This window comes from Pelmatolapia mariae, linkage group LG12, assembly GCF_036321145.2.
Source record: "Pelmatolapia mariae isolate MD_Pm_ZW linkage group LG12, Pm_UMD_F_2, whole genome shotgun sequence".
NCBI lineage: Eukaryota > Metazoa > Chordata > Actinopteri > Cichliformes > Cichlidae > Pelmatolapia > Pelmatolapia mariae.
The window spans coordinates 3,084,858-3,229,036 of record NC_086237.1 but is presented as its reverse complement, the minus strand read 5'-3'; the positions used below and the strand labels follow the sequence as shown (position 1 = coordinate 3,229,036).

General features: G+C 41.5%; 1 protein-coding gene across 2 annotated transcripts; it reads left to right on the top strand.

Annotated features, from left to right (window-relative positions):
• Positions 1-70,486: 70,486 nt before the first annotated feature.
• smarca2 (SWI/SNF related, matrix associated, actin dependent regulator of chromatin, subfamily a, member 2) lies at positions 70,487-134,343 on the top strand. 2 transcript variants are annotated; one of them, XM_063490683.1, is made up of 34 exons: positions 70,487-70,588; positions 73,018-73,281; positions 73,905-74,034; positions 74,380-74,745; positions 75,160-75,261; positions 76,661-76,913; positions 79,336-79,462; positions 80,065-80,238; positions 80,574-80,747; positions 81,707-81,877; positions 83,092-83,142; positions 84,323-84,453; positions 85,770-85,827; positions 85,990-86,087; positions 86,437-86,584; positions 91,155-91,318; positions 93,712-93,778; positions 93,880-93,990; positions 95,183-95,425; positions 97,197-97,310; positions 97,982-98,086; positions 99,291-99,377; positions 100,295-100,341; positions 104,063-104,229; positions 108,552-108,715; positions 110,256-110,483; positions 112,602-112,679; positions 115,809-116,027; positions 119,054-119,274; positions 124,148-124,253; positions 124,656-124,757; positions 125,056-125,185; positions 125,686-125,819; positions 130,494-134,343. In XM_063490683.1, the coding sequence occupies exons 2-34, from the start codon at positions 73,048-73,050 to the stop codon at positions 130,527-130,529; spliced, it is 4,740 nt and encodes a 1,579-aa protein (XP_063346753.1). In that variant the 5' UTR covers positions 70,487-70,588; positions 73,018-73,047; the 3' UTR covers positions 130,530-134,343. The 2 variants fall into 2 exon arrangements, with proteins under 2 accessions (XP_063346753.1, XP_063346751.1); XM_063490681.1 differs by having other exon boundaries at positions 74,350-74,745.
• The last annotated feature ends 9,836 nt before the right edge of the window (positions 134,344-144,179 follow it).

The following is a 144,179-nucleotide window of genomic DNA, read 5'->3' as shown; positions in this document are numbered from 1 at the left end:
GAAGAATTGACAAGCCCCTCGACTTGGTAGCAGGATCCTCCTCGTTCTCCACCCTTGACCTGCGAAGTGGATACTGGCAGGTGCAATTGTCCCCTGAGTACAGACCAAAGACAGCCTTGTGCATCAACAGGGGACTATGGCAGTTCAGGGTCCTGAGCAATTCCTCCACCACCTTTGAGAGTCTTATGGACAGTGTGCTGGCTGGTGTCCTATGACAGCGGTTTCTTGTCTACCTGGACGAACGTCTGGTGCATGGGAGCATCTTTGGTGCTGCTCTGGATGCCCTGAGACAGCTGATGGAGAGAGTGACAGCTGCAGGCCTGAAGCTGCACCCTGATAAGTGCCGCATAGTGAGAAGGGAGGTGGAGACTCTGGGCCGCAAGTTGCATCATTAAGGCATCAGCACTTTGGAGAAAAAGTCCACACCATTGAGGACTGGCCCACCCCCACAGACCAGGTCCAACTTAAATGTTTCCTAGTGCTGGCTGCTTATTACAGGAGGTTTATGAAGGCCTTCTCCTCCATCGCTGCTCATCGGGATATTTACCATTTAGCTGAGAAGATGGGAGTATCATTGTTGGGTCCTTTATTGTCTGCACGGCCAAGTCATAATTTCACTGTATTGCTTTTCTTTAAAAATGTAAGTGTGAAGTGTTACATTCAGTACTTTTACTTAATTATGTTGTAGCATGAACGGCCACATAGGAGGTCTTTATCAGCAGAATAAAAGGCGTAAAACTAAAAATACAGTTAAAAGTCTTCAATTCATTCATTCATTCCCAAGTGTCCAGGGGGCCGGATCGGAGTCTTTGGTGATCCAATTCTAGCCCCCGGGCCTCATGTTTGATGCTCCTGATCTAGGTTTTATCTAAATGTTGTTAAAACTTGATATTTACTTGCAGATGTGTGGGACAGATCTAACGACTGTTTTTAAATCTTCTAATTCGGATTCATAATGATGAATATGTCACGGTCAGTGGGAGCTGACACAAAGGCAGAACATGGGTGGAGACAGTACTGAACCTTAAACAAAAAGCGAGCCTTTACTAGGGCTGATGACAAGAGTGCAAAATATAAGCCTATCATACACGAGTATCTGGACAATTCGAAAATATCCATTACAGTTTTTCTCAGTCACTTTGGTGCTTTTCCCACATCACTATTAACATTTGCATAGCAGTTAGTGTATGCCTCAAAACAATTGGTGCAAACTGCAAAACCTAGTGGATAACCTGCAAAAGCAGGTCACTTGCTCAAAATTGATAATCCATTGCTTAAAAGCAAGTATTCATGTCAATGAAACTGCCAGTGTCATCAAAATGAGAAGTCTTGACACCATCTCGATCAACAAGAGGTCAAATGGCTTTGTCATGTTTCCAGTATGACTGTTCACAGTATCTCTCAGTGTTTTCCAACGCAAAAAAAGGTCAGAACTCGATGACACTACCTGAAAATGCTCAAGACAGCAATATACACTTTTTGTACAGCCGTGTGCAGTAAACTTACAGTAATGTACACTAAACATGATATGATGAGATGTTGGATTACTGTCCAATACTATACAAACCTGTTCTCCCTACGAAATGTTTGACTGAATGAATTCACAGTGTTGCTCCAACATTTGGTTGCACCCTCCGACCAGCCTCATCCATTGTGAGGCCGTGATTGACAACATGGTCAACATGTTGCCCTACTTTCATTAGGGATCTGCCTATGTATTTGGCGTCTTCTCCCTCGTCCCCTGTTTTGTCCCCCCCGCATCCTCACCCCTGTTCCACGATGCTGACCTTCCATTTCTGTGTCACAGAATTGTAGAAATGGTACACGCTATGTCCTGCTCGGTTCATATATGCTTGCCAATTGAGGGTTCGTGGGATTGATCCATGAGTGACTGTGAATAAATGGCTTGTCATTGGTTACAACTACAGTTTTTCTCAGTTGCTTTGGTGCATTTCTCACAACAGAATTACACTTTGCACAACAGTTAGTCCACCTCCACAACATGTAGTCGTTTTGGCACAACCTTGTGGCGGTTTCATGTTCAAGGCAAATGCCTTTGGACATAAAGCAGTTGAGTAAGTACAAATATCTAAAGAATGGTCACTTTTGACTTGCTATTCATCACTATCTCCTTGCTTTCATCATGAATGTCACAATTATTTATACTTGTACCGGCTGAATAGTCATTGTCCATACAAGTAATAGTCTTCATTTCATTGCTTGTGTCAGTGCACTCAAAATTGTTGAACATCTTGTCAAACAATTTGTACACCCATTTTGAAAACCCTATTTTTAAGGAGTTTCCATGAAAATCTCCATAAATTACTTTTCTCAGGTGAACCTTATCTCACACTAATGAAAATTGGTGTGTGTTACTCTTACTTGCAACCAATGAAAAGCCTCTTCTACCCAGTCACAGGTGAATTGCGTTACAGTATCCCCTACCCTACAAGTATATATATAATGTAAACCAACAGACAGGATTGGCATGAGGTGCATACTGAATCTACAAAACTGGACGCTCTTTATAGGGACCTAATCCCACAAAATGAAAGGGATGATCCTGGTGACAATCGGACAATGTATGTAGTGGTTTGGGATAATGTTAGCTTCCATCACTCTGCTGTAGTCAGGCAGTGGTTTGCAGCACACGACAGGATGCTTATGGAGTTTCTTCCTCCTCACACTCCATTCCTAAATCCAATTGAGGAGTTTTTCTCTTCCTGGAGGTGGAAGGTATATGACAGGCATCCACATACCCAAATGACCCTGCTAGCAGCTATGGATGCAGCTTGTGATGACATCACAGCAGAGTCCTGCAGAGGGTGGATTCGACACTCCAGAAGATACTTTCCCCGATGCATCGATAGAGCTGACATTCGCTGTGATGTTGATGAAAATATGTGGGCAGACAGACGGGAGCGTCTAGATATCAATGATTGATATGCAGCAGTGTCTGTTTTTCAGTTTTTTTTGTTTGTTTCATAACTACTGCAGTAAGGTTTACTGTCTAAGTGAGTTTATGTTTGCTGTAAAATGTTTGATTTACTGTATTTCCCCAGTTGCACAATGCTGTGCACAGTTTCAATTGAATATTATCAAGAGTGCATATGAAGTGTCTTGATTTTCCTTTACAATTTATGGTTTTCAACATGCCATGCATGCTGTCCAGACTTGACATGTCATTGGGAAGCACCTACAAAGAAATCCGTCACAATGAGAACATGTTCAAACCATTTGATTTTGTGACCAAAGGTGCTGGTGTAATGACTTGTAATTGTGACAGCCCTGACACTTTGATTGATATAAGTACTTGCTTTTGATGAATATATTATCTGTTTTGATGAAGGGACTTGCTTTTGCAAGTTATCCACCATGTTTTGCAGTTTGCACTAATTGTTTTGAGAAAAGCCTTAGTAGTGGTGCAGAGATCAATTCTGTTGTGAGAAATGCACCAAAGCAACTGAGAAAAACTGTAATACTTCACACACCTCCTCGTCAGTGAAAGCTGAAGTTCACCTGAGAGAAATTGTTCAATATCAGCGACATTTCCAGGAAAAAATAATAAAAACAATGTATAACATTTGCTAGACAGCATTTGAAAACTAATTCACCAATTTTGTATGTAATGACTCAAGCAATGAAATGAAGACTAATAGTTTTATTGGGAATGACTATTCAGCATCCAAAAGTATAGTTCATTTTGATTGACATGACATAAGCAAATGATAATGTTGTCGATGGCAGAGAATTGTATGAAAGCAACTGATACATGTCCAAGAGCATTTGCAATTCAGAGGAAGGAGAAATTGCTGCTATGATGTGTACAAATGACTAAATGTTGTTGAGGTTGCACTAATGATTTTGAGAATTTTCATTCTGATCTGAGAAAATCACCAAAGTGACTGAGAAAAACTGTAATTAGATGTTTGGAGCCAGCCAAACTGCAGTTTTAAGCCATTTGGAAAAACATGTGACTCTGGATGCAGAAAAAACAAGTTAGACACTGTAACAATGCAAACTTGAAAATGTTTTGGTACTTTAACACTAGACTGGAAATGAAGATGAAAGAGCGAGTGATAGAAACTTAAAAACTGGAAACAGTCCCATATGATAGATATTTTCTCCTGTCATGCTCCCGAGGTCTTTGGGCTTTTATGTATTGTCGAACAGTAGCCGGGGGACAAAGTGGCTGAGAAGCTGACTAACTGCACCGTATCCAGCTCTGTTAATGCTGCACATTCATAACAGGGGCAGCTCATTTTTCAACAATGCTAACCGTTACAGCAGTCCCATTATGAGGCGAAGCTTTGAGGTGGAGAATCTAAATGAACATTATTACTACTCGAATTACTCGAGTTCCTCGAGTAATCGTCTCAGCCCCATTTTCTTATCTTTGTGTATCTGCACCTGTTGTGCTTTTCAATACTTTGCATGTTTCCAACGTTATACGAGACTAGAAATGTTTAATATCATTTAGCATCCTTGCTGCGTTGCAGCAGTTTGAGGCTGAGAAGCAGAGCAGGCGGGAGCTCTGATTTCGTCATTCAGATTTGCTCCTCTATAACCATTACCTTACTCCCCACTTTCCCCCGCTGGAGCACAGGTGAGCTGAGCTCAGCTCTACAGCCATGTCCTGCTTCTACTGCACATTCACAACAGCTGCAGGCCTCGTATATGAGCACTTGATATGAAAAAAGAATTAATTTGATCTGACCGCAACCTGCAAAATCCCCATCAGTGCAATAAAGACTCCCAACATGGAACCAGGAAGATTTACCTGGATTAGGAATGAGCTATAACAGTATTAATATTTTCTACAGTAGCAAATGCTGCAACGGAAACTGCATAAGGTAGCTATTACTACTGATTCTCCACAGAGCATTTTGGATTTACTGAATTTCCAACATGTTGGTAGAGAACAGTTTTGTATGTCAAACAAAAGCTCCTATTAAAAACAATATGCATGTGAACAAATGCAATAAGTTGATTTCTATCCGGTGCATGAAAATGAGGTTTTTTAATTTCAAAGTAGTTGCAGGTTGTCATGCTTGAGCAGCGACTGTCAGTGCCAGAAATATTTAACCAAATGCACAAAGTGAACCAAAGTGAAAGCAGGATTAGCTGACTCTGACTCTTTATGGATCTGTTCTATCATAATAGTTAAAAACAAGACATCTATCTATCTATCGATATCTATCGATATCTATATATCTATATATCTATATCTGTATCTCTCTATATATCTATATATATAGAGAGATACAGATATAGATGTATATCAGTGCATCACTGTGGAGAAGACTGTCAAACAATAGTCTTGTCCTAATGTTGGCTGATGCTTAAATTGAACTAACTCTGAGTAAAGTAAAACAGTGAAAGCATCCGGGTGAGACTCAAGAGTTGGCCATGCTAATGAGGACTTTCTCCGTCCTTTTGTGTCAGGATTACAGGGTTGTTTCAAATGGGAGGACAAACATTCATTTAATCTCTGTAAATATAGGTCAGTCGGTGAGGAATGTATGACTTTGTAATGACTCCAAATACAGCTGACCAATAAGATTTGAGCACTTTGGCTGCATGCAGCTTGTTTAACAAAACTGGGATAAACTGCAGAAATTCAGCCTCATCCTGCGAGGTGACTAACACCACTGCCTTTGACCGCACGTTTGTGAGGACGGCCCTCCAGCGTGCAGCAGGTTCACTTTAATTGAGCTTTATTTATATTGCACCTGATCACAACAACAGTCGCCTCCATCAAGGGACTCCTGACTAAAAGAGAAAACCTCCGGCATCATCAGGCTCAGGGAGACGCAGCCATCTGCTGCGACCGTATCTCCACCTGATCTGCAGATCTCCAGAGCAGAACGAGAAGGACTTTTGGCAGCTGCAGCCCAAGATGGAGAAAATAAAGTCCATCCAACCACAACCTTTCCTCTCTGGAGAGGCAGCTAAATGATACAGACGACCCCTTAATGTGAGGCGGGAAAGGGCGGAGCTAGCAGTGAGTCACTGCTCAGGTGTGGGTGGTGTAGTTCTTTCACATGGATTACAGTAGATAAATAAATGAAGTCGTTATGCGGTGGGCTGTTATCTGTACCGTTATAAAGTCTTTATGTGAAAAACGCTGGATTTCAGCTAAATATATGATTCCAGTTTAAACTGCATCCTATTTAACTCATTATCAGTTTGTCTCTGCACCTCGCCTAACCACGGCCTGCTATAAAGTACCAACACTGACGATGACCAGACTCATCGTGTAGCATCCTTATGTGATTTGAGGACTTAACCGTTGTGAAGCCACCTGAGCCGTGCCCGGCCTGTCCACAGGATTGATGGGAAAGCCAGACGACATGTGCAGCGTTTTACTGTGGGCTGCTCTTCTGTTTTCTCGCTGGAAAAAAACTCTCACATCCATGAAACACACATTTGAGCCGGCCCGGCTGAACAGGAAAGGGGACTATATAGGCTATAGCATGACATGTGTAAGCAGATCTAGCTGCATTTGAAGTTTTAAAAGCTTCTGCCTGAAAGATTTAGTATCGAGAGGGGGAACTGTATACGACACCCTTGCAGGACCCCTTATAAATTGGAATAAATTTTTCAAAGGAAATCATAAAAAGCCCTTTCCTTTTCCCCTTCTCGCCATGCCATGCTGATGGCTCCATTTAAACTGGCCCTATCCACATTCTTTCACCATTACTGCTAAGTATTGAGCTCTACCTTCAGTGACAGAGAGTTTAAACTGAGGTTGGAGCATTTTAATGGCCCAATTTGAGCCATTTTTACATTACATCAGGATGTATTGTGGTATTGTTTGGAAAAGGGCAAAGAATAATACAGGGCCGGGGAGAACGACAAAGCCAGCAACTTCCTACAAATCGACCCGGCTGATGAGAAAAGCAAAGCATGTGTAACGGCTTGGAGCGACCCTAAAAGGGTTCCTGGTTTAAAGAGGTCGGTTAAACGTTTCAAGTCCCGTCACGCTTCACTTGGACAGCTTGTAACAAAGGAGAGACTCTCCAGAAGTACTGGTGATGCAAGTGGATGCAAGGATCCCGCTCGCTCTTCATCCCGATCCTCGCCGCTTTCATCAACATCCACAAAGTTCGTCCAGTAAACGGCCTAATAACGTTTATCGCCTCGCTTTATTGTTTCACAATTTCTTGTTGCGAAAATGTCACTGGCTGTGTAAAATCTCAGATGAAAGAGAGCGTTTGGATCACCCTTAAATGTGCTTCGGTTTCAGCTGGCTGCAGGCTGTTTGGTGCATAAAATCTCATCTGTGCATTTTGATTTGACACCCTGTAACCAGAAATGTCACCAGCTTCGAGTGCTGTTGACCAAGACACTAAACATCTGCCTTCTTCAGAAGGACTGGATATAGTTTAGTCCGTTTTAAATCAAACTCTGGTTAGTTTTCCAGCTTGTCGCACTTGTGTGTGGAGCAAAACAACTGCACCAAAGAAGAACTGTAGAACAACTCGTTTGTGATCTGAGCCAGTTGCCAGGTGTATGCAGCAAGTCTGCCTTCCTATTCTTTGCATTCTGGGATGTGGCAGAGTACCATAGATGTGCATAGTACACATGGTCAGTGTGGACAATGCAACCAGCTGTAAAAATGCTGTAAATCCTCCTTGTTCTACAGTAGACCAGAACACAGCAGCTTCTTCCTGCACACACACTTCCTGTTGCGTTAAATAAGATGAGTCCAGTCCACCCGAATTAAACAAAATGTTTAGTCAGACAAATATCTTACACTGAAAAACATGGTGACAGAGACAGAGGAGCACAGGAGCCAGGAAGAAATGGGGAAACTAGAAGGATCATGACACGAATCTGAACACCACTGAGTGATCACAGTTTGAAGTTGGAGTAAAAGAACACACTAGTTTGTGATCATGATTATGGTTTCACATCTAAGTGTTAGTGCACACCTGACATCCTTAATGATGACCGGCTCAAACTAAAGTTTCATTTCATGTTTCATCTTCATGCCCAGTTATCTGCTCGGAGGAGACTCCTGCCATCGGGGTGTGCCTTTGTCATTTTTCTGAGCCGTCTGCAGTGTTAATGCAGTGGCTGTGTGCATGTGCGTATGTTCAGTCTGCCTATATCAAAGTATTTGTTTAGCATTTGTTTAGCCAATCAAGCGTGTTGAAGATGCTCCAGGGTCCTACGTCAGTGACTGAGCGTCTCCACTTTCTCCTCTTCAACCTTTACATACAAATCATCTTAATCTGCGCACTGCAAAGCAGAGCATTATATTTCTGGTTGCTTTTTCATGTCATACAAGCACATTATCTGTTTGTTATTGTGTGTAGTGTCTTATAGAGATCTGGATGTTTGTGTTTTCAGGAGGAGAAACGTTTCGTCACTCATCCGAGAGACTTCTTCGGTCTCAGTTGACTGCAGGTTTGCCCAGCTTTATAAACATGATGACTGAAACTAGCACCGCTGATGAACACTGGACCCTGAGGTCAGTTTCATGATCATTAATTAGTGATCATTACGTCCTAAAGAGAGCATCTCATGGTGCCTTCAGCACTGAAAAAGAGATGATTCCTTCTTTCCCTCAGCTTGCACTTTCACCTTCTGCTCTGTGCCGCTCCTCTCTCTTTCCCAAAGGGATGTAATCGTTAAATGAGGCAGACGATGAGCTTCGCATTTTAGTGAGATGACTTAAATGTAGCGACCGGGTGGTCTCTTGAGGGCTCAGTCCTTGTAAAGATGAGGACCTCCCCATCTGTATGAAGGCCTCTCAGGGTTTGGCTCTTTCAGGTTGATGACCCACACAGCTGGAGCTCCGACCTCAAAGACTTGAAAAGTGAATATTCACTTTTACGGCAGTGTCTCAGACTTAGTTGTGCACAGTGATTAAAACACTCAAAGTTGAATGACACTGGAGCAGCAGTAGCTTGGGTATAAAATGTGCAAATCCACTGTTTGTCACTCTTTTAACCAAAATAGAGATAAAAACAAAGACAAAATAAACAGCAGGACCCAGTTCAGCTCTGTGCTTCTTAGATTTGTCACATTAAGTTACTTTCCGTCTGTTATCACTTATCATGATTTTTCCTGCACACAGAATGAACTCATGCAAAGAGGTTTTTGTGTTCCTGCAAAGAAACGTCATCAGGATTCAAATAAAAATATTTTGAACCTTTTTTTAATTTTGGGTTTTCATAAATTGTTAGTTAAGATCACTATTCTGACTGTCAAAGGGAGCAACTAGAGCTTGTTGCAGTTTAGGAGTTAAAGGTACAGACTGGTGATTTGATCTCTGGCTGCTCCAGTTTGCATGCCAAATTTCCTCGGGCAGGAAAATAACATCAAGATGCTCGAATGCATCTATTGGAGTGTAAATGTTAGATGGGAAGCACTTAACACAGAAGAGTGCGTGTGTAAATGAGGTCTGTTGTATTGATCAGGTAGAGTAGAAAAGTACTGTATAAGAACCAGTTCAGTTACTATTACCGTTTGACTGGATACAGGTGGGTTGTAGAGCAGCTTGCAGATGTGCAGGCTTGATATTTGTCAATCATAAAGGCAAAAATGATGGGAAATGCAGTCTTCTGTTAGGTAGGATAACTAATGCATTGCCTTAGTGAAATGAAAATGTTAAAACTGGGTGAGACTTTATGGCCCCTGTCTCTCTCTCTAACCCTCTGCCCAGTGTCAGTGTTGTGTATCTCTCACAGTCTCAGCATGTGTGTGTGTGAGTCCCCGTGAGTAAGGAGAAGTGCTTCTCTCCCAGTCTGAAAACTTCCTGCTGATCTGTTCCGCTGCAGCTCCTTTGGTCCGTATCCATGCGTAAACACGACTGACCAGACACATGCAGGCCACTGAATCACTCACAGCCTGATGGGAAACATCACCACAAATCACTGCAGAGGCAACTTGTTTCAGTCGCTTCTGCTATGAGGTCAACAAGGTTAAGAAAAAGAATGTGATCATACCTCCGGCAGCACATGTCAGAGTGACACACTTTTGTTTGTTCTCTTCAAGCCCCGTAAAACTCCCGAGATCGTAGATACATCATCAAAGCCTACGACCAATAATATCTGAATGAATGAACGAGACCTCCACCAAGGCTGAAGGTTCCCTCCACACGCTGCATGTAATGATTCACTGGATCCAGAAGAACATCTGGAGCCACATCAGACAGCTCACTGAGACAATGTGTCATTTGTGTCATTCTGTTAATACTGCTTATCAACTAAATATGTGTGTGTAAGGATATGACACAGGACATTGCAATGGAGAAGAAGAAAGGATCAGCCGAAAGGATCAGCCTCACTTCGTTTGCAGTTGACGTGCTGCAAAGCTCAGTGGAAGAAAGATGTCCAGTGTAACAGAGGCAAAGGACAAAGCTTTTAGCCTGGAGCAGGTGGCTGCTCGCCCTCCTTACCTTTTGTAAAAATTTTAATATTGCTATTTGTTTACTTGTAATCTGCCTGTTTTGTTATGTTTTTGACTTTTCTGTTTGCTTCCTGTTTTTAATGTTTGTGGTTTTACACGTGATCTGCCAATAAATAAAGACACTGGGGGCGAAGATGAGCACGTGACTTCAGGTCAGGGGATTTCACTTTGTTGCCGTGGTGAGACTGAGTGTGGGAGGGGCACTTGTTAGGCAGGCGAGTTTCCAGAGAAGCACAGGTGGAGAGCGGGCCGACAGGTTACAAACAGGTTAGTGTATCGTCTTACAGGAGTGGTGGAGCCGGAGACATCCTCAGTGTGCAGGGAGTGGGGCCCCAAACCGACACAGCACAAGCAGAGACTCCCGACTGATTTATTCAAAGCAGATTGTTAACAAAGGAAGCCTGAGTGCCACCATATTGACCGTGACAGCCAAAGAACTGCAGCACCACACCACCTTGATATAACCACTGCCTGATTGCTTCATTGCAGACCGGTGCAGGAAGGACGGCTTCCTCTGAAAGTCTCCACCCTGGGGTGGAAACCCACCACTGAGCCAGCCCAACAACTCCACCAGAGAGTAATCAACAAATGACACATGGGAGAGAGAGAGAAACAGAAAGTCCTAACCCAGTCCTGCCAAACCACAACGTACACAAATACATTGATGGAGCAGTTCTGGATTTGCTGAACACCGTGAACACCGTTCAGGATCAAACACTGAACCAGAACATTTTAGAACAATAAAAAAAGAAACGCTCAGCAGTGTCAGAGAGAGCCAACAACAGGCCGGTTATGACCAAACGAGATACTTTTTCACCTCGCACATGTGTACCTTCAACCCTGCATAAAACAAAGGTGTAAGTCAATGTGCATGACCTTGCATAAACACTTGCCATAAAAGTTAACACAGATGATTTGAAGTGCTTCAGCTCCTTGATGTGGGTTTGCTGATGACCCGCGCAGATCTGGTGCTCTCGGCAGAGTCCAGCTGCTCCTACGGCTACTTCAAATCATCGCCTCGGCAAGTATGACGCAGCTATTTCCGTGCAAGCAGGTTACAATAGGAACAGGAATGCTCACAAAGCAATAAAGAAAGCACAACGGGGATCTGGAAACTAGATTGGAACATATAAAGCAGTGTATTAATCTCTGCTGGAGGTTTCCTCTTGTGCTCTGGAAGTCTTTTTTCCCCGCAGAGATGACCTCTTCATCTGTCCAACCCGAGGTTGACGAGGGCCTCTCATTGGCTCTGGGTGCAAGAAGCTGAGGAGTTTTCACTAACATGCACTCTTCCTGTTGAAAAAAAATGTCTAACTTGGCTTGTTCAGCCCTTAATAATAATTACTGATTGATTATGTAATGAATAAACGGGACAATACGCGGTGAGAAAACTGAAAGTCCAGATAATGGAGATGTTGCAGCCCAGCCTGCACTAACCCATCAAACCACAGTGACAGTGTAACTGGGATTAAATTCATTATTTACACTTTGCTGTAGACTCCTTTTTAAAAAATGTGGTGATAATTTTGCACTCCTTCATCTGTGGTTAAATGACTGGAAACTTAGTGCCATCAAGTGTTTGCTTTGATAATTGTTGTTGTTGTTTGTTTATTTGTTTATTGGTTGTTTGTCCCGTTTGCAGTGACACAGAGTGTGCTCCTGAGAGAATGCATTTCTCTTGTGTGTGTTTTTAAGTTTCAATACTGGTCAGTCTGTTTTTTGGAAGAATTTCCCGTCTTTCTCCTTCTTTTTTGCTGCCTGATCTGCTTTTGCTGGATTCACTTTGAAGTTTTGAATATCTTCTTCATATCGGGACATCTTGTGCTCAACCAGCTGTCTTTTTTTTAGTACTGCCTGTAAGATAATAAAAATGACATCTTATTTTATTACCTGCCTTTCTGCCTTTATGATGTCCTGAATTTGAGTCTGTTTAGAACTTCACATTAAAACATTAAACTTCCACCAAAAAGGAAGCATGAAAAATACAAATTGTCTGGATAATAATAATAATAATAATAATAATAATTTCATGTCTGCATCCATTTAAAGGTGATCAGATCATTGCATTATTTGCACAATGTGCTACAGGTCGCTGATTTGAACCTTTTAAAGCCTGAACCATGAAATGATTATTTGCTGTAGCAGCCAGTTGTTATACCAGCATAGCATCAGGGTGTGTGATGCCATCATCTACGTCCTGCACCGAGCTCTGACCCACCTGGAGAAGACTGGAAGCACTGTGAGGATCACATTCTTTGATTTCTCTGGTGCTTTTAACACCAGCCTGGACTTCTGAGGGACAAGCTGGAGCTGTTGGAGCTGTGACTCCGACAGGCTGGTCTGCAGGGGACTGTGCTGGCCCTCTACACTGCAGACTTCTCCATCAACTACAACAGACTGCCACCTCCAAAACGTCCCTGATGACTGGCATAGTTGGCCTCATCACAGGTGAGGATGACTCGGAGTACGGAGAGTGAATTCAGGACTTTGTGGAACCACTGTCCGTACTGATGAACGTGGGAAAACCAAGTGGATTTCCACAGGTGCAGAACCACCACACTGACACCAGAGAACATCCAGGGAAGTGGCACTGAGATAGTACCTGTGTGTTCACCTGAACAGTAAATTGGACTGGCATCACAACACTGACACTCTTTACAGGAAAGGTCGGAGCAGACTCTACCTGCTGAGGAGACTGAGATCTTTTGGCGATCAGGGGGTGCTCGTGAAGACCTTATTATGACTCTGAGGTGGTGTCAGCCTTCTTCTATACTGTTATCTGTTGGACAGCAGCTTATCTACAGCTGAGAAGATTTGGATAAGCTCATCAGTAAAGCCACTTCTGTTCTAGGATGGCCCCTCTTGACCCAGTGCAGGGGGGAGGACACAGAAGAACTCCCCCATGCATGAAGCTGTTGCAGAAGTGGAGAGCTCCTTCAGTGACACACTGCTGCATCCACGGTGCACAAAGGAGTGTTACAGCAGGTCCTTCCTCCCAGCAGCTGTTGCACTTATTAATCATCACTGCTCCCAACAAACTCAAGTTCTTTATATTATAGTTATATTGTAGTTGTTTGGATCCCTGCGGTTATTTCCTTTGATTTTTTAAATAATTTAATAACTGTACAGTTTTTCTATCATTATGTTGCAAATTGATTTTTGCCCGTCTGCTGCAGGAATACCTGAATTTCCCGAATGAGGAACAATAAAGGATATTTCTATTCTATTCTATTTTTTTTTCTAGACTGGAGTGTTTATTGAACCGTCTGACAAAACAAGAAATAACACATCAGTTTGCATCCATCAGGTTTAATTTGCTACATCTGGCAACTGTCTGCAGTTTATTGCTCACAGAAGCATACATCCCACTGTCTGCTTGTATACATCAGGTTTTTCAGGTCACAGTGATGATGCTGAGGACTCAAAACCTCACAAATAATATATGAGTCACTTTGCATTAAAAGGTTCAAATGTGACTGCAGAGCATTATTGTACTACTTGCGAGACTTTTCCAGTCAAATATTTTATTAGCTCAGTGCACTCTGTAAATAATAAGGCATCAAGTTCATGTGGTTTGTTAAAATGTGCAAACTTTCCCTGAGATTTGCAGAGGACAAAGAAACGAAAGAACACGTGTCTCCAAATTGTACTCGATCGTTGATAAATGTACACCACTTTCCGTCACTGGTCAAGGTGGGGTGGGGTGAAAATCTGTAAAGGATGTAGGGTGATGTGATCTACTGAACCAATCTTGTTCTCGGATACACAAGCCCTGAAACTTAAAAGAATAAATCAGAGGAGGCTCCCCTCTGCCCTCCCTCCCTCACTCTGAAGTCTTTTTTTTCATCCTCTCTATTCTTTCCAGGATCCCACATGTGCCCAATATATCACAGAGACTGTATCACCTTCTCCCTTTGTTTATCATCTCCTTGGATAACCATGTGGAATCTCCATCTCATCCCCTTTGCCTTGTCTCCAGAACTTCTAAACGTATTTTACAAGCCACCAGTTACTGAGCCTAATGGTTTGCAGCAGCCGAGCTGGTAGCGCACATGATATCTTGAATGTAACAATCAAAGAGGCATGCAAGATTTTGGTATTTCCGCTGGCTTACAGATGTGCAGCGGCTTCCAGCTCCAGAAGCTGTAATCTAAGTTAAAGACGTAGAGCGAAGGGGAGAAAAAGACTTCAAACGAGTGAACATCTTATTGCCATGTGTCGCTGTCACAGATAAGAGATGGTACACAGTGCAGTGTAAACTTCAGCTTCAGCTGGCTGTTGTGTGATGCCAGATAAATAAAACATAACGGTTACAAGACACCACTGACACACAATGTCACTGATGAGAAATTCATTATTGTGCAAAACAGGGCAGGCGCAAGACTTTTTAGGGTCCCTGAGCACGACTTGCCCCCCCCCCCCAACCCTCCAGGAAAGAAGATGCCTACAGCAACACAGCTTTACTCTGCACCCTCATAATTAAATATTTTAAGTCTTATTTTACTCAAATAAAATTAATAATGTATCTTTAGTCTTGCTTTTAATTTTTTTGCATTGAAATTTCTACTTTCTAAACTCACCAATGGGTGGCCTGTGGGAACTCAGACATTGATCTTTACAAACCATTTCTATTTTTCTCATATTTACAGTAAGGTTGTTTTGAATTTTGCAGCCTTTTCCGTCGTCATTATGGGAGTAGCCATTTTATGCACACAGGAAACACACATGGACCAATCGCTTGGTAACTCATCCCACATGACACTATTTAACCAATCAAGTCCTGTATTCAGAGTGGGCATTAAAACTGAAAATTCTGTGAGAAAGAAAATCTGTGGTTAATCAGGGAGGCAGAACCCATTTAATCCCACATAAAGCAACATTTTTTGTAAACAAAAACTTATTTTACTTGAATTTTACTTTGTTATTATTGTAATATTAGACCCTCCAGTCATTATGAAAATGAATGAGAAACATTGTTGAAATTCTGTTGAACTACACTTTCTTTATTTTACATGACAGCCAGTAGTTGACTGCATACAACAGATGGAGCTTTGTAACGTTTTGATTCTTTTAAATAAAATTGGTTTGCATGTCTCCATGCCTGTGTTCCTCTGGTGGGAGTGGGCTGAGGGGGCAGACCGTCTGTTTTCTGCCTGGTGCAGCTTTAAACACTCTCTGTGACATTTTCTCGGGCTGCCTGATGAAGCAGCCGGGAGTTTGCCACTTGTGCAACATATGTCTTTAATAAAAGTATAGTCTACCTTCAATTTTGATTTCTTTTCATATGGGCCTACAATATGTGGACAGTGCTGGACAGAAGGTTTTCATTACTATTAAAGTCACACTGAAGTGAAAGATCAATCTTGGATCATACAGGATGTGTTTGATGAATTAAGCCCCAGATTAGTTGAAATGTACAAATCAAATCGTGTTTCTGGATACGGTAAATACGGAGTGACTTTCAGAGATTTATACGTAAAAGCTCCAGCACAGCTTCTCTGGTTTTACCTGTGAAGTAAATTTTTATTTTAATGGTTGGGTGATCCCAAGGGTTTGGATAATGTAAATAACATAAATGGTTAATAAAACCTAATAATTCCACCTAATCAATAAGAAAGAGGAAAGATGCAGGTGCAGCAGTCTGAGCAGTTTTCCCCTCCACCAGCTTTTCCAAGGGTCTGCCCTGTTCCCCTCCCCTCAGCTGGACATGCCCCAAACCCTTCACATATTAGGGGTCGATGTGTCTTACCTCGTACTCGGCTTCTTGTCCCACCTCTAAAATCAGTTATTTTAATAATCATTTGATTAAATCAATTAATCTTCTAATTCCTTCAACAAATAAGCACATAAACCTTTCAGTCCTAAAAGGTTGATTCTGTTCATCTGGACGTTGGGACGTTCATACCCGGATCATTGAGCATGAAACACATGAAACGTTCAGTTTTGGCTTTTATTATTGTCTCCTGTCTTTAACCCTAACCTCCCTCATGATTGAGCTCTGTTTAGTATTCATTTTCATGTTTTATGTCCTCTTGTTTTAAGTTATGGTAGTTTCTCATTTCCTGTTTTACTCCAGTGACTAGTTTCCTTTTGTTTCTTGGTTATGTTTAGTTGTGCCTTGTTCCTCTCATGTCTTCACGTCTCTCTGCGTTGTGTCCTCAGTCTTCCTTCAGTCCTTGGAGATGTCATTTTGCTTTTTCAGTTCATGTTTGCTCTGCACTGTGTTTGTGTTCCTGTTGCCTCCTCGTTCCTTGGATAACTTTGCCTTTTTGTTTCTGGACTAATATTTCTTTGGACTTTTTTAATTTGATTCTTGCTTGCTTTTGTTTTTTTTTTAAACTCTACCAGCTGCTTCCTGTATTTCTGTCATATTTATTGCGAATCACAACACTAGTGGAGTTAATTTCGAACCACCTCATGTCACTTCCTAAAATGTTTTATTCCTGCTACGGTGCCTGAGAAAGAAATTTGACCTGTTTAGTACACATATCTGGTGTATGTCTACTGTAAGACCATTAACGACTTATGGTGTCTGAGGTGTGTATGTGTGATCTAAGTATGAGTTACAGCAAAAGCTGATTTCCAATCCTTTGCTGACATTTCAGACTCCATATCTTAGATTATAATTAGAACATTGATTGTTTTAGCAAATACTGGCGAGCGCCAGTGCTCGCCCTCATGCACGTATGGTATCAGTTTCAAAATCCTACGTCACCTTGCTTTCAAGTTATTGCATTCTCAAGAATTTCAGAAAACCTGACCTATGACCTGTGACCTTTAGCTCAAAGTCACAGAGACTCAAACTTGTCCCACATTTTTAGTGGATCCACCTATGGCACCAATCTGAAACTCCTATGTCGCCTTCTTCTTGAATTATTGCATTCTCAAGACTTTCAGAAAACTTGACTCCTGACCTCTGACCTCAAAGTCAAGGTGCCCAGGATTCAAACTCATCTGAGATTTTTAGATGTATTCAACTGACTTCCTTAGGTTGTTGCCTTCACAAGATTTTAGGAAAATTTGACCTCTGACCTGAGGTTGAGGTCACTGATATTCAAATGCAGATACACCTATGGTATCAGTCTTAAACTCCTATGTCGTCTTGTTCTCGAGTTATCGCATCCACAAGACTTTCAGAAAACTTGAATCCTGAGCAATGAGCTGTAGGTTCAGGTCACTGAGATTTGAACTCACACGAGATTTTCAGTGGACACATCTATGGTATCAATTTCAAAATCATACGTTCCCTTGTTCTCGATTTCTCATTTTCAAGATTTTAGGAAAATTTGACCTCTGACCTTGAGGTTGAGGTCACTGAGATTCAAATTTTTAGTAGATACACCCATGGTATCAATTTCAAACTCCTACGACTCTTCGTTCTCAAGTTATCATAATCACAATCTTGTGGGTCAAAGCTGCCCACCCGCCCGGCAGGGTGACGACAGCCCCATCAGCCTTTTAGGCGGTACCTGAGAACATTTTCTGCTTTAACCTTCCGTTCTCTGCAGAAGGTCAGAAAACTTGAAAAATGTCTCTCAAAGTGTCTTTAATGTTTTGCTTTTTTCTGCCCATCAATTCAAAACCAAACACCTGTTTTAAAATGATCCAAAACCACGAAAGTTCCCAGAACTAGGAGACAAAAACAAGTTCTTGGAAGTGTTTCTTTAAAATTATACTGTTATCAAAATAGTGTCTGTTAATCGTGTTTTAATCACTAGCACACCTTCGCTCTCACACTGTGCGAGTGTACCAGTTTGTGCTTAAAATAACTTCAAACAACTGGAGCTTAAATACCTGGAAATAAGATTTTCTTGATACCAAAAATCCAGTGGAAAACCAAGTGGAGCGGAACAGTTTGAACATCACACTTAAAAGTGACACTTCCCTACGGGTGGAAAACTGACGCTTTCATTTTTTTTGCTTCTCGGCTCTTTTCTGATTTGTCTAAAAACAATTTGTGTTCTGAGGAAATGCGTGCGACTTTCGGAAAAAGATGTGAGCTACTAAAACCTGGATTATTTTTATGGTATAAACCATTACACATGCCTGTTTTGATAACATTTTACTCACGAAGATACATTCTGATGAAATTCTGATGACTTCATGAGGTGATTCCATGAGGGCAGCACAAAAATTGCAGTCAGTCAATGATAAGAAGGAATCAGAGCACTCGCCTTTATTTTCTTTTAAATCTTATTATTTCACATTATTTTCCAAGTTAAGGATGGAAAAGGAAGTTATCTCACCCACAGCTGACCAAAGAGAATCCAAGTCATGAAACCAGTGCAGTAAAGAATCATCATTTCTGCCAGTAAATCCTTCAGCTCAAAGGTATCTGGAGCTGAGTTTGACCTGATCTCAGTTGGAGGCCTGGGGTCAGTTTGACTCTCTGCCAGTCCTGCCAGATAAATATGCTTTGTGCTTCCAGAATCTCTTCAACATAAAGAGATCTCTCACTGCTCTATGAATCTCGAAATCTGTTCTCCATCTTAACTACGTTACATTCTGCTGGATCAAACACGCTTCCTTGTGCACGCTGCTGCATTAATAAATCAAATCAGATTAAAGGCAGCTAAACCAGCTGTGATATCCTCACCCAGAAATGACAGAAAGGGTTTAAAAAACAGAGATTTTGACAAAGTTGCCAAGACAAAAATAAATTTAAAGCTTTTAATGCTTTAAAGTTGTTAAAGCAAACATTACATTAAGATCAGTGACATGAACTCATGTCAGAAATCAAAATTATGAGGTTGAATAAAATCAAAACTTAACTTTAAAATAAAGGAACACATCCTCTATTTTGTTCCTTTATTATGTGGGCCTGGAGAACAGTCGGTGACGGCCACCAGCTGACTGGTGAGTAGTTGTTGGAAGTTGCTCACAGTTGCTGCGAAATCGGTTGCTAAAGTCAGTGACTGTCAGTGACCCCTGGAAACCACAGGTTGCTAGGGAAAAATATTTATCCCAGAGCAGTTGGTGAGTGGTTGCTGGCAGTTGCCAGGTACATGCTACTGAATCAAAAACATTGGTCACCAGCAGATTGCTGCTGTCACCAATAGTTTACATGGAGGATGCCAATATGTCTGCAAATACTTGCCAACTGCTCAACTTTTACTTTGAAGGGACGCTCAGGACTGCGTCCCTTCAAAGTAAAAGTTTCACCTGTTGAAACATGTTGGTTGCAATAGTTTTACCAAAGCAATCACAGGAAGGTTTATGAGGCAGCATCTTCTTCTAGAAACAGACACAACAACTTACCAGCTGATTAGGCAATACATTTCCCCTAGCAACCATGGTTGCCAAGGGGCTGTTTACCAGTCACTAGCCCTGTGTGCCCGAGGCTTTATGAAATGATTTACTTTAGCTTTACAGCTTGTGTGAACACTGGTTTGGCACACTTCATCCCTGACTTTCTAGTCCAAAAACCTCTCTATGAGTCTGATGCAGCACATGAACACTGTTTCCAAAATGAAAATCTAACTGCTTGTAATCAGATGCAGTTCAGAAAACACCACCTCAGTCTGAAGGCGAATTACACCATGGATTTGCTGCAGATGACACAATCACTCACACACTTAAATCTCACGAATTATTGAAATTCTGACTAACAAGATGATATTTCTCAGCTTTTTGGTGACACTCGGTGTGATCTGATCATTTAGAAAAAGATTAAAGGCAGAGAATGGGAAACAAATGTGAGACAACACCACGGGAGGTGAAGACAGCGTAACAGAAAAAGAAAGCAGGTCTCACTCAGTCCCTGCCAGATACAGAGTGCTAATGGAAGCAGGAAACGCATATTAATTTTAATACTTTATACGCAAATATTTCTGTGCTCTCCCACCGGCTTGTGTTACTCAACGCTCAGAAGACGAAAGCCAAGCGCTTCTCATGTTTCTGACCACAACAAACCCTTTTCTCGTGCACGTCCAGCTTCGGGTCGAGTGTGCAGGGAGGGGAGTTTAGCTGTGATTGGCTAATACCTCAGCCTGTTGCTCCCCAGGGATGACTTCACTGAGGTGAACTGACATGGCCGATTCTTCTTGCGAGAGTGCCTTCATGTGGTTTTTGTTTTGCAGCCAACGTCCTCGTGTTTGTGGAAAACAGGAGGCGATGGGGGGCAATGAGCAGCCGGAGCGGAGGCGACCATGGGGACTTTCCATGAAATTGGCTACTTTCAGACTTGTTTCCATGAGACAAAGCATTTCTTTTTACAGTGGAAAAATTGCCAAACTTGTGTTGCTATTCCAAACACTATGTGTCATATTAGATGAGACCACTATGCTGACTGTGGAGCTGGTAGCATGAAAGGAACTTGCTCACCTGTGAAGGTTATTTTTAAAACTGCTTTATGGCTGCAGGTCTTGATGGGGAGAAATCATTTAAACATGCAAAATTTACAGACAAACAAACAAACAAACAAAAATAGGAATTCCAAGTGAATCACTGAATAATTAAGCCCTGATATTGCTGCATGTTTACTAGTTGAATTCACCGTGTCATTAGGAAGCATAATGGTGCAAATCAAAGTGACAACAGGTGAACTGGAGGAGCAACAACAAGACAACCCTTAAAAAGCAATCCCTTCTGAGTGATCGTTCTCTGGTTTTGCCAATTCTTGTCACTGTTAATAATGAGAAATGTAGGTTGCACAGGTAGCCCAGCTCCTCCAGCACAAGAAGGTTTGGTGTCACGGCAAGGGTAGCAGTCGTGTGGTGTTTGGAGAAGAAGGACCCAAGTTCCAGACAACGGCGGGGATGCGAGTGAGGTTTATTGATGACGGGTGACAGTGACACAAAGCGGTGATGAAAATTACAAAGTAAACTGAACTGGGAAAGCTAGCAGCTGACCTGAAAACATAACACGAAGGGAGGACACGAGGCGAGGAGCAGAGAGACAGGGAGAAACACAAAATAACACAGACGAACCGACGATAAGCACCGACCGACACCCACTATATATACACACACACACACAAGGTAATTAGGAAATGACACACAGGAGGGGAGCACAGCTGATCATAATCACAGGATGACGGGGAAACACGAGCTGAACACACGGATCTACAAAGTAAAACAGGAAGTTTCCACACAGAATACAAAATCAGAATAAAACGAGAACATGAAAAAATAATCAAAACCACTGAGTCTGTAGACTCAGGACCTTGACATTTGGTGTATCTCCCAGCAGAGTACTGAGACTGTGGAGGAGATACCAGGAGATGCGCCATTACTCAAGGACAGCAGGATGGGTCGTAGAAATTGCCGGGCCAGGAGGAGGAGAGGAGGACCACTTCCCTACAATAGAGCCCTACAAAATGACCTCCAGCAGGCTGTTCAACCAGTGTGAGATCAGTGGTCTGTACTCTCACCTGTCTGACTCTTTTTATTGTTCAGAAACATGGATCCCCTTTATTATTTTGAGCTTTTCACTCCTAAAAACATGATTTTTTCATCCTGTTTGTGTGCAACAACACGTCCACGTGGAGGTCAGTGGGCGGCACAGTTACACAACAAGAGAAGACAGGATACAGTTTTTTTTTTCATGTTGCTATTTTGTGAAGTAGCTGCTAAAGCTACATGTTTAGCTTTTTGGTTTGAATTGATATGCACACTGTCATGTAATTAAACACATTTTAAAAGGCCAACTTGTCACCTTGCCTGCAACAGGATTGGCTGACATTTTTCGCTTTCCATCTAATCTAAAAAAAAGAAAAAAGAAAAAAAAGAAAACTGTATTTCCCGGAGGAACCCACCTGAGGGATTTCATCCAATGTTTACGGTTACCATGGCTACAAATCAGTAACAGTGATAACACTTGTAAAGTGCTTATTTAATTTCAGTTCAATTCAAATTTATTTTATTCATATAGCTCAAAATCACAGCAACAGACTCATCAGGGTGCTTTATAGTGTAAGGTAAAGACCCTACAATAATAGAGAAAAAAACTCCAACAATCCAACTCCCCCCTATCAGCAATGGTGACAGTGGGAAGGAAAAACTCCCCTTCTGGCAGAACTGGGCTCAGGAATGGGAAGCCATCTGCTGTGACCATTTGGAAATGGAGGGAGAAAGGTGGGACAAAAGACACACTGTGTAAGAGAGCCAGAAATGATAATAACTAATGATTAAATGATTTAAGTGGTTTATAAACACATAGGAACAGGAACAGGAAGTGATCCAACAGGAAGCTACTTCTGTGCTCCCCTTAAAGATTTTCTTAAACAAGAGGTTGAAAGGTAGTGGGCAAGAGCAAAGATGGACAACGGATCAATGAATCTTTGTTTTCCTAATGATAAACTGCAACCGTAGCTTTAAAATCAACTTAAAAATCGAAGTAGCTATTCAGTACCTTCACTCAAACGTGTGGTTGGGATTAGAGAAGAATGAAAACCACAAAATTTATTTTGAAAAACCTCATTTTAATAAAGTGTGTCCTTTGAGCTGCTTTGTATTGTTTGAGTTTACAACCACACAGCTCTGCTTATGGATAATGTAATGCCCAACCCAGTGGCAGTGTCACAGCTAAAAACTTCCCCGGCCAGAAAACTTTCTCCCATAAATTAAAAAAATGACAAAAGAGACATCTGTAAAATGTTTACATAAACACCCCTACCACTACAATGGTGGCAATGTTTACAAAATAAACATGGCCACCAATCTGCGAGTTTGGGGTATTTTGAATTTAGCTAATGCTAATGAGCTAATCCTAGCAAGCTTGTTAGCATGCTAATAAGGTTAGCAAGCTACATTTACAAAATGTGCAAATAGCAGACTATTAAACCAGTAGAATAAATTCTGAACTGAAGTTCAAATCATCTTGATGGTTTGCACTATATAAAACATATGACTTGTCAGATAATTTACTTAAAATGCTCCAAAATAATACACCAGCACAGCCGGGGTTAGTTGACCAATGATTAGCTCCAGATTCCTACATCAGGAGAACTGTCAATCAAAGCAGCCGTGCCCATCTCCAGAATTCAGATGGATTGGGGATTTATTTGCCTTTAACATTAGTGGCCACTAGAAGAGCTAACTGGGTTAGCTTCATCTTTAGGCACCAGAGCTTGGCGCTACCTGCAAGGAGATTTTTTTACTGCACTATAAATTTTGAATCCATAAAGGTTTCCTTTAAGTAAAATCTATCACATATTGCATATCTGTATTTGCCTCTTTATTGTCATGAATGAGGAAATGCAGTGTTGCTAACCCCTACTACAAACATTTATCCCCAACATTGGCCAGAGATTAGATGGTATTCTGAAAAGGTGATTTAAATCGAGACCCGGTTAAACAGTGAATGACTGGACTCTCCAGCACACGCTGAAATAATTCATGTTGACTTTCACAGCATCTGAGAGCTGAATCAAAGAAACACTGACACTTCCCATATAACTTAATGCTGAGCTGGAGGGGAAAAAAAACAGATCTGTGGTTCGAGAGAGAGTGGAGTGACCCAACCTGGTCAAGTGTAACTGAGAAGGCCATGTCTGGTAACCCCAGGTGCACCAGAGGCATTAAATGATGTGAGGAAATAAGCAATAACTGCAGAGCGTGTGTGTGTACTTTTACAAAAGCGGTGTCAGGGTCGATAAGTGTCCCGCGGTGGCAGCGAACAGCTGGAAACAGACGAGCTCTGACTCTGAGAGCAAGACTTGTTTCATATGCAGCTGGTTAAAGAAGCTAGGACTTTAAACGTTCAGGGCAAGCTAGTGCTAAGTGCAGACAATGTGGTTGTTTGAAAATCAAACATAAGATAATGAAGGGCCGAGCAGAAGCTGTGTAAAAGTGAATGTTTTTATAGTGTTGTTATACAGTTTCCTACATGTTTCTGCCAAAAGACTCTTGGCAGCCTGAGAGCTGTGTGTTAAAAAGTTTAGATTGACTGGGGACACTTTCGTGACTCTTTTACTTTAATGTCTGCGCCTTGAGCACCCCCATAGGATCCAATTTGGAGGTGCATTTATGCATTGGACTCCTGAGCTGCATCCCCAAGTTCAAAAAGCACAGCTTGATCCCCTTAATAAACATTTTTGCCATACAGAATACCTTATTAGCCTCATTAGAGTTCATGAAAATGCCACCAATCACCACCAGAATTGGTACATGCTGTGGTTTTCCACAAAGGAAGACAGGAGGACATAGAGGCAACGCGAACACATTTAGCACAATAGTGTTTATATGTTTGCCTTAAAATCACTGGGTGTCATTAACAGACAGCATGCACAAACAAATCTGGGCATAAACTGTCTGAACCAACATTTCACACAAAAATCTGCTATTCATCAAAATTTACTTCCATGAATTTGCTCGTAGTCAGCCGCTGACCATGAGTACAAATGAATAATGAAGGAGAAAATGTAGACACACAACTTTAGACTCCTGTTACTTACTAGCATTATTATTAATTATGAAACTGATTAATCTTTGGTTGTTATTTACAGTAAATACATACAAGTAAGACATTAAACTGGATATGAAGAATGCCAAATACTGACTGAAAAGGTTCAAACTTTAATGCTTTTTATCTTCGCATTGGCATCATCTTATGATATGATGATTTTGACAAATGTTATATTTAACCAATCTGCAGTGGAACAACCACAACAAGAATCAGACAAAATAAAGCAAATTCCTTTTGTTAAATGTAAACCTGGGACAGTTAGAGACTGAAAAGTTTGGAGGAGCTGCAGCTCATGTATTATGTGTCCTGACCCTTTAATAGCCCCTGAAACCAACAGGAAGTCCCTTTTCTAATTTTATCACTAATATGCTGCAATGATGTTGAGAAATCTGTAACTGATCTGTAAATGAATTTTTCTCAATCTCATTTCAAGCGTGTGTTAAAAAACAACATTATTTTGAGATTCATAATGAATGACACTTAGGACACAGACGTATCTGGGCATGGACGGGAGGACACACGGGCTCATGGCTGGACTTCAGCGTTTATTCCAATGTAAATATCCTCCCAATAGAAATGAAACACACACACACACACAAAACTTGTGCTGTATTAGACAGTATTAAATAGCCGGGTGATTAATTGGTACGCAGCCTCTGTAACATCAAATGGTAAAGGACAAAATGCTTCGCTGAGTACGTAGAAATGTTTGTGAGAATGAATGTCAGGAGAGTGAGACGCGTCAGCTGACGCTTCAGTACAAGCTGAGAAGCCCACGCAGACACTACGGTTTCATCCGATACTCATGAAACTGGTGAAATCATTGCTGGAATTGTTCCTCTTGAAACTCTATTTCATGTTTTCACACGGTTTTCCCAGGCGGAGACGGACCTGAAAGAGTCCCACACTCAACAGTGCTGTTAAAACTGAAACAAGTGAACTGAATCTCCGAATAAAACGCTTTCTGTGTTTGGACCGGAATAAGTGAGATCCTCTTAATAAAGTGTAAAGTTACTGCACACCAGTCAGCCATGACGGCGGTTGACTGTCAGATGGTGGAAGTAAAGAAATAGATTTTCTCAGAGTGTCTCTGGTGGTGTAGCAGGAACAATCTGCATTTAATGAGCTGGGAGGAAGCCGGAGTTTAGCTTTCCACAGCTAGAGAGAGCAGCAGGAATGGATCCATGAGTGAAAGCATACATCCAGCAGCATTTCATTGCTACTGCAAAGATAACATTCAAATATGCATAAACACGGAAATTATATTTTTAATTATATTAAAAAGGAAAAACTTGGACTAGCTTTCTTAGGACTGTTTGAATTGACCTTTTCTCCTTATGTCATACAAACCAGGGCTAGCTTTAGTACCAAATTATTGCAAAGCAGTTCCTTTATTTGCAGATCTTTATGCAAAATATGACCTGGAGAAGGAAATGACCACAATAAACCCAATAAATAAACCTGAACTCATACAGAAAATGATTACAAGTTATTAAAGTCAAAACTTTATTTTTCACAAATAGAATATCAAGTAAATTTTAACTAAATTATGAATAAATAAAGATCATAGTATTAGCACTGAAATGGGACGTGAACACATTTCCCAACATGATCTGGTGCTCAGAGTAAGAACACACTGCCTGACATTCGACTCCACGCTCCCAGCCCCCTGGTGTTAAATTATGCCAAACGATGTCTTGATTTTCCCACTGTTACATTTTCTATTCTATTTTAATTTCCATACTCTTGAACTCACACCAGGAATGTATTCCTGCAGACTGAGTAATGATTTTGGGAAATGCAGTCAGGTCTCGGGAGGCAGCCGTAAAACTTTGCTCCCTGGATCCACTCGAAAGATGGAATAATCAAAACCTCCAGTTTTCTTTGATCTACAAAAACATCTCTCTCCGTATTACCAACCCCACTGTAACATATTCAGATCAGTAAAACTGAGCAAAGGTCCTCCAAAAGGAAATGTGAAATTGGAACATGAGCCCTTACTCTGCTAAAATACAATATTACACTTTCATTTGATGACTTCTTAAGTGGGGAAACCATAGAGACAGAATAACTCAATATGAAGACACCGTTTATGAGCGCTGATGTCATCGTGCAGAAAGTCGTATTGCATATTGGTAAAAGCTTTCACGTTGGGAATAAAACATGAGATTAGCACTGATCTTTTTATCCAAAGTCAAAGCATGTGAAGAACCCCTCAGTGGCTCCAGTCAGGTTTTTTATATCCAAAGACGCTGCTTAAAGCAGAGTTACCGCTCCAGATAGTGACCGCGATCATTTTTACAAGCTTCACAAGGCTTTCAGACGTTACCATAATGAGGGATTTTATTTTGTTTTTAAACTGTTAATAATGATGTAAAGCTATGAAACTGCCAGATATTAAAAATGTGTCTATTATTATAAGATGGAGTGGGGTGGATCTGCAGCAGTGACCACAGTTGAACATCTGTTCATTAAAGCTGTGCGAGTCATTAGCAATGCATGAGAGGATAAATCCCAAAACAAGTGTACAAGAGACGCAAATGTGTCGTCCAAGTTATTTCTCAGTTAGTTCAAAGGAAAACATCATCTAGTGCACAGAATATGAACTACAGTTTAATATCGCCGCAGCAGAACGATGATTTCAAAACTAAAGAAATGTGAGAAAATGTAACTCTAGAACATACAGTAGGCCTTCCAACAAAATGACAAAACGACAGTTTCAGTTTGAACCAACTGAGGCTACACGACACAAGTGCAGACATACTGACTGCTGCTTTGTTACACCACATAAACGACTGTTTCTGCACGGTAGCAGGTGGAGCATGAGTGTTTAGTTGTTGGTGTAACTGGCGAGCTAAGAGCACCTATTAAAACACCAGTGATCAAGTCAGCTAAGTAACTACCAGCTTCTGATCATCTTACTGTAATAATTCTAACGTATGTAACATACATACATATATATATATATATATATATATATATATATATATATATATATATATATATATATATATATATATATATATATGTCTGTATGGGCCAAACCTAAGGAAACTTTGCACGGACATCATCACACGCGCGGTGATTATTCACACCTATATATAAAAAGAGATCAATTTTCTTCTGCTTATCCGACGCTGGGTCACAGAGAGCAGCCTAAGCAGGGAAGCCCAGACCTCCTCCTCCCTCAGCCACCTGTGGAAACATCGAGGTGTTCCCAGGTCCAGATCTATCATTTCTCCAGCATTTCCCCCCTGTAGAATGTCATTTTTTTAAAAAAAAAATACTGATTATTAATCCCAATTCTTTGGATTTTATGTTATTATGTTCATTTCATAATCCCCCTGTGATGTAATGTTCTCAGCTTGCATTTGTTTTACGTCATATTCGGCGTACGTCGCCCATATTTAACTTAACTGGGATTTTGGTCGACTCACCGATAATCGATACAATACTAATCTTTGCTGATTGCTGTTACCCAGAATTCTATTCAGTTCACTTTTTAAAAATTTAGCGCTGAGTCACGTTTTTTTTTTAAGGGACTCAAGGTAAGGACCCTAAAACAATCCAGAGAAAAAAACAACCACACAACCCCCTAAAAGCAAGCACTCAGCGACAGTGGGAAGGGAAAACCCCCTTTTAACAGGAAGACACCGGGACGGGGAGGGGCAACCATCTGTTACGCCACCTGGTGAGTGTTCGATTTCTTGCTTCTTGGGCTGAACCACAGAAAAAGACGACTCGCCTGTAGAAGTGAGCAAAACACCAGGAATCAAACGCCGCACAGAGAAAAAACAAAAAAAAAGGTTTGTGTGTGCGTGCACGTGTGTGTGTAGTCATGTGACCATTGTATTTATAGACACAGGAAACCTTTGGTAGATGTGTCGCAGAGAGTCAGTGTATACTTTCCCCCCTGCAGATGGAAAAAACATAGGAAGCAATTAAAAGCTCGAGGTCACGTGCCTTCTCACCCTGACACTTCAGGAGCAGGAGGATGCCTGCTAAAAAGATAAAGCTTCTCTTTCTTGAGCTTCTATTACAAAGAGACTCCTCCACCCTGCTCCACCCGGCGACCCTCCTTAGTGCACGGCTATTTATTTGCTTACACAGCTTTCCCAAACCTCATTCAGCCTCTAAAGGTCAATAACCACACAACACCTGTCTCAGGCTACACTAATTGGAACAAAGTCTGTTTTTCTGTTTGTGGACAACAAGAGCACACACACACACACACACACACACACACACACACACACACACACACACACACACACACAAAAGCTGCTTTTGCGCAGTATTTATGGTGAGACGAGGTGGGCAGACATGTGGGAACTCAACACCACATTTACATCCAATTGCTGTGCAATGATGAAGTGGTCCATTTGGTTCAGACTGACTGTTTGTCCACTCAGGCTTTGTTCTGTAGGCCTGCAGATCCATCATGTGCAGGAGTCGGTGGGACGTCTGAATGCAGCCCCTCATCGTGACACACATGATGATATTTATCAGCTAAAACCGACCCAATCGTCCCAAACAGAAGACGTTTGGTTGGATTTCTTTGCAGTGTTACACACTGAGCTTACATTTATAATGTGGTATAATATGATCCGATGCTGTATTTTAATGATCTCAAAAGCTGCAGCTGGAGCCCATGTGTGGCTATCTGCCGTCCTTTTTGTGGAAAATAAGTAAGTAAAAACTGTGTAATAAATTCATAGTTAAAAAAGCACCGTATTCAGAGCCAATGAAGCTATTCCACCTGTTGTCAGTGCCTTCTTTCTGCTTCTCATTTCTTTTCTTTACAGCTAGAGAGAGAGAGGTAGACGGGTTTAGAAACTGTCTAAAGCTGGAAGAGTGAAAATTAAAGCACTGAGAAGAAACAGCTGTCCGATATGAAACAAAAACAGCCATCAATCTTCAGATGTTGCATTCAGAGCAAATAACAAAAACCTGTTTTGTTGTTCGTACCTTTATTGCGCTACATCATTTTTATTTTTTTGTAAGGCACCCAACGCCAGCAAAGTCTGCCAGGCACCAAGAAGCATAATGACATCTAAATCAACAGGACTCAGCAACTGCAGTTTGTTTTAACTTGTGCCTGCTCCCGGTTTTACTGCCAGACAGATTTTGGCTCTGGTCTTCCCTCTGCCGAGGCCTACAATCCGCACCAAATGTTTCACATTACCCAGTGTGAAAACCCTCCTATTCCTCAGATTCTTTTTTACTAGTCCATACATCCGCGGAAACTTGATATTTCATATTTCATTCTGGTTTGTGGATGTCATTGCAAGTGGACGCCGGTTCACATGCAACCGCCCGACCGCTGCCTTTGATCGGCCTGACCGCGACTAATTGCGGACGGTGAACAAATGAAAGAAATATCGGGAGATTTCATGGGAATTGCCACCACGGCCCGCGCTGCCCGGTGCTGCTGTTAGCAGTTAAAATAACCTGTGACTACTTAGTTCGTTTCCTTTTACAGTTGAAAAAATGTAATTTTGATCAAGTGGAAGTTAAAGAGGAAGTCTACGGAAGCGTTTGCGGCTTAGAGGAATTCTGGGATTTAAAGTTTTCGTCGTCAGACCGAAGCTGTAACTCCTCATTCACATTCCCAGCACATGGAAACATAACATTTGCACTGCACTCCTTTTTAAAAGCCTTGAGCACAAGTCAGAGCACCTCCTTCACATGTCCTGCTTGAGTCTGTAATAAACTGCGTATAGAAACACAACACCACAACCGCAAAATCCCCACATGTTCTTAAAAGGTATTCACGACAGAGAGCTGAATTGTTCTGGCAAACAAAATTCATTCCTCGCACAAAATATCAAGGGAAAGATGTAGAAAAAAATTTAAAGCAGCATAAATGTTCCAAATGTTTAAGAGTGGCCGGCGGATCCCGGGGGGCTCATTCGCGATCGCTCTTTGTTCCTCGTACAGGATGTAACTTTGCAAGCTGGTTTTCATTCAGGCTCCAACAAACCAACAGCTCACTCTCTTAACGTTTATCTTCGCTGAGATTTGTGTGCAAGTGTCTTCCTTTTTGCGTTTCCTGTTTTTTTTTTAAATGCATAAAACCGTTTTCCTGCTGCTTTGGTGCACAAACATGTCGATAGGTTTAAGGTATGTGTTCGACCACGTAGCATGTTGACCTGCGCGGCTTCAGGGAGTGTTGGTAAAAAGGCGGCCGATTTTCCGGTTAGGAGGGCAGGTTAGCCACGGTCTCAGCAGCAGGTGACTGGAATGAGGTCATGATTTGGTCATGGGAGGGGGGACGGCAGCCCCCTGTGTGTGTGTGTGTGTGTTGAAACCTCTGAACAACTGCTGTGAGGAGACACATCAGAGGGCCGAGCTACGCTGCTTTTCTCCACCGTTCAAGGTGTCGTTTCACACCGCCGAGCCCAGCCACTGTGGAATCCTCCGGATTGATTTGCTTATCCATGAAAGAGATGGACTGCTACTACAAGCCCCCAGAGATAACACAGGAGGAGCACAGCACACACCAAGGAGAAAGACTCTGAACTGCCTGTGTAGCATTTACACCACTTTATCTCACACCCCTGACTTTCCATAAAAGGTTATTTGCAGAAACTGACCTCCTAGAGTCCTGTGACATTTGCCATTAAGCTTGCACGAGTAAAGCTTTTCCATGTGCTGCTTCAAACAACTACTGCCACTCAAATAACTTAATAACATCCACATTTCAACCCTGACCACCCTTTACTTGCAAAGATTATTTTTTATTTTAAAGTTACTTTGCTCTGTGGTTGGGTTTTACTCCACCTGTGTCCACTGCTTTTTCCAGTTATGATTTCTTTTTCAATCATGTGATCCTGCAGTATTCTTATGACTGTCTGCTGAAAGCTGCTGCTGTGGTTAATGAGACCAACGCTGTTAAGCAGACGCATCCTCTCCTGCTCGGAGGAAGCTGAATGGTTTACTGTGCTCTGCTCACTGTGTCATGGAGTGTTTAGATTCAGATGCTCAGTGTTAACCTTTTACATAAAATTGAAAAAGAAATGTAAAATCGCCATGTTATATTTCTGACATTGTACACATAACTATAAAATTATTACAATAAAAATATATGCAAAGTCAATTTTTCCTTAGTAGAAATTCATGGAGGGATGGCTGAAACACTGCAAGCATCAACACTGTAATGTAAATGTTCTAAGATAAGATAAGATAAGATGACCTTTATTAGTCCCACACGTGGGAAATTTGTTTTGTCACAGCAGGAAGTGGACGGTGCAAAAGTTCTGAAGCAAAAATTAGAATAAAATAAGAATAAATACAGTACACAACTGTACAGAATAGAATAAAATAAAATACTATATACAGTAGAGTAAAATAGAATAAAATATACAATAGGATAAACATAGAATACAATGCTGTATACAACTGAGTAAAAATACAACGATGATGTTCTGATGTTCTTATTTTATTTTCCAACTTCTGAAAAAGATTTAATGCAAAAAAATTTAAATTCCAGGAATTCAACTCAATATCTGTTCAGCTATATTTTTGCATTATTCAAAGCAATGAGTCAAAGGATATTGGTTTGCAGCTGACTCCTGTGTGTAGTTTCAGGATGCTGCGCATGTGTGTGTGTGTGTGTGTGTTTAACAGCTACAGTTTCTGGCTTCACTTTGCAAACCGTCACGAGCGCTCTGTCCACGCCCCTGCTGACACAGGGCCCACTGAGTGTTGTGACAGTTTAGCAGAAATAAGCTTTTAGCTGGGATTCAGGAACCACGTGTCCACACAGTTTCTGCTGAGTGTGACGCAGATCAGGTTGCTGAGAGAAAGGGAACAATTTGCAGTTACACACAGACAGATTCAATTTGGTTAAACATCACAATACAGCCAACAGCTAAGGGCATAATTACAAAGTCAATTAAATGGAATTTCAATGTTTTTATTGTACACTACAATTTACGAATAATAAATATTCGTAAATTAATAAAATAAATAATAAAAATAGATGCAATAGAATAACGGGGTAACAAGTCAGCCCATATGGAAAAGATATATATAAATCTTATAAAGTTTGTATCTGTCTTGTGTGAAACTTGTATGAAAAGCTGCAAGAGTGAAAACAGATATAAGATCCCTTGAAAAATTATATAAACGACACTTGTATGTTTTGGATACTTACTAAAGCAATATATGAAAGTAATGAGAAAGTGGCCACTTTCATGAGTAAATCATGTAAGCCTTCTATGATTCACTATATGAAGCAAACTAAAGCTGATGCAAGTCTTTTAAAGGTTTTTTCTATTTCCTTTCCATATGGGAGGTTTTTACAAGAAACAAAGAAACAATTACAGTGTAAGTAAATGTAAAATAATTTAAAGTACAGCATAAGTAAAAAAGGGAAAACTCATGATACATAATGAATATTAAATAAGAATTTAAAATAACAAAGATGTAAAAAGGCAAGTTTGAGTTCCTCCATAGTTTGGTACACGCTCTGAAGAGTACACAGTATTATGACATAAGACACTGCTTAAAATTATTTTTGCCATACTTAAATTTACTTACAGCACAGTTTGTGTCTTCCCTATAAAATACCTGAACATTAGGTGAGCTAAATTCTGCTAAAATACCAGGAAATTATGCAGTACTTAAAATTACTTATTTTAAATGTGCAGTTATAATTATTTCTTTGTTCTGCAGATTTTGGAACGTCCACACTGCATAAGCTGTCCAAATGTCAGCATATTAATGGATGTGGCTACACCATAGCTGCTGTCTGTATGGGATGAAAATAAAGTACTTGGTGCACGTCATCACATCTTGTGTCTCTCGTTTTTAGTGAATCTGCTCGTCCGTCCTCTGGCGTTGCATTTTGTGTACGGCAGCAGATCTTCGCTCGCTGACTTCGCCGGGCACCAAATCAGCTTGGCATGCTGCAGCAAGCCTTCTGTAAGACATTGTCTTCAGTGAGGTATCACCTTTCACTCTTTTCCTTTCTATGCCATTTGCTGTGCGAGGGCAACAAAGCGGCGTAAATCTCTCGAACTACCTGTTTGATAGTCGGCCAGAGGCGCCTGATCGCCACTGCCAAGTTGGGGAGGGGGGGTTCGGTTACTGCTGGGAGACTGAATCTCATTTGAGCTCGTAATGATGGTTAAAACAAAAAGCCAGAGTAAGGGGAGACGGGAGTGTAATTAGCAAGAAGTCCAGTCTGTAAATACTCAGCGGCTTCAGCCTGTTATGCGATATGATTCATAGAGTGTGTTGAAGAAGAGTGAGTGTGAAATTTCCTCTGCTTGGCGTTCTCGGCCTTCAGATCCGACAAGATGAATGAGCTTGATGAGCTCTTCGGTTTCCGTCTCAGCCTCCTCACATTTGGCCTTCACGGTTTCTTTCCTCCCTCGCTGTGGAGCCACTTTACGGGAGCCATGAGAAATGCCGCCATCAAAGAATGACTTTGTTAGGATATTATAAACTGATGTGAAAGTAAGAGAGGGGAAGAGAGAGAAAAGAAAGAAAACACTGGTAATGGATCATAAGTTACACTTTTAATGGAACAACGTGATTTGATCTGGGTGTCAACTCTTTCTAACTGATCGGAGCGAGGAGGGCCGCGAGGTTTCCTCGGGCTGTTTGTGCTCCAGATGATGTAAAAAGTGAGAAGGAGGAGGACAGTTTAGCCCCAAACAATTAGTCTCTGCAGACCAGCGAGCCTGCACAGTGCCAAAGGCCTGCCAGAATGAGAAACTCAGATGTTCCTCAAAGCAAATGTCAAGTCAGATTGACTCATTTGTGGATCGCGTTCAAATGTGTACGTATCTGTCTGGGAAGAGCTCCGACTCCATAAAAGCCGTCCCTCGTGTCTCCCCAGTATCTAATTGTATCTAACAGGAAATGAATACTTGATTCACCACCAGCTTAAAGAGGCAGAACTAATCAATCCCAGAGAGCCAACAAAAGCATTTTATGCAAAAGTACTGATGAAAAACGAGCTTCTTAAAGATACAGGGTCCCTGTGCCGCTCCAAAATCTGAAGACAGACAGACAGACTAATGTGGGAATTATACATTCATAAGCCATAACTTACAGTTGAGCATAAAAGTATTTAATAATAAAAATGAATCAAAAATTAAGAATCAACAATAATGCATGATATTCCATAATTCTTATACACAACACAATATGGGATGTTGTTCATGACCTCACTCTAAAGTCAATGTTTTTAAGGTTTAGACTTAACCCTCCTGTTATGTTGGTTTCCAGGAACACCAATTATGTTCCTGGGTCAATTTGACCTGGGGCATGTTTCCTCATCCAAAAGTGTCAGACACACTGGCATTGATTATTTTACAATTTTCTTTTATAATTTAGATTTTTTTCGTTTTCTGTAGTGATGCACATGACATGTGACATCTCTTCTGTTCTGGGTCAATCTGACCCGCAACATAGAAACATCTATGATTTATGGCTTTTATTATTTACTGTCGAGTTTCCTTCAGTTTATTGTCCACCATGTCTGAATATTTTTTTGGCACAAGCTACATTCTTTAATTTAGCTAATCTACTCTATCCAGTTCTTAAGTGATGATGTATGAACCCTGCTTGCAGGTCCAAACTGAGTTTATTAAGGCTGTTGTGTATTTAACATGTTTTAATGCTTTGTATCTTGTTCTGTTTAATCTGAACAAGCTCCTAAAAAAAGTCAGTGATCACTTGATCTCTTGGTTTTAATCATCACTTTTCATTTTAAAGCCTTAGATGTAACTACAGCACAGCCCATGCAGCAGTATATTAATGACTGACCTCGTATTGTGGATGGATTATCTCAGTTGTTCTCCTGACTGAAGTTTGGTCAGCTTACAGCATCCTGCCATGCGATTGCATTTGTCCCTAACCATCAGGAACCCTCACGTTAACTTTTATCGAGTGGAAAAAAGTTAGCGTTCATCCTCCAGCTTCACTGTGTTTATGTTATGCTAACATAGCTGTGTCGCTAGCGATTACGTAGCACATCATTATATACCAGCTAGGCCAACTTCAGTAACCCTACAAACGTCACTGCTGTTTAGTTTTCTGTCTTCATTTATGTTGGAAGTGAAAGCAGAGCTGTACATCTTAATTTTTCAAAAATCACTCAATCAGAACATGCTATATCATGTTTAGATGGAGCTAACTTCCTGCTAACTTCTAACTCCGTTACACTTAATAAATTCTGTTTTCATGGACGCCTGGATGTTAAACGTACCTGGTAAAGCAGCCACACTGATCAGTTTATCAAATATGAAAGAATTTAGACAGTTTGTAGTTCTCAGTGATGCCGCAGTGTTCGTTTGACTTTGGGACCTGAAGCGGAGTTTGGACTCAGAAATGGCTAATGACGTTAATGACGGCTAAAGACCGGATAGTAACTTCTTTAAAAAGAGATGAACATAAAAAAGTGGAAGTTAAGATTTCTGACCAAATAAAATCAGGCCGCCTTGTAAACATGTAGATTTACTTCAATTCAATTTGGATTTCAACTCAGTTTTATTTATATACCTCCAAATCACAACGATGCTTTCCCACTTGTGCAACATCACAGCGGCTGAGCTGTCTTCGTGTAAATTCTTGGCAGCACATTTTTATCCTGCAAAGATTTGATACACAGAAGAAAATTTGTTGTGTAAAACACCTGACTTCGATATTTTGCAGTTCATATTCATTTTTCACAGTCAGTCCGGGATGGATCCCGACCAAACTCGAGCAAAAAAACCTTTCCTCTGAGAGGGAAACGTATTTATTTTTTGCTGAACCTTAACTGTAAAGCTTCACTTTTTCCTGTCTAAAAGCACAGTGGCTAATTTCTTTATGTGACAAGAAGTAAAAAATGTGTTTTCCACATTTCTCTGGTTCCTTTGATTTCCTTCAGCAGACCAAATGCATGCTTGTTAGGCTAATTAGTGGTTCTAAATTGGCTGTGCTTGAGGATCTGAGCATGGAGGACTGTGTGATTTAGCCCTGTGATGGACTGGAAGCCTGACGAGGGTGTCTGATGCCTCTTTATGTAGGCTGGGATAGGCTTCAGACTCCCTGCAACTCTTGTACGATGAGACAGTAAGAAAAAGAATGGAAAGATGGATGGAACGTAATTTTCACATACGCTATCGTAAATTATTTTTTTTCAACTTAAAGCTCATTTTTCAAAAATGGTGAGGCCTTACTGTAGCGAAACCATCCATGAGAAGGGTATCATATCCTCCTGAAGCGAAGAACAAAACATCAGGCGGCTCAAGAAGAGTCCCAGCAAGTGCAACCGCCACATACCACATTTTAACAAGTATCTTACCACACTCACGCTGTAACCAAGTCAAACCATATGGACTGAGGAGAAGGGCGGGTGCACGGCCCAGCAGAGGTGTCCCATCTCAGGATCAAGTCATAAGTCATGTTGAAATACCTCAGAAGACAACAACATGTGGACAATTACCATCCTGGAGGTGGAAAACAGAAAACAGACAGAGAGCTAACAGAGAGATAAGAGCATTTTGTTTTCATGGAATAAGTGAAACAGCAGAAAGTTGTTTTAATGACTGAACTTCCTCATTTTGCTTGTTTTATTTCCTGTTTTGTTCCTTTAATGTTCTTAAAATTTCAGCCTACATGGCACGCTCACATTTGCTTTTGAAAAAACTTGTCGCAGCTTGTCATTAAACACTGAAGTTTACACTGAGTGATGATGACTTCAGTGATGTCAGTACGCTGAGCAGAAGGAGCTACACTGCGTGGTGAGGACTGCACAGCGTGTGGAGGGGTTGGAGCACCCACACCTAAAAGATGTTTACACCAACGGTTTGAGGAAGGAGGCCAGCAACATCATTTAGTCACCCTCTGTTTGAACTTTAGCCATCAGGCAAACAACACAGATCTGTAGCACCGCGTTTTGCCTCCATCACCTCACCACAACCACCCATACACTCACTATCATCACATCATCATCATCACTCTATGTAATCATTCCTTCGGAAGTAAAAATATTTTTATAATCTGTGTTTATTATTGTTATTATTAATTGTTCTTTTTTGATGGGCGTAGGAGACATGCTAGTCTAAATTTAGTTGTTCTTGTATAATGATACTAAAGTTTATTGTTTTGTATTCGATTAATAAAGTTGCTAAAGTTAATCTATTCATTTGTGATTGCACACATGACAGGCTGACAGCAGCTCATGAATTACTGGCTTATTCTACTGTTGATTCATGTTCATAGAGACGGAATGTTTACAGGCTGAAAGGGTAAAAGAAAAACCACCTTAGGAAGCAGGAAGTTCAAACACCTCACAGGATTAATATTACACTTAAATATGACCTTTTCTTTTTTATGAAGGTTTATGAACTTTATCAATAACAAACTATAACTAAAATAAAAGTTGGATATAGGCATTACAAAATCACTTGTTGGTTCTGCTGATCTTTGCATGTTAAGTTAGCATTAATGCTAGTTTGTTGACTTTTTGAAACCCAGAGTGATCGTATTTGGAAGACCTGGTGGGGGACTAAGCTAGTTGCTAAGGCTAGCATGCTTGGTGTGTGCAAACATGCACGCCTGATAATTAGTGTAACAGTAAAAGTAACAGAAAAAGAAAATGCTGAAATGGGTCGGAAGTTCTGTAGCACACGTGGTATTTGTCAGATATTCCCATAAAACCACAGATACAGACGAGAGGTTCAGGGACTCTGACAGAGGTGGGCTTCAGCTCCCAGTGCACACCATGCCCCTAAAAAGGGAAGCGGGATCGAGGTAGAGGGAATTCATCTGTCTACCTTTTGCACCAGGCTGTGAATGTGCTTTTTAATCCTATGAAGTTGGGTATTTTAAGATGTGAGTGTATGGGGACTGACTCACTGTTGGTGCCAGCCTCAAGTGGGCGCTAGAGGAACTGCAGTTTTTGGTACTTCCACACTGCAAAAGTAGTAAAGCTCTGTGATTTGCCCTTGGCTTGGCTTTCACTCGATATTTGGTTTGTGTGGTTTGGCTTACACCCCCCATCATCTTAGTGGTGGGTGAGGCCGCGTGCCACGTGGCGGCCCTTTGCTGCGTATCTTCCCGTTCTCTTCTCCCTCAGTTTCAGGTCCATCTTCACTGCTACACTATCCAATAGAGGCAAAAAAAAACCTAATAAAAAAATACTCATGACATTGCGCCCAATAATGAAAACGTGCAAATGAGGTGAACACGACACAAAATGCACGGCTTTATCTCTAAAATGCTAACGTTAACATTAAATGATACCCTGCTTTGAAATCTTTTGGACAAACGTTCTCACGTTGCTAATGGAGATAAATAATTAGTCGTCTGCTGTGACGGGTCAGTGCTGTGAGCAGGCCGGTGAAAAATTGGGCCACTGCTGACAGCTCCAGTTAAAAGTATCTGTGGCACAAAGTAAAACATGACCTTTGTTTAAAATTGCCCAAACATTCCTCCTGCAGAGACATGCAAAACGTTTTAGTTCTACACAGCATGTGCACATAATGATCAGCCACCTGGCCCCGCTAAGTTTTTTTTTTCTATGTGGGAATTTCAGACTAATTCAGCCAGGAATGTCAGATGGCTTCTCAAGATGATGCACCTGATACTAAAAAGAGCTCCAGTACAAGATGGATAGCTCCCTGGAGAGAGCTGCTCTTCTTTCCACCCTAGAAGCTTCGGCTTTTCTTTTTTTTTTTTACCAGCAGAGGTGCTTTGACGGCCTCCCTTTATGTCATTTAAATTTCAAAGATACTTCTAGTAAGAGTAGAGCTGGTCCGGATAAATCTCGCATTGTCTGCAAACTTGCTAAAGCTACAAAGTAGACAGCGCATAGTAAAAAAAAGCCCTCTCGCTTTTTTGTGGGCCCTGAAGATGACGGGCTGAGGCTTCGGCAGGGCTGCGCTCAGTGGGGGATCAGGAATATAGCCGAGGTCTGGAGGGGTGGGTGGACTTTGTAGCAGCAACTTCAGAGAAGGTGGGACACCTCAGGATCAGGTCGATTACAGCTTGCGTGCCCGTGTCCAGGTTTATGACGGCGTTCCGCTGGAACAGATCTTTGTTGGACGGAGGGGTGAGGCAGGTGTTTCCCCCCGCTCTCCTCCTCCTCCCTCATCACCAGGTCATATAACTCAATGAGACACACACACACACACACACACACAAGGATGAGCCGCCAGCTTTCTTCTCTTTTAAACTAGAGCCTCACTTTCCTTCTGTTTAACCTTTGACCCCAGTGAAACAGTTCACAGCTTAGAGACACTTCTTAACACCAACATGTCCCCCCACTGGAAGTCCTGCTGCACAGGAACACTTATTAATCATCATTTTCTTCCTCTGATTAGTTTTGGTGCCTGAAACAACTGTGGCAGAATAAAAACAAAAGTTCTGGTTTTTGCTGTTTTAAAAAAAAAATCCTGGACAGAAGGTTAAATAAGATCAAATATTTAATTTTAATGGTTTAAATATATTTTTTTATATTTAGGTACAGTCAAATTTGATTACATGTAAATTTTCCATTTCCATCTTATCAAAACATTAAGTCTGGTCAAAGGAAGGTTATTAGATTGGTTCTTCAAACATAATGATTTAATATCTGAATAAACCCATTTTTGATTTGTATAATGATGTTTATTGTCACAGTATGCGGCAGCACACTGCAGGAATTTGTAAAGAGAACCCAAAATGCAGGCAAAATGGAACGTGGAACAAAACTTGAATATTTATTTATTTATAAAGCACATTTAATAACAACAGAGAGTTGACCAAAGTGCTGCACAAAGTAATAATTAAACAATGACATTAACATCAACAACAGGTAAGAAAATTAGGATAAAAGAATTGGTAACTCTCATGCATTATCGAAAGCCAAAGTGATAAAATATGTTTTAAGATGGGATTTAAAAAGAGTGACAGTTGGGGCCTTTCTAATGTGGAGAGGTAGCTCGTCCCACATTTTCGGCACCACAACCGCAAACGCCCGATCTCCTCTATGAGCCATCCTAGACTTGTGTAAGGTAAGGAGTAGATGATCACTTAATCGAAGGGCTCTACAGGGCGTATAAAGCTGCAAAAGGTCAGACAAATAGTCCGGTGCCTGACCATTTAGTGCTTTATAAGTCAAAAGTAAGATTTGAAATTTAATTCTAAAACACACACAATGAAGGGAAGCAAGCGCCTGAGTAATATGTTGGTGTCTCTTCACACGAGTCAAAAGGCGGGCTGCAGCTTTTTGTACAAGTTGGAGTCGGGCCAAGCTGGACTGACCGACACCAACGTGCAGTGAATCACAGTAATCCAGTTTTTAAAGGATAAAAAAGATCCCACCTTGGATAGGAGCCTTAATTTAAAAAAGGACGGCTGAACAACTGAATTAATTTGTTTTTCAAATGTAAGTTTGTTATCCAAGAAAACCCCCAGATTTTTTACATGTGTTTTAACAGCAGATGTTAGGTTACATAAGTCCAAATCTGGGGCATTGAAATTACAGCTTGGTCCAAAAATAATTACTTCAGTTTTATCCTCATTGAAGGTAAGAAAATTTTTTAACTTTAAGGTTTTAACTTCGTCAAGACATTTGAATAGCGATTCCATGGGAGCGGAGGTGTTTCTATTAAACCAAAGATAAATCTGGGTGTAGTGATGTAGTGATTTTAGAGAGCCGGCTCCCAATCCTTTTGTGCTCCCAACCGGCTGAAGAGCCGGTTGGGAGCACAAAAGGAATTACTAATGTAAAAAAAAAAAACATTGTTTCACTTATATATAAAAGTATATACGGTGGCCTCTAGAGACAAAGCAGAGAGAGAAAGAGAGCCAGGGGCAACAACAAGAGACAACATCGTCACATTAGAAAGGTAATCATCCACAGTTATTTTCACTTGTGGATAATAAAGGAATCAGAAAGTTTATTCATGCAGTGAAACCTATGTATGCAATTCCAAGCAGGAAAACTCTCATCCCAGGCTTATGTGACAGAGAATGTGCATCCTCTTTTTGTTTTCATATTTTAATTTATATTTAATTGTGTTGTGGTTTGCAGTGTTTTGTGTTTTTAGATAGTGAAAACTTGAAATTTAAATAGTCGGTTTTTGTATTTTATCATTTATTTATTACATTTTATGTGGAGTGAATAAATAAAAGTATTTTTACGTTGGCCCCTAGAGACAAAGCACGTGCAAACTCCAAAACAACACAAAACACTGCAAACCACAACACAATAAAATATAAATTAAAATATGCAAAACAAAAAGAGGCTGCACATTCCCTGTCTTATAGGCCGGGATGATTTTTTGGGAGAGTGTTTTCCTGCTTTCCTTTTTTCTTGATCTGGGTCTGTCCCGTTGACAGTGACTTATGGTGCTTAAAAATCTTTAATTTAATGATAATATTTTTGAAAATATGAATCTCTTTTCAAACTACAAGATGTATAGAATCTGGAGTTTGCATTATAGTCATAATTCCAATAAAAGGTAATGGGTAACAGTGCAAAGCATCAAAGCAAGTGTAAAAGCTGAACAGTTTCATCAGTTACAGAAAGCAGTGACATCGAGCAGCAGTCGACAACAGGACTGCCCCTCGAGTCCCTGGAGTGATGTGCGATACCACTGATTTCCTTTCTGATCTGATACCAAGTAAAATTCAGGGTGGTATCGACGATACTGATCCGATACCGATACTCTGTACAAAAACTTAATGTTTCATTGTATTTCATAATACAATATATAATTGTATTATGTAATTGTAATAATAATATAATAATATAGCTTCATAATGATTACAGGACATCAGACTACTTGTTCTTATTGCTTAATAATGCAGAATCATCATATAGAAATAAAAAACTGCGTCTTGGCTGTTTGTGGAGGTAAAATACGTCCACACATGACTTAGTTTATGCTCAGCCATTGTGGTGAGTGCGCACGTCAGGGGCTGCCACACATTTATACAGCCGTGTTTCGCACATGACTATGAAAGGCGTAAGAGGAAGTAGTTCCTTCCAATTTAGACAATCCGAATGTCTTCCTGTTAATGAAAAACTACAAATTTACCCCAAAGTACTAAAATATCGATATTTTAATATGAGAATCGATTCTAGAACATAAATTACTGGTATCGGAGGAATCGATATTTCAATATCGATCCGCACACCACTACTGCCTTTATTCAGTGCTTTTAATGGCCTGTTGCACCACTGTACATGCCTCTGCTTGCATACATAGAATAAAAAAAACAAACTTTAATTAATAATAAAGCACAATTTAATCTCATTAGTTACTTAGTTTTGCTTGTGTTTGTGTGTCACTGACTGTCCTTCCCTTCTGAACAAGTCTGAGGATCAGAGGGGGCGAGGTCTTTGCTGTAACTCCACTGGGGTGGCCATATGGTGAGCAAAGAGTGAGCAAATCTGCACATGGCACAGTCTCCCACCGCTGCAGGAGAGCAAAAGCGACCCAACACATCAATAAAGCGTACGTCTTTCACATGCAGAAATACCAAGCTATCCGTCACACAGCAGGGGGCGGGGCCGGGTCACTGGACTCCTCTACACTTGATCTCATGTCGTCCTCCTCAGACATGTGTGCTCAAAATGTGTGCTGCCCTTCTCTCATTCTCACCTCTGAATCCAGGCGCTGTTAGTGCAGACTGTACATCATGTTTCATCTTTTGTTTTTCTTTTTTTTAAGCGGGCTCCGAAACCCAACCATCACTTTATAGCAGGAACAAAACGGGGACATTTGTAATATTTGGAAATGGAAGTGCATCGGGATGGGGCTGCTGTTAGTAAGGAAACAAAGCTTCATTTATTTCACGTGTGCACGTGTGGAAACCAGTTGTTGTCTGAACCACTCACAGGGAGAACTTGCAGGTCTGAACCCAGAACCTGTGGGCAGCCGATATACAAGACTGATACAGAATGAAACTTGTCAGATTGTATTAAAATGCTTTTCAATCACCTAAATGTAAACAGTAAAATGAATATTCGCCCTCATATCTTTCGTATTCTGCAAACACTTGACGGTGTCCTGATAACGCACCGTAAAATCTCCTGTGAGAACGTCAGTGAACTTTTCCCGTGCCCCTTTTCCTTCCAGTGTATGAGACTCCTTTCTTTTCTCCAGGGATTGTTTAAAGATGACATCTTTATTTTGGGTTTCATGCTTGAAATGTTAAATCCACAGATAATCTTGTTCTTTGTGAACCCGCAAAACAAACTGAAGGAGTCTGAACTTAACTCAGCTTTGTGCTACTGTACTCTCCACTACGGGCATGCAGGTATTTGGATAATATATGATAAACGATTGCCGTAAACCACCACCAAGGCAGATATGATTGAGGTGACAAGAAGAATAGCTGACTGTGACCAAGCTTATAACGGCCCAGAACAAAAGGCCTGTTTCTGATAAAGGAGATAGCGGAGATAGATCTCTTTTTTCGGGACACACGATGCTTGATTTACACGCTTACGTGAGTAGAATAGTTTTCATCTTTTGATGGACGACCGCGATCTTTATCTGACTTCCAAACTATCCAAATGCCATCATAATATCAATTTTAGCACGAACAATAAACTGGTTCGTTGCGTTGCAGATGGGAAAATTCTCCCGGTCAGGGTCTTTACTTTGATCACCGCCTCAGCGAGATGGCTCCTCGGGTCTCAGATGCACCAACACCTGCATCCATGTTGTTTAGCCATGCTCCATTGGTGGTCTGTCAACACGAGTGCTGATAGACCGCCAAGGTCTAATTCAAAATAAGTGACAAACCTATGGGGAAAAAAATCACGTATAAAAGAGAGACAGTCTGTGTTGTTAAAAAGGAACCTGTGAAGGAGATGTGTTCAACTGGAAACGTATGAAGGTTCATACAAATCTCTTTTAGGGATGAAAAGCATCTGCAAACATGTGCATGCAAGAACAAACTGTGTTCTTTGGACGTTGTTTTCTTAACATTTGAAATGATGGTTTCTGCTCCTCAGTTGACACTTGAGTGATTATCTAATGCAGAAACTCCATTAAAATATTATTTTACTTTTTAAATACTTTTCCTCAGTCTTTATCCTTTTGCTTTTTTAACTCAAACGAGCCTTAATCACAGCAGCATTATGGATCAAGTGCTACTGTCCTCATGTCCAGATCATCAGCTTACAAACCCCGGGGTACAAATGTTTGGTGTCCTCAAACCAAGTTCTGATTAAGGCTTTTTTTGTTGATAAGTTTTTTACAACACTAAAACTGGTTTTTATGTCAGGTTCTATTGGATCTATTGTGGGGAAGAAGGAGCTGATCTACATTCCTACCCTCACCTGTGGTCACGAGCTGGGTCGAGCCTGAAAGAACGACGTCACAGGTACAAGTTTCCTTCTGTGGCAGGGCTCTCCCTTAGAGATGGGGTGAGGAGTTCAGTCATTCAAGAGGGACTCGGAGTAGATCCGCTGCTCCTCCACATCAGAAGGAGCCACTTGAGGTGGTCGGGGCATCTGATTAGGATGTCTCCTGGACACCTCATAGGGGCTTTGGGCATGTTCTACCAAGAGGAGGTCTTGGGGTAGCCCCAGGACTTTGTTACAGTCGCAGTTGTGTGTTGTCTCTTTATGACAACCTTAGTTAATGTTTAGTGATGTCACAAGTATGCGCCACTGTAGCGTTTGGGAGAAACATGCTTGCACATGGAGGCATGGGCTGACCTCATATCTTTACCTCCCCAACTCAAAGTATCATTAGGGGTTGTACGAACACTGCTCGCATCATGTATGATAAGAAGTCGTTCAACTGGGCCTTGTAAGGCTGGTGAGGAGTGTGCTCATTAAAGGACAAGCACTGTGGAATTCCCAGTAACAGTGTGGTCGTGAGTTTTTGACTGTCCTGCTGAGTGTTTCTGCCGCCTCCTCTCAGCCACTGAATACAACCCACGTTACAACTAGCTGGAGAGACATCTCCAGGCTGGCTTGGGAGTCACTTGGTGTCCCGCTGGATGAGCTGGAAGAGCTGCCTGAGGTGAGAAAAGTCGGGGCTCTCTGCTAAGACTAGTGCCCCCATAACCAAACCCAGGTAAGCAGCAAAAAATGGATGGATGGATAATTATGGTAATTTTTTCTTGCTTGCCTCTTTGGTAAACCATCAACTGCACATGTGTCCCTTGCATGTACCAGAAATACCCAGTGGATGATCCAGTCCAGGTTATACTGGATTGTCAAGGTCCATGTTCATAGATAAGATGCTTCACTAAAAGGTGTTCATAAACATGTTAGTAATTTTTCCAGCTGACCTCTTTGCGTTGTCCTTTTCAGACAAAAATGTGGGGAGGAGGGCATTTAAATCAGCCGTACACCTGTGATTAACTGACTCAACTTTCCGGTAGTTACTGCTACACACAGATGAAACCAGTAAAAGCAAGACGGGTCTTCTCAAAAGGTTTTGATTCCCAACAAAAAAAAAAATGTTATTTAAATATTTTTTATTAGACTTGTTTGGAAAATGGAGCAAAAAAGAGTAAGAAAGAGAACAATTTAAAAAAAGATGATTGTGCAGTTTATTAGATGCTGAAAGAAAATAGCTCTCTGTCTTAGCACTGTTGTCACTTCACCAAAGTGCAAAGACAGAGAGAAGAGCAACACTTTAAAATACACAAAAATAAATGCACGAGTCGAGCCATATGTGTGAGTCATCAGAAGGGTGTGACACAGAGCAGCTGGAAAGATGCTCATTAATTCATAAATGAAACACAGCGACAACATAAGTGATCCCTCGTTGGTGTCTCTGTGGAGCCAGCTGTGGGCCGAGTGGCCTCCTGTGGAACCAGCTCCCAGTTTTTAGGAGACTGACGTCGGCTCTACTTGTAAGATCAAACCCGACTTTTTGATAAAGCTGGTAAAAGTTGTTGTGGATCAGATGACTCTGACCCATCCCTTAATTATGCTGCTGTAGGGTCAGGCTGCTGGGGGGACTTCCCACGATGCACTGAGCACTTCTCCGTTGTGTGCCACTTCCGCGTGTCTTTGACTACTATATTATTTCTGCCATAGCTGATTTGTTCTTGCCACCTCTCTTTGCTCTCATCTTTCTGTCTCATCTTCTGTTCATCTGGAGGGAATAACGTCACTCATCCAAGAAATGTTTCTCCCACTGAAAACGCTACGCAACTTTGCAGGACTCGAAAATATGTTTTTGAAAAAAAAACCACTTACTTTTTTTTTACATTTTAAAGTTTTTCTGTTTTTCTTTTATGCCCGTGCACACAACAGACTAGTATTTTCCTTTTTTTTAACTTTGATTTTTCACGTAAATCCGGTGCTTTTCGTTAACACAAAAATGACACAAAGATCCAACACAGTGAGGACTGGCTGCACAGAGAGTGTCAGAGCGCCATTTGTCAGGAAAGTGCTGCAGCTGCTGGAGCATTTTAATACTGGGGAGTTTATGATCTCGCCCATTCACAAAGTGCCTCTTTCCCCAGGGGGTCATTACTGAGCTCCCGACTTCATAATGGTGCTTAACATTACCAATAAAGGGGGGATCCAGTGTCAATAAACAGAAGTGGCGATTTTTAATCGTTTCTGAGCAGAGGAGGCAGCTGACAGATTTGAATCACAGGGGGTTAATCCAGGATACACAACATGAGTTTTGGCAGATACGCACCCCTTATGTGGGTAACAGCAGTAAACAGAAAACAGCCAGTTTATGGGGCGTTTAACCCTTGGAAACCTGCAGGACAACGAGCTGCTCATGTCTCATGTCTCCCTGCTAATCAAAGCAGGTGAAGCATCTCTGAGAGCTCCTTCCAAAGGTTCAGCCTTTCAACTTGTATCACTTTGGCTTGATTTGCATCGCTTCTAAAATAACACCTGATCGTATTTGCCTTCTGGGCTCATGAGCGTGACTTGTTGATGTTCCCTCGGGCTGTTGTTATTTGTCACGTCAAAAAGTCAGTTGGGCTTTCCAACTGCCGAGATGTAATCTCTGTCCTCCCTGCAGGGACGACGTCTGCCTGAATCCAAGCGGCAGACGTCCATTGTATATTTGGCATCGCTAAATAAGCAGAGAAACATTTTAGTGGCTTGTGGTTTGATGGCTTTATCATTAGTGTGCCAAGTCTCTGCATTCAACCATGAGATATGCTGAAGTATTTTTTCGAATACTTCGAGTGTCTCTGCAGTCAGCTACTTCAGGTTTTGGCAAGCTTTTCTTCTGAGCAATGTTGTCTCAATATTTCATTTACTTTTTAATTCTTCTTTTTTTAAATGATATATAAACGTGTTTATGCATGAAATAAAATCGACAGAGTGCTCTCATATTTATACAACAGCTTTTTGTAAAGGGTGCCGTTTCTCTTGTCAGAATTCCTATTTGACATCAAACAAGTGGCAGCGGTGGCTGCTGTGGTCTACAGCCTACAGCTTTGCTGTGTGTATTCTGTAAATATGTGCAATGGGCCCTCTGCTGCTGTTTTTCACTAACATATTGCACAATCCCTGTGCAATCAGTACAACAACATGGATTTTAGCTGCAGGTACTGCATTACATGCAAACAACCTTCTTCTGATCATAGACATGTGAACGGTCCACAATGAAAAGGAAATGTAAATTAATTTGTGGATGTTATTAGCTCAGAGTTCTGACTTAAACCAGAGCTGAAAAGCATTAATTAAAAAAAAAAAATCTGTAACCAAAGAAATTGCATGAAAGTACCCACAACCAATGAGTACCCATCATGAAGCGAGCTGCATAACTCATCACATGGCACTCAAATATTCACTTGTTCCTGTGAGCAAACACACAAAATCTATTTCATTTTTATCTGTTGCCTGACACTGTTCACGTGAAAAGCAAAAGGTTGCTGGTTAGATTCCAGCCAGAGACACACATGCCCCGGTGTAAAACTTCACGAAGACAATCATGTGGGGCGACCTGCTGTGGTGCCCCCTTGTGGCAAGAGAAGGAGCCAAAATGAGCTCAGCAGAGTATCGGCTCCCTATAAGAAGATCGCAAGCTGCTCATTTCTTTTTTATTTACTCCCTTTGCATACCATGACATGCAGGTAAGTTAGAGTTGCAATAATATCTTTTTTTTTTTACATGAAGTCAAGACCAAAAGGTTTTTGTTTGTTTGTTTGACAGGAGAACACAGAGCCTTAACCTGTTAATATGATTGAGGGTTGGAGTTGGGGAAAGTTACACGACCCAAATATTACAAACAGCTTGTGGGTCACAACAAAGAATGAAGTAGCACTAAAAACGTAACAAGAATGAACAAATCCTGCAACGATTTATCAGGAACAGACTTGATGTGTGTGAGTCAGTATCAGTGTGTGGGTTTGCTGGCCAACGTAAAGAAAGCAAATAAGTAACTTTCATTTATAAAGCATCTTTCACAGACAGGTGATCGCAAAGGGCTGTACACATATTAGAGTCAAATAAAACAGCCTGTGTCATGGCCACGCCGCCGGCACGGTCACAGCAGGAAGCAGCAGAAGCTCCAGGCGTCCTGTCCGCATCCAGGAACACAAAGAAGATAAAGCACCACGATGCGAGGGCCTGCGACCATATCGGCCAACTTTGCACACCTTTTTGGATCATGCATATGGAAAAGCTTTTAACATATGCAGTGTATGAAAGTTTCAGTTTCAACTTCCTGTTTTATTCTGATAGTCCTTCGTCTCATGTGCGTTGCGTTCAGTTTTGCGTTCCCTTGTCTCATCACTCAGATTTCATTCAGCTGTGTTCCCCGGTGTTTCACATCTCCATGATTACCTGCCGTGTCTCCCTTTGATCTTTGTTGTGTCGTCCCTCAAGCTGTGTGTTTCTTCCTCGTGTGTCTCGTCAGATTATTTTGCTCCTGCCTTGCGTTATGATTCTCAGCAATAAAACTGACTTTGAGTTTTAAACCTGACTTTCCAAGACCTGAGTTTGGGTCCAGCGCAGTCTGACACACACACAGCGAAACCTGACAACAATAATCTGTAATGTGTGCAAATTAACTACACATGTATCATAACTCCACAGTTTCACTTAATGCTGCCTGTATGCTCAGGTAATCCGTGTAATAAATGAAGATATTTATCCTTTAATCTAATTTCAGGAGCCACAGGATGAACTTTAAAACTGGCATTTGTAGTTACGTGACAAAGCAATTATCCAGCACAGGTGCGACTAAGCAAATATTTACTTTGGTCCCTTCAAAGTAAACCTACATCTTCCAACCATGTAGAGGTTACTTTATCGTGCACTCTGCACCAGCTCATCAGTGCAGCATCTGTCACTGTCAAAGCAAAGCGTTTCACATATCTGCATCATTGTTGGTGTCGCACAGATGATCCCATGTTTGTGCAGTAACGCACACTAAAGCCCGCTCCTGTGGCTTTGTGCTCGATCTCCCTGTAGCAAAATGTCAGAGCAGGCTGGCACTCGCTCAAAAATAAGATACAATATTGCAGTTTATCAAAGACGGAGCTATCAAAAGAAAGAGTCCTCTGAGGCACCTCGCCCTATAAAACAACACGAAATCAAACAGCTCGGGTGAACTCATTCAACATCATTGTTGAGATGACAGCTTATTCTTTTGGCAAGCGAGTGAAAAGGGCCTGTTACATGCTTCTCTGACACTTTTCATTAACACCTGCACAAAAGCAACAGTGAAAGACAAGGACGGGGAGAGGCGAACCTGACCGTTTCCCCACGCTCATTCATCATAGCCAAAGGTATCTGCATCATGCGTTAGAGTCAATAAAGCCGCTGAAACTGGAGCTGATTTCTTGCTAAATTCCACCATTAGTCACAGGCCCATATTTCAGGATTAGCCAATCCTATAAGGGGTAATTTTGGCTCAAGAGGGGGCTCTTAAGTCTGTCTGAAGCTGTGTGGAGTCAGTGTTTGTTTAGGTATTATTTTTTTGGGGGGGGGGGGGGAAACTGGTCTCTTTCTGCGTCTTTATGACTGGCTGCTGTAAAATTCCTGAGTTTGTGGCCCTTTGAGGTTTTGTGATTCCACTTTGAGGACAAAAAAGGGGTTTCAAAGAGAATCCTCATGAAGAGTTATGTTTAAAAAAGTCTAATGGTTACCCTGTGAAAAAATTCAGTTGTCACATGCGAGCTGCTCAGCGTGGCCCGATCACGTTTCTCCATTGAGGTGAGGTGCACACAAGACAATATGACGCCCGAGAGCCACTTAAGTTCCCCGCGGACATTTGATAGAAGCCTTAATCGTTATTTTGGGGCAAAGCGGGACAATGGCGCCTGCGGGAGCGTCGTCACATCGAGCTGTTTGCATTACTACTCAAATCTGTGTCGGCCCTGTTAAATCTTTGCAACTGAGGGAAATTTTTCAGCACCCGGCTTTTCCCACAAGAGAAATCACTGGGAAACAAGCTATTATTTGCAACCCTATCCCATTTGATTTCTCTCTGCAGTGAAAGGAAATAGTTCCCATTGAGCTTAGTGAAACAAGAAAACCATAACATTTGGTCAGTCGCTCTCGTGTGGGTTTAGAGAAAACCAAAATATCTCGTTCAGGAACAGGCTTCCACAGGCTCGCGGTGCACGCTGAACTTGGGCTGAACTGGTTGTTAATGATTATAACCCTGATATATGCGGGTATATATTGTAAATGAGGGCACACTTAGGAAACCACAGGGGCCTTGTTATCCTTTTGCTATTTTCTCGCCGCTTAAGGAGGTCCACCTGTTCCCTCTTAAGTCAGACCGTGTTACTGTTAACTCTGAGTATTTTAAAAGTAACACGAAGACATGTAGAATCAATGCTGTCAGCAAGTCTGACCAAACATCTCTGGTCCTTTTAGAATCACATTAAAATATGGGCAAATCCACAGTCAGGTTTGAAAGGGTACATTTTATCAAAGAAGATTTCATTTGTTGCTTTTTGTATTTACACATCTGCAGTGTTTTTAGAAAAATCACTGAAGAATTTAAACACGAAACTGTTTTGGCTGTTTTTCCAGAGAAGTTGAACTGTGCTACATGTCATGTTATTGTAAGAGAAAACCTTTCAATGGAGTTGAAAGGAGAAAATATGAAAACTAAAAACACTGCATTCATGCTCACTTGGAGTTGTATTGAGCATCTGGTGAGGACTTCCCTGCAGTACAGCCTGTATTAGCTTGTTGGGAACAACTCAAGTGCAGCGGGTTGTAGTGCAATTAAAGTTTTAATCCCAAAGAAAAAACTCAGAGATACATGAAAGTGTTCTTCTGAAAATGTGAGTACCAAAGCACAAGTTTGAGCAGTAAAAGGAGACGGATGTTGTGATGTAATAACCAGCAGAAATGACCGGACACCCCGGTGTTTCTAATGTTTTTACTTGGTGAAACCACCACAGAAGTAAGAGCTCAGGAACAAGTCTGCCCCGCTTAACTGAAGTTACAGGAACTGGTTGCTTCATATTTTGTTTTCAGTTATTGAATGTACATTCAGTACAAAGTATTTCCACATATTTGCCTTTTTTTTCTGTCATTACTGCACAGGGAAGAATGACACGGCACATGAACCGTGAACAGCGCCTACAAAGTTGAGAGCTTCTATTTTACTTGTTCCTGTAAATTCAGATTATTTTCACATTCGTCTGTTCCTGGAAACAGAAACATTAAAAGGTTATTGTATCGGCACCACACGCTCGAGGTCCCTGTGTGGTTCGGAGTTGGTAGGCTGCTAGTCCGATGCAGAGTTTTGCTCACTCATGCCTGCGTGTTGTACTTGTGTACTGTAACCAAGCTCTTTGTGGTGTTTGTGAAGTCAGTCCTTTGAATTAGCTCCTGTAACGCTGAAAATCACACTATGCAAAGAATTTGTTTTTTTTTTAATTTAGTGAAACTTATGCTTTAAAATGATTCGTTTCAGGTTTTTGATCTCTTTTTGTCAGTGTTCACTTGTAAAAATCATCTTTTTATACTTGAATGTTATGAGCAGTGTTGGTCAAGTTACTTGAAAAAAGTAATCAGTAACTAATTACTGATTACTTCCCTCAAAAAGTAATCCTGTTACTTTACTGATTACTTATTTTCAAAAGTAATTAGTTACTTAGTTACTTTTTAAAACATGATTTACAACCTGAATAGGTAATAAAACGATAGATCTTTCAGCCCAATTCTACTTTTTCTGCATAATCCATCATATAAAATGTAATCAAATGAAAAAGTCTTTATTTAAAACTAGTTTTATTAGTTTTAATCTTTTAACTTTATGCATCAACCAAACATTAAATTATATGCAACATTCTCTGAGTGGAAGAAATGTTTAACATTTAAACCTATTTTCTGCATATTCCAGCATATAAAATAAAATAGCTTTTTTTGTTTACACTCACTCTTTCAAATAGATGCAAGTAAAAGTAAAAAGAAGTTTTCTTCCCACGCAGTGAACAGCGGACGCTAATGTTTTTGTCATTTTTTACAGACTCAAACTCAAAGTAAGGTCAGTACTTCCACACTTTAAACGCTGCACGGTCATACTCTCTCCCGCACTGATCTGCACACAGCTGTTGCCACGAACGTCGCACTCGCTTACGTCATTGTCATGAGACACTCTCGCAAACGAAATCACCGTTTAGTAACGCAGTAACACAGCGTGCTTACGGGAAAGTAAAGGTATTCTAATTACCTTTTTTGCAATAGTAATCCCTTACTTTACTCGTTACTTGAAAAAAGTAATTGGATTACAGTAACACATTTCTTGTAACACGTTAGTGCCCATCTCTGGTTATGAGCTACTCATATCAGTCCAACAATTTCACATTACTTTCCAGGTATCTTACACTTACCTAAACCTATCAGTCTGACCTCAGTATGATTCCGTTTCCAAAATAAACCTGTACTGTTAATAGAGAGCTGCCAGTCTGAGCTTGAATTTAGTGATGCGGATTTAAGTTCCAGTAAAAAGTTGTTTGTGCAGCCAAACAAATCTGTAATAAGTCCAGCAACCTTTTCAGCAAATGAAATTCAAGTGATGTTTAACATCCAAAAATTCTCTTACCAAATTTACAAAGACAACAAACAGCCTCGAACACTAGCCTTACCTCCTCCAAACTCCCAAGATCCCACTCCAGTCTTTAAGTCTGACGTCATTAGTTGTTTCTGGGTCCAAACATGATATAGCATGTTCTGACTGAGAGATTTCTGAAAAATTAAGACGTACAGCTCTGCTATCACTTCCAACATAAATGAAGACAGAAAACTAAACAGCAGTGATGTTTGTAGGGTTACTGAAGTTGGGCTAGCTGGTATATAATGATGTGCTACGTGGTGGCTAGCTACACAGCTATGTTAGCATAACATAAACAGTGAAGCTGGAGGATGAACGCTAACTTTTTTCCACTCGATAAAAGATAACGTGAGGGATTCTGGTGGTTAGGGACAAATAAAAGATAACGTGAGGGATTCTGGTGGTTAGGGACAAATACAATCACATGGCAGGATGCTGTAAACGGACCAAACTTCAGTCAGAAGAACAACTGAGATAATCTATCCACAATATGAGGTTAGTCATTAGCATACTGCTGCATGGGCTGGGCTGTAGCTACATCTAAGGTTTTAAAAACTAAGCTTTAAAACATGCTGCCAATAGTGATTATAAAAACTGAGAGAGGCCGACACTGATCACTGACGGTTTTAGGGGCTTGTTCAAATTAAATACAACAAGATACAAAGCATTAAAACATGTTAAAAACACAACAGCCTGAATCAACGCAGATTAGTTTTGACCCATAAGCAGGGTTCATATGTCATCACTTAAAGACCGGATACAGTGGTCCAGAATTTGAGGGATCAAAACTGTTTTGGCAGCGCAAAGGTAACCCACATAATGACAAGTCAGTTTACACACAGATAAATCTATCTATCTATTATCGCCTCTTACAGATTAAACAAGTAATTTTTTTTACCTTGTTACAGCTCTGCACGACAAGCTCTGATACATACTGGATAATAAGCGAAACATCTGTTTTCATAGTCTGAGTAAAAACAAGTGTCAGAGGCCAGGACGTGTAGTCCTGGCCTCTGACACTGGAAAGGTCTAAATGGTTTACTGGTACTAAATTGACCAGGGGTAAATTTGTGAGTTTTGTATCATCTGTGGATAACAGCAGTGAAAATATACCTGAGGTTATACTAACGATCTGTATGTGCTGGTTATGTTTTCCTGTACACACTCTAGCATGAACGTTCCCCTGATGTGTCAGACCATCAGGATAATGACAAATTCTAAAACAAAAATAAGCAGAATTAACATAAATGAATTACGGTGCAGTGTTTCCCTGCAGTTTAAAATGTCAGCAGGCTGCTTGGTTTTACTGTCAGTCTTAATACATTTTACCTTCTTTCATCAACAGGTTTCTACTGGTCACATCGTTATTCCCTCCTCTCTCTGACTGCAAATCAAATTCCTCTTGATGACTGCAGTGGGCTTGCTACGCGCTGGCTTAGAGCCAGGCCTGTCTGCATTTCAACGATGGACTCGCACAGCAATTTGCCTGAACAAACTTATCCCAGCTGTACGGCTCAACCTCTGGAAAAGGCATCACTGCGACAATTTCAGGCATGTTTGACTTTTCAAATGGATTTTCAGAGATGTTCCTTCCTGTAGCTGCTGTTATTTGAGTCAAAATAAAAATAGAATCAAAGACACACACCTCCTAAAGATGGCATTCAGTCCATGTGCGAGCTGTTCTTTTAAGTCAAAGTGGAAACATGTCAGGAGATGAATAGCAGGACAATAAAGGCTTTGACTGTACTACAAAATGACACCACCAATAATAACCTTACCATAATAATGGAGAGGTATAAAAACAGATGTTTTAAAAAGTGGAAAAGTCCATGAAAAGAAAAATAGATTAAAAAGCAAACATGCCTCTGATGGTCCGGACTCGTCCTTCTGGCACTGTGTGAGGTTAAAAGGATCAAGATCTACTACCCATTAAAACTGAAGTATACCTCGAAAAAGTACATGAAATGTGAACCAATATAAACAGTAATATTTCAGTTTATCAAATAACACCTTTAGTAAGGTGTTCGTAAACACATAAAGCATTACTCCTCCCTCAGTATGTAATATATAAACACAGAAACATTTTATTCCTCATTAATAAGCTCATATATAACATGACAACATTTTTATACTTTTTGAATTAAAAAAGTATAAAAACCAAGACCAAAGACATGCATGTTAATGATGTTAGCATGCATGCACAACCCTGATGTGGATAAGAGGAAGACAAGGGATAAATTACAGATTCACCTTTTCTGTATGCACAAACAAGTTACTTTAGGAAATATTACTTTAGGCAATCTGTGTCTTACAGAGCATTTATACTATAAACATCCTGAAAATTTAACAGTTTAATGTGATGGACGCTGTGAAATATTCACTGTTTTTGTTATAATTTCATACATGTTTATTTAAAACAAAGATGCTTCAGTCCATCTAAAGTACTCAGTGAAATGTTCCTGTCTTAAACCCTCCCGTGAACTCTGGTCTTGCATACATTTCAGTGTTCTGTAACTCTCACGTGGATTTATGAAAAAATATTTGCATGTTCTTTCTCACTTTGTGCTTTGTTTCTTTTTCTGTTGTGAGGATAGCTGAGACGTGAGTCTTTAGGTCTTTCATTTTCATTTGTAAATACTTTGTAAAGCTTAGCCAGTCGAGGTCATATAAAAACGTATCTAACTAATACTTATCTGAATTTACAATTGTAATTTTAATAAAGTGTTTAAAAACATCTCTATTAAAAACAAACATTTAGCTCATCTTATAATTCTGTAATCATTTACTTAAATTTTCTAAATCATACCATAATCCATTAATGTAATACCTTATATAGAAACATTGACTCTGTAAAGTATAATGACGCTATCTTTAATCACATTATATATGAGCTCATTTATCAGTACTAAAAAATATCTGTGCTCTATAAATGATGAATTAAGTGTTAAGTAATACTTTATTAGTGCTTAATAGTGTGTAATTAATATGAAGTTGTTACTAGCTGGTGTCTGGTCAGATAAGAGATTCTCTCTGCTGCAGGTTCTTCCTGTTAAAAGGGAGTTTTTCCTTCCCACTGTCGCCAAAGTGCTTGCTCATAGGGGGTCATATGATTGTTGGGTTTCTCTCTGTATGTATTATTGCGAGTCTACCTTACAATATAAAGCACCTTGAGGCGACTGTTGTTGTGATTTGGCGCTCTGTAAATAATATTGAATTACTTTGTGGTAAATTACTGCAGTATAGCTAACAGCACAGTCTAACAGCAGCTAACTGGGATCATTGATCTCTGATTTCCATCACTATGAAGCTGTTTCAGGTCGTTTTTTTCCCCCATACAGTATTTGAGTGAAATTTGACTCCAGACTTTGAATGACCCGTTGCATTACCCTCCTTTCTTCTCTTCTTCTGATTTCTTGGTGGATATACTAAAGTGCTTGGGATCATTATGTGTTGAAAGCACCACTTGTGGTCCATCTTCAGTTTTTAGACACATGGCTTCAGAGTTCAGGATTCACAGTTTAATTGATTATTGCACGCTGCCCAGTCGCTGATGCTGACAATAGCATGTCAGCTCATTCATTGCTGCTGTTTGGAGGTTCTTCTGTTAAAAAGCTGTCTGCAGTTTGTATCAAGTACATCTACTGTCACTCGTTCTGGTTAAACAACGCACTTCAGCAGCGACACTTGAAAGTGGCATTTTGGCGTTCTGGTGGGGCGCTCAGCTCTGGACCACCTGAAGATAATTTTCTTTAAGGGGGAACATGAGCATAAGTCTCAGAGTCGCAGGAATCCATCCATCTTTTTCTGTTTTTTGAAGGTTTCGTGCAGGTCTTCTGATATCTGCACAATAAGGTCACACATTTCAGTGGCAATTCACCTGTTGCTTCCTAGAAAAGGTGTAGGTGCACCTGATGTAAAATTTCACAAATATAGTACAATATTTGATGTCAAAACAAAGACATTTCCTTCTGTTTGATTGCAAAATTTCGGTTTTGTGTGTCATATCCTCCTGAGACTCATCCTGTTCATTGTGTCCTCTGCAGTGGACAAAAAAAGTTAAACTGAAACATCCTTTTTTTCCTCGGTTCTCGGGAGAAAATGCTGCAACATTTACTGTGAAATTGTGCCTCTGTATACCAATCCTATTCAACCCTGTAACACATATTTGATACATGAGTTTTTGAGACCTCTCCATCCGGTTGTAGCAAAAATGATACAAATTATGATGATACAAATCATTATTGCAAATGCAAAGTTTCAACGAACATTTCAGTTTCAATTATTCCATGGTTCAGGCTTCGCATGGTCAAATTTTGTCTGTAATATGTTTTATGACCCCAAGGTCGTCATGAAAGGCCAGTGAAGCTGTTCTGTATCCAGGTGTCCAGGTGTGGCGTCTCTGTGCACCTGGGAATTATGGGAAATTGTGCCTGAAAATGTGCTTTTCAACTAAGATAAGATAAGATTAGAAATACTTTATTTATGTCAAAAGTGGTGAAATCACAGAATAAAAGCATCCGGTTGAATCTAAAGTGGAAGAAAGTGAAGAGATTAATAAATAGAAATCTAATGTGATACAATAAGAAGGTGAAATATAAAATGAATGCAGGTGTTGTCGTGTTTATATGTGTAAAGTAGACACATACAGCATCCCACTATCATCTAGCTGTGTCCTCTGTATATACAGCTGTGGACAGAAAAAATATTTTGGTCAACGATGCACCGCACGCAGGAGCAATACGCTGAAAAGCCTAGCATCCACCCTCTGTTTTGCTTTGCCATGCTTCATTTTCTGTTTTCTGTATGCTCCAAATTGAACTCATCTTATTTTGGAGATGATTGCATCCCCTTTTGCCGACTCCAGAGTAAACATTTACTCTGAATAGGAAATAAAACTAGTTGAGTAAAGTGTACAGTACAAGCTCGCTTCTTGGAAAGGCTGCAGAGGAGCGGTGCTTTGGGTAAGAACCAATCGCTGGCTCTGCTCAGACTATCCTGTCAATGAGTCCCTTAATACCGAAACAAAACACGAGGCTGACACATACGACAGGCCCGTCTGTTTGTGAACAAGTCATCACAAGATTCCCATCCAGGGTTAGAAAGTTACATAGACATCAGTCCCAACACAGAGGACAAAAAAAGCCTTTTAAATGGAGGATGGTGGGGGGGATTTGTATTGTGAAAGGCATGAGAGGAGCGAGGTGTGGCACTTTGACAAGCTCTTTGTGAGCACAGGGCTCACATATTAATTGCAGCGCAGGGCGGCTGCCGTTGCTGTCAGAGAGCTTTGGTCTACAGCGCCGGGTGAAATACCACAGGCTTGAATCAAACGACTAAATGCTTATCGCACGTATTGTTCTCTCAAAGTGAGTGCTGAGTGTCAGGTCAATGGATGAAGGCTGATGTATCTAAAGGCAGTGTCTGATCCCGTTTGTCAGAAGCACGTCTGTCATTACCTCAGTAATGAGTAAGGTCTTGAAATCTGTCAGACTGCACAGAGCTGACAAAACATACATCATCTCCTTTTTACAAACTCTGATAAGAATGGTGTGCATTACAGCAAGTGATGACCTGTATAAACACTGAATACTACAACACTGTGTGGAAAAATGCACGCCTAATCAGAGGAAATTTACCGTACATTAGAGGCGGAGAAATAAGGAAAAAAGACACGAGGAAACATAAGAAACTAGAAGTGGGCAAACAAAAGAAACGTGACTATTTCATTGACACAGACTAACAATGGAAGCAGAGTTTACATAAAGGTCAAAATCCATGAGAAAATACACCACAAAGTAGCACAATATATCAACGGTGTTAGCTTTGTCAGACAGCTCTTTTGTCGGAGCCTCCAGGCTGACGTACGGCTGTTCAAACACAGTTGTAGGAATCATCTCAACAAAACACAACGACTCTCTGCTGTCAAACTAAAAGGTGAAAAAATATAAATTCATGTGGTTCGTGTGGTTGTTGTGCTCTTTTTTTGTCTGCGATCTTTCTGCTAAACACTGTATGAGAGGCAGGCTTGGTGATTAGCTGAAACACTGCGATGTGAATTGATGATTTGCTATTTTTTTATATGTTTGTCACATTGAAATGTTTCAGATCATTAAACAAGTATAAATATTAGATAAAGATATAACAGGTGAACACAAGATGCAGTTTCTAAGTGAGGGTGTTTATTATTAAGGGGAGGAAAATCCAAACCAACGTGGTTGTGTGTGAAAAAGTGATCAGCCCCTGAACCTGATATGTGTTTGGCTTAAACTTATCCCAACATCTGCAATCAAACGTCCCTGAGTTTGTGACAGCCTGCCACCTAGACATAAACAACCATTTGCACTCACATTCACTATTATGGGTAATTTAGAATCACCAGTTAGCTTAACTCTAATAACTGCATGACTTTTAACTGTGGGAGGAAACCAGAGTACCCAGAGGGAACCCACAGCAAACTAGCCCAACTGAAGATTTGAACCCAAGACCTTCTTGTTGTGAGGCAACAGCGCTAACCACCACACCACCAAGACGTCCAGGGACAGCAAAAGTAGGAAAGCTATGATTACAAGGCTTGATGCAGAATTTTGCTTTTGTCCTTGACAGGTCAAACCACAATAAATAGCGAGTGCATACAGGTGGTGTGTGTGTAGTTGTCTGCCTGTTATCACCCCAGTGATTTTACATTTCTTGTGTGATCTCGTGAATTTCACGAGTCCAGGAAACTAACCATTCTTACTAGATTGTATCATGTCAACATCTCAACAAGAACAAATTAAGTTGTTGAATTTCATACATGATTTAATTACGTTCACCATAGAAACATAAAATTATTTTGTTCAAATTACAAGTTGGACTTTTGTAAATGTAACAACCACCCAATTTCCTTGTTTTGAGTGCAGGACCGGGAAGGTTTGTATAACTTTTCTCCCGTGATCAATGAAATCAAAACTGCATTTTGTATTTACTGGGTTATCTTTGTCTAATATTAAATGTGTTTGATGATGTGAAACAAGTAACAAGTGTAACTGTGACAAATATGCAAAACACCAGGAAATCAGGAACGGGGCCAACACTTTTTCACACCGCTGAGGGTGATGTACAACACTTCCCTAATGTTCAAAGCACATGGCAACAGTGGGGAGGAAAAACTCCCTTTAAAGACAAAAGGCACCTTCAACAGGACCAGATTGTGACTCAACAGGCTGGAGTGATGGGAAAGAACATATAAACTTTGCAGCCTCATAAACACAAGGTGAGACACAGAGAGGAAAGAGCACCAGTTATGGGGGAGTGCTGTGTTAATGCCATAAATAAATAAAGCTTGTAATAAGCGTAATAATAATAATAATAACAAAGAAATTATTTACAAAATGAGAAAATGTTTAAAATAAAGTAAAAATGCTAAATCAGGATCTCCACAAACACACACTGAGTCACATCTTTGTGCCCTCATTGTAAACTTTCTATCCCACTGGGGCAGACGATCTTTGCTAAAAAAAAAAAAAAAAAAGGTCAGTAATAATAATAATAACTTTGCATAATGTCTGTCAAGAAACCCAAGGACCAAAGAGTATAACTAAACAAAAGGATGGAGGTTAAGAGTCCCGTAATGAGACATAACGAGGCTTCAAAAGTAGGCAGTGCAGACTTTTGGAGGGATCTAAAGAAATCACAAATCAAAAGCTTTCAGATAGAAAAAAGAGCACAACACCACCATGATCTTAAATCTTACAGGTGACCTGTTAATTTAATATATAGTTTTTACTAGAGTAACTTTGCCTCATCCAAAGTTCAACACAATCATTTATCTTGGTGCTGCCACCATTTGTTTGCTGTCTGCAACAAGCCTGTTTAAGCCCCTTTCTCCTCCCTTTAGACAAAGGTTCTTCTCATTGGCTGCCCCTTGCAAACATAAGGTGTGATTTATATGTTCAGAGCCGGAGCTGTGTGCCCAGATCATCATATCAGAGGAATCTATGCTCTCACTGAAGAGATACAGAGCCAGGTAGAAACAAACGACTGAAACACTGAGTGTTTAAAGCTGTGTGACGTCTTATTCTTGATGGTACAGAAATGGAAAGAATAACCAAACAATAAGACATCATTTAGACTTCATACATTTAGCACAGGTTTCTGCAGTACTAGTATTTTAGGAATAAAAATGGTGATTTTATTTAGACTATTCACACGAACCTGTGTGAGTGAAAACAAACACAAAGCAGGGCATGTCATTCCTCAGAGGAACCACAAAACAAACACATATGTCTTCCTGAACGGCCGACAGACACATTCCTCCACAAATACAGACAGACATGTTGCACCCTTCTTTACACCTCAGCACCGCTCAGCCCTCTCTGTGCATGTGGTTAAGATGAAGTGGTCTTAACAGCTCTCAGATGCTTGCCGTGCGCTGATGGTGGGCAGGTATTCAGGGCTGACTTCATTCACTGTGACAAGTTCAAAACACATGCTGGCTTTGTAGCTTCAGCTACAACTTGAAAGGCCTGGAAACACATTTGGGTAAAATGAGCCAAACTAACCATTCTGCCCCGTTTGATCCGTTTCATCCAATTCCAGCTCGTGGTGAAAGAAGAGGACACAACTCAATTACAGGTGCCATTAACAAGCGTGTATCAGGAGCTGTTTCTGGTCTATTTGGACTTTAAAAAGTTACAGGAAACTTTTTTATTTATGTTTTTTTTTAAACTAAATTTTGTGCATTATATTCATGCATTTCCCCTACAGCTTACCTGGTTTTCCTATGCAACTGTATATTTTTAGGGTCAGAGTGAATTGCCAGGATAATGATTGTTTTTTTTAGCTGGGTGCAAAAAGAAAAGCAGTGAGATGCTTTCCTACAGACCTTAAATCAGTAGAAGGACACTTAAATGAACATTTTTGGTTTTAAACCTATGTCTGCCATGTTTATTGTGCTGTTCTCAACCCTTTATCATCTTCTTTTATCTTCTACAGGCTTCAGGCTAACGTTCCTTTGCAGTAACACCCCTGAAATCCGGGTAGGGACAGATCTTTCCAGGAAGTGCGAGTGACAGGAAATGTTTAAACTGTCAGGGCTCAAACTTTCCAGTTATTTATAGTCCTACATTTATTTTATTTTTTAGAATGAGCCAATAATACTATTTCATACAGCAGCATTTCCAGATGCAGAGCTGTTTGTTTTTTATTGAAAACACTCAACTAGGGTGAAGATGCATGATTAGAAAATACTGGTCCGCCCTCAGAGTGCATTTTCAGGTTTCATTTAGAGGATTCAATTATGCAGAAGCACGGAGCAAAGTTGACGTTTCAACAGTTGCCCGTGCGCTGACTGATTAGACATCAACATCTGTGCTCGTGTGTAATCTGTCCAAAGATATTAGCAGGGTTATCATCGTGCTGCTGCTTTGTCCGGCCCAGGCCACCAGATGTCTGGCAGGCTGTAATATTAAACAGCGTGCTTTAACAATGAATGGCAGAGCACCTGCAAAAAAGGCAACTACAAAGGGGCTTCCTCTGACAGCGTTTCCTCTCTTCTCAGCCTCCTGCATGGCCCCTGCACCATCTTGGAAAAAGATCTCAGGGCCGTTGCTCCGGACCAGACGCCGGTCCCCTGAGAACACTCAAAGGCAGCTCTCACAAATTGAGCACCGACAGGCAGAAATTGAGGTTGCGGTGAAGGAGGAGGGCACGGTCACCTGCACGTAAATCTCTCCAAGTTCCCCTTTCATGAGACCCGCTCGAAGAGAGCAACAACAAACAACGGTCAGAAGGTCGGGGATAAAGCACAGACCTGCAGCTGGACACGTTTAGGAAAATTATTTACAACAGATAATATTAAGCTGAGCTGGACACCCCTGATATCCGAGTCAGTCGCTGAACACCTGTGTTTTCCAGCAGTCTGTGAACATCCACTGTACGTGAAATTTTAAAACCAATGACTTTTAAGGATGGAAAACAGATGCAGGTAAAATATTCCTAACCTGACACGGTCACATGGCTGGGATGATAGGAGCGACCTGATGATTGGAGAAATGTGGATGCAACTTTAAATCAGAACAACTGAAAGTAGGTGATGTCCAATAAGCAGAGGTTGTACAAAAGGAGATGTCTGTTCCCATATGCAAAATACGTATATATACTATATATATGTATACTGTATACAAAGAATATTTACTTTTGATATGCTGAAAAAATACAACACATCTTTGCAGAGTTGATTTTGTGCACGTTGTGTCTTAAAACACACAAACTCACCAAAATCAGAAGATCATCTTCCCATGAAAAAATAATGTGATCAGCACATGAAGACAGTTAAGTTCTGTTATTGTCACGATGATAATGTGACAAAACTACAACACCAACACAGCTGAGCATAACTTAATGATGACCGACGTCTTAAACACACTTAACCTGTCACAAATGCACATAAACATATCTTCCGACATGCCAATAATAAGTCCACCTAGTGTCAATGTGCCGTGAACGTGTGGGCTCTAAACGTTAAACATGAAACAACACGACACCTAATTAGCTGATGTTCTTTAATGCCACCTGAGAACTTCTTCATTTGTGCACCAGCCAATTAGAATCCAGGGATCGAGACACTGTTTTTCCTGTCATGTGATGATGCTTGTTTCTGCCTACTGAGCATGTGCAGGTGCTGCATGTCCCTGTCTTCTCTCTGAAACTGCTCAAACACATTGCAGTGCTGCTGTATTTATATTAGCCTAACGCCACCTCTGTGGTTGGTCACTGTAATTATATGTCAACAGGCCCTTATTACACTACGCAGCCAAAGCCTTGCTGGTATTTAGTTTATTTTATACATTCAAAGTTATATCAGTGCTTTATGTTTATGTTTTTTTAAAATATCAAAACGTTGGACATAATGTTTATATGTCAACTAGATGTTTAGCTCTTTGGTAACTTCTAAATCTGCTTTACTGTAAAAGAAACTGTAAAAGATGGATGCAGCTTCCACGTCTGAAAAGTGAAGACAGCGTGGAAAAGCCACAAAGATGCATTTTTGTTAATGCCCAGCAGGAGGTAAAAAGACCTCCAGTCCAATAGAAGTCTATGGGAAGTGACCCTCAACCCTGACCTCTGTGAACTCTGAGTTTTTAGGCTCAGTCACAGTCAAAAAAGAACTTTTCAAATGTTGGTGCCAGTGAGTGTGCAGTATCACCTCAGACCCCCCCTCACGCTTATTACTTATTATGATGCTGATGGGTAGTTACGCCCATCTTCATATGTCACTGCACCCAGTGGTAACACCTGGGAGAGCAGCCACACTGATTACTGTGTTTGATTTGAATCAGTTTGTTTTTTCTCTCCACGGGAGCTTTGCTTTTGAGAAATGAAGAATCTTGAAACCAAAAATGGCAAATTACATCAGATTGAACAGGCAGTCAACAAGATCTTAACAAGATCTGGGAATCAGTTCGCAGTGTGTTATCCTCTGAATTAACAGTGTCTTCTAAATAATAAATGAACGTGGTTATAACTAAAAATAAAAAGTCAAAAATGAATAAGAGATAAAAGGAAATAACAGGATTAAAGTAAAAAGAGAAAAGCCTAAGAACTCACAGAAAAAGTTCTTCCAGCTGCTAATATCAATAATAATTTGTATGTACTGTAATACAAAGAACAAGCAGTGACACATGTAATGTGAACTGTATCACACTAAACAAGCACATTTACTGGTATCTACTCATAACAAACATGGCCGCTTTATTATTTCAGTGCTGCCTGTCTGTGCTGTTCAAACAGCCATTCCATCATCCAGCTCAGAAATAAATCAAGTACACCACAATGTAAGCATTGGTTATTCAAATGGGACTCTCAGATAACACAGAGAAAAAGCAAACAGCTCGCTGCCAAATGTGGCTCATGTAAAACTAATTATAACACAGGCTTTGTTTGCACCTGTGGAGAGCGACGCAGTGTGTGCACAAGCCTCTGTTTCTGTTAGCTGTTGATGTGACGGCCCAACAGGAAATTAGTACTAATAACTTTGAAAGGATCAGAATTTGTCTTTTACTTTGCTGTCTAGTTTCTAATTCTTGAGACATTAATAATAGCTTTGATTGAAACCTATTATTTATTTGTTTATTTGTTAAGATATTTCATGAAATATATGTGTGTGTGTGTGTGTGTGTGTGTGTGTGTGTGTGTGTGTGTGTGTGTGTGTGTGTGTGTGTGTGTGTGTGTGTGTATTTTGTGCTTTATATAAATTATATAAATTCTTCATCCTGCGTATAGACGTTTTATGTGGAATTAAAAAAATAATTGCTTGCATTTGCAATCCAAATTATTTTTCCTTTCATTTGGAATTTTCACTGAGGCCAATAAAGTCCTTTGTAAGGGTCATGGGAATCAGTTTTATATTTTATATCGGAGGTTGCTGATCGAAAGAGACATCTCCAAGCATTTCTGGTATATATGAGCCTCGTAGAGATCTGCAGGCTTTGTCTGTACAGATGAATCAAATTAAAAGCAGCCCACATTTAAATGAAAATAAAATAAATGAGTGAATGAGCAACACTGGAGATTGGTTTGCTGACTATTTATTTTTACAAGATGAATTTAAAATGTAGTTGCCAGATGACAGGCAAGCATCTAATATTAAAATGTTTTAACCATTAATTAATCAACTATTGAACTGATTTTATTCCACTATTATTAAGTCAGCCAGTAAGTAAAATGTATAAAATAAGAGATAAAAATAAAACATATAACAATGTAAAGCAATAGAATAAAACATAAAACAACAAATGAATTAAAAACCTGTATGTATAAAAATGTTTTCAGCTGGTTTCAGTGGAGTCTGCATGGCGTGAAGACAGTGGGAGTGAATTCCAGCCTTGGTTCTCTCCCTGAAAGCCCGATCCCCGCAAATTTTGAACCGAGTAAATGTGGCCAGCTGCAGCAGTCTCGTACCTGAAGACCTGATGTTTGAGCATGTCAGAGATAAACTGGGGCTGAGACCATGAAGGGCCCAAAAAATTCAAACTAAAATTTTCTGGCAACCAATGAAGAGAAGCCGAAACTCAAGTATATGCGATTTCCTGTTGGTGCCAGTTTAAAGTTCGGCAGCAGCATTCTGCAGTCTGAAGTCCAACCAAAGCTGATTTATTAAAACATAAAAAGATAACAATAATAATCTTTCAGAATAATCAGAAACTGTATTTTATGTTGAATGGTACCAGAAACAGAAGCACCTTTCAAACCTATTTATTTACTATCAAAAATGACTAAAAGTGTTTTCTAATTGCTGCTGGAAATATTTGCTATTTAAAAAGTAAAACTGTCACATGTGCTATTCTTTATTCAGGTCCCACTCGGCCTTAAAGAGACAAATAAAGCAAAATAGGATATTTCAAAGAAGAGAAAATTGAAGAGGCCTTCTTTGCATTTCTACTTGAATGTTCTTTTGTTTGACCCTTTATTTAAAAACCTTTAGACTTTGAATAAATTGTCATGCCAGTGATTCCCCGAAGCCTTTTACGGAGGGTTTCAAGGTGAATGGAAGCCACAACCACTAGTCCTTTTACTGACAAATGACTGCGGCCAAGCCCTTTCCTGGCTCGGTGAATTTGAAGGGGGTGGTGGCTTTCACCACAAACTTAATTAGGTTTGTTTATTTGGATAAAATTTACATTCAGGAACCCTGTGCACATCCTTTATAAGGACACGTAAGAAAGGGCAGAATTGTTAAGGAGGGGAAGTTAGGACAAAGTTTCGTGAGCAGCTTTGTTTATCGATCTGTGGGGTGCAGGCCATTCAAATGATGGCTGGTCAGGCCTTTGAATACCTTTGAAGGTCATCAGAGTGTCACTGCTCGTGCACAGATAGCTTACATCAAATAAAACTATTTTTTCAAAAGACTGAAATTTGAAAAATAATCATTAACATGTTTTTAAATATTTGATTTTTGTTGCAAATCCTGTTGATTACATTTGAAAATAACTGTAAAACAGACGGGTTTTGTGCATATTTGTAGGATCTGGTGGATCTTATTTTTTATCTACTGTAAAAAATGAGAAATATAAACTTTCTAATGTGAAGCACATGCACATTTCTTCCTTTCAGCAGAAGACTGCCAAAAGGTTTTGGGTGTGGTAAAAAAAAAGCCAACGGGGCGTTAAAATAATTTACTTCCCTGAGTGGTTCTGAAAGCCTGACAGCACCAGTGTGTAGAAAGAGTCAGCCTGGAAGTAATCCCAGAGAAATATTTTGAATATATTACCATGCTGAAATAGGCTGTAATCGTTATTAATCGTTATTTTAATTCATTTGGATAAGATACACTTCATGTAAATGCTGACAAATTATGAACTGTACAATGCAGAAAAAAATAATATATACTCTGAGTTTAAATAAACAATGTTCAGTAAAAACAGCTTTATCTTTTCATAATGAAAACAAAACACAGTTTCTGATATCAATAGGATGCAAATGGAGCTTTGCTAAACCCGTGCATTATTTGCATGGCTTGCCTTTAAACTCTGCTATCGTCAGACTTGCTAAGTTGGTAAATGTAAATGTGTGCTGTAGTACTCAGTCACTCTGGATTTGGCGTGTTTGTTTAGAGCCCAGGTGTGCGGTTCTTCACAGGTGCTTGTGTCAAAGCAGGAGGCCGCTCACTGAGGCATCCGTTGGTCAGTGTCTCCATCTTGTGTTCACTTCACAGACTGCACGCAGGAGCGCTTTCCTTAAGCTGCTTTAATGTTACCACAGTAACAGTGTGCAAACACTGTGGTGTCTAATGTAGTCAGACTGTGTACTGTGACTGACGGCTGACAGCGACATGATCTCTCATATATTGTGGAGTTTTTAGCTCACGATATAAAGTCCATAGAGACCATTGTTGTTGTGATTTGACACTATGTAAATAAAAATGAACGGAAGGAGTTTAAAAAAAAGACAACTACAAAAACTAACCAACAACATAAAGAGTTCTATGAGAAGAAATGTGCAACAGTCTGCACGTTGTTAGATTTGATTTAATCACTTAGTTAATATATTTTAAAGAAGATGATGCTTCAAGGAGAGGAGAGCTGTGCTGACTCAGTGCAGCCGTTTTGTCTGATTGCTGAAAGACAAACACACAGTGATGCAGGAAATATCACTGATCATATGAACAAGTGCCACGAGATGATGGATGCTGCGACGTTCAATCTCACTTTAGGTTTACCAATGTCAACTTACTGTTTATTTGCTTTTATATTTTTATGCCTTTGCGTATTTTCCACTTTTAATAAACTAGCTGCTCAACGGATCCCCTAAAAGTGTGTAATTTGTTATTTGCTATCAGGAGATTTTTTTATGTTCTGTTGTATGAATTTAAATGATATCTGCATGAAAAGAGGTTTTTTGTTTATATCTTCATTAAAGTAGATGTGTATTTATGGTTATATGGAGGAAGAATAGCCAAGGCTAAGACTGATTGCCTGTTTCCATAGAATATAAGCAGCTAGAGTACACAGTAAAACTGCACATTATGTTTAAAAGCACAATCACACTTAAAAAGTACTGATCATACAGCAGGGAGGAGCCTCACCATGATATGCAGTGTTCAGCATAACATTTGCATATTTTTTGTTGACCTATAAAATTCAATTACTTAAGATTATAAAATGATTTATTATTATTATTAGTGGAATATTTGCTGTACCCCTCTTCAGACACCCCTCTGCGTGCCTTTCTTCACATTTAAACTATAATCTACTCACTCTTATATGGTACCTTTCTAGTCTTACTGACCACTTTTAGACTACAAGTCAAATTCTAACCATATATTCACGTAGCACTTTATCCTACACAATTAAAGAACATGTGAAATCCACAGAGCTGGGATTTGAGGCAAGAACCTTCGTGATGCGAAGGATAGTGACAGTGGTAACTGCTCCTTAACCGTGCCATGTCATGGTCATATCAAATCCACGTTGTGGTTTAATGAAGAATCCTTATTGGTATTTTACTGTGAATTACTGACAGTAAGAAAAAACTACTTATTTATTAGGATCCTTCCGACAGTTTTCTTTAAAAGAGTATTGACTGACCCACCAGTGGCCCAAAGCTCACCATCCCACGGATGCTACGTTGGATCAGGCCTTCTGTCCATAAAGTTTGCTTCTGCATGCTTTTGAAGCTTCATGTATTAAATGATAAATATAAATAAAAATTTAAATTAAAACTTGAAACAATAAAAAAGTGACCTTTTATTTTTCCTGCTGTAGTGAAATAGACTAAGAACATATATTAAAGGCATACACGTTACATACATACATATTATACACACAGTGCAGTGCATATATGTGCAGTGTGTATTGCTAATTACTCTGATGTTAAACACAACTATACAAGCAAAGTATGATTTTTTAGGTATTCATTTCAACAAGCAGGGAGAAGAGCACCAACAGATGCGCAGGGACGCCTCTCACAGCATCAAATGCGTTATTACAACACAAACCATGAACCGCGCGTTTGTAATAAATTTTTACATGAGCGGGATATTCGTCCAGGCTGCTGCTCTCAAAGTTACAGCGCTGGTTACAGAGCGGACACACGCCCAAAAACAACACGGCAAGAGTGACAGCGATTCAGCCTATCACCGTTTACGGTAGGTGGGACTTCCGGTGACATTGACAAATCAGTAATGGCGACACAAGAACAACTTAAACATGTCAGCAAAACAACACCGAGGGGGAGTGAACTTATGGACAGCAGTCATATTTTGAAGAAGTATTATAAAAATTTCATCTAATTATCTGCAATTTCAATCCAGCGAAAAGGTAAAACGACTAACGGTGGTTCGGTTTTGATGAATACTGAGGTGTAACTACTGTTAGGAACTGCTAACTGTCCAAACTTTCTGACACGGGCGCAGTTCGCTACATGGAAACCAGAGCCAGCTAACGGGCTATGCTAGCTGACGTTAGCAGATGGCTAAGTTACCCAACGATCGAGCAAAGTGGCAGCGAAAAAACGGCCGAATTTAGGGCTTTTGTGAAACCGCGTGTCTATAAACGCGATACACAAGTTAAATTATGCATCTTTAAATGTTAACTAGGTCATGTCAGGTGCTCGACTTTCATCTTAACTTTGATTTTGTCTGCATATCCGTTATGGCCACCAGTTTTTTGGGGAAGCCATGATCCAATCAGAGTGGGCTCTACAGTTGATCGAGCTAACGTTACTGTAACTGTACAGGGACGGTCGGAAAACAGGGCAGCTGGTCCTCCAACAGCGTTTATCTACGTGGCGCTGATTGTTATGCATGTTTTTCGTTTTTCTTATAGGGGTTTATGACATCGCTGTGTTTTCTAACGGTGCAGATACGTTTTGCAATCACTATGCAGCTCTATAAGTCAATCATGCTATGGGTGTTGAGACCCTGGAAATTTCTGGCTCATAGTGACACTTGTAAGCAGAACATAACGTCAGACATATATGTCAGCTTCTTCTTTCTATATAAAAGAATCCTTTTATGGAGCCTCGGGTTTTATTATTCTCTGTGCATGAGAGCTTTGCCTTTAACCCTTGTGCCCTCCTCAAATTTTGCACCTTTTTCCACAGCTTCGTGGACAAAAATGTACACGCACAAAATCTGCCATAAAATCCTCATTAAGCAATAATATTTCCGAGTTTTTTCGTAAATCACCAACTTTAACCTTTTTCAAAATGTTAAATTATTTTCTGAATTTTAACCCTTTAAATGCCGGTTTAAAGGGCCGTTTTTTGTGTAGTGCACATGTATAATCAGAATCAGCATACTTTATTAATCCCTAGGAAAATAATGTGGGTTACAGGTGCGCCAGTACAGTAACATTAACAAAAAGACTAGACTATTTAACAATACAATATGTTAAGATATAAGGAATAATACACACCCAATCTGCCATAAAATCCTCATAAAGAAATATATGTTTCTGTCTTTTATTTTTCATAAATCGCTTAATCAACTGGACGTTGAGCCTGAGTATTTTGGATCATATTTGTTCATATTTCATATGTTCTGTTGTGTTTTCAGTGTTGTTGCAGTTTGCATAATCAATGTTCCAATTAGATGTTGTTTCACACACACATCCATACAAATCACTCTTGGGGCTCCCTGGTGGTCACAGGGCTCCATAATACAACTGGCAAAAATACAAGAATTTCATGCATTGGTCTACCATGGGGAAATGGTTGAATATGGTGAAGTACAGTAAAAATGTCAAATATTACTGCTTTTCTTCCAAATGAAACATTGACATTAAAGAATGCATGGTTTTATACTGCTATGCAGAGAGATTAAAAATGTTGTTTCAGTGGAAGTGAATGAGGCATTTTTGTCCACGAAGGTGTCGAGAGGGATTATCAGGCACTACACAAAAAATAATAGTAATGGAATTCAATCAATTTTGCTGCTGATGTTTGACATTTCCAAGACTCTAATCACCACCAATATCCTATTCCCATACTATTTATTATATAGAAAATAATTTGTGTTTTCATTAAATACTTAATAATTCCAATGTTTAAACTTTTATTTAAAGGGTTAAAATCCTGAAAATAATTTAATATTTGATCATTTTGAAAATGGCTCAAGTTCATCAACTGATTTATGAAAAAAAAAAACATAAAAAAGGATTTTATGGTAGATTTTTGTGCGTCTACATTTTTGTCCACAAAGGTTCAGAAAGGGTGCGAAATGCAAAAACAGGGTATGAATGCCATGTAAGAGTAAAAGACACTAAATGTCATACATTTGACTAAATAGAAGATTTCTTGCAAAAATGCGTGCCATGAACTAGAACACAGCCAAAACGATCACCATATCAAAAATGCCCGAGGAAGGTATAAGGGTTAAAAATGCAGCTTTCATTTCAATTAAAATGAGATTCTTTAGACATAATCTCTAGAAAACACATTTACACACTCAAAACGTGTTATTATTGTGTTTTGAGTTTAAAAGCGTCTACAAAGTATCACTACACCCAAGAAAATAGTCATGCAATAAAGAGCAGCTTCTTAGGTTGTTATAATCAGGTTTAACTGTCACACAGGCGTTGAATTAACTCAGTGGCTGTTTCCGACATTCTTTGATCACTGATAAGCATGATTGGTTGTTCACAAACAACAGTTAACATATTAAAATCCATTTTCTGATGGTATGTGCCTCATCTTGTTTTCATAGAATTAAAATCACATCAGTCTTGTTCTCATTTTCCTCCTCTAGCTGTCTGGTACCTTCACGGGTATTCAGTAGATGTCCGGCCCCTCAGAGACATCAGGTGGTATGTCCCATCCTGGCCCTTCTCCTGGGGCGGGTATGTCCCCAGGGCCCATCTTGGGCCCCAGCCCTGGACCAGATCCCTCACCGAGCTCTGTTCACAGCATGATGGGCCCCAGCCCTGGACCCGGAACACCCAATGCACCTCATGGCATGCAGGGCCAGGGACAAAGTGATTACTCTCAGGACAGCATGTACTCTATGCATAAGGTACAGCGTGCAAACAGTACTACAAACTCTGTCGTGATGTCATTACTGCTGAAGGAAACTGTTAAAGTAGATATTTATATCACCCTGATGGATTCAGTTTTTTAAACATTTTAGTATGCTCACTAATAAACCGACCAAACTAAAACAAGGAAGGGAGGAAAATTAGGAAGATATGAAATACTTTATTTATCCTTTTTTATATCATATAAATATATATTAGCTTAGTGAGGGTATACAACATATCTGTTGTTTGATAAATTGATACACACATAAATAATAAGTGTGAATTTTTGCAGTACTTTTATAATCTTTTTATACTCTTGAGTTCATGCAGTGGAGGGTGGAATAGATTTTTTTGTCATGGTAATTTTTAAAGATTTTGGCAGTTTCGCAGTAGAATTACTGATGTTACTTCTGCTTAGGCAGGCAGTTCATTTTGCTGCTGTAATAATCCCAACTTTGGAACTAATAAAGGCTGTCTTATTTTATTTTATCTTATCTTATTAATGTTTATTATTGATATGATTAGAACCATCAGTGTGCTAAATTCAATCTTAAACTGGCAGGACAGTGTGTTTTTGCAGTTAATTTGTGTAGATCTGAAACATATTTTGTGTTTTCAGCCCATGGAGGGGATTAATGACAAGTCAATGGCAGAGGCAATGCACTTTGGTCACATGAAAGGTGTGGGGATGAGGTCTCTCCATAGTGGCATGGGACCTCCACAGAGTCCTATGGACCAGCACAGCCAAGGTTTGAAACTCAAGTCCTTCAGCTCTCTAAGCAGCCTGGTTTATTAACGTAACCTCATCATCCACTTGTGGTGTTAATGTTTCTCAGACATCTTCTAAATATAAGAGTTAATATTAAACAAGGAGGAAGCAGCAAGGAAATAAATAACCCAGCTGTATATTTTCCTCTTTCTAGTGTGTTAATGATTAAATAACCTCTAAGACTCATTGGCTTTTGCTCTGATCCCGAGGTTGTGACCCAATTCTTCAAGGCTTTGATGTGTGGCTGGTTGTTTTTTTAATACTGACAATGAAACCTCCTTTCTGTCCACTTAAGGGTACATGTCTCCCCACCCATCCCCAATAGGAGTCCATGAGCACGCTTCAAGTCCCATGTCAGGAGGCGGAGGTGGACCTACACCACCACACATGCCCCCTGCCCAGTCAGGCCCTATGATGTCAATGGATCCCCAAGGAGGCATGTCCAACATGTCCAACATGGGCCAGCAGGTGAGGGGGTCGTCTGCTTTTAGTCCAGTACAGCTGCAGCAGCTCAGAGCTCAGATTCTGGCCTACAAGATTCTGGGTCGTGGGCAGCCGCTACCGGAAAACCTTCAGCTGGCTGTTCAAGGTAAAAGGAGCCTACCCACAATGCAACAGCAGCAGCAGCAGCAGCCACAACAACAGCCGCAGCCGCAGGCACCAAGTGCCAGTCCTTACAGCAGGCCTCCAGGTACGATACAGATTTATGTTAGTACAAATATTTTGTGAGTCTCTTTGTTGTGAAAGTCTTTGAACATTAACAAGTAAAGATAAAGAAGAATTATGATTTTGTTTTTGGTTCTTTTTTGTACCTTAATGTGAGACTGTATTGCAGAAAGATGCCTCAGTCAAAATATAAATTGATGTAATTAAATAGTTTAGTTTTGGGTTTACGTTGCTATCAATAAATTGAGTAAAAAGCTTGAAATTGTCATTGAGCCCAGATTGAAACATTCATATTGAACCTGTTTTGTCTGACAGAGAACAGAGATTTGTGTGATTAATGGTGTAATGACAGAAAAGAGGCGTGAAATAATTTTCCTTTACAGTTTCAAATTGTAACAGACATATTGTTGAACTATGAAATCTGTTATTGTGTTGAAAGGTATGCCAATGGCACCTATGGGGGGTCCCCAGTCGAGTCCCTGCCCAGCCCCGGCCATGCAAGTACACAATCAAAGCACAGGACCCAAGCCTTGGACTGATGGTAAGTTTGGCAGGTGTATGTGGTAAACCTGGGCTCTGTGACTGGACCGATAACACATGGATGTGCATGTGGCTTCACAGTCAGTCCCACTTTTCATTCTGCCCAGTCTAATCCAACATGCAGTGCCCAACAGATTTTTCTGAATGACTCATTTTTCTGTCAAATGGCTTAAAGCAGACAGATCCCCAAGCATTTACTAAAACTTCAGTTCAGCAGGTAAAGGTGAAGAGAATAATGGTGCACTAGTACTGCAAGAAAATATGACAAGAAGATGAAATATTTAGAATGAATAGCAAAACAGTCATAAATTAAAAACAGATACAGAACAAGAAAATCTCATCTTCCACTGTGGTCGATTTAAAATTGAACAAATAGAAAAATGAATCTGTCAGAAACATCAGAAGCTCAGGGAGATCTTTCTGACAGCTAATTGCTCCCAGGTGAGGACACTCTTTCCTCTGTCATGAGCTCTGGCGTTGTGTTGGTCAGTTAACCTTGTATAAGGAACAGAAAAATTGACCTCCTAAAGCCAAAGGGGGAAAAATCCATAAGATGTGTGTAAGTGCCAGGTTGTCTGTAAACACACAGGTGCATTTACTGAATTGAGAAAACCCTGGTTGATGTGCGTGTGTTCATTTTTCTCCCAAACTTCCCATGTGATAATTTGGTATTTAGGAATAATTCCGAGTGTAGACATTTTTACAGACGGTATTTTTGCCTAACGTATCCAGTTCGTCCCTTTAGGGTCATCACAGTGGATCCATCTCACCCTCCTATCCTCTGCACCGTCTTCTCTCACACCAATGATCTGCTCATCCTCTCTAACTACATCTGTAAACTTTCTCTTTGGCCTGAAAACTTTCTTGTGTGTTTTTAAAATTCTTTGTCCAGCGTATTTACTCTCTCTCCTCTGTAGATGTTCAGACCATGTCCTCTCCAAAGATCCAAGCTGAGCTGTCCCTCTGATGTGCTCATTTCTAAATTACTTCCACCCCCCCCCCCCCCCCCCCCTTTTGTCTTTTATGTTAGTGTCTCCAAACCATCATAGCAGGTCACTCACATCTTGTAAACCTTCCTTTTCACTCTTGCCGCTGTCCTTCCGTCACGATCACCCTTGACACTCGTCTCCAGCCTGCTGCACTCTTTTCTTCACCTCTTTTGTCCACTGTCAGTTGCTTTGAATGGTTGCCCCCAGGTATTTAAGCTCATTAAGCATAAAAAAAATCATGCAGCTTGTTGTGGTTAAAACCAAACTGAAAAAAACGAAACGATACTGACACATAGGACTGATGTGAGGTTGATGTGTTTTAAAATTTTTAAAAACCTTTTGGTACTGAAGGAATTTGAGATTTTGGTCGTGTGGGACTGGACGCAATAACCAAAAGTCTTTGCTCTCCAGGTCAGTGTGCTGAAAATCAAACCATTGCACAGAAGCAGCTCACTCCTGTTGCTAGTGGTCGCCCCTCTCCTGCACCACCTCAGGCCTCTGCTGTGCCAGCTGGGCCCATACCAGGCAGTTCGGGGACCCCTCAGCCTCCTGGGCAGCAGGGGTCCGTAATGCTCCCGATACAGCACAAACAGAACCGCATCACGCCTATCCAGAAGCCCCAGGGCTTGGACCCAGTGGGAATCCTGCAGGAGAGAGAATACAGGTAGACACATTCACATATTCATCAGTGGTCTCACAATAGTGCAAAAACTTCACATCTACACAACTCGTCACATTAAAGAATGAAACTGCCTGCATGAAATCAGTGGCAAAGGAAAGTTTGAAGATGATTTCATGTGTTGAGGTCAAACTGCTGCACATAACAACATGCATTGCTCTGCATATGTGACACTACATGTTTTTCACTTGAAATGAATTTAAGTCACATATCCAAAAATTGACTGTGACATGAAGACTTGCCAGCAGAGTCTGCGAGCGTTTGACGAGGGTTAAGGTTACACGCTTTACCCGTATGAATATGATAATGTGAGAAACACTTTGTGGTGGAGCCCCTGTGGCCTTTCTTAAAGGTGTCTCGCATGCTCAGTCACAACTCACTGTTATCCCCGCAGGCTGTGTATTTTTTTAAAAACAAAGATTGCCGAAGGAGACGTCGGGAAGCCTCCACAGACCTTAATCTTGTTTTGGCCCTAAGGCTTGTTTTTCTCTCCATAAATTTGATGTTGTTTTGATGATCTCTCCTTCATGTTGTCTTGACCGAGCTGCATTGGTTTAGACATGATTAGAGAAAGACTTGTCCTCAGTTCACCTTGTTTGTCCAGTGAATACATTGTGAAATACTGTGCCTCTCACAGTGTTGTGGAACAGCACTGCATTATTGGTAGTGTTATGTAGTAATAAATATACTCCTGAGGCTGTTGAATAATCAAAACAACTTTAGATCTTATTGATTTAATGCAGTTTCCCCTCAGAAAGCTACCTGATGATACTACTAAATAAGTAAAGCTCACAGTGGAGCTGCACCATGGATGTGTGAAGAGGACCAGAACTTGCACTGCGGGCAACCGACCACCCAGCGATATAGGGAAAAAAACTTTCAGTAAGACTACGCAAAACTTGCAGGTTTTATGGTTTAGTTGGACCCAGAGTTTCACCAATCATCTGTGTTAACATTAGGGCTGCCACAAACGATTATTTTGATAGTCGACTAGTCACCGATTATTTTTGTGATTAGTCGACTAATCAGGTCATGCATCCATTGGACGTAAAACGTCCAGCTTATTGCACCAGCAGCATCTGCTCTTATATAACTATCATTAGTTTACAGCTTTAAGTGTTTAAAGTTTGTGCTAACTAAAAATAAAGACAAGATGATAGTTTATTAAATTTTAATGAAATTTGCAGATTGTTTCGGTGAAGTTTAATAAACTCCTTGCTATCTAAAATATAACAGGACACCGGAGTATATTCTCGAGCATCTCACACTTCTGATAACCAGCTGTCTGCTTGACGTTTATTCAGCTGTGTAAAAACTATAACTTTAATCTCAGGCAAACCGATTTACTCAGGAACAAATAAAATACTAAAAAAAAGCCAAACAATAACATTTTTAAGTTATCTAAGTGACTTATGTATCATGTTTAACCTGAGTAGCGAAAGACGGCGGTGGGTTTGAAAACGATTTGCCGGGAGTCCGGTGTTCTCACGGGCTCTAGTGAGCCTTGCCCCCGGCTAGCTATCGAGCTGGTGGGTAACAGACGTCTCCGAAAACGTCGGAGCGCTTTTGAAAATATGTGGTGTCTTGATAAACTGAGCAGATATTTGAGGTTTACACAGCTACATTCTCGCCTGAAAATATGTTAAACGTTTATTTTGTGACCCAGAAAGAATAATAAGAGTAATATTAAAACTAACTAGCTGCCGCCATTGCTGGAAACTGAGCACGGCCGCGCTATGAATTCTGGGACAGAGCTACTTCTTCTTCTTCGGGGTTTAACGGCAGCTGGCATCCTTGTACATGCAGTGCTGCCATCTTCTGTTTCAGTCTGTTATTACACTCTTAAATCCTGCTACTTATTCCTGCGTCTTTTGTGATCTTACAAAGCTTCAAACGACGCGTCGACTATTAAATCAGTCGTCGACGATTTTGATAGTCGACGTAATCGTGACTAGTCGACTAATCGTGGCAGCCCTAGTTAACATGCACCAAAGAAGCTAAAGAAGCACCTGGAAACTAGACTTTAAGCCTGAAAGATACTTATTGAGCAAACACTCAGTATGCACCTGAGGCAATGAGACCATGTGTTGATGGAGGCTCTAATGAAGGTAACTGCAAAACAAAACAGACGTCAAAAAAGTAAGTGCCATGCTAGATTCAGATGTTGCAGATTGCTGTGAAAAGTGCAATCTGCATCCAAATCCCATCTAAATAGTATGATAACATGAATCAAATTCTATGGCCTTAACAGCTAACAGGTCTCATGGCAAATGGATATATCGCCATCGTCCAAATTTCCAATGATGTAAATACCTGACAGCATGCGGTGGCCAAATGCCTCAATAAAACACTGTATGTGTGTCCAGTGTCCTGCAGTTTAACCAAATGTCTCCATAATGTCTCTCAGACTGCAGGCTCGGATTGCGCATCGAATCCAGGAACTGGAAAGTCTGCCAGGCTCGCTGCCTCCGGACCTCAGGACTAAAGCCACAGTGGAGCTCAAGGCTCTGCGTCTCCTAAACTTCCAGCGACAGGTACGCGACAGCTGCAGCGTTTCATGTTTCACGTGACTGCATCAATGTAAATGCATAACTGCAGCGGCTCATAGTCGAGAGGAAAGGGTTCACTTTTGTTATCACTGGAAGTTCATCGGATGACCTGCCGTGTGAGTGTATGCGGCACTTTTATCGATAAATCCACACTGTGCTGGTTTGCCGCTCAGGTATTCTTAGAACAGAGATGCCATTTCTACTGATTTATGTTAAAGGTACATGTACATACAGAGTTTGGAGTTCAACAAAATACATTCATCCACCTAAAAATACATTTGTTTTCTTTAGGCTGGGTTTTATTGTTGTTTTGGTTTATCGACAGTTTCAGAATTCTTAATTTCTCTTATGCAGTCGTGCTTTCTAATGAAGTGGACCAACCCTGTTTTTAAAGGAAGCTCATCCAAACATGTAAAAGTTTAAATAGAAGTCAAATTGTTCATTTTAAGCCATTTGATAAATACAATAGTGCCTCAAGCTGCAGTTTCGGCACTATTTTCAACTAGTACTCAATTTGTACTTTAGAGGTACAGGTTAGATTAGATCACTTTAGAGTTTGATGTGTAACCCGTTGATGAATATCCCAGCTGAGGCAGGACGTCGTGGCCTGTATGAGACGAGACACGACCCTGGAGACGGCCCTCAACTCGAAGGCTTACCGGCGCAGCAAGCGGCAGACGCTGAGGGAGGCACGCATGACCGAGAAGCTGGAGAAGCAGCAGAAGCTCGAGCAGGAAAAGAAGCGCAGGCAGAAACATCAGGTGAGTCACACCAGAGTCCATGTAACAACCCACAGCACTTATTATATCATTTGTTTATCTTATTGTTGTTCTTGTAAAAACTGTAGTGCCATGGAAATCATAAAAAGTATTCATGACAATTTTTGGTTAAAAAAACAAAACGCTACCATCTCATTTCCTGCAGTCAAAACAAATACAACAAAAGCAATCAGAAAACTGTCAACAGTGCGACGGCATCCAGCAGGTCCTCCGTGTGAAAGCGGATGACAAGCTGACAGGAAGGAAAACTCATGTGGTGTCAGGGTTGTGTCTGCAGTGACGAGAGCAGAAACAAAAACTTGTGACTTGTTTTTCAGGAATATCTCAACAGCATCCTCCAACATGCCAAGGACTTCAAAGAGTATCACCGCTCTGTGTCCGGTAAGATGCAGAAGCTCACCAGAGCCATCGCCACCTGGCACACCAACACGGAGCGTGAGCAGAAGAAGGAGACGGAGAGAATCGAGAAGGAGAGGATGAGGAGACTCATGGTGAGGAGCGCCAAACCAAGATAAAACTTTTTGCAAGTCATGTGTTTTAATAAATGCTCAAAGCAAAAGTTACGGACATACAGGCTGATTATTCACTATACTGGCTACAAGCACACCACAGCTTATAGTAAACGTGTTTGTTGCCAGCAAGTAAAGGATCTGGGCCTTGCCTAAAGCCTGCTGAGCTTGGACCAGCCTGCTGGTGCTGTTCTTATGATGCCAGTTGTTGCCACTGAGCTCGGTGTTGGCTTGACACACATCTGTCTACATGTTGCTCTCTGCATCTGTATAAGAAATGCCCCCAAATGCACAAAGCAGGCCAAAACTGAACCTTTCAGAATTAGTATTTAGTGTGGGTGATGGTCTCAGTGAGAAGCAGGATGTGACTGTCCACTCGTTTTCCACTGCTCTCATTCTTCTCTGGTGTCTGATTTCATTCCGACTCATTAAATCAGAGCTGGAGTTTGTCAGCTAAATAATAGCACATGATACAAACGTCCACAGTGTCGTGCTGCGGCTCTGCGTTCCTGTTTCGCACTTCTCAGCCCCCCACTCGGCTGCCAGCACTGTTAGTGCTGCTGAGGCCTCATTACATGCATGGCTGAAGAGAAGAGGCACTCTAAAAGTGTCTTATGATACAGACAGAAAAGGACTTTGAGACAGAGACAGTTTACAGATAAGGTCGCTGGTGTGCAAATACACGATTTAGCCATTTAGAGTCTATTTATTAGTTTTTTAAATTATTATTAAAAGCACGTTTTGTACAGGAGCTATTTGTAATCATAATAATAATTAAAGATCCTAAAGGTTAAACTGGTGACTATATGAGTGCAGTGGAGTTTATTTGTAATTCTGTCCTGTTATTATAATGGATCATTTACACTTTATTCTCAAGCTGATTTTCAAATACCGTTAAAGCAGCTCTCGTCTTTAATTTGATGTCACTTTGGCTCATCCAGGCAGAAGATGAGGAAGGGTACCGAAAACTAATCGATCAAAAGAAAGACAAGCGTCTGGCCTACTTGCTGCAGCAGACGGATGAATATGTGGCCAACCTCACCACCCTGGTGTATGAACACAAAGCTGCTCAAGCTGCCAAGGAGAAGAAGAGGAGACGGAAGAGAAAGAAGGTAGGAGGACGAAGGTCAAGTGTGTGCAGCACTCAACTTCAGACAAACATAAACACAATAAAGTGGCTGTTGCTGGATATGTGGCCTGCTCTGGGATCAGCAGTGTCAGTTCAGGGCAGTTTGTTTGCTCTTCTCTCAGTGTTCTCAAATGCTCCTGAGTAAATAATTTCACTACAACTACACTCACTGACCACTTTGTTAAGTACACCAGTTCAACTGTGCATTAGTGCTCATGTTGCAGCAACTCCGTGTGTCCGGCCACGTAGCCCAAGACAACCTGCTGAAGCTCAAACTGAGAGTTAGCTCAGGGTCAAGGACAAACGGGGATTTAAGTGCCGTTGAATGTGGCGTGGTGGTTGGTATTTCAGAAACTGCTGATCTGCTGATTTCCCAGAGAATGTTCTGGAAAAGAAAAAATATCCAGTGAGCAGCAGTTCTCTGGGTGAATGCCTTGTCGATGCCAGAGGTCAGAGGTGACTGGCCTGACTGCTTCAGGCTGATAGGACAGAAACAGTAAGACAAATAACCACTCACTGCATACAAGGTACATACTGCTCAAGCGAAGGTCAAGTGACCCCATACAAGGTATGCAGAAGAGCATCTCTGAATGGGCGACATGTCAAACCTCCACAGCAGCACAAGACAACCCCCCCCCCCCCCCCCCCCCCCCCCACACACACACACACACACACACACACACACCCTACCTATTGTGGCTGACCTCATCCATCCCTTTGTGGCAATGGTGTACCCGTCTTCTGAATCTGCTTCCAGCAGGATAACGTGTCACAAAGCTGCCTTACAGTAGTTTCTTGAACATGAAGAGTTCACTTTATTCAGTCATTCTTCACAGTAACCAGCGTCATGGATGTGCAGCAGCTCTGTGATGCTGTCACACACAGTATGGCCCAAACTCTGTGAGGACTGTTTCCAGCTCCTTATTGAATTAAGCAGTTCAGAGGGTAAAAAGGGGATCCATCCTAGTACCAGCAATGTGCACCTAATAAAGTGTCATGTGAGTGTACAATAGGTAAACACAGAGCACCCATTCCCTTTAACAGGCCAATGGTAAAAAAACACACCTATTATTATTATTATTATTATTATTATTATTATTATTATCATCATCATCAGTGTTTTGAATATCCAGCTTTGATATGAGTCAGTGTTTTGAAGCAAATGCCCTCTGATTGGTTGATGTGTTATTTATGTAGAAGGTGGATGGCGATGGTGAAGGCACGAGCGCAATTGGACCTGATGGAGAGGTGAGTTACTGTACATGTTAAATTTAAAAAAATATGTTTTTATTTGATGTGCAGGTAACTTTGAGTTTACTGAACACCACCTTATTGTTTACCATGGTTCACTCTCTGCACCTTACCTGCTCAGGACTGAACTGCAGACAGAGTTGGTGCTGAGATGTGACAGCAGTGGACATTTTTTGTGGAGACTAAAAGCAGCAATAAAATCACATGAATTCTGCACTTATGTTCAACAGGTGGACACAAACATGGATGAGTGACAGTCGTACTGATGGATGTGTAAATAATCAGCTGTTGAAAATCAGTCACTGCTGTTTCAAAGACTTTTTCAGGGTTCACGTCCCCCCGATGTCGACAGATGTTCGCTTTTTGTCCTCTGAATATGTTTAACTTTCAAAAGTAGTAACGCTGATAATTATTCCTCTCATGCATTTGCTGAGTCTTTTATTGCAACTGCTACAAAATCCAACCTACTCCGACAGAAAAAAGAAATAAATAAGGAGCAGAACAAACAAACAGTAATTATCCATTGAGAGGCAGACTGCACCCTGGGCGATTGTACGACAGAGGCATGTTGTAAACAGTCCTCCGAAAGCAAAAAGACGTCTGTGCTGTTTGTTTGTTTGCAGTCACACCTTTTAATCATGTTCCTCACCTCTGTGTGCTCCAGAAGCTCAGGCTGAACTTTGATGGCAGGTTTGGAAGAAGCTCTCATTGATGTCTTAGCGGTTGTTTACCTCTAAAGGGAACTTTGGAGGTCTGAAAGTTTGGTTCATGTTGGGATTTATTAGTCTCATTTTTTCCAGTGAAAATAATTTATAAAATAATTAATTAAAAAAAGCTTTTGAATTGTCTGTAGAATTTTATGTTTTATAGCTTTTGTTTAATTGGGATTATGGAACTAATAAAAAGTGTTTTATGTTAATTATATGCAGTCATAAAAGCAGCAGAAGCTCAGGTTACATCAGCGGTGGCTGATGAAAGTGAAGCTTTGTGGTTTATGGTTCTCATTTCTAAATGGATTTGAAGATCTATATCAGACTTTGATCAATATCAAAGTCCGCCGCTCATTTTAAAAACTTAACAGCTCATATCTTTTCAAAAAAAGTTAAAAGACTGAAGTTTGCACATGAGTTTAGATTTGTTTATGCATGCTGCTTCTTGTGTTTCCTTTGTCCTGTAGCCAATGGATGAAAGCAGCCAGATGAGTGAGCTGCCTGTCAAAGTGATTCAGACTGAGACCGGGAAAGTTTTGCAGGGAACCGAGGCCCCAAAATCCAGCCAGCTGGAGGCTTGGCTCGAGATGAACCCCGGGTGAGTTGCATAGCATTGTTGTCGGCTTCTGATCTCTTTGAAACGAAACCGTTGGACACTCCAAGATTCCGCTGGTGGCAGTCTTTGTGTGTTCGGCCACGGTGGCTCGTAATGCTCACACAGACTGCTTTTTGTAACGCCAAGAACAAAACTTATCAAAATCAATTCCAAGTAAATTCTTTCAAGTCTAGAATTAAGCGTTGCTATTTTTTGCAGTGTTCATTTGCAAAGTGGGAGAGAAAAGAACGGCACTGCTGTAGACTCTTTTTACCCCTCAGCCATAAACGGCTGATGGGGTAAACCCCTCAGGGCGGCGGGCACCATGCACACCCAGGTTTGTGAACGCGATGACTCGAGAACGAAGCAACATAGGAATTTCAGATGGATGCCATGGGTGTATCTGCGAAAAATCTCAGATAAGCTTGGATCTTAGTGACCTTGGCCTCGAGGTCAGAGGTCAAGTTTTCTGAAAACCTGGTGTGTCTAATAACTTGAGAAGGAAGTCACCTCGGATTTTGAAGTTGATACCAGTCTTGGCATCCTTGATAGAAGTCATGCATTTTTATGTAGCTGGTTTCTCAGTGGAGCAATATAATATGTAGCTATTCCACCTGACACTGTGGTCCATGAAAACACATCAAACTACGCTCGCTGTGTTCCCTCTGGTCTCAGCACACAGAGTCCATGTTATCACTAAAACACCCGTCGTTTTCTCCGTAGCACCTCCAGGATTGCAGGTTTCGCTCTGTGCAGCAGACCCGTGAGCACGATCAGGTGGAAAAGATTCGTCATTGCCAAGAACACCAAGAGAAGAAAATCCAATTTGACTTTACACCACTTTAAAACAAAAAGCAGCAGTTTCATCTTCAGTGAAATTATAGTGAGCAAGAAAAGTCATTAAAATAAAAAAAACACAAATCAAAAAAAGCACGAGCTGCTGCAACAGGCAGACAGTTAACAGGGCAGAAAAATTACTTAATTAATAAAATTAGCTAAAATGTTTTAGATTTTTAAATAATATTTAATAAAACTAGGAAACCTAGTGAGCTTTAAAATTCTCCCTCCACACTCTGATGATATTGATAGTCTGAATATCAATATCCCCGAATCAGCACATCTCCTTCATATTTAAACATGTTTATAGTGTGAAACTTTTACTCGCTCCGTTTATTTATTTATTAATAAACTCTTTTCACTATGTGGAGAGTTGTTGCTTGTTAGGAGATAAATTCTGCTGAAGGTCGTCATTATGTTTCTGTGACGGGCACAGATGTTTTAATGAGGCTTTGTTTTTCTGTTGCTTCTTTTGAAAACAGGTATGAAGTGGCCCCGCGGTCAGACAGCGAGGAGAGCGGCTCAGAGTTTGAAGAGGAGGTAGAGGATTTTCTCATTAATAAACTTTAAATTACACAAAATCCACCAGGGGGCACTGTACACTTTATTATCCACATCAAAGTTGCTTCTTTGTTCCACCTGTGCTGCTGTTATTTTATTAAGCACGCTCACAGTCATGTGTTATCAATTTTACCTTATAAGGAGGAAGATGAGGCGTCCAAAGGAGAGACAGAGGAGAAGAAGATAATCGATCCCAACGGAGATGAAGTCACCAAGAGAGCTGCCAAGAACATCATCGAGTATTGTATTTCCTTCTGTTATCTCCCATTTACTCGGCATGTGTTGCATCAGCTAGAAAGAAGCGTTCAGTTCACATACGCTGGAAGTTGAGTGTGTAGACTGTTTTTTAACAACCTGAAACCTGATTTTCCCTGCAGGAGCCTCACAAATAAGCAAATAAACAAACCTCTGGCTGTCTTTGTATTGAATGTGGATTTCCAGAGGAGCTCAGACAGTTATTAGTCTGAGCTCCCGGGGTCAGACCTCAGTTAGGCGCCATTAAATTAAATTTGAAAGCTGGTTCAGTTTGAGTTAGGATACTTTCAAATGCTCTCTGTCTCTGTCTCAAATGATCAAACACACATGCAGGTCAGCCAAGCAGGATGTGGATGATGAGTACAGTGTTCCTACTGGCCAAACCAGCTCCCAGTCTTACTACGGCGTGGCCCACGCTGTCATTGAGAGGGTGGAGAAGCAGTCGTCACTGTTGATCAATGGGATGCTCAAACAGTACCAGGTACACACACACGTATACAACATGTCTGCTTTTGTAGAAGCTGGCTACTCCTCCCTGTGTCTGAATCTACCAGAGGTCTCTTCCTGTTAACAGGGAGTTCCTTTTTTCCACCATTGCCAGGTGCTCCTCACAGAGCATCATCAGTGGATTGTTGAGTTTTTCACCCTAATATTGTATCTTTGAGGGAACTTTTTGGTCCAAGAAATCCAATAACATGACAAGAATTTAATAAATGAGTCAAGCAAGTCTACATTGGTCACATTTGCAAATAGATCGAGGGAACATATAGAAACACTTGTTGTGAAGCTTCTGCTCTTTTCCAGCTTTGTGCCAAACAGTGTGTCAGATGTTTCCTTTATCCTAGGCTGGTCTAAAATGTCATTCTTTCCTGTAACTGGTTTGACCTCATTTGTAAGCGCTACCACTGGAACTTTGGCGTGAGTGAGCAGGGCTTCCTAACTGTTCTTGGACAGCTTGTCCTGATTCTGGCTGAACAGTGTGGCCCAGTGCTGCCACCAGTAGACACGTCTAATTTGTCTTGAATGCCCTGTGAGGACTTGAGTTTCAGTTCAGTTCTACTGAGTCTGTGAAAAACATCTAAAGTGTCCAGCTGGAGCAACAGATTAAGATGTCTAATGAGATGGCAGAATGCTGCACAGAGATTTGCTGCGTCATGCAAAGATATCAACTCTTTCAGCAGCTATTTTATCTTCCATCAACAACTATGTGCGAAGTAGACATAATGTGGATTTCAGGTTAGAGAGCAATCCACCAGGAATGTCTGCTTGCATGTGGTTGAAATTGGAACTTCTTTCCAAATGAAAGTTGAGTCAGATTGTACCCAGTCTCAGCAGACCGGCTCTTTTCAAATCAGCGAGAACTGATTTGCAGAGCTAAACTTTGTCTAAATGTATGTCTGCATGTTCACATGGGAAGCCACTCTCGTCTTTACACTCTCATCTCCCAGCCTGTCTCTAATGTGATGTGGTGCACATCCATGGGGCATTTTTAAGCACGCATGGGATCCACCCGAGCATTTGATGTGTGATCTGAGAGGCATTAGATAAAGTCATGCAAACACTGAGCTTCCATGGGCAGTCAGCAACTTGATTGCAAACAGAAATCAATATGGCAGCTTGTTTGAGAGCAAAACTAGTGCAGCAAAATGTATTTATAACAACATGCTAGCAATGAAGTATGCCATGCAGGTGCTGAGTGTGTTTTCATTTTAGATTAAAAAAGTCCAGTCTGAGTGCTTTCAGTAGTTTCCTGGTTACATAGACAATGAATGGGAGCAAACGTTGGCTGATCTGCAAAGAAGACCAACTTTGTATAAGGAACATTTTAGAGACTGTAAAGTTCTCGTATAAGTTGCAAACATTGGACCACATTGGCATCCGAGCTAATACGTTTGAAAAATTCAATTAAAAGCTTTGGACACCCCCCTACATGCTAGCAAGCTACAAGCTATCACTGCAACTGAGAAGCACCGCTGCTGTCAGCTTTAAGCAGAGTTTACACGACAGCTGAAGTAACAGACTGTCTGCATACAAACAGCTTTAGCTTTAATTGGATCTTCATTCTCCAGCTTTGTGCTAGTCTAAAACAAAGGGTCAGTGGATGACAGCGTGTTCGGCTTTTTACCCACAGAGGTTTTGATTGTGACTACAGTGACATGCGCTGGCGTTCCTTTATCTCCCCCTGGGTATTTGGACTTGATGGACTGCATCATTACTGTGTGTGTGTGTGTGTGTGTGTGTGTGTGTGTGTGTGTGTGTACCATAAATCATGACATCAAAGTCATTTCATCATTTTTTGTCAAGAAAACAGAATCTTGTCATGCTTTATGCTCTCATATATTCATCTAAATGCATTTTGCAGTCCATTATTAAACCCGATTCTTTAATAATCCCCATGATAGAACAGGGAAAACCCAACTCAGGAGTGGTCAAAACATTTATAATTCTTTATTCAATCATCTTCCAGAAGAGAGAGACCCTGCACAGCCCAAAGCCAGTTGCAGAATCTCAAAAATGTGTCTCATATAGGTGTTATTTTGGTCCTTTACACGTCACACATAGTTTCGATAAAAACACTCCTTCTGTGTTTACTAGTTCCACTTTTTCTGTCTGGTTTCCTGTATTTTATTAATATGCCTCTGCAGCTCTGCACTAAACTTCCTGTTTCTTAACTTCCCCTTACTTCAACCTCTGTTGCTAGGCGACCTGTCACCCTCTGACCTAGTTCTCTTTCACAGCTGGCCTTGGTTTATAAAGGCCTTTATTATTAAAATACATAAAACAATCTAATCAGAAAATAAGCACTAAGAATATATATTTATCTTGTAACACCATGCACGTCTATTTTTGTTGTAAATGTGAGTGAAACAGTCAAGCTGTCGAGTCTTGCAGTGCCAGCGCCAACTTCCTGCTGTGCTTCCAGTGCCACCAGTACCAGCTTCATAATCATCAAACGCTACCTTTAGTATGAAAACAGGCTACAGATGGCAAGAAAAAGTTATTATAGATGAGTGCGATTTCATTTGATAAATGCGATGAATCCACACCTCAAATGTGAGATACTTTTTATATTATTGATTCATGTAAACAAGCATCATGTTTCGTGGGAAAAAAGCCTCTCAGTCTCCTAGAGGTCTGAACTAAACTTAGTAACTTGATCAGAAAACTAAACTTCCTCTTTATTTCTCTTAACCTTTAACTTAAGTCTAAAAAATTTCCCACATGTGAGACTAATAAAGATTTATCTTATCTTAATCTTAATCAGCAAATTAGGTGATAGTTAAAATAACAGCTCGAGCCTTAAATGTATTTATGTTCTTCAGTGCAGGTAAATTAACCTCTGCTCTCTGTGATGATGTCCTAATGTATTTACTGAGGGCGTTGCCACGCCTCTGGACATGGAAACAAATCGTTTTCAGGTTTTCTGAATATTCCCGAGTCTGTGGGCAAAGAGCTGGTGACTGTCACAAGTCTTCGGTCATAGATAGAGGCTTTGTAAGCAAACACATCTCCTGTTAGGCACATGAATGCGTCTTAGTCAAGCCTGTCTGCCTGTAGCGATACAGACACCCTCATCTCGTCTTCAGCTGCAGCGTACATGACCGTGAGAGATATATTGGCAGAGATCTGGAACTGGCAGCTGGGTACAGCTAGCATTTGTTTTCTATCCAATCACGGTGCAGTCATCCTGTTTGTCTGATTTATGGTGTGCCAAATTTAAAATGAGATATGGCGCGCTGCTTGGGGAAAATTGGACATCCATTAATCGGATCAAACGTCTGCGGTGTCAGTATATATATAGCAAACCTAAATTCTCAGAGACTCTGCATTCAGTTGGGAATACATTTCTTTTCACAGCCGTCATCTCTGGAATTAGCTCTGCTGACAGACATGCATGCATTGAAGCATTGTGCAGTTTATTGGTTACCTTTCTGTTGCCACTGACCTCCTGACCTTTCGTCAGACCGTCGTTCGCTAATTGTTTCCCCACAGGCGAAACCACGCAGCTGGTGACAGAGTTATTTTTCTCCCAATGCTTTAGGATATAAAATGCTGTGGTGGCAGTAACATCAAGTTAGCCGGCAAAGCTCACAGTGAAAAATGTCAAATTAACTTCTTGACACGTCTAAAGGTTTGCACATTTACAAGTACAGAGGCAGAAGAAATGCCTTTAGATTCCATATTTTTGGCAGTTCTTTCTTTTAGGCTGTCACAGCTAAAGGGGGCACAGCATGACATTATGGATATGTGCGTCTAGTTATGTTTAAAAACTTTAAGACATGTATAATTTCTGCACTTTTCTGTATTTTTCTGGATTAAGTCTGTAGTTCCAAACTTTTTCTGACATGCCAGAAAAAGTCACTTGTCCCAGAATCCAAAATTCAATCAGTCAGCAATAAAAAAAGGATCAAAGATGAGTTTCTGTGTAATCTTTTGTCGCTTTAATGTCTTTTTTTCTTCTTAATTCAACTTAATTTCACGGCGTATGTTTACCTGTCGCCATCTGCACCCCACCTGCAGTGGCTCTGTGCCCCGACAGCAGGCCCCGCCCCACAGTTTGAGAAATCAAGTGTGCTGCTCCACAGTGGGATGCTATAAAAACAAAGATTGCACCAACAAACGTACAGAGTTGGATGTTAGAAGACATGAGAAGGCCCGTATTGCTACACCGACCATCCTCAACATCAACAATGGCATACAAGAAACTTTTATGGGTTGCTTTAGCTTCATCACCTGATTGTTAGGACTGCCCTATGATAGGATAAACATAATAGTGCAAGGATGCATTTACTTGACTTGTTGCAGGTGCCTGTGATTGCCTTCATATTTGCTTTGCTTATTATGCACAGCAGCCATTTCAGCCACAAGGAGAGCTCCGTTATTCATGTTGGAATATAGATGATTGTAAACTCTGGGCATTATTCATTGTATTGTCTTTTTAACATCTAGTTAGACGTGTATTTCTCCTTTTTCTTCGTCTTCACCGTTTTATTGTTTGTGCGTTTTGTGTCCACACAGAGCACGCTCATGCTTTCTTCTCTGTTTTTTAGATTCAGGGGCTCGAGTGGATGGTGTCCTTGTACAACAACAATCTCAACGGCATCTTGGCTGATGAAATGGGGCTCGGCAAAACCATCCAAACCATCGCCCTTATCACCTACCTGATGGAGCACAAGAGGCTCAATGGTCCCTATCTCATCATCGTTCCTCTCTCGTTAGTGCTTCTCTTCCAGTATCACTCGTGGCTCTTATCTCGCAATGTCATGACACCCTAAAATCTAACATTATTAGAGTCACCTGAAAAGAACTTCAAATGATAATCACTCGTGTGAAGGCTTTCTTTTTGTTCGTGTATTAGCAGCACTACACGTAAACTACCCTGAAGGTCCTTATGAGTGCTCCCTCACACCCGTCCTGTCCTTTTAGCTATTTCCATTGGTGCCAAGGAAACTGTTTAAAAGGCATAGGCTATATTTTATCAGCCTCAGCCTTGGTACATGGACTCAGCATCCATTTGAAAAAGCACAAACAGCTTTTCAGCATGACTGCACCTGGAATTAAGGGGCGCTGTAATAAGAAAAAAAAAGTGTATTTTTATATCTTTCTAATAGATTTGTGCTCTCCAAATGCCCCTGTAGTCTCACAGTGAAATAGCCTGAGCAGTACACGGGCTGTAAGCAAAGAGAGTTGGTGTTTGCTCAAATGACACGTGTCAGGTGTTCACATCCATCTCACTGTGATAAGTCCAAATTCATGCTTTGTAATTATTCTAACAATATGAAGTACAGTGCATACTAAACAGGGTACGAGAATACTACTGGCAGATATTTTTCACTTTGCAGTGTGGAAAGGAAAAAATGCATTGTGCATGAAGGTGCTTATTGTTATTGAAGTTAAATTGGTGTTCTTAGGCCACTTCCTGTTAGTATGAGGTGGATGGAGGCACAGACAGACACTCACACATACGTGTTTCAGGCTTCAAAGGTCTCGCTTCTCTTCTGTTTTTTTGACACCAGGTGCTGAATTGTGGATCTGCTGGTTTGCTTTGCCTGTGATAATTGAGGCAAGGTGCAGAGAAAAGTTCAGCCAATCAAATTGCATTTATTCAGATATGTCAGTGCAGCTGCTTGGCACTCAGATTGTGTTATTGAAATAACCTGAGACGGGTGCAGCTTGTCATTCAACATTTAAACTGGAGGAGAAATGAATCATTGCTCTGAGTAATCAGAACATCTTACATAGCCAAAGTGTGTCACGTGCAGCTAAGTTCATGCTAACTGCTAATGGAAGCTTGCCCTGTGGGAGAGATACAACCTGACCCCTGAGATGGATATGACATTACTGCTCTAGTGACTGCAGCAGAACAGCAGGACAGAGGCATTACATCATCAATAAAGTTTATGTGACCCTGCACGCCCCTCAAACCACACGGTGTTCTGGTTATGGCTTTCTTTTCTTTTCTTTACTGTGCTTTCACAGTACTTTTTGGGTTTAGCACAGTCTTCGGTCCAATCAATCAGCTTGTCACCAGCTCCCGGCGTCACTAAAAAGGGAGAGACCTGATTACGCCTGCTGCACCACCGCTCCCCTGCAGCGGAGCCAAAGACCTCACCTCTGCCACAGTTTAGTTTTTGAAACTGCTAAAACAGCACAGGAGGATAATTAGCATGTCTGAATGTGTTTTTGGCCCGGATAAAGATGCTTAATTTTAGTATAAGGCTGTGTGTGCATCTCATTATAGGCTCAAATGAGCCAGATTATTTGATGGCAGTTTTATAGATGAGTAGAGAGGCTTGTATTTATTTCATGTGTGGGACCGCTCACACAGTCCTCACGAACACTTTATAACTGTGCAACATTAAGGCTAAAAACAACCCATAATGCATTATTGTCCATTGCAAAATAATATCTGATAATGTGAATAACTGATGACTTTACAGGGTGTGGTCGAAATAAATCTTTAAAACTGTTTTCAGAGTATGGGAATATGTCCAATTACTGATACAGCTTCATGAAGTGTGTGATTCTCATTGTGTTTCACTTACAAACAGCAGGAAACCAGCGTGCTGTTGTTCAGGGGTGAAAATTCAAAGTGGTTTAAGGCTGATGAAAGTGTGCTCAGTGCTCGCAGGACGAGTGCAGGAAAACACTCGTCTTTTTAATTGTTATTCCTTTTAATGTTGGTTTCTAACTGCAGGTGTTTGAAGATTCGAGTGAACAATGGTTGTGTTTTTAGAAGCAAGACTATTTTTTAAAGATTAATGAACAGAGCACTTTTTTCTTTATAAGTGATGGAAGCTGAGCGGAGGCTTAAATCGCTGCTCAAGGCCACTGTGTGTAATGTGCTCTTGAATATGCATAGTGTGCAAATATGGAGTAAAGCCTAAAACTGTCTGTTTTTTAGCACACAGCAGTATGTCCCAGTATGCCACTGAACATAAAGAGCTCATCTAGTCTCTTATTATGAAATAAAATGCTTGTGGGCTGGTGCATTTTCATGGTTTCTTTGGTTGTTTTTGTAAATGAAATGTTGATGAATCTGTACTCTTTGAAGATTCTGCCTTTACTGCTAAAAACATTCTGACCACATTTAAATGCTGTTTTCAGGACCTTGTCTAACTGGGTCTATGAGCTTGACAAATGGGCACCGTCTGTGGTTAAAATTGCTTACAAGGTGAGACAAATCTCTGTTTTTTAGTCTAGTCTCTTTTTTCACATCACAGATGTTCAGATTTTACGACAGAACGTTGTCTCTTCTTTGTCTCCACATATTAGGGCACCCCTGCTTTGCGTCGTGGGCTTGTGCCTCAGCTCCGCAGCGGGAAGTTCAACGTCTTGCTGACCACCTATGAATACATCATCAAAGACAAGCAAATACTGGCTAAGGTGAAAAGGATCAAACCTCTTTCTTCTATCTATAATGTGCTTCCTAACTTGAACCCTGTTGTAACATCTCCGTCTTCACAAATATCCACAAAATGAGCAAAAGGAAATTATGGTGAGCTTCCATCCACCGCTGCTGCCGAGCTCAAATCACCAAAACATCTGGAAAAGCGACAGAACTGTGATTGTTGTTTGTTTCATGCAGTAATTTGAGAGATGTTAAGTTTCCTCGCTTTGCTTTTCATCTCTTCACTTGAATAAATCATGCATCATGCATTATTCACTGACGCTCGCTTTTGCACTTTGTACATTTTGTTGTTATTAATGCACAAACTTTTCATCTTCAGCTAAAATTCAGATTTTTGTTTTTCTCACTCGAGGCTTTTTAAAGGTTAAATATGTGCATCTGGCAGTAATTGTATTTTATTAGCATAAAAGTTTATTACTTGTGATGAACAAACCTGATTCCAAACATGTTGGGACGCTGTGTAAAATGTAACTAGAACACAGTGATTTGCAAATCTTACAAAACTATATTTTATTCACAACAAAACACAGAAAACACATCAAATGTTTAAACTGAGTGAAATAATTGTTCATTTTGTATCTGATGGCAGCAATATGTCTCTAAAACATCAGGCCATGTTTCCCACTGTGCAGCATCCTTCTCTTATTTTAACATCAGTCCACATCATCAAACATCTGGAGCTGAGGAGAGCAGCAGCTGGAGGAAAGCTCCGGCCTTTTGTTGCCCCCACCCGGACTGTTTTTCAGATGTGTTGCTGCCATCAAAATCAAAATGAGCCAATATTTCACCTAAAATTGTGCATTTGTTCAGTTTAAACACGTAATATGTTTTCTCTGTTCTGTTGTGAGTAAAATATGAGATCTGCAATCAGTGAATTCTGTTTTTATTGACATTTTACAGCTTTTTTGGAATTGTGCTCATAATACACATTATATGACAGGGGGCACAAAGATTTCATCATGTCAGATGAGAACGTGTGAATACTCATAAACACGCTAAATAAAAGGCAGAGTCAGAAGCTTGTTATTTGTATTCAGAATTATTCTGCAGCCTGAGGGTCGTCAAAGTGCAAAATCAAAATCCTGCAGTGACGACTGAGATACTTTGTAAAACTGAAATATTTGAAATGCTAATTTGCACTTGGGTTCTGTTTTGTGTCTCCTACAGATTCGCTGGAAGTACATGATCGTTGACGAGGGTCACCGCATGAAGAACCACCACTGTAAACTGACACAGGTGCTGAACACGCACTACGTGGCTCCCCGTCGGCTGCTCCTCACCGGGACTCCTCTGCAGAACAAGCTGCCCGAGCTGTGGGCCCTGCTCAACTTCCTGCTGCCCACCATCTTCAAGTGCTGCAGCACCTTCGAGCAGTGGTTTAACGCACCCTTCGCCATGACAGGAGAGAGGGTAGGTGCCAGGAGAGCTACCAGTGTTTTAGTTTTAAGCTAACACTGGCTGATGCTGAAGTCTGGGTTTTGCAAATCAAGTTAACAATTAGTTTTAACCTTCGTAGATCAAATAATAATACATAATGCATTTTGTTTTGTCATGTAGTATAAATTTAGAAAGGAGATATCAGAAAGAGATGAATCATTTCTGAAAGCTCTGTGATTAAAGAGACTGAAGATGTTTTACAGACATTATCATTCATAATCAGAAAATACCAAAGCTTCTGTGTAAAAACTGAAATCCTTTTAAAAATTGTCTTTACAGCCTTTTCTTCCTGCTTTTTACTGAACACAGAAATACTTCCCATTTTCTTAAAGCTGTTAAAAGGACCTGCTTCCATCTGTTCCCCTCAGCTCACTGCTTTTCTTTGCAGCAATGTTTCATTACTCCTGGCAAGGAAGCAAAGGAAAGTTATTTAGGTCATTTATATGTAAAATTTAACACGGCTTATTTAAATGCATAAGGGAGAATGTTTTTATACCCACTGCATTAAGACTCTGGAAGTGTTCTGAATGTAATTCTGAGTATCCACAGGGAATTTTATTTCCTGCCCCTGGAAAGTTCAGTGAGTCTCTCAAAACAATTCAGAAAGTAAAAAATTTCAATAAATAGACAGGTTATTACACCTGAGAGTTATTCTGGGTGTCGTCACTGGTAGGAGTGACGTTTCATGTCCTTCTCTACATTTAGAAGCGGTTTCCTCATCGACTGCTTTCGATGCTTCTGTACCGTCTTCCATAGCTCAGCAGGCTGAACGAGCGGTAGCCAGCATGGAAGTGGTCTCTGATATCTCTCTGTGCTCTGACATCGAGAGTTTGCACTTTCAACAGTCATGGGACTGCGGTTTGGACAAAGGTCCCGGTTCAATGCTAGGAGAGGACACAGCCCTTTGGGGTCGTGTCGTATCAAACATGTGGAGCTGTGGTCACCTCTCGTGTGGAAAAGGGAGCAGGCAAAACTATCAAATCCCCCGTAGCACTGCCCGCTCCCACCAAGTTCAATGTTCCATCTTTCCATCTATACAGCTCATCTCATATTACTTTTTTAGATGCATATAATTAAAGTATAATTAAGTATAATTAAAAGTTATAGATGTTTTCTAAGCTAAAAAATATGTTTTCTTTTTACTAAAGGGAACCTGTTCTGCTCATTTCCAGCTGTACAAGTGTTGCACGATTTAGGAAAAGAATATTTAAGCGTATTTTTATTGGAAGCTGAGCTTTCTTGCATTAGTAGTAGCTGTTTTAGTTCATAAAAAACAATTTGGTGCCCTGGGTGCAACAGAAGCACCGTGGCCAAACATAACAATTTTTAATTAAAAAGGCACCCTTAAGGAAAAAGTGGATTCAGGCACGCTTCTTATCATCAATTAGTTTTTAAGTGATGTGTAATAATGGCAGCAGAGTGAGTCAGTGGTTGGCAACAGGAAGCTCCTTGGTGTGAACCCAGGCTGGACCCTTCTGTGTGGAATTTGCATGTTCTTTGTGTGCCAGCATGGGTTTCTCCCCAGAGCTCTCATTTATCACGCCATGGAAAACATGCCATGTTAATAACAACCTTAGTTGGCCAAGGAAACACATGCAAAAGAGCTTCTTTCTCTTAAGAGTTTTACTTCTGGGTTAAATGAAGGTTTAGCGTAAAGCAGCATGTCGGCAGGTATGAATCTCATCACTCTGCAGAAAACAAACAGCTGCGAGGCATCATCTCTCACTCTTTCTGACGTGTTCAGGTTGACTTAAACGAGGAGGAAACCATCTTGATCATCCGGCGTCTGCACAAAGTGCTCCGCCCGTTTCTCCTGCGCAGGCTGAAGAAAGAGGTGGAGTCTCAGCTGCCAGAGAAGGTGAGGTTAACACGACTGAACGTTGATGTAGGACGCTGCAGAGTTCTCAGTGCACCAAACCTGCACTGCTGTTTGTTTGTATGTAATGCATGTGTTAGTCGCTCTTAATGAGCTGATTTCATGGTTACATGCAGCTGTTTTTACACTTTGAGGAACGGGATAGTCTTTGCTGACCTTGGATGCAACATTCCTGCTTTCCAAAGTAATTGAAGCTGCAGGTTTGTAAGTGCTGCATCGAGCTCCTGGCCACACTGTGCCAGAGGTGTTTCAGAAAGTAATTGAAGAAAAGGAGATAAAGTAGTCTGTGTGACCTAAACACATTGTTATCAACTTATATGGTTGCATTGCTTAACTGTTGTGACACAGAGCCAGACACCTTAACTGATGACAGGAAATGATCCGCAGCCTTCTTGTGACCTTTCATAGTTATTAAAAAGAATAAAAGATTTTGAAGAAGATGACTTTCTAAGCTGAAGTACAACCTTACAGCTTGTTCTTTGGTATAATTCTGTCAAGTAGCTTTTCTTTATGCCTTTATTTTCATTCTCATTGGTGTATTTTGTCAGTGCTGAGCTGACTGATCGTGGATTTGGCTCAAACAGCCTCACTATTGAAAAGACACCACTGTGCCACTGGAGTTTATTTCATTATTTATGTTGTCGTTCACACAGGTGGAGTACGTCATAAAATGTGACATGTCTGCCATACAGAAGGTTCTGTACCGCCACATGCAGAAAGGCATCCTCCTCACTGACGGCTCAGAGAAAGACAAGAAGGTAGATATCATCAGCTCCTCGGTGGCGTCGCTGTGCCGCTTTGTTCTGTCCGTGTGTGTCGTGCCGACAGACAAAGCCTTTGGGAAGAGTCTGCAGTGATTTGCCTGCTGTTTGACATCAGAAGGACCTTGAATTTTCTTTGAGTGCACTTTTGCTATGTTTGCTTAATTTAATTGGATATTCTAAATTTAATTTGACTCCTGAAGCTACATTTTAATTTCCAGCTTTAGTTTAATTTCTTTTAACCGAGCACTCGCAGGAATATTCTGCTCATGATCTGCGTTCAAAACAAACTAGTCAGTGTTACCTACGTCCAAGACATTGTAAAGAAGTGTAGTGTTTTTCAGTGCGCTGTCCATGGATACATCAAAATTGTGCTTATCAATATGACCATGTGAAAGGGGGGAAGAGCCCCTCTGAGAATCGCTGCATGGTGGAGGGGTTTGTGTGTCCCAGGGATCCCAGGGGCTATGTTGTCCGGGGGCTTCCACCCCCTGGTAGGGTCTCCCATGGCAAGTTGGTCCTGGGTGAGAGACCAGACAAAGGACAATTCAGAAGACCAATCAAGGGAACAGTTCACCCTGCCTGGGATGGGGTTACCGGGGCACCGCCCTGCAGCCAGACCCGGGGAGGGTGCCCGAGGGCGAGCGTCTGGTGGCTGGGCCTTAGTCCATGGGGCCCAGCTGGGCACAGCCCAAAAAGGGACGTGGGTCCATTCTCCTGATGGCCCACCACCCGCAGGAGGTGCGTTAGGGGTCGGGTGCAACTGGGACAAGAAATGTCCCCTGAATCTGAATCTCCTTTTAACTTTATTGAGCTTCATGACAGGTTTTCATCTTCTTGCTTTTATTAACTGAAAAAGCTCTAACAGCCCAGTGCACGCTGACTGTCCCCACGTATTTTAGAAGCTGAGGAAATACTTCCTTCATGAGTTGGTAAAGATCAAACACAGAGCTCTGAAAGAGTCGGCACCACTCTGTTCCTCAGGAGGCTGCAAACACGGCTCCAAATCAGTCAGAATGTGGTTCCTTAAACAAATGTTGGATCGGTCAAAACTTAGTTCACACCTTGTTTTCACTTCCCACAAGTTATTAAAAAATAGTTAATGATTAAAATAAGGTCTTGTAGGTCATTAGTAGCATCAGCTTATCCAGACTGTTTGGATCTTTTTTACTTATTTTATCTCTCTAATACATTTCTGCAGGGCAAAGGTGGAGCAAAGACCTTGATGAACACCATCATGCAGCTGAAGAAGATCTGCAACCACCCGTACATGTTCCAGCACATTGAAGTGAGTGTGGGATTGTTTGCTAGAATATTTTATGTTGATTTCAAACTGTTGCACATTTACTAAATTGTGATATTTAGGTTTCAGCTCAGGGTGAGAGGCAGATCATTTATTACATCTGTGTCCCCCTGGTTTTTACCGCTGTTCCAAATGAGCTGTTTCACGGTGGCTTTAGAGTGGAGTTTAGGATTTACCATACCTCAAACACCAACATTAAACACCTGGTCTTTTTAGATTTGCTACAAATTGGTTGTTTCCAAAGTTCCTAAGTGTTACAAATTCGTGCTGACCTGTTGGCTTGTGATGACAGTTAACGGCAACATTAGCCATATTTGTTCCACGCCGTGCTGACACTGAGGAGATTCATGGTGTTGTTGGGACATTGACTTTAAAAGTAAAAGTAATTCCTCAGATGCCACGAGAGCATTAAGCGTCTTGTCTTTGCTCTTGCAGGGAGTAATAGAACATATGGCTTGCAGTGTTTGCAGAAATTGGCTGGTAGACTTTGAGGCTGACGCTCATTTGAGGCCATCTGTTTGGATGCTGGGCGGTTCTCAGATGAAACATCACAAGAGGCTGAAAACCTTAATGGCTCATTCAAACAGACTCTGTAACTGCTTTAGTCTCATGACTTAAGTCCTGATAGAGTCATGTAAATGTGATCAAACAGTAAGGTTTTCATTGATGTTTAGTTCTTGTTACCTTCATCGTGTAACACACGCTTGTTTGTTAATGTTGGTTTGGTTCTTAGATGACACTAAGGTCCCCACACAGAAACAGAACTGATAGATCAGCTGGTTAAAACCTGCCTGTTGTTGCAAATCTTGTGAAATGTTCACAAGAAGTCATATATTTGCCGTTTATAGGACTTAGTTTAATTGCCTGCGTCGCTTTAACCTAGTTGATGCTTTCTAATACAGGAATCCTTTGCTGAGCACTTGGGCTATCCAAACGGCATCATCAGTGGGTAAGTCTTACAATCAAACACCTCGTGTCCTTCACTGTTACACTGTTACTGTTATGAAAACATATAATAATACAGTGGCCAATAGATCTGTTTTGTGCTTTGAAAAACACATTTGATTTAACGCAGTACTGTAGATGCTCATGCATGGGCTGAGCAAATAAGTAAAATAAAGATTTAACAGTGATTTAAGCTCATATTGATGCTCAGACATCGTTAAGTACTTAACTGCTATATTTAGTTCTCCAGAGATTCAGAATTTCCTGCCATGAACGTTTGCTTTTAATTTCATCTTTATTAATGATAAAACATCCACACATGAAAGCAAATGATTAATATTGTTTACGTCAGTTTACATGAGTGCAGTGACATTGATAGAGCTTGTCAGTTTGTATTTGTGTATAGTCATTTAACACCTAATACAGGATGATGAGGTTTCACATGCAAGAAGCCAACGTGTCAGATAATTGCTACATCTCTGCTGTGCTTGGCACTAATTGGCACCAGATAGGAATTATTCACAGCAGCAGTTCACCTCAAACCCCAGGTGTGAGAATGGGTCCACGTTTAGATCCCAGAATGCAGCTTTGCTTTGGAACATACCAGAAACAGCCAGCTGTGTTGGCAGGAACAGGACACGTGAACTCGACGTGAAAGACAGCGCCGATTTCATGGAAGGGATATGCAGCGCGCTGGAACGAGAGGCTTAAGTTGGCGGTGTTACACCTCCGTCTCTAAGGAGGTCAAAATTTGAAGTGTTAAGCTCGCAGCTTGATGCTGCTTCAGGCACGAGGATCTCTTTGTCCTTTAGAGCACTCGGGAAAGTGTGACATCCGTATGGTTTTGGTCATGATTAGAAGTCACTGCACACACACACGTGCATGCACACACCTTTAATGTCAGTTTGTAAAATTTATGCAGTTTATTTGGAGTTTTTATTTATTTTGCATAGGGCTGTTCGATATAACGATAAATATCAGATGACGATATAAAAACATCTATCGTTTCATATTATGCTATCGTTTGTTTCGTGGTGTCGCAAAATAAACTGTTTACGGCAATATTTGTTCCTGGTTTTGATGGTCACTGTAGATTTTCTTAAAGTTCTCTCTTTCTCTTATATTTGATATAACCACACTACGGACGGACAAGCGACTGTTTTTATGCGTTGTCGTTAGCAACAACGACGGTAAAACCATCGCGTGTCCGCTTGTTTATTTTCCACATAAACCTTTCACAATAAAGCTGAAGATCCTGTTGAGATTTTTCAAAATAAACTGAACCATGTGAAATAGTCTGCAGAGTGTTTACGGACGAGAAGTGAAAAAGAGCCGTCAGGTGCTAGAAAATAAACCTTCGAACAGGCGTTTCCCCGCAACACGCCGTGTAATAAATACTCACAAAGGAAATTGTGGCCGTTTCAACTTATGTAACACTCAACTCCAGGTACACAATTATGGCGTTATTTTTGTGCCACTATTCTGAGCGCATGTAAAAAAATTTGCAGATGCAAGTGTTGCATTTTGAGGAGAAATTTATTTTGAGCGAAGAAAAGCTAAATTTGAGTGAACAAAATTCATTGCTGCGTGCAAAAAACGTATTTCAGTGTTTGCTATTATCCACACACACACAATAGCAGCCCCTCTCGCTCAGTTTTTGCATTTGCGCTTGCTTGCAATGTGTTGCTTGCGCTCTCAACATTTTTGAGCCACAAAACCAGCCAATCACAGACTTGGATGCAAAAAAATCTGATTGGCTGTTTTGGTCTCCAATCACCTCGAAATGACGAAATGCAATATCCCAGAATCCATTTCGTCCAAAACTCAAACGACGCAGTGGCGGAGTTTCAAATATTACTCTTTCTGGGTTACGGGGCGATTGTGGCTCAAGAGTTGGCAGTTCGTCTTGTAATCGGAAGGTTGCCGGTTCAAGCCCCGGCTCGGATAGTCTCGGACGTTGTGTCCTTGGGCAAGACAGTTTACCTACCGCCTACTGGTGAGGGCCAGAGGGCTGCGATATGGTGATATGGCAGCCTCGTTTCTGTCAGTCTGCCCCAGGGCAGCTGTGGCTACAACTGTAGCTTGCCTCCACCAGTGTGTGAATGAATAGTGGAATTGTACAGCACTTTGAAGGCCTCGAAAAGCGCTATATAAATGCAATCCATTATTATTATTATTATTATTATTATTACAAAATAAACTTTTAAGATATTTTCAGGCTAGAATGGTGCTGTGTAAACTTCAAATATCTGCTCGATTTATCAAGACATCACATATTTGCATAAGTGCTCTGACGTTTGCACCTGCAAATTTTTTTTACGTGCGCTCAAAATTTTTTATGTGCGCTCAGAATAGTGGCACAAAAATAACGCCATACATGACGCCCAGCTGAAAACAATTCACGCAAGTCGAGTTGCCCGAGATTCACAGAATTTATAGAAAATGTAAAACTGTTGTGATTTATATCGTTGTCAGGACGATAAATGCCTTATATGGGGATATGAGATTTTAGTCATATTGCACAGCCCTAATTTTGCAGGATTTTTACTACAAAACATTCCAGTAAAACAGGCATGCTTTTGTCCCATTTTTGTGGAGACAGTGAAGGTTCCACGGCGTGCAAAGAAGAGCGTAAAGTCTGAAAAGGTTAAAGCTCGAGAAGCTCTCATCGTAAATTGAAACCTTATTATTTGCAGCCTTCGTCAGGCTCATTTTAAAACATATTACTGACATTATTTTAAATAGCATAGGTGTAACCAGTGATTTATCTCGACATACCTGAATGGGGGGTGTCCAGTGGAGTATTTGCTACATAAACTGGGAAAGTTCACTTTAGGCGAGGTGTTAAAGTTTTGCTCCACTTCATGTCACCCAAACGGTATCTTGACCTAAAAATTGTTCACGATAAACAGAAAAGTCTTTTAGTTTAAAAAAAAGTATGATTCAAGGCAAAGAAAATAATAAAACATTATAGAAGCTACTTAATAAAAGATGCATCGTGTACATAAAACGTGATGAATAATAAAAACCACTGTAGAAACTCATTTATTGAGAAGTCCTTGTTCATACCTGCTGTAATCAGCGCCTGTGTGTTTGGGTTTAACTGATGTTTTTCATTGAAGTGTCAGGCCACAGGCCGGCGTTTCTCTTCATGGAGCTCCTGTGTTCAGTGACACACTCATTAACAGAGCAGGATGACATACAGCAGGGAAAATAAGGTTTGAACATGTCACCAATTTCCTGAGTAAATATATTTCTAAAGGTGCTGTTGAACCCATCCAATCCACACATGCAAAGAAATCAAACCATGGACAGAGACAGAGTTTTTAATAACACAGTCTTGGTAATATATTGAAAAAAATCCAGCTGTATATTCTCATATTACCCATTGGAGCTGTTTAATAAACAAATCACGCTGAAGAAACAGAAAAATTCAAATAGCTTCAAGTTCCAGGAGACAGAGGACAGATTAAAAAGCGACATTATTGCTCAGCTCAGATAATGTGGTGATGTTTCATAATGTTCTTCAAAGATTTAGTGAACAGGTTTTCACAGAGATGACGTAAAAGCCCAGAGCTGCCTCAGCTGTTGTTCAAACTCTGAGTCAGGCTTTCATTGGCCAATTTGAAACCATTAACTGCTGTCACACTAGATGCCACGCAGGCTTTAAAAGTCTATTAATAAAAGTTTACGATCCATTTTTTGTTTTTACTATCTGCACTCAGGCCTGATCTGTATAGAGCATCTGGGAAGTTTGAGCTCCTAGATCGCATCCTACCGAAGCTCCAGGCCACCAACCACAGAGTGCTGCTGTTCTGCCAGATGACCTCTCTCATGACAATCATGGAGGACTATTTCGGATACCGCAACTTTCAGTACTTGCGTCTTGATGGTAAGCTCACACACACATCTGTTTGAGGTGTCCTGAGCTGAGCCTGTGAATCAGGACAAAGGCAGAATCAGCATATTTTAAAGTCCTGAAAGAAACTGAATGGAAACAAAATCAGATCCTGTCTTTGAGTTTTGTCCACTTTAGCCTGTTAATATGCAGTGAGGGGATTAATGTTGTAGTATCTTTACCTGAGACAGTAAAGCACCTTGTGGTGAGTGCTAGAGCTGCTGGATTATTGCACTGCTCAAGAAAATGAAAGAAACCGTGGAAATCACACATGGGACTCAATGCACGAATACTCAAGCTGAAAATCTGTACTGATGTTCTTTGTGTCTAATTTACTGAGAACAAAATGATCGACTTGATTCAAAATCACACCAAATGTCAGAGTTAAAAGCTGAAATCTCAGGCTGATCAAAGTTGCTCCCACATGCCTGGACGCACTCTCAACAACATCTGGACCTACAACCGAAGGGAGAGCATGTGGTGTCCTGGGGCATTAGTGAGCCACCGGATAAACTCTGGTGCTGTTTGGTGGGTTCAGATTCACTGATACATCCCAAAGGTTCTCGAGTCACGTCCTAATGTTTCCCACACTGGAGTCTATTCCTTATCAGTCCTCACTGGGTTCTCACTGGTTCTGCTTTGAGAGTCACCACCATCACTAGCAGCATATCAAAAACATAACACTTAAATGCTGTGGATCAAATGTTTGTGCATGTTTGAGGTTTTCCCCTCTTTGATGTGATCAGTGTTGGGTTCATCATTAAAAAAAAGTAACTGTTGCACATATTACACGGAACATTTTCTTAAAAGTAATGCAGTACATTACTTAAATACTACCAGGAGAAAGTAATTTGTTGCATCACTTTTGTGTTTCTTCGTAAAATGACATGAAACGTATCGTCTCATTATTTTCCATTTAACAATCTAGACCTATAGGTTACTGTCATACACACCAACACAATGAACGATTTTTCTCTTCGTATTTAGGTATGAACACAAACCAAAGATGAAAACCATCATAGAAAGACTTCAAAGCGATCGTCATGGTGATTCTACTTTAGAAACATGAACAGATAGAAACAAAGGCTGCAGCCTGACTGCTTATCAGTTTGTTACCTGTTGAAGTTCAGGGTCTGGCTGTGGGGCTGGAGTCAGCACTCACTCAGCTTTAAGATCACTCTGGGGTCTTGGCTAGCTTAGCGTTAGCATGCTGTCTGTGCAGGTGCTAGCAGAGAGCTGAAGTTGTGTTAGCAGCATAATGCAGTTGTTTCTGTCCTGGATGCAGTTTTCACTTAAACATCATGCTCCTGTCCTTTTGTGGAATAAGAGTAATGTCTGTACACTGCAGATTGAGCCACCATTTTCCTTCTCCTGCACACGAACTAGAATGAGCTGATTGTAGCACAGTAAGCAAAATCGATAGGCAAACAGATGAACAATTCCAAGGAATCAAACTTACTGGGAACTGCTTCTCTACAAGAACCGGTTGTTGATGCTCATCCCCTGGCAGGGTACCAGTGCCTGCATATGGAGGTCTAAATAACCCTCCAAAGATTTTCCTCCCCAGACCACCACTGACCCACTGCCCTTCATGCTGGATGAAGGTCACGCCACGGCGTCTCCAGACTCTTTGACATCTGTCACAGGCTCAGTGTAAATGATTGTATCTGTGGAGAGAATGGGGTGCTGTGCCAGACCTGCCAGTTCTCATGATGATCTCAGGTCAAATGAGTTGATCCACACAGTGCTGGTCTGTGAGCACATGTCCCACTAAAGGACTCTAGAACCCCATGCCAACCTCATGAAGTTGGTTTCTGGCAGTTTGGTCCGATATGTGCATGAGTAGCGTGCTGGAGGTCACTTTGTATCGTTAGCTTGCTCTTCCTGTTTGTGTTCACACAAAGGAGCAGATACCAGTCCTGTTGCTGGGTTGATGTCCTGGTGTCTTTTCCACATTCTTCAGAATGTACTGGGAAGCACCAAAAAAACCTTCTTAGGACGGCACATATCGATTTGCCAGTCTTGACGCAGTTGGACGGCCTGTGGAACTTAATTGGGCTGTGGTTAACTCACGCTACCAGCAGTGGAAAAAACAGGCAAAAAGCAGCATAGAGAAAAAAATCATTCAAGGAAAAAGGAGAGGGCAACAATCTGTGGCCACCACCTGCTAAACCATCCTCTGTTTGGGGGTCTTGTTGTTACCTGCTGTCACTGCGATTTACAACAAAGCATGAAAATCGGATTCTTGATGGTTGATGCAGGATGATGTCCATGAGGTTTGCTGTTACACTGTGATGTGTTTTTGAGTCGTGGATTTTGGGCAACACTGAAATTATTAATCAGTACAAATTACAGTTCACAGACTTTAGAAGAACACTTGATTTAATAAACTTAAAAAATGGCTTTTGAATTAAATGTGAACCAAACTAACGGCCACGGTCTTAAGGGCAGCATGTTTACAGTAAATGAAACGCAGCGCATTAGTCACAGTATATTTGTGGGCATTGAGCCCTTTAAATACATTATATGGTGTTTAAAGGAAAACTTTCCTGCCAGCCTCTGCCATTAGGACTATTTTAATTTGTTGTAACTCCGATATTTTTTATCTATTGGATGTTTTAAAAGGATAAATTTGTCTTTTGTAATTTGGGGTTGACTCATGCTTGTGAGAATAATAACAGGGTGTCAGAGAATTCCCATCACATCCATTCAGCCAGATCCCCGCAAGTGCCATCTCAAACAAAAGACGGGTTATTAGCCACTGGGTCTGGCAGCAGAGACCCGAATCCACTGAGGAGCTGTCATTGATTAATTTATTTTCCCCCGGGACTCATACTGAAACACAATAGGACGTTTAACTCGATAGCGTATCAGTCTGTTTCCTTGATTTTAGCCTTACTGCAGATTTGTTTTTCCCAGTAGTGGAAACGAAAAGCGTTTCATCAAAAACATCACAAACAGAAAGACTGTCACAGTTGGGCCAATTAAAAAAAATAGAAGTTCAATACTTTTGTCTTACATTGTTAGATATAAAAGCACATTACACACTCCTGTGCTAAAGAACACCAGCTTGCAGTGACTCAGTTTGTCTTCGTCTTTTTATGCCTCCATGCTGCTTGGCTGTCCATCTGTCTCTGTGTTTGATGTCCGTCCTCCTCACTCTGATGAAAGCACCACTCTTGCATACTTTGAGGGAAATTCTTGAAATTTAGAAAATGTTCATTTGCATTAAAAGGAAAGGTCTGTGTTGCAGTGACTTCATGATGTTCTGCAGAAACACTTGGCTGTTATTTAAAGCAATAACCAGAATGAATCCATGGATGGCCCTTCCACTTCCTATTTATCCTGTTTTATTAAAATGCCCATAAGCCACCAACGGCCTCAGTGAGCTGGAACTAAACAAGCTGTTATAAGGTCAAACCACATATATAAGATACGTTTGGTCAGACGTGGATGTGAAAGGCAGTAAATCACTGATGTGAAAGCTTTTTGTCTTGGCGTTTTGTGGTGAAGAGTTCTCATCAAATCATTAACAGTTTCAGTCTGCAGTCTGAAGCAGTACATCATTTTGATGCTCAGCATTTCCACTGTCTGCACAGTACAGCAAATTAAATGAAGATGTAAGCTCCTTACTCAGCTGAGTGTAATCATAGACACAAACTTGTGGGTTTTTGGACCCGTCTCTGGACTTGCCCTTCAGAGACAACTCTGAAACAGTTTAATTGGTCTGAGATGAGGAGCAGTTTACAGGTGACATTTTTACCTTAACTGCACACGCTGGAGCAAACCAACAGGAAGAACTTCATGCAAACTTCAAACAAAGTGATGATGTTTCTTATGATGCAAAAGGTTAAAAGACCCACACCATGTAGGTGTTTTAACCTTTTGCTTCTGCTGGTGTGTCCTACATCAGCAGAAACAGAACATATTAAAGGATCCCTGTTAGCAGTTAATTCCATACCACAGATGACAGTGACGTAGTTCAGTTCAGGTGATCGGACCCTTCATTATACTGAACCATAACAGGCCTGTTAATGCAGTTATGTTATTTACCTGTGGTGTGTCACACTCTTTGAAGTTATGTGCATCTCTTTCATACACTCTCCGTTTCTCTTGAATGTCTGTTCAGCCTCATTTTGCTGTTAGAAAATGGATTATTATTCATCGTCTCACTTCCTTTTGATGTTGCTGCATTACTGCGTGTATTTGGTTCCTTTGTTTTATGTCTTTAATGCATCTGAGGATTTATTTGATAATGAATTGTATGAGATAGTAAAATAAAAATTCAAAGAATAAAAACAGATTTCGTGTTTCAGGAACCACCAAGTCCGAGGACCGAGCAGCACTGCTGAAGAAATTCAATGAGGAAGGCTCTCAGTACTTCATCTTCCTCCTGAGTACCAGAGCTGGCGGCCTCGGCCTCAACCTGCAGGCTGCTGACACTGTGGTCATCTTCGACAGTGACTGGAACCCACACCAGGTCCGTGACTACAGAGTTAGAAGTGCTCAGTATGATGTTGATCATATTTCAGGTTGTTTTGTTAAGTGTGCGTTTACCTGGATTTTATATTTCTGTGTTGTAAAAAGATGGCCTGGCTGTGCCTGTTTTCTGTTTTCTATACAAATCCCACAGAGATCAGGTTCTTTCTCTGCTGTACCCACTGCTGCCCTCTCTAACCAGCCAATCAAAAGCAGGAACGTCAGTGAAAACGTCTCTGGCTGTCAGCCAATTATTTACCATCTAACAACGAACAAAATGATTCTGTAGCCTAGCAACAATAACAGAAACGATCTGGAAATGAGCTCACGGGCACTCGGTGGAAGAAACGAGCTCTATTATAATAACCATACATACAGTCCTGTGCAGAAGTTTGAGGCAGGTGAGAAAAAATGCTGTAAACAAAGAATGCTTTTTTTTTTTTTTTTTAAAGGAAGTGTTAATCATTTATTTTCATCAATGAACAAAATGCAGTGAATGAACAAAAGAGAAATCTAAATCACATCAATCTTTGGTGGGACCAACCTTTGCCTTCTTCTCCGTACACGTGCACACAGTTTTTGAAGGAACTCGGCTGGTCGGTTGTTCCGACCACAGATGGTCCTCACATCCTTCTGTTTCTTTGTGTAACCCCAGACACACTCGATGATGCTCAGATCAGGGCTCTGTGGGGGCCGTACCATCACTTCCAGTACTTCTTGATCTTCTTTATGCTGAAGATAGTTCTTAATGACTTTGGCTGTACGGTCAGGGTCGTTGTCCTGCTGCAGAACACGTTTGGGGCCAATAAACAATCATTTATATTTCTGAAAGCGTTCTTTGTTTACAGCATTTTTCACACCTGCCTAAAACCGTTGCACAGTATTGTATGTTGAAACAAACGCATAAAAAGGACACCATAATACAGTAACTGGAACAAAGTGTTCATCTTCATTTCCAAGGTGTGTTTGGTTCTTCCAGTTAGGACGTAGCTCTTTTTTTCCCAGCTTTAGCTTGTTCTAGTCCAATGCCAGCCGAGAGTTTATTAAACCTCAAATTTACACAAAGTGAAATAATTAAGTGACTCAAATATTTAATAAATTGTTTACCTTTGCTTTCTGTGGCTGGATGGCTCCAAAAGTTTCCAGTGATATGCAAATCAGATGAACTGTGCCTGGGTTCATATCTTATTGATACCCCACTAAATTGATTTGTGACAGGGTTGACAGCTAATCCATTTTGACTTTGGCGAGAATCATTGATTAATTTTTAAAATGGCGTCGGGTTGTGAAGCAGCCAGCAGCTTGACTCCAGATGAATTTCACAGCGAGTGGACCGTGGGAGAGGCGATGGCTTTGGTATCGCGTCAGGTGCTACTGTTGAGTTTTTGCTTTTTAGTTTTTCCAGTGTTTTCAGGAGAGTTGGAACAGAGACGGTGCTGTTAGACTGACTGTCAGTCTGACAATCAGTCGTGTTGTCTCAGTGGTTGAGTAGAGTTTGTTTCCAGCTTTAATGTAAAACAGCCTCTTTTATGTTGATGCAGGACCTTCAGGCTCAGGACCGGGCTCACCGCATCGGTCAGCAGAACGAGGTGCGCGTGCTTCGTCTCTGCACTGTCAACAGCGTCGAAGAGAAAATCTTGGCTGCTGCCAAATACAAACTGAACGTTGATCAGAAGGTCATCCAGGCCGGCATGTTTGACCAGAAGTCGTCGAGCCACGAGCGCCGCGCCTTTCTCCAGGCCATCTTGGAGCACGAGGAGCAGAACGAGGTAGGATCGTATTTCCATATGTTGTTGTTTGTCTCCAGGCAGCATCGTTTGGGGAAGAAGATGAGGTGTTATATTTTTTACATGACTCCCTGAACATTTAGTCTTCAGTTAAATTATGCTTTGGTTTAATAGAACTGCTGCAGGCTCGGATGATTCCTTTGATACGAGTTTTAATATTCCAGCAGGGCTCTAGAGTGCGACCAATTTGGTCGCAAATGCGACCAAATTTTTCAATTTTTCACACCAGCACGACCAACTCTTCCAGTAAAAAAGAAAAAAAAGTCTCTGCAACTCTGAAAGTCTCCGTGTGGTCAACAACTGACACACATCATCATGCCCCTATCGTGTGTCCCAATCAGAGATAGTCAGGGGTGGGACCTCTCTGATTGGCCGTGGTCCTGCAGTTGTCGTTTGAAAGTGCAGGTGGATAGAGAGCGGTGAGTAGCTTGAATAAAGCGATATCGATTTAGTTAATCCTGAATCGACTTTTAAATATAAATGTATTTTGCCAGAAACACCAGAATCTCAGGTTAAAGCTCTTAAAAATATTTCAACAAACAGCAAATGAGAGCAGGTAAACGGATTCTGCACAAAGACGTAAACACAGAGCAGACCCGACGCATCAGAATCAGCTTTCCTGGCTTTCTCACCCGACGGCCCGTACACGGACACGCCATCGGGGCTGAAAGCCGACAGCTCACGGATTCTGATGCGTCGGCAGGTCCGCGCCTTGTGTTTCCGTCTTTTTTGCGCTCGATTCTGATCTACAGGTTTTGTCTCTCTCCAACCAAAATTCACTGAACCAGCAGCAAAATAAGATCCAAACTACGCTTCACATTTGATAAATGTTGTCATTAATTCCCATGAAGTTTGATAAAAATCAAACTTCATGCACAGCTCACTGTGTGTACTTCAAGGACAGTTTCCCATCTCAAATCTCTGTTTTCTGCATTATTCATTCGCTTATTACCCACCAGTCTACTGTAGTATACAACGCTGTCAGCGGCTGTCTCTTATTTTCTTTTTCTTTTCTTTTTTTTCACTTAAATGACCTCGGACAAGAAAGCCTAATTTCTGCTGTTCAATACTGAAGAAATTTATACTTTTTAAAATTATGCAAAATTGCAGAATATTTTTAAGGTCATCTGCTATAAAAAGCCAGACCAGAAAAATCTCCTTCATGTTTTTCTGTGTTTTATTCTCAGTTACTTTCACACAAAGGCATCTGCTGTGATGCTTACACCTCTGATGAAGTCTCACATGTATCAGTACTGATAAATGATCAGAATTATGATATTTCTGACTTTCTGAGGCACAATTGAATCGAATCGGGACCTCGTGAATTGGAATTGAATGGATTATAGAAATCAGTGATGATACCCAGCCCTAGTGAGTAGCCTAGGCCCGGCAGAGTGGATGTAGCTGTGGGTAATAAGAAAAGATGAAAAGAACTGTTGAAACATTTTTTGTTAAGGTCTGATCCGTCTGAAATTCATAGCCAGCTCTGACACGGAGCCTTCAATCTCTGAACGCTGAAAAAGCACAGTGTATCCCAAAAAAACATTATATGCTGCGATAAATGCCCAAGTGTCTCCTCTCCCCACGGCCTTTCAGCAGCAGGCAGCAGCAAACAGGTCGTCAGAGGAGCCGATGTGATGGTTAAGTTTAACATTGTCTACAATATTGCCAAAGAGTGCCAAAGCACTTTCAACACAAGCACTTTTTCAGTAACTTATCTTTTTTGCAGAAATGTGCTCCAAATAAAGAACTTTGTGTTGACGAGATTGTTAATTAATCGTTTACAAATGAATTTTGTCTGTATGGACAGCAATTTCCCCCCAAAAAAGTGCACATGTAAAACTGCGGTGTTAAGCGATGCGGTTGAAAATTTGGGTGCGCCTAACTTTTAGCTGGTGCTTAGACGCACCAGTGCAACCGTGGCAAAAAGTTAGTCTAGAGCCCTGTTCCAGGGTTTAGTAAACATTTTATTTTTATTTTCTGTGGCGGCTGATTAAAATTTGTAAAACATACTTCACTGATTTGAGCTGAACATGAGATGATTGTGTTTCACTTGTGAAGAACACTGTCTGCTCATACCTGCCTCCTTTGCTATTTTAGGAGGAAGATGAGGTGCCTGATGATGAAACTCTGAACCAGATGATAGCCCGCAATGAGGATGAATTTGAGCTCTTCATGGTAAGATAATGACACATCATTGCGAGATTGAAACTAAAATTGCCAATTCAAAATTGTTGAAATGACAGGTGTTATATTATTAATTCACCCAAAATAGAGAAGTGGACAGCTGGTTCTTTCACATCTGTAAGACAAATTGATTATAGGTTCATGTCAAGGCTGTTTGTGTGGTTAAATTTCACCTTCAGATGTACTGAGGCCTGTCCCCTGCCAGATGCTGCCTTCTGCATGATAAATTAATTTAAGACCAGTTGATGCGGGGAGTGTGAATCTGGAGTGATTCAGAGTACACCCCATAGCAGCTTCACTCTTTGCTACTCTTCATGGTCGTCTGTGTTGGCTCAGCGTATCACTAAGATCATATTTCTAATGTTTCTTTTTTTTAAATTCTCACCACATAAGCTCGGCCTCCTGCGATTTTCTTTTTTTTTTTTTTTTTAAACCTGTCCCGTTTGGTTCTTTTGCCATCAGAATTATTGTCTAAAGGCGAAGAAAGATGCCCAACGGATTTACTTTACCAAATGGACCATCCCAGCCTTGCCGTAATGGTCCATTTGATTCAACTTTTTATTGTTTATTTTATTTTCACTTGCTGAATACGGGACAGACTTGACTGGAGGAGAGAATGTGGAGAAAGAAAGAGGGAAAGAAAAAAACCTGAGAAGAGGGACGGGGAAAAAGGGCAAAAAACAAAAACCAACAGAATAAGCAGACAAAAAATACATATATCGATCACCTGGATCACCTGTTGAGAAAGAAAAAAGAAAGCAAGCAGAAGAAAACGAGAGTAATAAACAAGATCACAATGATATATGAGAATATGACAGTAAATACTAAATATTAAACATTATTGTGCAGCACGTGAGATCGACAGCGCACAGTGTGCTTTGAGGTAGGAGCCAAAAAGGGTGTAATTTGTGTGTGTGATCACCCGTGTGTACACCTGTGAGCATGAACGCGCTTGTTTTTAAAAGGTTCCTTCATGTAATGATCTGCTAGAGGGTGTGGGGGGCCACTGCCCCGACCTCCAGGGCATGAAGCAGGTATGGAGGAGATCAAGACTCCAGACATCCAGAGGCCCCCAGAACACAAGAGACCAAGGAAGACCAACAGAGGGGCAGCCGCGCCACTATCCCAGAAAGAGCTGAGGAGAGTCCCAGATGAGGGGTCACTCAGCAGCCGCGGAGCAGAAGCCAGGGGGGGTTGCAGTGACGTGCCCGTGAGCTCCGCCGGCAGCCAGCTGTGCCTGAGTGGCCGAGCCCCGGGCCGTGAGGCCGAGGGCACCCCATCCCCAAAGTGGCCCGAGCGAGCCCCAGGCTCCAGGCCCCAATAAGCAGCCGCCAAGGAGTGAGCCGGTGGGTACCTGGGCGCCCACCCCCGGAGACAGAGAACCACCAACGCACCGATGTCTGAGGGCGTCCGCCACCGGCAGGGGAAGTGGTGGGGGGAGATGGGCCTCCAAACCTTGGAGGGCCTGAGATGTCCTCAGAGAGGTGGCGTCTGATACCCAACCTGACATATAGACACAGACAAACAGGCACACACAGATACAAACATCCATTCCCACCCTCATGCTTTCATATACAATTGCTCAACACTCACCCAACGTGGAGACAGACATAGAGAGACGCTGTACACACAATCACACTCCCCAAGCGTACTCTAAGCCCCGAGTCTAGGTACCCTTGCCCCTGGAGGGGGGCCGATTTTCATCGGTCTCTTAACTCTTCCTAGAAGCAAGTCTAGCCACTGAGCAGCCATCTTTGAAATTCACATGAGTTGTTCGCACTAAAGTAAAAACCACCATCACTTCATGCGGCTACCACTTCGGCCCCAGCTGTGGTCTCAAGGCTGGAGCTGAACAAAAACACCCTGATAACGACTGTGCTTAGACTGTTTCTTCCTATTCTATGCAAGGCCACCTGGGTCGGCTGGAAGACTGTTTACTTAGCCTGGCAGGGCGAAGGACACTGTCTCAGCTGAACCCTGGACACACACACACACACACATACACTGATACACACTCATCCCCCCTCCCTTTCCAAACGCCTTCGATGCTTGTCCCCTCCTGGGGAAGATGGCGGTCGACTGGACCAGCGCAGACATGCTGCAGGACCGGATGCGCTGTCTACACCGGCTCTCTATTACGCTTTACCCGCCCCTGTTGCTTGTCTTGTGTTTCTATGGTGTATTGACAGCCATGTGCTTTTTGTGCTGAGGTGTTTTTTTTCTGTTCTCAAACTGATCTCCCTGTTGGAGCTCAGACTGGGGGGAGTTCTTTTTTCTCCTCGTCTTTCCTCATGTTGTGTATTTTCCATGTTATACCCCTCTGACCTGTCTTCCCCATGTGATGTTTGTGTAATGTATGTATGGTCGGAAGGGTAAGATGGCGCTGGCACGGCTTGCAGCCTTAACCCAATTTCCCTCGGGATGAATAAAGTATGATCAATCAATCAATCAATCAATCAATCTTCAAAACACTTCCTGCAGCCTGTTTAAGCAGTTGATTGTTACTACAGCGGTCACCAGGACAAAGAACTTCAGATGGATTCAACAGTTTGATCTGCAAAAGAAAGCTGCTCCATTTTGGTGACTGTAATCTAAGTGAAATGTAAAAATACCTTCTTCTCCTGACTTCTGCAAACTCTTATAACACAACATTACTTCCTGGCAGCTCTAAAAGCTCCCTAAAAGCCTCCAGCTGATCCAAAATGCTGCAGTAAAGGTATGAATAAGGACTAAGACTGTTTCTCCCATATTAGCCTCTCATTCAGTCTAGGGCTGGGCGACATGAAGACAATCTAATATCACGATATTTGTTGGCTGTATCACGATACACTATATGTTTAAGTAGAAACTCAACTCGTATTCTGTCACTCATCTGAAACTCTCGCTGCTGCCGTATTTTTCCCTACCTGGTAGTCTATAAACGCACATGCTCAGTGCAGTGGGCCAGGTAGAAGACTTTCCAGTTGGGCGGGTGGGAGCTATTGATAAATTGCCATTAACGTTTTCTTTTAATTGTTAAGTCCAGCTTAGTCTAAAACCACTGGTGCAGTAAGCCTAAAGCATTCAGAGCTGTGTGTTTCACTCTAACTTGATGTGTTGTTCCTGTTCTTGCCGTCTAAGCGCATGGACATGGACCGGCGCAGGGAGGATGCTAGGAACCCAAAGCGTAAGCCTCGCCTAATGGAGGAGGACGAGCTGCCTTCTTGGATCATCAAAGATGACGCCGAAGTGGAGCGGCTCACCTACGAAGAGGAGGAGGAGAAGATGTTTGGTCGAGGGTCTCGCTGCCGTCGGGACGTGGACTACAGCGACACACTGACTGAAAAACAGTGGCTGCGGGTAAAAACTTGTTGTTTCATTATCAACATGTCAGCCTCAGTCTCCACGCTGCAGCCAAGTTAGAGGGTTTGTGTTTTCCCTACAGCTTCACCTGGAACCTCAGCAGTTAATTATACGATCATAGGTGATAAATGTGATTTACATGAACTCGATTGGGTAATTAAATATTTATAAGTAGTCCCTGTGCTTCACACCACACTTGTATTTAGTCTCTCAGTGGATGGAGATTGCAGTCCAACATGCAGTCTGCTGTTGTCCTTGTTGAAGACTGCCATTAACCTGCAGTTTAATTACTCTGGTTTATTTTATTGTATGTGGGTGGATCTGCTTCTACTGCCGCATCGTAAACAGGCTTTCTATTCCTCCTAAGGAAGTATCTACAGGTGTGACAGGAAGTATAACATACAGGTGGCTGATGAGTTATTGTTGTCTTCCTGCTGGGCACGCGATGTGGAAACCCAAACCTGTGAATGCGATAACTCGAGAACTAAGCAGCATAGGTGTTTCAAACTGATACATGATTGGCGTGTCTACTAAAAATCTCCGTGACCTTGGCCTCAAGGTCAGTCATCACAGGTCACGTTTTCTGAAAATCTTGTGAATGCGATAACTCAAGAACAAAGTGTTGTAGAAGTTTGAAGTCTCAGTAATCTCGGCCTCAAGGTTGTGACTTAGAATTTCAAATTAATAACATAGGTGTGTCTACAAGAAGGCTGAGGAGTAGCACTGGCCACTGCCAGCATTTTTAGAAATACTGTAAAGCAGATAGGTAAGGTAAAAGTGCCTCACTAATGACAATACTCTTTAATAATATATATATGCACCTAACAGTTTAACCTAAGTCTCATTATGACTCCGTGCTGTAGTTTTGCTTGATTTGATGCTAAAGGCACCGAGTCACACTCAGCAAATAGACTGTGACATGTTCCCCTAGAGAGAGAAACTCAGGCCTGGCAGGTCCATTTTATTGACTTTAGCTCAGTTCTGTGGGAGAGCGAAAATAGAAAGAAGAAAGTTTGAGGCCAAGGTGAGAATATATTGGAAACACTGTCAACTGAGTTTCAGACAAACGTTAATTAAAAGAAAACAACTTAAAACTTTTAGGCTGTCTGTTTCTGATAAGGACAAAAACAAGCAATATAACAAAGCTAGAGACGTGATGTACATAGAAATCGTTTGTCAGGGAGCAAAGCATTCCCCAACTCAAATGGTTTGAGTCATATAAAATATCAACAAGTACTGAGTGAATTTCAAAATATGAACGTTGTATAAATTGCGGGCCTGTTTTCAAAGGCAGTCTGGAATTCAGTCATTGGCTAAACCTTTAATTCAATTCAGTTTTATTTTATATAAATTCCATTGAATTGAATGCAGTGAATCAGAAGAAAAATCGCCTCTCTGCACTTTATGTTGTAAGGTTAAACCTACAATAACAAATCACACTGCCCTCTATGAGCAAGCACTTGGCAACAGTGGGAAAGAAGAACTTCCTTTCAACAGGAAGAATTTGGGAAGCTCATCTGTAACCGGAAGGTTGCCGGTTCGATCCCCCTGCTCCCCTGCTCTCTCTGTCCTGGTCGTTGTGTCCTTGGGCAAGACACTTTACCCTACCGCCTACTGGTGCTGGCCAGAGGGGCCGATGGCGCGATATGGCAGCCTCGCTTCTGTCAGTCTGCCCCAGGGCAGCTGTGGCTACAACTGTAGCTGCCTCCACCAGTGTGTGAATGTGAGAGTGAATGAATAGTGGAATCACTTTGGGTGCCTAGAAAAGCGCTATATAAATGCAATCCATTATTATTATTATTATTATTATTATTATTATTGTTAAGTGAACCAGGCTCAGGGAGGGGCGAGGGGTGAAGGATGAGGGGAGGGAGGCAGGACAAAAGACACACTGGGTATGTAAATATTTTACTGATGAAGCTGTACGGACATGACTAAAGGGTCCAACAGCTGATGGGTTTGAATAGCAGGCTGCGACACAAAGAATGCAGTTTGACATGGTTTTGCTTAAATAAGCAGGGTCTTCCTGAAAAAGGTTTCTGCAGTCTGGCAGCATATGTTGCTCCAAAATGATTACATAGCTCGAGCTTTCAAAAACCTCCCACTGTGGTTTTCTGTACCTCTGTGCTTTAATAGATTCAAGATTTTTTATATTACCATTTGCACACAGGACCAACAGTCCATGTACATTGGAATTCTTGTGCAGAGCGTTCCAAGTCAAATCACACTTTAACAATATAATAATATAACAATATAAAGACAGAAAAAGCAGAAGGATAGAAATAAAGTCCGGAGTGGGGTAATCGTACTATTTTCTATATACAAGGAAAAGAAAAAAAACAAACTGTACAGACAGTTTGTAGTTCTCTCCCTCTTATTGCACTCATAGTATTGCACATTTTTCACAGATCTGTTTCACAAGTCTGTTGTGAGTGTATTGCCCATTGGTCAGTGAACCGATCATACAGTCAAGTGAAGTTAAGTAGTTCTGTGTTATTTTAAGTGTTCTGTGTTTTTTGTTTGCCATCAGTCTGACTGTGGTGTATTCAGTGTTGTGTGAATATTTCAGTGTTTGTGTTTTGCCAGCAATCTGACAGTTGCGGGGAAGAAGCTACTGAAGAATCGTGTTCTGTGTGTGATGATGCTGTCCGCTCTGTTGTGTCTGAGATACATCAAGAGCTTTAATAGTTTTCTTAGATTGCTCCGAGGAAACTTAACAGATCAAACATTTTGACACTTTTCGCTGACCTACAACAAGTTGTGTGGCTTTTCTTCCCGTTGTCTCGGAAAAACTGACATTTTTCGGGTCACAACAGATCATCGTTTAACAGTCATTAAAGATAATGGGTTTCAGAGTGCAGTGCATCCTGCCCAATGCAAAAACACTGTTGGTCATACAGTGTAACAGCATGCACCACTGATAATGAAATCTCTGAATCTTTGCAATGAGAATTGTTTTTCATTGTTGAGATACTTGCTGTAGGATTGACCTCAGCTCCGCTGTGGCTCTTTTCACGTTTTAGGCGATTGAAGATGGAAACCTGGAGGAGATGGAGGAGGAGATCCGGCTGAAAAAGCGCAAACGCAAAAGACGTCAGGACAAGGACTCCGGCAGAGAGGACGGAGGCGCGAAGGCCAAGAAGAGACGTGGACGACCGCCAGCAGAGAAGCTGTCCCCCAACCCGCCCAGACTCACCAAGCAAATGAACGCCATCATTGATACAGTGATCAACTACAGAGACGGGTGAGGAGATCATCCAGAGTTTCTGAAAATCTTGCAAAATGAGCTTGCTGCATGTTTGAGATAACGTATCATACAGTTAATATACCAGCAATTCATCTTTCCATTGTATGACCATTCAGGAAAAATAGCATCAAACAGGTGTTTCACATCAAACAGGCCTTTTGGGATGAATGAAATGAGTCTAATAATTTGTTGGATGATGTATATAATAGCTGATCTAATTAGACACTCTAGTAACTCATCTTTCGGCGTTATTTCCATAGCATATAACATATGGAAGCGAACACGTTATAAAGCTGAGTAGAACATTAGTTAAAAGCCCCTGTGGTTATAGAGGAAGGTCCAAATAGGTTCTTACCAAATGAGAGGACTTTGAATAAAGCACTGCCTTATTTTTCATTTAACACCAACAGCATTAAAGCTGTTAAAACTTTAATTACAGTTGTACTCTCTCCATTCAGAGCGGGCCTTCTGAAACACTAGACAACCTTCTTATGCATATATTTATTTCTTCAGAGCTGTAGGAACTCTGCAGCATAATTCATTTAGCTCCGGAGCTGCAAAGAAACACAAGAATGCGTGCCAGATTACATTTGGCTGTCTGAAAGGTACAAATGCTTATAGGAGCGGAGCAGTGGGCCTATCCTGTGGAGACTCCGAGGAAGGAATAAAATTACTTACATAGCAAATATAGGACAGGAGTGGGACCTTCCAGTCTTAGGGTAACTGGGTATTGGACTAACACCTGATTTGTAGCAAAGGAAAGTGTTCCTTTAAGTTCTTTTATCAACAAATATTAAGGTTTTGTTTTTGTTGTTCTCTTTTGTTTGCAAGCGAGCGAGCTGCTGCTGTCAAACTTAAATCAATAGATTGGCCAACAGATCATCCCGTGGTCATCGATATCCAAACCCTCATAAAGGCAGCAGGGACTGTGGGGAAACCAATCAGAAGAAGAGTTGATTTAGCATGTGTTAAAAATCTAGCCAACCAGGAGCTCGGTGCTTGAAGGTGTTACCCTCAGTACATGAACTGACCTGAGAAGGTTAACTTGTCGTGGCTACAGTAAAATTTACGTTTGCATGCAAAAAGGTGGCCCCGTTTGTGAGAGTGTAGCAAATAGACAGTGCCGTGATTATCCATTGGAAAGTACAGCCTTCTCGCTGGTCGGCACAGTGAAAATGAGCAGACGTGAGGTAATGTCTGAGAAACGGGAACCTTGCATTGGTTCTTCCCAAAGAAAATAAGTGTGCGTCTGATTTGTTGTGTCCGGATACTTTCTTTTTTGCCCACATGCAGAGTCACAAGCATGCATCTCCCTGTGACATCCACCCATGCATGACAGAACATATGCATTTGTGTTCACATTGCTCTGAAGTGCACTGGCTCACTGCTCGGCTGAAGCTTTTCCAGGAAACTGCTACCTGCCTTTCCAGAAGTCGAATTCTTTCCTCTCCCTGTTGATGGTTGTTCTTCCCAGAGCATCTCAATCACGACTCTGGATCTCCTCTCTCCACACTTGACTGGGGCAGAATTTGAAATTTCCAATGCAGGACTTTGGATCCCTGGGTTACAGTGATGTTTCCTAATAAAACAAAGTGTGCCTCCACATTGCTTAAAGCAAATGCGGGTGGAGTTCAATCTGTTGCTGAAATGTAATAAATGCTTATCTCCTCAGTGGAGGCAGCAGCAGCATCCAGAAAACAGGTTAAGGCTTGTTTGGCAACACCTGTGGTTTCCAAATATGATATGTCACGCACAGAACAATTGGTTTCTAAATCAATAGTCGTTTTTCCATCAAGAAGCTTCACCGTCACATTTCCACTGCAACCCCAGCTCTTTGATGGAAGTCAGCAGTTGAGTTTGTTTCCTAAAGTCTTTCTTGCTGGGCTTGATAGGCGTCATACATCAAAGATATTAAACCCGTCCTGAACCCTCCATCCATCCCTGTGGTTTCAGTTCACACAGCACAGTCTGACGCACCGTGCTACCATATTCAGGAGCCTTGAAGCTCAGCTGTTCTGCTTCTTGTGTTACTGTGACTGTTTTTGGCTGCTTTATTTCTACAAAGTTATCCTTTTATTTTCCTGATGTCACACACTGGACAGCTCACTAAGTTAATCCACACTGTTTAAATGTTAATCTCACTGGCCTCTGACTATCGGGAGCCCTTTGGATTCAGGCAGCTGAGAACAGTGAAAGCGCTGTCCGATGATTGATGCTGTGGAACGTCATCTCTGAAGTTGCTTGTATTTTTTCCCCTTGAACTCCTAAACTAATGACTGCAGATTTGGGATTTCAGTATTTTTCCTTCTGATTAAGAGCTGGCCTGGTATAAAATGATTGATGAAGCCTCACCGACGGCCAAAGAAGCCACAAGGAGACCCTTAAAAGTAATCCCACTTTGAACAGCATGAAATGTTAGTGTTTCTGCCAAGTCTCTGTACACAAAAAGAAGGGAAGTCAGTGCTGGCAGAATCTAACAGATAATATTGGACATTAATAATTTGACAGAAAAATCGCCTCTGTGTTTTCTTACAAATGCAGATGAGTTGATCTTAGTGACAGGAGCAACGGAGCGCCTGCGTTTACCACGCTAACTTAATCCAAACCTGAATGCTGGGTTCTCCTCATCCTCCTTATCTCTCTTTTCTATTTTCACAAACTCTGGAAAAACTGCAGGTAAAGACGCCGCTGTCAGTCTTTGTGCACACCGTTACCGCAGGCTCACTGCTGCAGCTGTGTGCACTGCTTCAGAAAACTCAACAGATCTAGTTCATAATTATTGCCTTTAATATCATCTAGCAGGAAAATAAGTGGATATATCAGGGTGTAAAATACTACCGGATACTTTGAGTAAAGTTTGATTACTGCTGGCATTTTACTTTCTGTGTTCAGAGAGGGCCTCTGTACTCGGGGGTATCTATGAAAATAGCTCGTACGTCGGATGGTTTCAGGAGCTAACCTGTTACAGCTCTGCGCTTGTTTCGTTTTTCCCTCCTGATCTCCAACTTCACTTCTTTCTGACTCTTGGCACTCTGAGATCCTTCCAACTGTTTGTTCTTTGCTTTGCTAACTTTAAACTGACCCAAACACTTATTATTTCTGGCCATTTAATAAAGTAATATTTTAGCATCTGAAGCCCGACTTCTAATCTAACTGCTTTAAAATGAATTTTGTTCCAGCTCTGGTGGTTTTGCTTTGGGGGAAAGCCAAAACCTCTCTGATGGGAAGTAATGTTTCTGTGTTCAGGAAAATAAAAGTCTTTGGTAAATCTTTTTGCAGTAGTCACTTTATCCATCATGTGTAGTAGAATATGAACCTTTCTGACAGGAGTGACCCTCCCACAGAGGGTTTGTGTCAGCTGGAGAAAAGACCGATGTCTGCAGACACTGATGCTGATGATTGTGATCAGCGTAAATCACAGTAATTAACTTCTCCCTTCGTTAAAGTCATTATTTGTTCTCCTTTTTACTTCTGCTTGTGCTAAGTTTGCTGTTCAGTCTGACAAAATGTTATATCTCACTTCTCCATGTGCCTGCTGCTGGGCCCTCAGCTAAAGGTAAAAAGACCCTACAGTATAAGAGAGACGTCGATACAATTAGATGATTTAATGTGAGCAGCACTTGGCAATATTGGGAAGCAAAAACTCCCCTTTATCTGGAAGAAACCTCCAGGTGGCTCAGGTATGAACAGCCATCTGCCGTGACCAGTTGTAGGGTCAAAAAGGAGACAATAGAGCAGGGGTGGGCAACTCGAGGGCCGGTGTCTGCAGGTTTTAGATGTGTCCTTGATCCAACACAGCTGATTCAAATGTCTTTAAGCTCTCCAGAGGCCTGGTAATGAACTAATCAGGTGATTCAGGTGTGTTGACCCAGGGTGAGATCTAAAACCTGCAGGACGCCGGCCCTGGAGGCCTGGAGTTCCCCACCCTGCCATAGAGAGATAAAAACAAAACACTATGTGAGAGAAATGACAAATACTATAGTGAAAAAAAACCATGCATATTTAAAAGAGGAGAGGCGTGAAGAAATGTCCCCCGGCAGTCTGAACCTGTGTCAGTGTAACTGAGGGATTGTGCAGGGTCACCTGATCCAGGTTTAACTATATGCCTTATCAACGTTTAAAGTGTCCAAGCTGGGAGCTGGCTGCAGAGGAGAGGTAAATGGTAAAATGGCCTGCATTTGTATAGCGCTTTTCTAGTCCATAGGACCCCAAAGCGCTTTACACTACATTCAGTCATTCACACACACATTCACACACTGGTGATGGCAAGCTACATTGTAGCCACAGCTGCCCTGGGGCGCACTGACAGAGGCGAGGCTGCCAGACACAGGCGCCACCGGGCCCTCTGACCACCACCAGTAGGCAAACATGGGGTTAGTATCTTGCCCAAGGATATTTGGCATGCAGCCAGGATGCAGCCTGGGATCGAACCACCGACCTTCTGATTAGTGGCTGACCTGCTCTGCCACCTGAGCTACAGCCACATTTCAGGCCACCTGAGGGGCCTGAAAGCAGAAAGGAATAACTCCCCACAATGATGTGGATCTTAAAATTATTAATATTGTTTATAGAAGGATAAATATAACAAGCCTATAATGTGATGTCCACGTCCGTGTTCTCATGTTCGCTTGTGAAGGTGTCCTTAAATGAGACCTAAAGTAACATTTACACCCAGTTGGTCTCGTTTTATTAGAAACACTACAGCAGTCTGACCGCAGCATCCGTCCCACGAGGCTTCCTGCGCTCGCTCTTTGTTGCAGCGTTGTGATGACTGCAGTTTGTGTGCTGTTGGTCTGTGATAGATAGCACCGGCAGTGTTAGTGTGCAGTAGAGTTTGACGGCATACAAACTGCTGTTTTTGTTTTTCCAGCTCTGGAAGGCAACTCAGTGAGGTGTTTGTCCAGCTTCCATCCAGGAAGGAACTCCCAGAATATTACGAGCTGATCCGAAAACCTGTGGACTTCAAAAAAATCAAGGTTTGTTATCTAAGATGATCCATTAATTTGTGCAAAGGAGGGATGGGTTAGTGGTGGGAAAGAAAGGACTGAAAATTATAACTACAGGTCCTTTAATAGAAGAGAATACTCAGTAAGATGAGAAACTCCTTAAATGTATTTGAAAAGATGAAAGAACTTTCTGTTTGGGATACTCTATTAGTTTAAATTTAGTTCCAACAGTTTTTGGTATTTTACCAATCAGCTCTTTTCTCTGTTACTCGAATAATCCGGTAAATTCTCCGTCCGTGGAGCTTCGTGTCATGATGGATTTGAAAGGAAGGGCAGACGGTGAAGCCTGACGTCAGTGTAGTTTAAGGTTGTGCGACCCGTGTGGATGTAGGCGTCGCTCAGTGCCGCTGTTTTGTTTTTGTCTTTCAACAGGAACGTGTGAGAAACCATAAATACAGGAATGTGGGGGACCTGGAGAAGGACGTGATGCTGCTCTGTCAAAACGCACAGACCTTCAACTTGGAGGGATCCCAGGTCAGAAACCCTGCTGTGGAGCTCTGTTCATTTTCCTGCTCATCTCCGGGGCTTTGTTGGTATTCTTGGACTTCACTAGAGTAGCTTTATATATTTATATATGGTTAGAATGAATGTGTGTAGGCAGGGCCAGCTGTTTGTTTGGTGACGAACTTTCCCCTGAGAATCTTGGCTAGACGGAGGTCGGCTTTGCTTTGATCGGCTCCTCTTCTGTCAGACTCGAGCTCGTTTGCAAACACATTGTGTTATAGTTATTAGCACTGAGATAGCCTAAAATGAACTGTACACCCCCCTGCAGATATACGAGGACTCCATCGTTCTTCAGTCTGTTTTCAAGAGCGCCAGACAGAAGATCGCCAAGGACGATGACAGCGATGATGACAGTGACGAGGAGGAGGACGACGACGACGATGACTCAGAGGCCGAGGGTAAGACGCACTTTGTGGCTACGCGTACCAACACACACACACCAGCAGCCTTTTGTTGTCTCATTGAAATTCTTCTCAGTGCAAACTCGGTGAACGCTGCTCAGGTTTTATATTCATCCCAGCAGGAGCCACGTGCACTGCTGCTGACAGACGAAAATGACGTTTTAGACATAGGAGTGAGTCATTATTAAGGGAGGACATTTACTGTGAATGAAATGTTAAAAAGCATTTAAAACCACAAACTACAGCTGATCTGCAGTAATGACACCGAAAGATTGAGTAAGAATGAGATGAAGGATCCACACGAGTATCAACACAAATCCCTGACAGGCTCGCATTAGAAAGGGCATCCAGCATAAAAATCTACCATGTCAGCTAAACGTTCAACAAATAGTTTCATCTCTAATATGTTAGGTTAAACAGGATATCGTAGTTTTTATTCTCAAACATGCTGAAGGGAAGCGGTGTAAGACTGTGTTCACGTTTCTCTCGTCTTTCAGCCAAGTCAGTGCGGGTAAAGATCAAGCTGAGCAGGGAGGCACGCGGCCACGACAAAGGCAAGAAGAGGCAGAGCCGAGGGAAGGCCAAGCCGGTGGTCAGCGACGACGACAGCGACGAGGACCAGGATGATAATGTAGGTCACTGCACAACCAGCCACTCAGGAAAGGCAAAATAATTAATTGCAGTTGTAAAATAATTGTACTTATGTTGCCGACACAGGTGGTTCAGGTCCATCAGCAGCTGTTGGCTGTCATTAAATCTTCTGTAGAATAAAAGGATAAAAACTTGTAGTGTACTTATGTGAAACCAAATGAGCACATGTTAAGGCTTATGTAGATAATGAAGTTCAGTTCGCTATATTTCCCGGTACTATCCGCTTTCTGCTGTGTTCATCCTCCCCTTCGCTCAGTAATGTGAAGTTAAAGCTGTGCAGGCACCACGTCTGTGCCCACTATCAAATACACCTTGTATCCTCCCCTCTCCTCTTTCTTTCTGCTCCTTTGTCTGTTCTATACAGGAATAAAACCACGAAGAGGCCACATGAACGCTGTTCTGTGGTTACAAACTATAGAAGTTTCTCGTGAAGTTAGCTCGGTGCAGCAGCAGGAATAAGATGTAGCACATACAGGCAGCTTCAGCCACTCAAACAGGGAAAAAGTTCAAAGTTTCATTGATCTCGTGGGATGAGATTTTGAAGATTTTAACTTCTTTGTAAATTGTCTGATGCAATCACACTCAAAGTCTTTGAAGTCCAGCTTTCCAAATTCACTGTTTACTCGTGTCATATAGAGTGAGCTTCCCCTGGGCTTTGGTCTCATATACTGACAGTCACAAACCTCCGTGAAGCACCCTTTAATTCCTCGTCAGCTATCACGTCTTTTATCTGTGTTGATGTCGCGTTTGCCGCTCACTTAAAAGCCAAATCGCACATCTAAAGACCCAAAGGACATGTTTATCGGAAGGATGTAAATGAGTCCTAAATAATTCCTAAACAGGGCTTACTGAGCATGTTTGTGAAGCAGAGTGTAACAGGTGCATGTAAAAAACACACGGATGTATAGTAGATTACATCGAGAGGTAAAACACGTTTATATTCTCCATTTATTGTGCGATACCGTGAGAACAAGGTGATGTAGGACTTTCAATTGATACCATAGCTGAACGTACTAAAAATCTTGAATGAGTTTGAATCCCAGTGACCTTGACTTTAAGGTCAGAGGTCAACTTTTATACCATGGGTGTATCTACTGGGAGGCCGAGTGGGGGCCCTGGCACCTCACTGCTGCCAGCTAAACCTGATTGACTTACCCTGGTCAGAAGTTTATTTTATTTTTATTTTATTTTCATCTATCTTTTTCCATAAAGTCACCAAACTACAGCCAAAATGTTACTGATGCTGAAACTAAGCGAGCAGTCTTTTCCTGGGCTCACACCACACGACAGTCGCAGGGCCGTGCAGAGACGTTTACAGGGGCGGGTGCTCAAAGCTAAAAAGGGGCACATTGAACCAGGCTGAATAACAACAACACACATTCATCAAGAATCTAATATGGGATCACATCATACTATATCGCTGTTGTGAGGCAAAGCAAACGTAGCCTAAGTTTTACCTGATGGGTACAATGTTGCTGTTGAGGGACTGCTGCTGCTCCTGCTGCTGATAGTGCTGGAGGGCAGGGCTGTGTTGACCTGAGACTGTAGACATTAAAAAGTCCATAGGAGAGATGGTAGCTGATTAAACAAGTGTCATGAGATAATAACAAAATGCAAAGATTGGTGACAGCGCTTGGAACCATAAGGCAACAAAAAACTGAGAAATAAACAAGGCTGTGCCTGTGATTCACTCTTTGCCTCTCTACCTCCTTCCATCCCCTCATCTCATCTATCACTCTCCACTTGCTGTCCATCTGAGAACAAGGCACAACTTGCTATTGCAATAAACTATTATTTAATTATCCACACTTAACAACTCTTACACTTAATCTATAATAAAATGATGACAGAAAAATGTTATAGAAGCAAAACATTTCAGTTGTGCTTATTATTATTTTTATACTGGAATACGTCTCCAACAACTGGTACATGTGTTAATGTTACCTGTGCTCTTTGTAATCCAGCTGCTGAGGGATCCACTGCCTTTAGTAGCCTCACACAGCTCCTACTGTTTCCTCCTCATGTCCTTACCAGCCATGTCTGGACAATGTTATATCATTAGTAATAATTTAAAAAATCCATATACATAAAACACACACATGCATGCACACACAGTGACATTTTAGACCTTCTTCAGAATACTGTATATACTATGGGCATCATGGTGCTGATCCAGAATCCTTCCCTTATTATTTATTACTAGAGCTACAATAATAAAGCGATGAGGGGAAAAAAGTAATAAATATGAAATAATGTATTTTTGATGATTCCATTTGTTTCACTATCCACTCTGTGCAGGCAGAAAGCTTATTACATTTTTAAACTGTAGAGATACAATAATTTTACTGCTATAAAATCAGCATTTTAAAATATAAATCTACTATAATCTGTGTCTTAATGTATGTTCTTTAAAAGACAGCGTATGTTTTTTAAATATTATAATTATAATAATCCATAATTATGTGGACATGCATATTAGATGGTTTTTAGTGAAATATAATCCCCCCAGAAAGGCAGGAAAAGCCCTGTAACTTGCTTTAAAACTAAATATGTTCCCTAAAACGGTGACAGAGCTACAGACCATGACAGCCTTACCCAGTTAGCCAGCAGCTATGACCAGCACTACTTGTGCAGTTAATAAAAGGACAGGTAATGTTTGTTGCGCTGTTACACACACAGCACACTCGTTTGTTTCAGTTTGTCAGTTGCAACAAGACAGCTTACCAACGTGTACATGATAAGCTAATACTGCTGTGTGCTGTAGACTACAGTGTGCGCTGTACACCTACTTACTGGTTGTGTCGCATCAGTCTGTGTGTCTGAGGTAATTTGTGTTTCTCCTACAGCTCCGGACCGCCAAAAATGCGCGTGCTCTTTATGAGCTCGTTCCCGGCTCGTAACCAGCGCGTTCTGCCGTCAAGGGCGATCATTGGTTAATGGTGATCATGTGACTGATGCAAGCCAGATCCTTTTATTTATTAAAACTGTGATTAATAGTTAAATATTATTGTTGAGGGGCACAGACAGGACTCCGCACTCACACATTTAAAAAAAAAAAAATTAAAAATTAAAAAAATATTTGCCTCAACAAAAGGGCACTTTGGGCACCCATCAGGAAAGGGGCGGGTGCTCAAGCCCCCCCCCCCCCCCCCCCCCTCTGCACGTGCCTGGACAGTCGTCACTGAGTCAGGCGCTTTTCATCTAACAAGTTGATTCTTCCTTCACAACATTTATTTGACATTTGTATTTTTTAATCATGGACATCATTAGGCTGATATTGTGTGGTCTCAACCCGACATAAAGTAAGTTCATGGGTCGCTCTGTAGGATCCGAGGAACGTTTCCGTCAGCAGCCAGTTGAAATGCAGTATAAGGGACTCTGCATTATTCATTATGTGTGGCTCCACGTTCACTTACAGTCAGTAAGAGTTGGCTGAGAAATGCTGATTTTATGTGAACAGCTTCAGAGAACAGACGAGTGTCGCAGGAAATCTGACCAAGTTTTGGTGAATAAAAATGCAGCTCTGACATAAAATGAAAGCAGCAGTGCGGGCGGTTCCACGCACGGCTAATTTAATTTAGGATTTGTAAAAATCATTTTTATTACAAACATCATAAAAGCCTTTAAATCTGTCTCACTGAATCTGCACGACTGTTTTCAATCCAGCTTAAGAGCAACAACGTTGGGTTTTAATGTGATTACATGTCAGCGTTTGCACCACCTTCATATTATAGATTCCTCAGTGCAGTGCTTCTCCATCATTTTCTGTTACGCCCCCCTGAGGAAGAAGAAAACATTTCACGCCCCGCCCACTCTCCCCCTTCACTATAAATAGTATCATTTGTCTATAAAATTGTTATTATAAGTACATTTCTGCATAACATTGTATCCTTATTAACATTAAAGAAAACAAAAGAAAGAAATATAGATCAACTTAAAACAAAGACTAACAATGTTGTTTAGTCTGTAACAGAAAAGATGTAAGTACATGTAGTAGTACTGCAACTCTCTAAACTACTTCTTCAAACTATAGACATGTTTTGAACCATTTGATTCTGAAAAATAAAATTAAATAAAATTAAATAAATACATTTAAATTGATCTGCAACATTAACTGCTCAAGTACAGATCCTAAGAACCCTGCCACCTACTGTAGCGGATGTGCAATTACACTGTATGCCAGTCCGTGTTCCCCGGGCGGGGGCACTATTTGAGAAGGACCGTCTTAGTGTATTTTTCAGCGTAAGTGAGCAGCTTGCCTTTGTCCAGGTGTTGCATCATTGTTTTTATTTATGATGCTGAGTGTTTGAGCGTCTTATGTTGGCTGAGCTCGGAGCCTTCACGTTACTCCGTGAATATGAATGCAGCGATTTCATCAGCTGTCTGCCGGCTGTGGTGGGAGCACACTCTGCCCTGACGGAGTCTGTTCAAAGGACAGCCTTGTCTGACTCGCCTCACTCCTTCACTGCTCTCCTCGTTAGCTTCAGAGCAGGGAAAGATGTGAAGACCGCGCCGTCACACCTCTTTTTTCTCTAGAGAGCTTTCTTATTTCAGCGTTGTTGTGTTGCGCTCTGCCTCTCGTTGCTGCTTTGCTGCATCCTCTGCCTCTTAATCTTCCTCGTTCTTAACACTCTTCTTCTCTTTGTCTCTGCAGGATCAATCAGACAAGAGCAAAAGTGATGACGAGTGACGAAGGAGAAGCAAGGGCGCGAGGATATTGTTTACAGCACTTAGAAACAAAGGACAATATCTTCCATTGCTGTTGTTCAGGTTCATGTTCCTTAAACTTTGCTCCGTGTGTCTTCTGTGTGTCTGTAGGGTGTATTCTCATCTCCTCTCCCACCAGCTTAGAAATGTATTACTTACAATCGATAACATACAGCAATACCAATCAGCTTATATTTCTCTTTTTAAGACAATTTTGTAGTATATTTTTTAACTACGTGCTTTAACAAAACACACAAAAAATGTACAAAAAAGAAAAACACACATTGGTCATCCTATTTGCGCTTTTGCTTTGTTTGTAATCGCTTGCTTGCACTTTAAAAAAAAACCCTCAGTATCTTGATTTTTAAAAAGTCAAATAAAACAAAAATATGTATCACCAGTGAAATCAAAGCTAATTTGGAGAAATGGCAATCAGTTTTTTAAGTTTTGGATTTATTGTTTTTAACGTGTGCCGTGCCAAATGTAGACAAACTGACCGTTAGCTTAACCCCTCCCACGCACAGCGTCTGTCCAATCACAGCTAGGCTTTTTTAAGCTTGTACGAAATAAATATGGAAGTAAAAGATTTAATAGTTATCTGCCTCAGTGTGTAGATTAAACACACTGTCAGTGTGTGTGCTCCTCAAAGAAGCTAACACCTGCTAACTGGCCCAGGCTGAGGTCACCTTATTCTGTGGGGTGAGTGGACACGTGTAAAGAGCCTGGTGGAAGACTGAATCATTAGCTGGACAGCGTTTGGAACAGTCCACAGTCCAGTCCAAGTCCTCAAACTGTTGAAAGCTAGGCTCACTTCTGTGTTAGCATGTAGACCACAGTCTGAGCAGCTGTGTGTCACAGATGAGTCCACAGTTACAACACTTTCTCTCAGAACTGTAAAGAATGCAGTGGAGAAACCCAAAGTTCACTTCTGTTGTTCATCATAGAACAATCCAGTTAAATCTCATGGTTTAGTCTAGAAATGGGCAGAAGTTTCAGGCGGGGTCCTCGTGGTTCCAATGAAGCCTTTCGCTGTTTGTCGTGAACCAAAGTGGGTTAGGGTCCTTTCACCTGCCTCGAATGCCCCAGGGAGGGCTTGAATCTTAAAGGAGGAGAACTCCCGCAGGACTCACATTGAGGCAGACATTTCTTGACGAGTGGCAAAATGAGAGATGTTGATTTCATTGTGGTGCAGACAGCCTACAGTCACCTTGACCTGGTAGAGGCGACGAGTGGGTGAACGTTGAGGTACTTCTGAGTTTTCCAGCTGCTCTGAAACTCTGGCCACTAACTGTACTTTAATCCAGCGTCTCCCTCAGGGTGCACATCAGTCTGTGGAGATGCACTTTTGTCTCTTATCTGGGACTTCCTCGAACGCAATTATCTCTTCAGCCTCTTTATCTATCCTATCCTCACGTGCACATCCTCGCTGATATCCCTGTTATTACCATCAGTGACTGAGGGCTGTATGTAAGCTGTCTAAATGTGATATGTCAGCTCAGTCTCAGTCCTGCAGCAGCGGCGGGCTCGCTGAGTAGCACAGCGTACTGCTGCGACATCAGGAACAGCTGTGTGCTTCATCAAACATTCACACACACCTGATTACTTATATATTTACCTACAGTAACAGGACATTATATAGATCACATAGTACTAAGACAGGGCATTTTAGTCATCACAAAACAAATGTACATATTAATCAGCCTCTGAGCCTGACACTGAGACACACAGGCCCTCTTGATCAAATCTCTTTGTGTTCTGTTATTACGTTACAGTTCACACGAGGCCTGTTCTCTGCTTTCTGCTCCATCAGCCCCACCTTAAAGCTTCCTCCTGCTCTCTCCCAAAGCAGCATGTTGGCTGCTGTCCTTCACCTCCTGCTCTCCTACATCTCGTTCTTCATTAGCTACAGCTGCCTCCTTTCTTTCACCTGCCACAGCAACTGTGGAAATATGAAAACAGACTGTAACACTGGGCCGATTATTAGCGTGTTTTTCCTTTGGTCTGTAGGTACTCTGTTGTGCTGTTACCGTTGGTCCAGCATGTCTTTGAACCTCCTTAAGAGCGGTCTTTTTGAGTCTTTGGAACTAACATAATTGTTTTCATTGGTTTGAACAGTCGATAAATGCTGAGCAGCTGCTGATAGATGTCTTTGTAGCTATGTGGTGTGAGGGATTCCCCGAACAGTCTCATGTCACTGCCCTTACTGTTTGGCCCCGTCATCAGTTTACAACAGTGATTCACTGTTAGGTACCCAGGGCTGCAGGGCAGAACACGCTCTACTGCATGCTGCAAACAAGCAATGTGTCCGTACTTTGAAGAAGAAAGTACTTTTAGAAGAACATGATTTGGTTGCATGTGGGCTCTGTAAGGGAAAGCCAACACATAACCACTAAACAGCAACTTACTGAGCAGTTTTGCTGTTAGCCCACCAATTATAGCCAGTGACTGTGATTGTTAGACTAAGTGAGTAGTCTAAATTTCACAATATGTTTAGACTGTTTGGACATTAGAATACTAACTGCTTCCTCTGATTCTCTCTGGAGACCTGATGACTTGTTATCAGTTTGCAGAGATACAAATGGCGTGAAGTGCTCAGCTGTGTCCCTGCATCGCCTTTATCAGCCTCTAAAAATTCCCAAACAGTTCACACGTTTAGTTAAAGATCGGCAGTTGCAGATTTTCACAGCTCACTGAGCTCAGCACCTTGTTCATGAGTAGAGCCTGCCTGCACATTGAGATATAGACTCTCTGCATCAGCTTTTTGTTTTTAAAAGGGAACATTTGTTTCTTTAAAGGTATTTAAATTCATACTGTAGACATTTCTAAATACTGGGGATGTTATAATACTGTGATATCACCAAGGCCTCATGTACAGAGACGCCATGTCCCTGTTGTAACTTAAATATCCAAACAAAATAAAAAAGGATCTTTAAATACTCGCTAAGAACTTTTTGGATTAGCTGGCGGGAGCAGAGCTGTACTCGTGTGTTTCTATACGTTCACCTCATGTTGAAGCTTTACAGTTGCAGTAACTGTAACAGGAGGGCGGGGCTTAGCAAACGGTCAGTAACGCGACTACAGGATTGTGAAAGCACAGGCAGATAAAAACGTGCGTTTGTAGCTGACAGATGAACTTGACACAGCCAGAAATGTCCAACGCTTTTTTAACCGCTTCTAGTAAGAAAAATATAATCGCACATGATTTATGGGAGGTTCACGTGGTTCATGTGTTCTTCCTCTAATGTTTTTAAGATTTTCTGTATCACAGCGTTGTCGCATTAATTTTCTCGTTTTGTTGGAGTTATTTTCTACGTAGAAAGCTCGTAGAGTCTCGTTTCAGACAGCGGATTCACGGGAAACATCTCGCTTCGGGGAATGAAACCGGATTCTGTCGTAGCGGTAAATGAGCGTCTGAATACATGTTACAGTCGTTTTGCAAAAAAAAAGAAAATGAAATCATAAAAATCTGAAAAATAAGTGTAACAAACCGAGTCTGACGGGTTGGTAACGGCCTGAATTACTACAAAGAAAACAGTATTATGAGATTAATGAGACAGTGTCGGTTTGTTTCAGGTGTTTGTGTTCCTTGTGAATTAGTTCTAAGCCCTCATTTTATTGTTTATGTGTTATTTGTAGCATGCACTCTTGACAGTATACCGTGCACATGCAGATATATCATTTTTGTGTAATATGTGCTTGGCGACTCTCCGTAAGTGTGACTTAATCTTTGCTTTCTTTGCACAGTGTCTTTGTGGTTGTATCTCATAGCCCAGGGCAAATAAACATCACTGATTTCCAACACAAAGATCGCGTCTCTGGTTTTTCTTTGCCTTCTGCTGTTTGTTGTTTGTGTTGCCGATGTTGCCGCTCACCTTCGTTCTGACGCTTTAGTGTAAAAACTCGTCAAACTCCTGAAATTCATCTGTTTTCGGTTATAAAAGTCCAGCTGAACTCAGACTCTTTAATTAGGGAGAACTGCAAAAGTCATGAAATATGAAAGATCTGAATGTGCTGTTCTTCTGCACTAAAGTTAACGAGCAGCGTAACCTCAGTGGTTTTTAACTGACGCAGATCATCTTATTTTATAAATACCGTTCAACTCCCACGTGATTAGGAATGTTTCAGAAGATTTTTATTTCAAAGCTTTTAATGCTGACAGGACGTACTCTGCACAAATAAAAGAAAAACCTCAAAATGTTTGTTTGTTTTTCAAAATTGCTTCAATTTATGTCACTTTGAGCTCCCAGCCTGATGGAAGGCAGGGCCCAGCAGCTGCCCCACGTCCGTTTAGCCTGAGAGGTCAAAAGCATCAGCAGTAAATAGAAAAATACTTTAAAATACAACAGGAGTGTTTTTGGGGAGATTAATGTGACGGAGCAGCTGTGGCTGTGAGGGCTTAGCAGTAAACAGCTAATAGAAAACTGTATCTACAGTATTACATGAACGTCTCGGTGCGCGTTCCTTCAGAACGCTCCTCCCTTTATTTATTTTTTTTTTGAGCTTTTGCTGCATTTTGTTATTTGTTGGTGTTTTCATAGGTTAGAATACGTTTGACCTCTCAGGGCCACCGTAACCATCCCGTACACAGATATGGAAACCTCATGTAGGAAAAATGAGGTTGACACCATCACAAAATTTGGATATTTTAACAAAAACCCGCCCGCTCTAAAAAGTATTTATTAAAATCTGACCTTACTAAGCCACACCCCCTTTGGTGATGTCACATAAAGTTGTTACAGAAATGACTTTAAATGTTATTGTAGTGATACAGTTGACAGGTGATCGCACAGGCGCCTGGTTGGAGGCAACTGTCTCCAAAGGATTTCTTTGACAGCCTGGTGAAGGTTTGCAGACAGATTGCCACCATGTTACCTGTCTGAGTCCCCCTGCACCGATGAGCGCAACTCACCTGTGATGGACTTGGTTCATTCCTATATATGCATGTGTCATTTTACAGTTAATCTCTGATTTATCACCATAGGCAACTTTGTCACTGTTTGTGCAAGAATCTCCATTTGCTTCTGTCTGTGCATGTATATGACGGCTAACTTGTTGCTAACTTTACTCCATCAGTAGCTTTGGGGACAGAAACTGACTGCGGGTGGTTGCAGACCCGGTCCCGTCTCTGAAGCAATCACTTCAAAACAACGAGAGTTCTGTGAAATCTTTGCAGAAAGTTGCAATAAGTTTGGTCGTGCCACATCTATCACAGTATTTTATATTCCTCGTACACCGGAACATGTTAAGCTTATAAAAGCTGCGAATCCTGTCAGTTTGGTTGTAACAGGCTACAGATAAAAGCTGCTGGGTGCACTCTTTTACACTCATATACATTAGGAGACTTTTCCGGTGACAATATTAAATCTGCCTTGAAGGTGAAAATAGGTCCTTCCGATTAATTGCTGTCCTTCCGATTAATTGCTCCTTCCATAATTCCTCTTCTACTCCACTGCAATCGGGAAATATAAAATATTTAGGTATTAATGTTTCTCCCAAGCTTGCAGATCTAACTAAATTAAACTATATCCCACTTTTAAAGAAAGTAGAAGGCGATCTGGCTAGATGGAAATGTCTACCCATATCACTCATGGGAAGGGTTGCCGCTATAAAAATGATGGTCTTACCAAAAATAAATTATTTATTCTCAATGATCCCAACTAAACCGCCACAAGATTGGTTCAGATCTCTAGATTCATATATGTCCAAATTCCTTTGGAAAAATAAGCCCCCACGTATAAGCTTAAAAACACTACAAAAGACCAAGGATAAAGGAGGATTAGAACTACCTAACTTTCAGCACTACTTCTTAGCCAACAGGCTCCAATTTATCTCAGGATGGCTAAAACATACCCTCTTAGATGAACCTTGGCTAGATGTAGAACAAGCACTTTGCAATAATCTAGAGATTTCAGATCTACCATTTATCAGCTCAAACATTCAACGACATGAATGCTTCAAAAGCGTCAACATTAGCTCCTCTCTGACAGCATGGTGGGAGTTTCTGAAGTTGACAGAGTCTTCATTAATCCCATGCAAACGTACACCTATCTGGAACAACCCTGACATATTACAAAACAATAATATGATAAACTTTTCAGATTGGAGTGGTAAAGGAATCAAATATTTAGAACATATACTAGAAGGAACAGAATTTATTCCATTTGACAGACTAGTTACACAATATGGGATCAACAAGAAAAGATTTTTAGAATATCAACAAATTAAATCCATAGTAAAAAAGAGATTTAAACCGGGTCAAGTTGAACTACAAACACCACCAAGTGTGGTTCAATTTCTTACTCTTAAAACCCCCAAATTACTATCCAAAATATACAGAATGCTTTCTAAAACAGATGAATCAATATCACTTCCTATTGCAAAATGGGAAGTGGATTTATCAGTTAACTTAGACCAAAACTTCTGGTCTCAGATTTGCTTAAAAACCTTTCATCTAATTAGAAATCCCAGTCTTCAATTAATTCAATACAAAATACTACATAGAGTGCACTATACAGGTCATCGGATGTTCAAGATGGGCTTTACGTCTACCAACAACTGCTCACACTGCCAAACTAATTCACCGGACAATTATATCCACGCTCTTTGGTTCTGTCCACCAGTTCAGAAGTTTTGGCGTGAGATATGTGAAGACTTATCGAAGTGTCTGAAATGTAACATTCCAACTTCTCCTTTAGTGTGTTTGTTGGGCAGCTTAGATAATGTCACTTCAGAAAAGAATATAAAAATAAAAATAATCTTAATTCTAACCAGTATAGAAATTATCTATTAGATTACATTAGTCTTGATACAGCCTCTGCCACCACATCAGATCAATTGCTCTGGGCTCCTTTGATCAGCTCCATCACCTAGTGGGGGTGGGGGGTCATAGTTTGGTCCCACCTTCACTGTTGTGATTGGTGTGGGGGTAGGGACAGGCTTAGGGCGTCGGGGGGTTCCCCAGGAGCATCTTCCTTGGGGGGCTCAACCCAGGGTTGCGGTCATGGCCAATTAAGGGCTCTGTTGGCTCTTAGGTGACGGTTTCCTCGTGGCTGCGTGCAGCGGGGCTAGGGGAGGGTCTGTGCTGACGGACGTGGGTTACTGACCTGGTAGCCTGGCTGCCCCTGGGTGGGTCCGGGACGGGCGTGAGGTTCTGGGGGCGCTCCGTCTCTGGGCTGGGGCCCTGGCCGGGCCTCGGGGGCTCGGGTCCTGGTTGGTGTGTTGCTGGGGTTGTGGGCGGGTGGGTATATGGGGGCCCGGTCCTGGCGCAGGGCGCCGCCAGTGCATCGAGCCACCTGGGGGACTCTTCAACTGGTGGGGGAGGTTGTCACATCTTGCAGGAACTTTCCTCTCCTCAGGAGTTCTCTCTGCAGGAGGGGGAGATATAGGAGAGGTGGAGGAAGATCTCAGCCTGGGCGTCTATTGTCTTGTGTAGTCTGGAAGATGAGTGGATGATGGGGTGGGTGCAGTTTTCTCTGTAGTGGGGTCGGGTGGGCTGTCCCGGGCTCTGTGGGGCCGGGCGGCGCTGCTGCACTGGGCCCTGCTCCGGATGGGCCTGGGCCCCCTTTCCCTGGCGGGTTGCAGAGCATGGGGGTGCCTACTGGGGTCAGCGGGGGAGCTGGCCCCAGGGAGGGGTCACTTGCCCCTCCCTTTCTTCCCTCCCCATCTCCAGCTGCCTCCCTCTTCCCGCTCCACCACAATCACCCACACATGCAGGGCCTTGGGGTAGGGGTGTGTCACCAGGGTGCAGAGGAGGCATCCCCCCCTCTGTCCCCTTCTGGCTGCCTCTGCCTCAATTTTATCTCACAACTTAGACATTCACATTACTCACACTCTCATAACACATACATATAGGATCTTGGGGGTGGGCTCACAACACGGACTCCAAATTACCATCAGGGTGTACACCTCACCCCTGGCGTCGTTGCCCACCTCTCAATTTTAAATACACGTAGACATTGAGGGCTATCAGGAGGGGCTATGCGCTTACCTGCTGCTCTCTGGCAGGTAGCTCCATGCCCTCCTGGGTTTTAATTGCACCTTAGAACACATATACATCAACACTACATATGAGCGGGTGGAGGGAGGTTTGGAGTCTTCTCACACCCCCGGTCTCTGCGGGGGGCTAGGAGGAGGAGTTGGCCGTCCGACTGGGGTCTGGGGTGTGGGGCCTCCCTGCTGCTGCGGAGTCGGGGCAGTCTGCTTCTCCCCACTGCAGGGAAAAGGGTAACACCACCTGGGTCTGGGTGCAGTTTCCCCCTCCAGGGGCAAGGGTACCTAGACCCGGTTCTTAGAGTACGCTTGGGGAGTGTGATTGTGTGTACAGCGTCTCTTTATGTCTGTCTCCACGTTGGTTGAGTGTGGAGTAATTGCCTATGAGAGCATGAGGGTGGGAATGGATGTTTGTATCTGTGTGTGCCTGTATGTCTGTGTCTATATGTCAGGTTGGGTATCAGACGCCACCTCTCTGGGGACATCTCAGGCCCTCCAAGGTTTGGAGGCCTATCTCCCCCCACCACTTCCCCTGCCGGTGGCAGACGCCCTCAGACATCGATGCGTTGGTGGTTCTTTGTGTCCGGGGGTGGGCGTCCGGGTACACACCGGCTCACTCCTTGGTGGCTGCTTATCGGGGCCTGGAACCTGGGGCTCGCTCGGGCCACTTCGGGGGTGGGGTGCCCTCGGCCTCTCGGCCTGGGGCTCGGTCACTCAGGCACAGCTGGCTGCCGGCGGAGCTCACGGGCACGTCACTGCAACCCCCCCTGGCTTCTGCTCCGCGGCTGCTGAGTGATCCCTCATCTGGGACTCTCCTCAGCTCTTTCTGGGACAGTGGCGCGGCTGCCCCTCTGTTGGTCTTCCTTGGTCTCTTGTGTTCTGGGGGCCTCTGGATGTCTGGAGTTTTGATCTCCTCCATACCTGCTTCATGCCCTGGAGGATGGGACTGTGGCCCCCCCACACCCTCTAGCAGATCATTACATTAAGGAACCTTTTAAATACAAGCGCGCTCATGCTCACAGGTGTACACACAGGTGATCACACACACAAACTACACCCTTTTTGGCTCCTACCTCAAAGCACACTGTGCGCTGTCGATCTTACGTGCTGCACAATAATGTTTAATATTAAGTATGTAGTGTTATATTCCCATATATCATTGTGATGTTGTTTATTCTATTACTCTCGTTTTCTTCTGCTTGTTTTCTTTTTTCTTTCTCAACAGGTGATCCAGGTGATCGATATATGTATTTTTTGTCTGCTTATTTTGTTGGTTTTTGTTTTTTGCCCTTTATCCCCGTCCCTGTTCTCCGCTGTTTTTTTTTTTTTGTTTGTTTTGTTTTTTCCCCCCTCTTTCTTTCTCCCTTTTCTTTTCCCCTGTCCCGTATCTAGCAGTAAAAAAAAATAAAATAAAATAAAATAAACAATAAAAGTTGAATCAAATGGACCATTACGGCAAGGCTGGGATGGTCCATTTGGTAAAGTAAATCCGTTGGGCATCTTTCTTCGCCTTTAGACAATAATTCTGATGGCAAAAGAACCAAACGGGACAGGTTTACAAAAAAAAAAGAAAAAAAAAAAAAAAAAAAAGAAGGTGAAAATAGGAAAAAGTGCTGAACTCTGATTAAAATCAGAGTGAAGTGAACAAAACCAAAATCAGGTTCCAAAAATAGCCCCGTCTTATATTGAGGATCTCTCCCTCGATCTGAGCCCCTGCAGCTGTCTGTCCGCTCTCCCCGGAGCTTCGTGCTGTATTTGATGCAGCGCTGCTGTATTGTGCAGCTCAGACACTGGAGGGCAGACGATGAGCCGCCGTGCTACGCAGCTGGCCGGACGGCACATCAAAACAGCCCTGCTTTTTGTATCCCTGCCATTTTAAACAGAGCTTCACTAAGCCAATTCCCCCTGAAGAATGACCATCCATCGCCCTTTTTATCTGCCTCTTTGAAGTGCCGAGCTGTTGGGATAGTCTTGAGCCCAGGAAGAGAGGGGCAATTTGGATGTTAATCCTCGTCTGAGCACCAGAGATGTCAGCTGGAAAAAGTCAGGTGCTGGTGTAATTCCTGCTATTCCTCTGTAGCTTTTGTCTGAGGCTTCACCATCATCACATTCTCCAAGCAGCACACGCAGGTCCCTCCAAACCGAATCAAGGAATTTTCCTTCCTAATGACTCATCCATAGCGATCTGAAAAGGCCAGGTGCTCTCTATTATCAGAGTCCAGCTTTTCTGGTGTTGCAGCACGTTTGCATTCAGGGCGGGAAACGGGAGCGTCCATTCTAACGCTTGCACAACTTAAAAGGACGAGCGGGAAAGGGCTTTGTCTCCCTCCGGATTCCGAGGTTCACTATCAGTTTAACGCATGATCGAGGAAAAGGCTCATTTTCCTTTGCAGTGCTGAGACCTTTTAATCTCAAAGGCTGTATCTCAGATGGGAGGACAACTAGGGCTGCATGCAAAGGTTAGAGGTACACACGGAAATCTTGGAGGCCAGGTCACGTTAGCGTTTTCACGGCCGACCGGTTTTTCTATTGATTTATATGGAAATATCTATATCTGAAAGTGCATTTTCATTTTTTTATTAGATGAAATGTTAGCGTAAAAGCTGGTGGCCGGCAGCAGATCCTCACAGTTAAGGAGCTGAAAGGGAACATACATCTGCTCCCATTTAATCGTCTCAATTATGTGTGTGTCCGTGTGGCGATCTCACAAACATCAGCTGGTAACGAGCTTCTCTGTCAATCCCGAGACATCATCAGGAGTTCATAACTTCAGCAGGACCTCAGGGTCAACATGGCGTCTCTCTCAAATGTCTGCGTCAGACAGGGAAGCTTCTGATTTGAGCTTAAGAGCTTCACTTTAGCGAAGTGAAGTCGTGAAGATGAGCTGGAAACAGGAAGGAGTTTTATGAAAGGCAGGATCAGAGGGACCAAGCACACCTTGGTGAGATCAGTACATCAGGATTTATTCACTAGACATGGCAGCATTTCACTGCAGATGATGGAGAAATGGAGGATGTATGGAAGATTTATAGAGCTTCTTTCAAAAATATCTGAAAACTCAAGGATTGTGGTCACGTCAAAACTTCTGAAGCCTGCCTTTGTAAACCTGACGATGCTTTTTGAGTCCAGCAAAGAGTCCTAGTCCTCATTTAGAAATCTCAGCCTGTTCTTTCTTGTATATTTCCAGCTCTGCTGATATACTGTTTATAAACCACAAATTAATCCACTGGAGGAAAAATTGCCGGAGGAAAAATTGCCAAAGGAATATGTGAAGAGATGAGAGATGAAGTTTCAGTCTCCAGCCGCCAAAAAGTCTGACAGCTGCAACGAAGGTTTGATGAACTTCTCAGCCCACAGAAACCTTCACAAAATGAACTTTAGCTGAATATTTATTGGAACAAAGGAGATCCTTTTATTTTCAGATCACAATCCTCAGCTCTCAGATCTGGAGTCGACCCTTTGTTACTTTCTGACAGACTGCAGAAGAACTCATCATTACGTCAATGAACTCCATCTGGTTGTCAGTTTGACTCTGACTGGAAATCCTTTCTCTCTCCTGAACTGAGATCAGCCTCTCATCAGCGGCTCCGTGTGCACTTAGCGATCGACTGACCCGACAGGCTCTGTGTGTCAGATTTGATGAACAACTGATGACATTTGTGAAGCTGGAAGGTTTGTGAAGGTGTGCGGAGCAGCACATTTTAGAGATTTATTTCTAAACACTGGCTTCATGTTAGAAACCAGACTGAATCATGCGGCTCCTTTCGATGTTGAGGAAGAGCAGCTCTACTCCGAGTCACTCCTGAACCTCCGAGGGAGAATCCAGACACCCCGGTGAGGACGCTTGTGTCTGCAGTGTTTTTCTGGCACTGTCAGCAGCTCGTGGCCACAGGTGAGGGGAAGAATGCAGATCGATCAATAAATCGACGACTTTGCTTTCTCACACAACAGAAAAAGCTCAGAAAGTTGTCGATGTCAGACAGGAAGTGTGACTGACAAAGCTAAAGTGTTGGGTTCATGGCAGAGCTGTAATCTGGTATTTGGTCCTAACTGTCCCCGTAGAAAAGACTAACAGCTGATCAACCAGGTCTTTATATTTTTATACAGGCTAAGCTACCAGCCTGTTATATAAATGTTCATCCATTATCTTCCCAAATCACCACTTCATGAGTTAGAAGAACAGCTTCCAAACTTCAAAGGGGCAAAAGAATAAACTACAAGTTTACAGTAACTTAATTTCTAGCTACGGCAAGGAATTACTGTACAGTCATGACAAAGAACGTTTCTGTGAAAAACAAAGTCCACCCATATGCTTTCATATGAATTAGGATAAATAAGCAGCACCAAGGTACTGATAATCCACAGCAGCTGATTAACCCATCAGCAGATTTTATTAGGGATGGGTATCGTTTAGGTTTTATCCGATACCGGTGCCAAACCGGTACTTTTGAAACGGTGCCGGTGCTTAAACGGTGCTCAAACCGGTGCTTAAAGAATGGAGAACACAAAATTGGTCCAAAAACCTCTCATGTTCAGCTGTTTTTTGTAAAAAGATAACAATGTTAGCCTTTTCTGCAGCTATAGGGCATATATGGTATCACTCTTGGCTGGAAGCAGTGCTTAAACAATGGAAAAAACACAAACTTTGTCCAAAAACCTCTCATGTTTAACTGTTTTCCACTTTTTCTTTTGGTCATTTTAGCCTTTTTGGCCAGGGTGAAGGGAGTATCTGCCATCAAACAAGAAGACAGCCGCATGTAACTACGACTGTGTTTGTTAGTTCACCTTACATGCATTAATGTAATAACGTGGTTAGCCTACTCAACATAAATTACACACGAACAACATTAAGCTACTCACGCAGAGAAGAACGGCTGCTGCTGCCATCATCATCCTCATCATTTCTGCTACACTGGCAGGGCTAGGGGCCAGGACTCTACTCTTCGGGTTTTTGGGGGATGTTGCTAACTCCAGGTCCGATAACAGGCACCACACCCGCAGTAGATGTGCTGGTGTGAGGTCTCGCAGCAAGCTATCAAACACGGCGCATTTCTCGGCTTTAAAAAAAACGCTATGCGTCGCCAGGTGTTTCATCGGATTTGAGGTGTTACCTCCTTTGACAGTATCACAGTACCAGCTTAAAGCACTTGTTGCAGGCTGCTGAGTTTGCATCTTTTGCTGTGAAGTACAGCCAGACTTTTGACCGCTTCGCCTTGGGCATTTTTAATCTGTAGCTCTGCTAATAATAATGAGTACGGCTTCTTCTCTCTAAGCCTGGCTTAGGCTGGCACAGTAGCAACTGAACAAACTACAAGTGTGTACAAACCAATCTGCCAGTCATCAATATTTCATAACTGGATTTGTTTGGTGTTGCATGTCCCACTGGGAGGAGGCCCCGGGGCAGACCCAGGACACACTGGAGAGATTATATCTCTTGGCTGGCCTGGGAACGCCTGGGTGTTCCCCCAGATAAGATGGAGGAGTTGGCCAGGGAGAGGGAGGTCTGGGCTTCTCTGCTTGGGCTGCTGCCCCCGCGACCCGGCCCCGGATAACCAGAAGACGGATGCACGTATTTGTTTGTAGTTTAGAAGCAGCTCAGACTGAAAATGTAAAAACATGTCTTTAAACTGATTATTATTATCAT

Excerpts from the sequence above, each read along its gene's own strand:
- smarca2 (XM_063490681.1), top strand. The coding sequence starts at position 73,048 with ATGTCCGGCCCCTCAGAGACATCAGGTGGTATGTCCCATCCTGGCCCT. Across the intron at positions 74,746-75,159 it reads TCCTTACAGCAGGCCTCCAG|GTATGCCAATGGCACCTATG; the intron begins GTACGATACAGA and ends TTGTGTTGAAAG. Across the intron at positions 99,378-100,294 it reads ACATGTTCCAGCACATTGAA|GAATCCTTTGCTGAGCACTT; the intron begins GTGAGTGTGGGA and ends TTTCTAATACAG.